At 46.3% G+C, this 126,646-nt stretch overlaps 6 protein-coding genes across 6 annotated transcripts; 3 read left to right on the top strand and 3 right to left on the bottom strand.

The window, feature by feature from the left end:
- Positions 1-601: 601 nt before the first annotated feature.
- On the bottom strand, positions 602-5,074 carry LOC131293291 (insulin-like peptide receptor). The gene is made up of 7 exons (XM_058321372.1): positions 4,746-5,074; positions 4,529-4,673; positions 4,385-4,465; positions 4,142-4,310; positions 3,951-4,071; positions 1,620-2,969; positions 602-1,526 (listed from the first exon to the last, which is right to left on the bottom strand). Exons 1-7 carry the CDS (start codon positions 5,072-5,074, stop codon positions 602-604), a joined length of 3,120 nt encoding a protein of 1,039 aa, XP_058177355.1.
- A 7,877-nt stretch (positions 5,075-12,951) lies between these two features.
- LOC131293290 (rap guanine nucleotide exchange factor 2) lies at positions 12,952-36,258 on the bottom strand. The gene is made up of 6 exons (XM_058321371.1): positions 36,181-36,258; positions 35,713-36,135; positions 18,484-18,672; positions 14,426-18,407; positions 13,732-14,103; positions 12,952-13,046 (listed from the first exon to the last, which is right to left on the bottom strand). Exons 1-6 carry the CDS (start codon positions 36,256-36,258, stop codon positions 12,952-12,954), a joined length of 5,139 nt encoding a protein of 1,712 aa, XP_058177354.1.
- Positions 21,222-22,381, top strand: LOC131282170 (uncharacterized). The gene is made up of 2 exons (XM_058311575.1): positions 21,222-21,468; positions 21,800-22,381. The coding sequence occupies exons 1-2, from the start codon at positions 21,466-21,468 to the stop codon at positions 22,379-22,381; spliced, it is 585 nt and encodes a 194-aa protein (XP_058167558.1). The 5' UTR covers positions 21,222-21,465.
- Positions 36,259-45,512: 9,254 nt separating the features above from the next.
- On the top strand, positions 45,513-47,575 carry LOC131289887 (lysophospholipid acyltransferase 7). Its single transcript, XM_058319230.1, has 3 exons — positions 45,513-45,854; positions 45,925-46,393; positions 46,476-47,575. The coding sequence occupies exons 1-3, from the start codon at positions 45,646-45,648 to the stop codon at positions 47,232-47,234; spliced, it is 1,437 nt and encodes a 478-aa protein (XP_058175213.1). The 5' UTR covers positions 45,513-45,645; the 3' UTR covers positions 47,235-47,575.
- Positions 47,576-48,562: 987 nt separating this feature from the next.
- On the top strand, positions 48,563-51,904 carry LOC131281008 (probable GDP-L-fucose synthase). The gene is made up of 4 exons (XM_058310261.1): positions 48,563-48,760; positions 50,882-51,125; positions 51,189-51,413; positions 51,486-51,904. Exons 1-4 carry the CDS (start codon positions 48,633-48,635, stop codon positions 51,858-51,860), a joined length of 972 nt encoding a protein of 323 aa, XP_058166244.1. The 5' UTR covers positions 48,563-48,632; the 3' UTR covers positions 51,861-51,904.
- Positions 51,905-54,667: 2,763 nt separating this feature from the next.
- Positions 54,668-81,549, bottom strand: LOC131293289 (mucin-5AC). Its single transcript, XM_058321370.1, has 7 exons — positions 80,457-81,549; positions 79,820-80,073; positions 75,019-75,171; positions 56,093-57,241; positions 55,507-55,661; positions 55,160-55,437; positions 54,668-55,083 (listed from the first exon to the last, which is right to left on the bottom strand). The coding sequence occupies exons 1-7, from the start codon at positions 81,547-81,549 to the stop codon at positions 54,668-54,670; spliced, it is 3,498 nt and encodes a 1,165-aa protein (XP_058177353.1).
- Positions 81,550-126,646: the final 45,097 nt, after the last annotated feature.

The raw sequence follows: 126,646 nt of genomic DNA, 5'->3' as shown, positions 1-126,646 counted from the left end.
CAAAAAACGTATCTACTTGAGCCTTCAAAGATGTATAAATCTCTCACTTAAAGAATCAGACCGCCTAATACAATGTAAAGTTATTGAAATTAATGAATCTGAATTATTCAAACTTCAATTTCAACTAAAAAAAATCATCGATTTTTTTCGTCCTTCAACTGTGAAACTGACCGTAAACGGGATTTCATGAGGAACCAGAAATAGATAGACATGTGGTAGAGAACGGTATTAGTAAGCATTGCTCGTCAGTTATGCCTACCATTTGATTTATTTCTTCTTGTTCTTCATTTCTTCATCGTTGGAAGGCATGAATCTTCTGCATCTCGAAGAATCGCGCGAGGGGGATTTAATTTCTTTGTAAATTTATCGAATGACCTACAATTACCTTTCAAAATTTAAATCGAAATTGTAAAAGACACACAATTGCCGTTTTAACCTTAAATTCTTTAGTAATGGTTCCTAAATTTCTATAGCGATTTTTATTCGAACAAACAAGTGCTCTTCTTTAATTAATTAAGGTTAAACTAAAATCCAAGTAGGTGGTTACGTTATCAACCGCCTGCTTATTTATGTATTCTACCTACTTGGATCATTGAAGTGATCACTTCAAGGAACAGTTGACGAACCCATCGTCCAACTCGACTTGATTCCCATCGTTGTCCGCGAGAGGAATCTTATCGTCCTGCCAGCCCGCCCCTCCTCGTTGCCGCCGTTTCCACATAAATGCTCCCGCTCCACCGAACGCGGCAAAAATCAATACGACGGCAAACGCGATCAGTCCATCGCGAAGCTGCGTACCCCTGTGTCCCATCTCTTCTGGAGGCGGTGGCGCTAGAACACGGATAAACATCCACTCGGTAAACGGACCCGGACCGGCAAGCGAAATCAGTTGCACCCGAATAAGATACTCCCCGGGGGAAACATCCCGGATCGTATGGATATGCTGTTGCTGCTCGTGCTCGAGTCGAGTGATACAGCGTGACGAGCGTTTTATGACCGTCCCGTTCATCCACTCCAACTCGATACGGTACGCCACCGTCAGTCCGTTCACTTGCTTTGGTTCGGGAAAGTGCAGCACAATGCGATCGCCGATCGTTGTCTTCACGACCAGAAATGCGGTATCGTTCGATTGCACCTTAGCCGTGGCGATCAGATTGTCCGTAAGGATGGTCACGTTGAGTTGATCGATGAACGGGGACCGGTCGGTACGGTCCGCGTACAAACTGTACGCACTGCAGTACATGGTGTTGTTTTCGCTGCACGCGAACAGCTGAAAGATGTAATACCTGTACGGTTCCAACCCTTCCACCGTGTACTGATAGTTGTCCGTGGTGAACGAGCGCGCTGCAATCCGATTGACAAACTTTATCTCCTCCGTGTCACGCCGTGACCGTCCACCGTGCTGCTGTTCCTGTCGTTCCGCACCAGCGTCACGAAGAAGGTTGAGCATACTCTTCTCAAACTCGTCATATACGACGGACGATTTTTTGTTGGCCCTCCGTGTCGATTCTTCTATCGATCGTTTCCTTCTTCTCCCACGAGACGACGGTCTGTCCTTTTCGTCGTCGTCGTCGTCGTCGTCGTCGTCGTCGTCGTCGTCTTCGTTGTTCGGCTTATGCTCGCCGAAAAATCCATCCGGTCCGGTTACCTCTTCATCATCACCGTCCTCGTCGTCAGCTTCCTCCTCGAGCTCGAGTAGATCGCAGCAAAACTCCTTGCTACAGGCCGCGGAAAGGTCCACCGCGTCATCCGCTGCCCCATTCGACACCGACGGTTCATGGGGATGGAGGCAAAAGTTTCGCTGATCAAACTTGCCCGGTTCGTCCGGTTCGATGAACACATCCACGTGGTACAGAGACACCAGTTCGAGCTCGGACGGAAACAACACCCAGCCGAGTGTGATCGACGTGTCCGATTTCCGCACCGTGCGCACATGCTGCGGTGATGTCGGCCGATCTTTAGCCGTTTTAAAGTAGTGTACCTCAGACAGCCCCACATGGTCGGTGGAGCTGTTGATCGTCTCGTTGAAGTACGTCCGCACGTAGAACGCATACCGCGTGTACGGTTTCAGTCGGGTCAAATTGTACATGTACCACTCTCCCTTCATGACCATACTCTCCAGCTGCACGAAGCGTGTCCTCCAGCCAAACTTTGAGCACATATCACGGCCCTCGTACGGCGTCTTGTCCCCGTTCGTGCGGATGTAGTATATCATATAGCCGAGCAACCGATGTTGCGTCTTGCCCAGATACTTCCCCCAGTACACCGTCACGTTCCGGCTCGACAGCACCTCCGAGCGGACCCGAAAATGTTCCACATAGCACGCCTGCATGTACCCGTTCGAGCCCCAATCGATCGTATCGGTCGAGTTGTCGTACTCGGTGATGTTCCGGAGCGTCACGATGTGTGCGTTGCACAGGAGCGCATTGTTCCGGAAGTACATCCCACGGGACATGATTTGCAGCATCTTCTTCTCTTCAAAGTTCCACAGCCGCTGCAGGTTGCTGTTTTCGTACACCATCAGCGAAAAGTTGGTATTATCGCCCGTTTCCTGCCCGTGGATGATCTCGAGGCTGGGCAGAAACTCGAGCGACGAAATAAAGTTCGAACGGAACACCTTCAGGATGCCCATAATCTCCACCACATCCATCAGGCCACTCTTGAGTTCGCCGATCAGATCCGGGTGATCCTCTTTCAGGCGGATGTGCAACGATCCGTTGATCACCGTGCAACCACGGAACCGATCCACATCCGACAGGTACATTATGTCCGCACTGTCGCACACCTTTGGGCAGCGGTTTTGGCAGGGGAAGCACGTGTGGGCGTCGAAGTCGGCCACTTCTTGGTCGACGTTGGTCGGGCTGTACCCGGCCGGACACTCGAGGACGCACTCTTTCAGGTGGTGCCTGCCACCGCGCTTCAGGCAGCTTTCCCACGTGATGCATCGATTTGTGTGACGATACTGTAATCTAAAGAATCAAGAGATTTAGCTGAGATATAGCATTTTTGGATTGTTGTTTTACACGGTATCCAATATATTCCCATGCCATTTTCTACATATTTTTTACATATACTAGTGTGTGTACACAAGATATTAAAAATGGTTGTTTGGTTGTTATCACTCATTGTTAAATATCTTCTTCTTGACGTAACGACCTCTTGGTCATGCCTGCCCATTAAAGGCTTACGAGACTTGTTTCCCTGTTGTACGTGGATAGTCAGTCCTCTCGTACAGGGGAGGGTCCGGTCTCGGTTGGGATTCGTGTTAAATATCATTGTATTTAAAAAAAAATTAACATAGTTGATGCATAAGATGATAAAACGCTATCTCGGTACGCTGGCAGAGGGTTTGCCATTTCTGATGAAAACTATTTATCCTGAAGCAATCCCAGACTGTTCAAAACGACAGATTGTGGTCTCATAGGTCCAAGGATCTTCTGTATATTAATAGAAAAATTCCATGGTTCTAAAACCGTCACGATTGAAGTGGGTGTATTCAAAAATGGTCAAAAATACCGATTGTTTTTATCAAAAACCGGTAAGGTCTAAATTCTAAGGCGTAAATTCTATCATGGTCGCCATGGTAGCGCACCGAGAGCACAAAAATAGAAAAATAAATGTAGAGGATAGTTGCTTAACATGATAAGTTGCTTTAACACCTTTTAACACTGCTTATCTAATCCATATCTGGTACCGAACGAATTTAACTGACTTTTTCGACCAGAAAGACTGGCCTGCAAGTTTTCGAGATCTAAATCCAATGAGTTATTTTGAGTGGCCATATATTCTATCAAATATAGCAAAACATGTCCACTTTGGCCCAGTTCTTCAACGCCCAAATCTTTAGAATATGATAGAAAATAGCGATGGATGATTAATATTTGAATGGGGAAAATGGGCCTGTATGAGAATATATTGGACACGGGTATATATTCCATATAACAACTTACCGTTCGTGTGAGCACTGTTCGACACACCGTTTTCCTTCCTTCCAACCGCGACAGACTTTACAGTCCGTGTCCTTCGTACCGGTGCACCCACCAAGACACTGCTTATGACATTTGATTTTTCCTACAATGGGAAACATGTTGCATAAACTGTGGCAGGGACGAGAAGCTATCCGGTGGAAAAGTTCCGTTACCGTTGAAATTGTAGCCGTTGTAAAACTTCTGACAACTTGTGCTCCCCCAGCAGTACTTTGGCTCACAGCCACGGCACACTTCCACGCTATTACACCGTACCTTTGGTGTTTCGAAGTAGTTCCGATTCTTCGTAGTATTGGTCGGAACCGTTATGGAACTCCAGTCTATCTAAACAGGCGGAAAAAAGAGACACTCGAGTTCACTCGCTCGATGGTGCGGATTAATATTTTCCCAATATTTACCGTATCGAGATGACACAACAGAGGACAGTGCTGCGTGTAGATGTAACCGCGCTGTATGGCGATAAGATTCTTCAGGCCAAGCTGGAAGGGTGGGAGAGGGTTAGAATCGTTCCGAAATATTGTCACGTTGGTCGACGAACGTACCTCAATCATGCCCTTCATGTCGTAAAGGATCAGCGCATAATTCCGGATCAGCTGATGGCCACGGATCACCATAAGGTTCGGAAACAGATTCCGCAACGAGACAAGGTTGATCAAGCGGAACAGAAGCAAATAGCCGGTAATCTCTCTGCGAGGAAAGTGGAAACGGCGTGTCAAAGACGATCGAAGGGCAAGCGAAGAAAACACCCCTCTAATTTACCTCAAGTTTGGCAGGCTGTACTTTGTAAACTCCGCCGTGGGCACTCCATCCATCAGCATCATATGAAGGTACCCATTGATGACCGTACAGTTCTGTATGAGCCGCAACTGGCTCAGACCATTACGGATGTCGATGTTCGAGCAGTGAAGCTCGCTCTCGTCGAAATCTTCCGCCGTTCGGTTGGATGCGATCGAGGACGTTACATTGCTACCAAGCGTCCGCAGCGTGGTAGCTGTTATGGGGGGCTCGCTGACGGTAAGCGTTTCCGATGCACCACACCAGACGAGCAATAGACAAAGATCGACGAGTAAGTGTTTTCCTATCGACATGATGACGGTGAGCTTTACTCAGGGAAAAACGACGTCAAACCACGAACACTTCACTTTCGTCGATCATCACACCTCACGGTAACACCTCCGAAATAGAACTGACCGCTCAGTGCCGGACGGTGCACTAAAACAAGACATTTTCTTCCTCCACCACTCCGTTTTTCTCATTCCCGGGTGTTCCTCAGCACATCCATTCGGTGGTCGCGGTCAATCGTTGCCACCTTTGGCGCGGGCTCCGGTGCTGACCCTCCCGCGTGCCGGTGCGCGAGAGGAGCGCACAACCGGCCGACATTGGAGTCGATCAACAATTATGTCTAATTGAATTATTAGCTGGTCCATCACATCGGCCGGTCGCACCGTAAAGTTTGACGCTGACAACGACAACGACGACGACGACGACGACGACGACGACGACGACGACGACGACAATCGGACTTGTTGGAAGCTGTGTATAGGAAGCCGTTGCGTTCGGAACAGGTAGTGCAATCGCCGAAGATCGAGTTCGGATGTCATCTTAATTGGGAAGCGAATCACAGCATTCCGTATGCAGTCCTCTGCGACGGGAATGGACATGTCGACAATAAATCTTTCCCCTTTTTTTTTTAGATGCATTTCGAGATTCTCGTTCGATCGTCGGCCAGTAGTGGAAGGTTCGATCACATAGGGTGTCCCATAAAGTCTCAGCACGAGTTTGATACGTCCTCGTTTTCATTCGGTTGATATTTCTCTAGCTGACATTAATTGTAGAGTATAGTTTAAACTCAAAGTACAAAATCGGTCAGTATCAAGCACCGAGGCATCCAGTTTTCGCGAAAACATAGCGACGCATTTGACGATGAGAGCTTTCCCTTTAAATCTTGACGTAGATCTGGCCCTGTGAACCCTAAACTTGGCCAAAAACTTGTGATAGGTATCGTACGTCAAAAGACTCCTTCCGTATGAGGTGGGCCCAAAAAGCTGGGAATAGCCAATAGTATTATCGATCGAGCAAATCAGAAAAAGGATGTCAACAAACAGAAAAGATAAAAAAATGCAGTTTTAAACATGCCGCGTCGGTCGAACTAAGAGCGTATAAGTTATATGATGAACTACTGAGCGGGAAAATAGTGATCGGTTCTGTACTGGACAAATTATTCAAGATGCCAATAAATCAATTGCAGCAAATGCAAACATAATTTCAACATAATAATTGAAATATAACGTGTAATTCTATATACCAGAGTGTGAAGCTTTTACAATTTACTTACCGATCGTCCAAATATTGACCGACATATATTTTATTCAGCTTCTATCCAACATCGGTGTTCTTCATTCATAATTAATAAATGGAAATATGGAACATGGCCAAGTACTAGAAAATTGTGAAAATTGTGAAAATTGCTCAACATTAGGTACCATTGAAGTCTCAACCATTTTACAACATCTTTCATAGGTCAATCTAAAAAAAAGGAAAGGAAATACAGATACTGTAAAGTAAATCATCATTTTGTAAATCATTTCTCAATACTCCTATCCCTCGAAACACGGGAGAACCCAATCGTTCACATTCAGATATTCTATTTCTCAAATAATAAAATCGTTAACACTTGTCGGTTCCATTCTATTGCTGCTACTTTCTGTACACAAACGCATCGACTTTTGTGATCGATTTTTAATTTTTGTCACTATTTCTTATCTCGGTATCGCGTAACGGCTTCTTAATTTTTTCCTCTCTGTTAGGACCCCCTTGTGTTTGTGTTACTTACCGGTGACACTTTCTAAACTTACTCTCGCCTATTTGCATCCAACAGTCTGGAACTTGTCAAGTTTTTTTAACTTTCGTGTACATGCATGTATGATTAACGCTTATGGGGGCCGCCGCAATCTATTACTATACTGTCATGATGAGTGCTGGGCTGGAATACGATGAAGCTGTGGGGATCTGTACTCGATCACCACCGTCTGAGGAGAGAGTATTCATTGTGGAATCTTGCGAATTTGAGTCATTATTGGGTGTCTTTTCTTTTCTTCAACCTTCATTATATTGCGTACACACAGACACGCACACTAGCGTTAAGGGTGTGTCCTTCACACGCGTGAAGGGGAATTGTTTGAGGTACGCGTGTGTTTTCCGTCCACCACGTCCCGTTTTTGAAGTAATGCTGCACTTTTCTTGTACCACGATCATCGTGTCAGCTCATTGTCTTGGAATAGAGTTAGGTATGTATCACATTTATCACGTAAAACCGTTAAACACGCGTAGTCAGGTGCAGGAGTTGGTATTGTTAGAGAGATAAGAAAAATATAATATATTGTACCTACACTGAATTGGTACGTGTACCGACATACAAACAGCACGCGCTCGGGCACTTAATTTTACCGATTGACCGCAGCACAAGATGCACTAAGTAGTGGAAACTAGTGGAACTGCTTTTGTCTTGATACTTTGAGATATAAGTAGTTTGTTCTTTGTTTAATTTCTGTTTCATCACTATGTACATTACGATTCCCATTGGAAAACAGAAGATTCCTTCATTGGGATTCGACTCGAGCTAAGAAACTATCTTTACAACAACAACAATTGTTACATACACGAACGGCAATATTTAAACTACCATCCGCCCTAAAACGCTACGGAAATCCTCGAGTCAGAATAACGGCTAATTATCAAGTGCATATTACTTGCTTATTCGATTGAATATAGATTCAATTGGAAAAACCATCGGACCATAGAATGCTTAAGAAGAGGATGATAAAAAAAGCGACATTACTAGCTAACGATGATCCAATGATCATAGTTATTCATTCCCAACTTTTGCAATCGATGTTTCGATAATTACGCAGCAAAGGAATCGTCCTCGGTAAGTAGTAATAGGAACAGTGAACAGTGAATGTTGTACAGAATCTGTCTTTTTCGTAAAGTTTGCGTCAACATTTTTCGAATCATTTGAATTCACTTCGCTTTTCGCGATCGTTGCGGATGTCATGTTTTTTACCATTTGAAACTTCTATTGCAAAACAGGTGAAATTTTAAATTTCTTAACCCATAAAAGGTATGCAACGAAAGGTAAAGAGCAAACTTTAGTTAATTCAACAAGACAAAACATTTCTAACACGTATCAAACTAATTCGATACGACTGTAGTGATTTTCAATTCACTTCACTAAGCAAACCTTTACGTTATCTTCGGTTGAATTCCTCTTCCGCCCTTGATTACTACAATCCCATCTTTATTTCGTCATGTTTGATTGCCCCAATCAGGAACCTTACTGCATTCCATTTCCGATGGTTTTTTTTTTAGGGATTTAAATTCTAGCATCCTCCATTTACAGACGATAGAGATGAATTCCGTTGTCCTTTGATTGATTTGTTTCAGTTGCGTGAGATTATGTCGTTTACTGAGAAGCATCGGGGTTTTTTTTCGATTCGCAGGCAAAACAGAGAAGGACGCGTTTCATTGTCGCTGTGATTTGCTTTCCTGCCTTCAGTCTCTGGTTACAGCTTACGGTAAGGGTACAGCGTATATTGTTGGTGAATGTTTGAACGATGAATTACAGTCAGTTGCCAGTTGGTGAATGTACAGCGTTTAGTAAAATCGAATGCCTACGGACTACACGGATAGATCTTTTGCTATCCAATTCCGGTGTGGGGCATATTTCTTGCTCATTGCGCACATTGCTTGTTTGTCCTGGTTGCTTCCGGGGGTCCCCGTTAAAATCGAGGACCACGCGTTCGCGAGATATGATTGTGGAACGGCTGAGAGGAATACGGTCCGTAGGGAGGTGAACGCACTGGAAGAGCGGGGGAATAAAGAGAGAACATCAATACGACGGGATTCGAAGGTACAGCGTAATGCCTGCACAATGTGTCTCACTAGCTAAGCAAGCTTTCCTTCGTAACTTCGTGTGCGAAAACATATTCTTACTAGGAGATAACTAGGCGAGTTCTACTTGGTAAATCTAAAACTATATATGTAAATCGGTTTTTCACTCGAAAACTCGGGGAGAATCTACTTTTGAGCTTCCTCTATTTCCCTTCACACCTACATAATTACCACCACCAAACCGAGGGTTTGCCTTGTTTGTCATATAATTCCCAACGGTAAACGGGTACAAAAAAATACAAAACAAAAATCTATACGAAAACAGAAAATAATACTAAAAGCCCTACCATTCGAGAATTCGTCTATCGTTAGGGCTTGGTAGAGAGTACGGTTTACAAAAACGAGAATGATCATCGAGCGGTCGAGACAATATGGAAACGATCGCGCATCGGACTTATGCTACGGTTATGGATCGTTGATTCTTTGGCTTACGGAAAACGGTACATTTGCTGTGCAGAGGATTTTCCTAACATCCTCTTAACTGCCTCATTCTTTCTTTCCATTCTGGAGGAACTAACTACTTAATCGTTAGCACTACAATAGAATAACTCTAAAGAAGGACCAGCACCAGGGGTTGGTCTGATTTGGCGTGTGTGTATGTGTAGGTTATTATCACACCACGTCGTCTTGAGGAAAAATGGGACCGGTTGGTTTTAGATGCCGGCTTCTGATAGGAGCATGTCTGTAGGCTGGTTGGCTCTGGAAGGCTGGAGGAAGGCGGTCGAGTAGCATCATGCGGCAGGACGGGGGGGATAAGTCGATGTTACCCTTGGCGGGGGCTGCTGGAACCAAACTCTTGAACCGAAAGCCTTCAGCGAAGCTAGCAGTAGCAGCGTCAATAGTGGTAAGTAGCAGCTGTCTTGTGCCAATCAGTCGTGGATTAACCACACCACCAGAACCCGAGCCACGGGAAGGTGGACAGAGATTAACGAACAAACAAATAAAGTGTCCTTTATCATGTACTTCGCAGTTACATACACGCACATACACACACGCACACGTGTTACTGTTGCTAGTAGAGAGGACAGTGGGGTGGTCGTGTGTCTGGATCGTGGGGATCATATTATTTGTTCGTTTGTTCTACATCACTACAAAAGCAAAAGTTAGAAACAAAATTAAAAAAACAGATTGGTGGTTAGTATCGAATTTCAAAAATATGTCTCTTGCGAAACGGAATCAACAATATGGAAGCCATAACCACAACAGTTGATTAGAGAGCTTTTGTTTGCCTTGCAGCGAGAAGAGCCATTGACCGCCAATAAGCATTATGATTTGATCTGTTGATTATGATTGATATTTGATTGATAGCACCATTTGAGGATTCTCTTTTTCTCTCCAGCATGTGATTCAGATATAAGAAAAGATTCCCTTGAATAAAAAAAAATGTCCGGTCGATGAAATTCCATAAATTCTTTTATGATCGTTTGATCGCCCTTTCCCAAAGATGAAAATTATAAGTTAAAATGTCATCTCCATTTGACCACAGGAAACATAAAGTATGTCTCACATACTTAAGTCACATACCGATAAGTCTTATAAAAAAGCACGTTTTAGTAAGTTTTGCCATTCATAGATCTCAATTTCGTGCAACTACGACATTTGTCGGTATAAGTATAACATTTATTTCGTGTATCCATTTATGAAGATAAACACTGCAGGGTCCGGTTTTATTTACTTGCTTTTTTTGTGTTGTAGAATAGGATGACGGTTATCCACCGATACACCAGGATATTGTTGTATGTTGAAATGCTACAGTATAGTGAAACCACTCACTGCTTAGTTCCTCTATCCAAAACTTCTTGTTTCCGTTTGGATGCGGATTGTAGAATATATGTCTGTTGGCCAGCTCGTAACTAGGTTACTTTCATGTCCTTACATAAATTTTCATATATGTATATATATAGCGATAGACAAATGTGTAGATAAGAAGAAACACCTTTTGCTCGAATGTATATAGTAAGATCTTACGCTTCTTCATCCATTCCCTTGCAAGGAGGTTTTCTCCTGCTTTGTAAAGGTAGAAAAAAGGAAGTACTATTTATTTCCCACTCAGTCGGCAGTCACACGGTCAGTAAGACTAGCTGATTATACGCCCAGTGCGGTTCGTTTGTTTCCTGGATTGTTATCCTTGTTTAACCTAGGAATCTTATGTTCCATGCTATGACTGGTGGAAACGGTCGACAGTGTGACATCTATAAGAATATGGTTTGTTAGAAAATTCATTCCATAAATATATAGATATACATATTTAGCTTTGTGTGAGTTTTTTTTTCATGTTTTGTGATAACAATTTGATTTGTGTGTTCCCGTCGATAAATGTGCCCAGTTGTGTGCTAGAACGTCCTACGTACGTGTGTAATTGTATTTTTTTTTTTTTTGTTATATCTGCGAATAGTTCCTATGAAATTTAACAATCAGTTTTAGCCTCTTTTTCTGCGTTTTCCTGCATGGTAGATATTAATATAACAACACTGTTACAATTATCCATTCAAAGTGTGTATAAAATGTTTTGTTAGCTGCCTGATGAGGACTATTTCACGCGTCTTGTTACCTACAAAGTCTATAAACTCGTGTTATCTGGAAATGTTGCATTTAGTAGCAAAACTTGTTGGATAAACAACTTAGTTTTTTTTAAAGAACGATAGAAGTAGCAAGCATCCTCTATTTATCAGGTAAAAAAGCTCGTCGAGAAAATTGATATGAATATAAATTCTTGAAATTAAAACGAGAATGAAATAAGCCACAACAAACGATGCTACTTGACGATGAAAGCGAAAAATAAAATGCCTAATGCTATCGAGTATTTCAAATTCTCTTCATTCCTTTTCATTCCTTATATAATGTTCATGTTAACCATTGAGATAGATGTTTGAAATTTATATAATCTTATTTTGAGTTCTGGTGCTATCTTCTTCTGATAGGATTGGTTATAGATACATCTTATAACTTATATTCTTTGCCTTTTTTGGTTTGATTTTCGTATCCATACGATTAGATATAATCATTGTAACAATGATAACGGTACTTTTGATTTTTAACAGTTTTGTTTCTTTCTCTAGCCTCATAGATACCTGAAACATCTTAGCACACGTTTGTGCGAGTTTTTTAAACACTTATCTCCAACTTCCGATTTTACCTGTATGGGCTGTCAGGGCGCTCCTCACAATTGTGCATACCTAATGAAATCTTGCTTGCTTTCTTTGGTAGATACTATGGAGCGAACAGTTAGTTGTAAATAACTGTAATAACAACAAGGGGAGGTTAGCCTCGACTTCATATATCTCCTCCACATTCCAGAGAGTATTCCTGTAAGACGGGGAAAGTATCCTTATGGTCCTGAATATACCGGACGGACCCGAATGGGTACAGTAGGTAGTGAATATACGTAGCCAGGCGTGTGCTACTAGTCGATAGAAAAATATGCTATCTCTTTGCTTTGCTTTATCATCAGTCTTGGGATGGAAATTAGTTTTTGTTGTCACTATAACTTGGGCACAACAGGTTCAAGTGTAAGCTTAATGGTCAGTCGTGGAGATTTTTTTTGGGAATCGTTTCACTTTATACCTTTTTCAATGTATATGAACTACACAAACAAATCCTAGACAAGCTGTATCAAACAGAACTTTATCAGGCGCTTGACTTTAAATCGATTATGGAATGTGATGGAAATGAAAAACGAAGGATTTTTGTTCTGACCAGCTTGGCATAGAGTTGAAATAAACAGCGTTTAAATACTCAGAAAAGAGAAAAAAACAATTCGCTTCTTCTCATCATTCATTTAAACATCGATTCGATCAATTCAACAACAATATACCATCAACTAGTTTTAACTTTTTTTTCCTTGCGTGTGTTATCTGGTTATGCATAGCAGTATGTACTTTTGTGACTATTTTGAATTCCCGTTATTTAATTATCCATTAGAAATGCGGTGTGAAAAACCTTCCTTTTAAGAAGCATATTATACTGATTCACAGGATCTCGGCTCATTGTTGATGCCCTCTTTCCCGGGTTCGTCTTAAACGTCCGTTGAAATCGTTGCCAGGCAATCCGTTTCAACGGATTCGTCGTTCGGGTCGTTACCGTCGTTTGGCTTTGAATTACCAGCGTGCTCTGCAAATATGTAACGTTTCCAGAGCGTGGTCAACGTGGGCGCAACAGTGATGTGTGCGGATGAAAAAATCATATTGACAGGATTTCGCTACCACACAGTATTCACAAACTGGCACATGCTGGAGAAGGTTGTAATTGAAAGATCAACAAACGGAAACACGACATCCGTTTTCCATGCAGCAAAGACTGAATACATGAAATTATAACGTTCAGTGACGACATTATGGAACGGAAGAAGGGAAAGGGAACCATGACACGACAGCATATCTATCAATTCTTACAAATATACGAAAACAAGTATGAGTAAAACCAGTCATTCGATCATCTCATTCCCAATTGGCATTCCCTCAAAATAAACCAAAAAGAGAACATTCAATGGATTTTAAAATATAAACGATAAATATACGGGCCAAACATTCCCGGAATAGAAACAATCATGCTGAAGAGAATCAAGGAAAACAATCAAATGGTGCTTATCATATTCAAAACGAAAAAAAAAGAACTAAAACAGATGAAAATAGTAACATCGATAAGAACGAAAATAGATTCAAATGCTTACAGTAACATCAAATATGTAAAGTAAAAGATCTAAGGCAATAATAGAAGAATAAAACCACTACACTGATGGCAGGAGTAGAAAGTGAAATCTTTGCTACCTAAAAAAGCGACAGCGAATGGCACTTACCGGAAGCGGCACTGCTAAGCACCGTCACGGAACTGCTCTCGGCGGACAGGTCCAAACTTGGCGGCGGTAACGGTGGTGGGACCGAATCGAGCACACCGCCCGCCCCACCTACACCGACCGTTTCGTGTAGTCGAGCCGGGATTGCCGGAGGTAAACTCGACGCAATCGATGCCCCACCGCCGGTCGCACCGGCGTTGCCACTGTACATGGGCGACATGGCGTTGACGGCCGGTGCCACGTAGTTCGGTGCAATCGGGGAAATCCCGACGGCGGCGATGATCCTCGAGGAGGCACCAAAATTTTGGTGCGGCGTTGGGTAGGGTGGCGGGATTGTGGTATTATTGCTCGCTATCCTTCGATGGGCTGTTTGAGCTGAAGTTTAAAAACAAAGACACATAAACAATGTTTTTAAAGGACAGGAAACAAAGGAATTGATTTTTTATATTTCATACTCAAAGTGTCGCCAGCGTTTTTAGAACATGTTTTAGTACAATCATTTTTTATTTTTTTAAATTCATAAAGTATAACATTTATATAGTAGTAGGCTTTTCTGCATCTGGTTTCAAACAAGTCTTAGCAATTGTTTTATTAACAACTTTCATTAAAATGATGGTACTAAACAAATGTTCTAAAAACGCTTGCCAGTCAAAGTGTTAAAAGCAAGAATTTGTTTGTGTTTTCCAGCGGCACTTACCGTAGTTGGGGGGACTTCTGAACGAGCTACTCTCCGGGGGCAGTTCCATTGGGGGTGGAATTTGACTAGGTGCATCGACGGAGCTCTCCAGTATCCGGCTAGCCATGACAGGCCGCCCGTTCGGGTACATCGACATGGTGGTGCTGTAGTTCGGTGGATTCGACAGCATGTTCGGTAAATGGACACCAGCTCCACCACCTCCGCCGGCCGCCGAGGACATTGTAAATCCTCCTCCGCCACCTCCGTGACCCTGCGGCGGCGGATACTGCGGTGGTCCCATTACACCTACCCCAGCCACAGTACCTCCACCACCTCCACCAGCGGCACCTCCTACCGCCGAGCTAGCACCAGCACCGGCGCAACAGTGTGCCGGCGATTGCGCAGGACTTATCGTTAGACCAGTGCCGTGATGCAAATAGGCCGTCGGGGCGTGTCCGTGGTGGAAATGAGAGAGGGTACTGCCGTGATGCCCACCAGGTAGCCCGCCATGATGGTGATGATGGTGGTGCTGGTGGATCGTGTTCAACGGCGGTGGCAATACCGAACCTACCGATGGATGTCTCGGTTGATGGGGCCTTGTTTTCGTTTGCTCCGACAGTGATAGCAGCTTTTTGACGGCCTGTGGCGAGGCGGCACCAAACTTCGGTGCTCCACTGTTCCCACTGCTCGCACTACCGATCGACAGACTGCTCATGCCCAACCCTAGGGCACCCTTTTTGCCCTCGCTCGTCGAACTCGTGCTCGAGGTGGTGGAGAGCGTCGGTGAGGGATACCGTTTGCGCACCTGCACCGTGTTCGGGGTCGTACCACCCTGCGCCTCACACTCCAGCGACAATCGATGCAGTTCGTCCTCGTCCGTCGTGACCTTCATGTTGTTCAGGTACGCCTTCACACGCCGCACCATCTGCGCCTCCTCGAACATCTTCTTCGGATTCGGTGCGGCCGTTGATTTTTTCCTCCGCTTTACCGTCTGGCTGTGGACGAAGGCGGCCGCAGCCGAGGCCGGTGGTGGTGCGGATGGTGGAGCAAGCATCAGATTCCCGCTGCCCGACGGTACCGACATCTGGTTCAGGGCGAGCATGGCCGAACTGGGTGGCTGACATTTGTACTCGAGCATCGTCAGAATGTCGTACGGTGAGTTGCACATGTGCAGCAGCGTCCGAATTTCCTTCGACACCATGCGCAGCTTCTCGAAGTTGATAAGATTCTCGATCTTCGTATCGTTACCGAGATGAATAAAGGTGAGATCTTTCTTGACAACCGGATAGAACGGAATGACGGGCTGCTGGGCGTTTAGCTCCGTCTGGATGAGCTGCCGGTACTTTGACATGTTGCGCGACGGGTCCATCAGGTCCTGCAGGTCGTTAAACAGTTTCTGGTACTTTGACGGCAGCTTCTCCCACGTTTGCCGCAGCCGACTAACGGCCGCATGACCCAACCCGCTGATGATCGCAAACAGACTGTTGAAATTCTTGCACTCCTTGCAGTGGCGTGCGATCTTGATGAACTGCTTGATGATCTTGCACCGGCGCATCATGTTATGCTCGCTGCACACCTCCGTCACCACCCAGAACATCTCCCTGTTGACCAGCTCCGCGAACCGCACCAGCATTGGCTTCCCATACCGGCTCTTCAGATTGAACAGATCATCGATGTACTCGGTCGACTCGATCTGCCGAAAGATGGCAAAGTCCTGCAGGGTCAGCTGAATCGCCAGCTCGTTCGCGTTCAGCTGCAAAAAGTGTACCGCACTTTCGCGAATCAACTCAGGCGCCACGTCGTCTGGCACGAGCGTCTCGGTGATGCCGTTCGTTTTCAGGTAGTAACGCGAGCTCAGCCCGATCCGCTCGGCCAGGTTCTGCAGCTGATCGGGCAACCGGCGCTGCTTGATCATACCACCCTCGCCGACGCTCACCTCGCACAGGGAAAAGTTCGAACTCGGGTCGTGTATGCCGAATTCTTGCAGCGCCAGCATGACCACCTCATGCGCCGTCGTTTCCTTGTGCACCAGCAGATACTTGCACGTTTGATCCGACTTGTACACCTTAAGGATGTGCTCGGGAAAGTCGCTCGCCCGCAGCTCCTCGTAGTACAGCGTGCCGCCGCCCCCGTGCTTGGGGATGATCGCCTCCGTCGATTGCGCTTTGGCCGGGGTGGAGGGATTCTCCCGCAGATCGGGATTGCTCTGGTAGGCGGCGGTCGAGGTCGGCGGTGTTTCGTCCGAATCGGCCGTCGTGATCGAGGAGGTCGATATCGACGACGCCTGGGAGGAAAAGTTCACGCTGATGCCCGACGAACGATCGCTTCCGTCATAATTACTACCATTGTTGCTGTTGCCATTGTTCCCACCGGCACTGCTGTTGCTATTGTTGCTGCTATTAGTACTGCTACTGTTATTGTTATTATTATTGTTATTGATATTATCATCCTGGAAGACCTGGGTATTCTTTGGCAGTAGGTTCATCTTGATCAGTGCCTTCTGGATGCGCTTTTTGCCGCCCAGCGTCATGAAGCTGCCACCCTTGTTGTTGTTCATCTGCGACGAGGAGGAGGATGACGGTGTCGACGCCCCACCAGAGTCCTTCCGCCCGTACTCGATGTCACGCACCGGTAGCGGCATGAGGAACTGCGGCAACCCAGCCTTGTCGACCAGATCGAGCGACTTTTGCGACTGCAGCAGATCCGCTCGCAGTCCCTTCTTCAGGTCACCAAGCTTCAGCTTACTCGAGTCACCGCCACCACCTTCCGCGCTCGACAGCATACCCTTGAACGCCCATAGGTTGCTCTTGACCGTAATACTGAGATGTGTCGTGCCCATCAGAATGTCCAGTGCGCGGGCGCACGTCACGTGTTCGAAGCTTTGCCCATTTACCTCCAGTATTTGATCGCCCCGTTTGAGCCCCGCATCGTACGCTTTCGTTTTTGGCTCTACCCGTGTGATGAAGATACCACCCGGACCGCCCGAGACCTGAAAGTTTAAATCCTCATCCCGCGAGCTGCGCGCCAGCGTTACGTTGCGCTCGCGAGCATTATGTTGGGCGTACACATGCAGCAGTCGCAGCTGCTCGAGCATGTTCTTCTTTTCCAGGGCCGATTCGAAGATTTCCAAAAACTCCATCATCTGCGGGTCGGTGTCAAAGTCCGTGAAATGGTTGTTCACCCAGAGCAGCACCACTCGCGTTACTCGATCGCAAAGCACGCTGTCGCTCGACCCCAACGAAATGTGATGACCCATCGAGACAGCCGTACTGCTGTCCACGTGATCGGTAGATCCGGTACCACCACTGCCATCCTCGATGTTCGTGGTTTCCACGTTGAACCACTTGAGCAGCTGCTTGGAAATATCGATCGGATTGTTGATAAACGTGCGGAATGTGAGGAGGAAATCTTCCACATAGTTCGGATCGGTCTGGGTTGTGTCCTCCACCAGCTGGTGCATCAACCGTTCCACCGTTCCACGGATAACCACGTAGCCTTTGCGGGTGCCATTCTCTCCGGTGCTGTTGCGCAGCTCGGTTACCATGACCACGTGCCCGTCCTCTTCGATCTTCCGTATGTTGTCTTCGCCCTGGTGCTGTATTCGATAGTAGTCCGTCTGTGTAATGCACACGAACTGGCAATCATCGCACTTGGTCCGCATCACGCCCCGATGGTACAGCTTGTCCATCGTTGGCATAATGCCGAAACTGTCACCGTAGTGCAGATACTCCACCTCCCCGGTGCTATGTTCGATCTCCACGTGCCCATTGATGAGCACACTCCACGAGTCCAGCTCTTCGCCATCGTTCATGACGACCGTGCCGGCCTTTTCGACCACCGCGAATACCATCACCGAGCAGAGAGATCGCCGGACCGCGAACGTCATGTTTGTGAATGCTTTCAACTTTTGCGTAAACTCGAGCAGCACCTCGATATCGTCCACCGTACGATCGCTCGGATCCTTTTCCAGGCATTCTCGTACCGTGTCACGTACGCTTAAACTCTGTGAAAGGCAAATGAAAGGGCGCACGATTAGACCTGACGGAACGGGGTGGCTATACGCTAGCTTTTTTACTTACATCGATACTTTCAGCAATATCTTCCTCGTCCGAGTCAACCACGGACTCCACCAACCCGGACAGATCGACCTCGTCCGAGTCCAGAGAAGAGCTTGTCACCGATGTCATGGTATCAGCCTGGCTGGTATCACTCGAGTGCGATAATCGATTTCCCTTATCATAAAGCTCTGGGTAGATGTTGGTTGTAATCTGCAAAAGAAGAATAACATATTCATTTCTGTGTTATTTTGACTCAAACCTAAGATCCTTAAACTTTAACATTCCGCAAAACGACGATTTCTAAATGAGCAACAGATACAATGCTTTTAGTACACTTTAGTACAAAAGCTCTCGTTTTTCGCCGTGTATTTCTCCACGGATATATAAGATAAAAATGCAATTGATTATCAATATCCTTAAACAAGGATATCCTAATATCCTAGAAAACTTTATACTAACCAACCCAGCCCGCAAGAATCACCCGGGAGCTTTAATTTTTGTATGTATTGTCCTATCTGTACACGGGCGAGCAGCTCACTCTGCTTCCCTTTCATTCCTCTCCAACACCCCTCTCCCACAAATTTGATGAGGCGAGATTCTCACTTGGCTCATTCTGCGTCGTTCTCTGTTCGAAGCGTCGAACGGCGCAATTAAAAATAAGCTTTACTACTTTTGTCTCGTTTTTATTTTTTTCCCTCGCTTTCACACCTGCGGCAGGGTACCCCCTGCGATTTACGATGTGTAAATATGTATAGGTTTAGCTTCAACCATTCGTTCGCACCAGCAGACGCGTACCGCGTTTCTGGATTTCTCTTCATTCTTTCATTCGTTTCCAGTGCGTTCACATGCGTGCGATATGATTTTAATATACTCTTCAGTCTATCGCTGCTAGCCGACGCGGTAGCATGCCATAGAAGGCAGCGGAATTTCGTTCCTGGACACGCTTTGTTAAATGTCCGTATCGACCATAAAAACACGCTGCGGTCTCAACCGTACACTTGCCACGCGGTATATGCCTCTTCTTCATCCGTCATTCTCCGTTGCCACCGCCGCAATACCAGTACAGAACATTTCAACTAGAACAAAATCTTCGCTCAGGATAAAACTGTTTCCTAAACGTATCATTATGTTTCTTGCAGTACCTTACAGTCATGGGCAAAGTTTTAGTTAATTTTTGAATGCAAAAAACAAATATATATATTTTATTAATTTTATTTTTATGGGGTGAAGGAAGCCTCGGAGACGAAAGTGGTGCAAGTAAAAAAGTTGTAATTTATTGTTAAGCAAAACTTTGTCGAAGACCGCAATTAGCTATCTTCAACCGTTTGCCCGTTAGAGCCGAAAAACTGTTTCCCTTTAGGTCACGAACAAATCGATTACATCAGCATGTCGGCAGATGATGCACATTCGATTTCTGAAACAAAAAAAATTACTGAAAAATTCTATATTTGGACTTAGAATTTTTTTTTCGTGATGCCTGAGCGCATCAAAACTTATTTTATATTGGACGCAAGAACGGTGATTGTTGGAGCCAGCGATGGCCTAACGTATATAGTTTGCTATTTTCAGAAGGAAGGAACGGAATCGACACGCGACGACATCGCGCCGCATAGAAGACCCCGCCGCATGCATGCATGGAAGAGCGTGTGCGCAAATTGGACGGAGCACGCACAGCCAGCCGACTGAGACTGCATCGTACCAGCGCTGTGGACATACTGCTGAACAGACACGCGCGATAGATTCAGGAAGTCAAGCTGGCTAAGGAAAGAAAGAAAGAAGAGATGAGACAGAGAAGAGGCGCGAACGGTGACCGAGCCACGGGTGCACGACCACCAACGCAGAAGTCAATGCGAAGCAATCGCGGGGCGTGGCTGGTCAAAGCTTACGCTCCGAGCTTTTTTCCAAAGCTTTGCCAATTCCTACAGGGCATGAAGGCAGAACCAAAATGGGGCCAGCTAAAAGGCCACTTTTTCACTATGGTGAGAAAGCTTTCACCAGTGAGATTTTGTGGCACTGGGAAGGTGGTTAACACGAGGCTAACCGCCGACCAAGGTTTCTAATCAACAAGTATTTCTTAGCAAAGGTTTGTAGTATTAAGGTAGGCCAAGATACTTAAAACCAAGATGAAAACATAAACAACAGCTGTCAAAAATATCAGACATCGTCCACCTGCCGATCGCGTCAGTTTGCACAACACGCCGTTCGTGCGCGGTTTTGTATTCCTTTCCTTTAACTCCACTCAATTGAAGTGCAAAAGTGAATTTATTATTCCGGTCGGGAAGCTCACGCTGTCCATAATGCACGCTAACCATTGAGCTAGCTAGGAATTACATTCGATTTCGCAAAAGATAACGCCGCGTCGAGCGGAGCATCCGATTGGAACAGAACGAAAAGGTGGCTTGTGCGAGGGGCGGCGAAAAGCAGTGCAAAAATATTGTTTTTCCACATCCGGGACAGACAGACGGATAACGTCATACAGCTGTTACGGTTGCTGCGCCCTGGGAAGCTGCGTCGAAAAAGCTGCCAGCTCGTGTGTGAAAGCAATCGATAATAACACAAAGCTAGCGCGGGTGGTAAAAACAACAGCTGGTGTACTGCGGGGCCCGAGAGCGGCATAATATTTTCATTGCAACTGGTTTAGATTCACCAGAATCATTAGAAATTCAACAGCAGTGCAAACGTGACTGTGCCTTGCATAAAAATATAATACGGTGAAAATTGATGGTGGCTTCGGTTGTGTAGTTCCAGCTGCACCTCGAGAGTCCTTGGTGGAATATTCCAGGATTCCTATAGCAACGCACGGCTCCCCAGCAACCGCCGCAACAACGAAACGTACCTTCGCGACCGAAACTAAGGAAACCACCTACGACTAGGAAAAGTCGGCCTCGTCTACATACTCAACAACGCCTGCTCAGTGTCTTTCTGTGCTCTGCTTGAAAAAGCAGTGCGTGTTTCCATCGAAAAGAGTAGAACCGGCAGAAAACCACCACCTGATTCACCAGCATGGTAAGGAGGGCATTTACATCCAAATGTTAGCATAACATCATCACCGCATGCGTTCTGTGTGTATGGAGGCATTTTCCATTCTTTTACTTGCTTTTGCACACACCACATTTTTCACACGACTGTTTTTGCATGTAACTTTCCACGCCTTCCATAATCATGGCCAGGCCATCGCGTGGTCAAGGGCATGTGTTTTCACCAAAAACACTGCACGAAACCCACCTAGGGTGGAAACAACAACTTTCCCCCAGTCATTCGTAGAAAAATATTATACAAACATGCGATTTGACCTTTGTTTCATTTCTCGCCGTTGTTTGTTTGTTTTTATTTTTAGGCATCTGGATCCGTATCCGTTTCCACAGGAACAAAAACTACCAACAAAACGGGTATCACCGGAACGTCCGGCGCCGGGGTAACCACGGCCGGTGGCGGTGGGGCCAACCGTAAAAAATCCGGCCCGAAGTTCGAGCTGTCCGACGAGCAGCGGCAGGACATCAAGGAAGCATTCGATCTGTTCGACTCGGAGGGTACTGGCATGATCGACACGAAGGAGCTCAAAGTGGCCATCCGAGCACTCGGGTTCGAGCCGAAGAAGGAGGAAATCAAAAAGATGATCGCCGAAATCGACAAAGACGGCTCCGGGAAGCTGTCGTTCGATGACTTTGTCCAGCTGATGACCGTTAAAATGGCGGAGAAGGACTCGAAGGAGGAGATACTGAAAGCGTTCCGGTTGTTCGACGACGACGAGACAGGGACCATTTCGTTCAAGAACCTTAAACGGGTGGCCAAAGAATTGGGTGAGAATTTGACCGACGAGGAGCTGCAGGAAATGATCGACGAAGCCGACCGGGACGGCGATGGGGAGGTGAACCAGGAGGAGTTTTTAAGGATCATGAAGAAAACGAGCCTCTACTAAGGACTAGGTGTGCCAGAAAAAAACGAATTGAAAACCGTGCGGCGCTATCATAGCGAGTACCTAAACTATGCATTTAATGTTACAGTAAGCAGGTTAGGCAGTATTTGTTTAAGCAACCGATATCTTAAATTAAAATTTTTAAATTGAGTTCACATTACTTTTAACATAAGCTATAATTTTAATTATATTAAAGCGTGAATGTTAACCTTAGATTCTGGAAATGTGGGTTTCACCTAAAAAAGATATTTTTTTAATTTTTAATGCATCTTCTACACCTACATCACCCCGTTCTCCTCAATAATGAATGATTTTCTCAAAGAGAGCTACTACAGAACGTTTGTCAAACGAATAACTTATAATAAGAGGGTAAAAACAAGCGAAAGCTATCAGTAGAGATGAAAACAATATTTATAATCTGATAGGAGTTCGATTTAAAAAAAACAACACAACTTCGTCACAGCTCGCAAACACTGCACAAAAAAAACTATTACTTATGAAGCGATAAAAGAGAAACGAACCGTACCAGAGACTTCTTAACCTTCCTCCAACACGTTATTCATAATAAGTAGATTAAAAATCCCACCTATTTGACTTTTCTCTGTCTCACATTTGCTCCGAGACGAGCTGGAACACCGAGCCTGTTGTAGTAGAACATGTTTTCTCCCCTCAAACAAGTCTAAACCAAGTTCGTATCAGTAGCAAACCGATGCACTTTTAACTAGTTTTTTGGCTTCGGGTAGGAAAGTACCGCAGCTGGCCTAAAACGGTGGTGGGTAAGGGAAATGGTTTGGAAACCACCGCGCAGTCCAGGTCCACCACTCTCTTCCGCTTATCGCCCGCCGAATAAAACGGGCATACCAATAGAAGACTCAACCTCTTATTATGCTTCCACATTAGGCAAAAGACCAGACAACGGCAGCACGATCAATGGCGGTGCTCCGGGTAGGGACGCGGAATGCAGCATCATGCCGGTCGTACGTTGTGTCACGGGCGCGACGATGATTTATTGGGTAGGAGAGTTAAAAAAACAAATGCGCTCTACGGCTTCTTTTAGGCTGATAAGGCGCGCTCTGATGTAGTGAGTTCATGAAACAAAACGAGAAGAAATCTTAAGAGCATAAACCGGAAAGTGTACGTTTGTGAGGAACGGGGGAAGATGGAGAGGGAACTGCATCGGATGAGCTGTGGATGTGGGACGAAGACGAAGTGAAAGGGATTTCAGCGTGTCTAATAGAGCTTGTGGAATCGTGTCGTTGGAATCGTGCGTATTTTCTTCGCTCGAGTAGAAGCGGGTAGCTTGGGAGAAAGGTTTGATCAATGCTTCGACCCCGCGTTGTTGTGCAAGAGGGAACCCGAACGGGAAACGAATGTCAAAAATAAATATTGGGATATATTTTTCTTCCACAAAAACATGTTTCCAATCGATCATTTTCGTTGATGACATTTATCTTCTTATTTGGCTCTAAAATAATGAAAAACCATTTGTTTCTATTGGAATACGATGTAGCACAAGCTCCAGCGACCTGTGAAACTGTGGTGTTCCGGTCGGCAGGAGTCCTTTCAAACCATTTTAAAAATAGACCACAATCCACTACTGAAGGACGAAAACCGAAAGCCGTTTCCATTCGGTCAGTAAACGGTTCAAGCATATCGGACATCGATATTTCAAACAAAGCGATCCTGCTGCTGACGCATATCAAACAGATGTTAGCAAATGATTTGCGTGTAGGTTTGTTTCAGTTTCGAACTTTGCACTCAACTCGGGGAAATTGGGGATCGATCCAAGTTTTCCCCGTTCCAGGATTCGCAGCAAAGTTTGTTCGAAAGACGAACATTCTCTCCCCGCCTCGAGGGTTTGTTCGGGATCTGCCAGATAGTTTCTGGTTGCTTTAATTGGATGTCAATCAAACGCAGCTGGAGCGACACGCTGTGTGTCCTGCATCATGCTGCGTTTGGATTTAAGTTTGATTTTCCAGTGAAATCACTGCTTCCCACAGGGCTTTGACCGAGATAGAGAGAAGCTCGAAACGCAAGTGCACAGAATGCACGACTTAACTTTCCAACTTGCGTCGAAACAATTTGACGAACGTATATATAATTTTCCTACACAACCCAAATTCACCCAACCGTTCGACCATCCGTGCACGACCACCGGATCATCGATCGTATGGGGGAAACCTTATAAATCATGCATTAGAAATGCGAAGCGGATGGGTTACGTAATGTGATTTAAATTCCGAACGACGCACCATCAAATTACCGATAGTTCACGACACCGGAGTGTGGTGTGGGGGAGAGGGTGAAATGTAGAGCTACGTCGGAAAATATTGGATTGATGATGACAGCGCAGCAGAATAATCAGCACGGAAGAATAATTTGCTACATGAAGAACTTATTTACAGACAGTTGTTGGGTATTCTGATTTGGGCCAAATTAAATTAAACACAATATATGTACATCATCTCAATATAAAAAAAAATGTTTAAATCGTTTTAAAAATCTCAATATGAAAAATTTTAATTCTAAACTATAGTAACATCCACTATAGTAACCTCGAACTAGCACTTGTAAACTCAAATTACCATGGCAACGGATGAAACATTTGACGTTCAAGTTAGGGTTCAAGAACCGTTAGGCAGATAGCGTTGAGTCATACATGATGTTTAATGTCCTTTAAAATTTCCTCCTTTTTTGCTGCATTTAACGATCAACTTGGGCATTTACCACTTGAACGTATAGTTTAGGGGCGATTTACCAGCCAGTGAAAGGGAAAAGTAAAAACTCGTATGGTCATTTAAAATCCTCGCTCGCTACCTTTCGCTGCTCAAACAACACTACACTCTGTCCAGTCTGGCTGTTCCCCAAAAAATGGCTCATAATTTTATGTAAAGTATCTCATCGAACCAACCAGAAGCGAAAGGAATCACCTCCCGTACATCCTCGGAAAAGCGAGACTCATTAGGTGGCCATAAAACAAGCACACTCCACAAAATGGAGAAACAAAAATGGGTCCACTTAATCGACGTGCGGGATAAAGTGGAGCCGCACTGCATACCGAATGTGCGGCTAATCTAATGGGTGGAACACACGACGGCTCATCGCCCTCCCATCTCCTTTATAACTCCACAAATATCTATCTCACTTGAGCCGTTGGTAATTCATTTGATGGAGGAATAGAGAAAAAAACGAAGCATGAATGTTAAACGAACCGAAAAAGGGACGGAAAGCTGTGGCATGTCGGGGCAGCATCGGCGCACATGCAGGCATGCACATTTTAAGTGCGCCAGATAAACCAGACTGCCAGACGTCCGCGTTTTACGGTGGATTGTGGAAATCCATTCGAAAACACACAGTCATAGAAACTGGACGCGCCGCTTCGTTCGGCGGCGGCTGCGGGGCGTCGAACAGTTGATGCTGGATCTGGCTTAGCTTTGGCTGACCACCGTTAACCCCCAGCGAGATCCAGACGTGTGCGCACTGCCTGTTTATGTTTTCGTTAGCCACATTCCACTAGTGTAGGATTTTTGTGTGTTTCTTTAGTTTTGATTAGGTTGTTCACGTTTCGATGAACGGGAAACCCAGCTCAGCTTCCCTAATGAACTTTTAAGCAAGACTTTAGGGACTTACGTGTTTCGGAACGCACAGAAGAAAAAACGGTCGATTTAGCTTCATCACAAAACGCACAGACAACCGCTATTTCTAACGTTACTGCAGCTGTCTTTACAGCCGCGAGGAAAAGCCCATACCATACCCACGTGTACTCTTTTCCGAGTACCGGTGCCCGGAGAGCGGCCGAAGTGAAAGTGGGCTGCTCATACAGTTCGAACTCTCTTCTCTTGGCCACTTTCGAGGTACTTGACGCAAGGGCTTCCGTCTTTTCCCCCTTTTCTTTCTGCTTGGGAAATGCTACCTTTGTCAGCATCCTTCCGGCAGGACTCGGGCTGCGGAAAGGGAGTATGTGGCACCAGTACCAATACGTGGAACATGCTCAATTGGGCACTTAATGTAATTGAAGCCGTTCGTCGCGACGTCAACGATGGACGCGGCCTCTTCAGCAGCTTCAGGTCCGTGTCGTTTCCCGGGGGAACTCTACTGGAAGTGTCGAGAAGTCGGGCGAACGGAATAAAATACGGGTGAAAAAAAAACTGAGAAAAGGGGTGGCCACCACCCAAAAGACTAACCATTTTCCTCTTGACTCCCCGCCAACCGCAAAACCGCACACAAACCCACCCGACTAAAACAAGAAGAAAAAAACATCCGCTACCGTTACGAACAAATTTGTACGCGGTTTACAACAATGGGTGACCCCGCGACAATGGTGGACCTGCCGCGGGATCATCAGGCTATTGTGTCGCGATGGTCGAGTGGCTATGGCATCCTATCTGGAGACGGAGAAGAACGTGTAAAAAAAAAAGAAACATAGAGGCAATAGACATAAGAGTTTAAGAGGAGGGAAGTACCAAACCGCCCCGGTGACAAATTGCGGTTGGACAATGTTTCACCAAACAAGCCTTTTTGTCGATCTTTGTCGGTCTTTTTCTCTCGCTGTATCCGACAGGCACCGAAATGCTCGATGAAGAACAATTTGGAACAAAGTTTCCAAGAGAGTTTACGACTTGTTCAAGCCTAGAAGAAGTTTGACGAAATATGGAAGCAGCTGCAACTCAACAGCTTCCGGTTTTCTCCATTTTCTTTCCCTTTGATTTAAGTAGTTGCCATTTTGTTCGTAAATTAAAGAACATTAATCTTCCGGCAATGCGTTTTCCATAAAATTTTTTCATCGAGAGTTTACATACGAGATCACAGAAAAATCCACAATGAAACATTTGCTACCAATTGGTCGGTCAACTTAAATTTTCTAGTTTACTTAAAAACCCCTAGTCCGTAATTTTTTTTTATTGATGTTAAATTAAATTGACGGCTCGTAAAATTCTCTCGGGTCGTGAAACGGGTATATTTGTGCCAATTTGAAAGCAATTTATTTGAAGGAACTATGAACTCTGAAACATTAACAAAATGATCTATAAACCACTCAAAAATTAAATTCTTTTCATTCAAAGATAATTTTACGTTGCAGCATTTTGTTTCATACACCAAGGATGATTTGCTTTCCGATTGGGATCACAAAGATGACCTTTGATAATCAAAACTATTAATATTTATGCCTAACGCAAATCATATAAAGTTTCCTCATCACGAACGAAGATGATTCAGCTTGAGAAAAGCTTGTTATGCTGCCAACGAACGCGGTCTATCCTGTGAAGCTGCATGAAATAAATTATTCCCCCATCAGCACCGCAACCTCCTCCGCCTGACCTTCCTCTCTCCCACCCTCTCAAGCCTTGTGTCAACGGTCGGAATCGTGTCAAGCTACCGTCAACCATCGGGCGCACTTCAAATTGCATTTCCAACCCCGGGCAGCAGGAGGAGGGAAGGAAGGAACTCCCGTTTTTCTTTTCGCTTTTTTCCGCCTTCGAAATCGAACCACCAAATCGGTGTCACCGGCCAATCGTTGACCCTACGCCCCGGGTTCGTCCAGAAGCGGGGCATAAGAAGTGTAAAAAGGGAAACAAAGTACATAAATGCAGCAGCATTGGCCGGACGCCGCGACCCACCATTTTCCACCGCACGAATCGGATCTCTCGTCTAATGATGCTGTTCCACTGAACTACATCGATCCGGCAAACCGGCGCGGGGTGGCGGGTGGCGCACGGGTGCCTTGGACAGTTGCAAAGGTGTTGCCCTCGTTTCTCGGAGTGGAAAAAAGGGAGAAAGAGCAACACCAGCAACATCGAAATGCATGCAGCATAACGAAACGGACACCACTCACGGCGGAGGTGTTTGTCCTGGGGTTGAGGCGTTAGAGAAAAGAAAAGCGAAATGTGGCCGGCGTCTGGTGTGGGGGGGGACAGGACAGGACAGCTCGTGAGATACAAATTGGTTTTGTGCAAACAAACGAGCATATAAGCCGAGTGTGCTCGGGTTGTGATGATGAGTTGTTTGCCCAGCATTTCCGGCCCGCAGATGGGTGGCCGACATCGACGATCCTTCGTGGGCAAATAGTGCTCTGGCATAGGGCTGTGGGCGTTAGTGAAATGACCGTTGGCGACATGAAGGGTGGTCCCGACACTTTCCTGCGATACACAGATGTTCAACCATGCTTTAAATTACCATTCTGTGGGATTCATCCAGATGAATCGAATCATGTTTAAAATTACCATTTTGTAGGATCTATCCGGATGGATGTTTTTAATTTATTTATTTTTTCACGAAAATAGTTTAGGCAACTATGTGAAACATTTCCGATGGGCGTTGGGTTCGATACGAAATATTAAAAAAAGAACATCAAAATAAATGACCACAAAATAAAACATAGTTTTCCAATACGAGTTTCCTTCGTAGTCACCTATATTTTCCTCTACGGCAGCAATTTTTTACAATCAAACATTTGTCGCATTCTAAAAATTGTGTCACGTTACATAAAGTTAAATATGACGAGCAGTTTTTGCATTATACAAAAAGCAGCTTTAGTATCAAGAATGGTGGCGTTTGGCAGCTAGAACATAATTATAAAATTTCTACAATTATCTTGTTTATCCTTAGACAAAAGGATGATTTTAATAAAGTTGCCTTGGAGACAAAAAGTGATACGCTATTTTAAAAACTAATTCATCAACACAAGCCTTTGAGACAATAATACTTGCTTCTTGGACAAAATGTAAAGGCAACGGCTGTATAGAAAAGGAAATTGTCCACGGCGAACATTTCAGGGTAGAGAGTTTGATGAAAACCAATTCCATTTCACTACGGAAAAAATACCGGGTACCGTGTCCCAGTTTTTCACCTTCTACGGGCGCGGTAATTCGTGCATGCGTGTGTGTGCGATCGAGATGAAACCGTGCGTCCATTCATGCCACAAGGCAGGCCCGCAGCACGCAGCATCGCTCTCGGTGCAATACACATAATGTTTATTCATGACTTGAAGTGCAATCAAACGCCCGGGAGTGGACGAGGTCGGCACGCGCCCCTAGCATCGCGATCGTGGCCAGAGGAAAAGCCACCGGGCGAGAGGAGGAAAAAAGTAGTGAAAAAATGATAGACCACACGCCGCAACGCCGCCTATTCGACACACACCATTATGATGGACAGTCAGTTGTTCCGAGACGATGGAGAAGGAGTTGAAATAGTGAGAAAAAAGACACACAGCAAGAAAAAGAAATGTTTTCCTCCAGAGTAGACCAGAAGTGGCTTCGAGCTACCGGAGTTAAGCCTTCATCAGGCGTATGCATCCACACCCCAGTCCGACGTAACGTTGGTTAGTCGAGAGGAATTTCAGAGACTCACAGAGAGATCCAAACAGTAGGAAGTGACCACTAACAGTTTGACGCGATAACATACGCTCGAAAATGACAAGCAGAGCGACACAACTAATCAGAAGCCGCACCTCCACATGTGGCTTGTGAGAAAAAGACCCCAAAGAGGAAACGAGAAACTGACTGGGAGGGAATCAAACAAACAAGGTGTGATAAGGAGAAAGTAAGGCTGGACTGTAGGAATTTTTGGGCCAAAAAGTAACAGAAAAGTTGAAAAAATCACTGCCAAAATTAATAAACATAAAACCCAAGCGCGACAGAAATGAATTATTCACATGGAAAGCAACCGATCGTACATTGTGAAACAAATCATGAACAAACAAGTGAAATTAACACGAGATACGTAATAACTGACTCAATTGCGAACAACGTTAACTGAAAAAAGTTTGTCTCGTTGGGCAAAGTAAAAACCTCAACCCCTTTTTTTTTTGGTGAAATGAGCAATCAAATAATCACGCTGATCGTAAAGCAAGCAATCACCAAAATATCGTTTTTTAAGGGAAATTTTTCCCACAAAAAGTCGGAGAATCATTAATTTTACATGCCGCTAGAAATGCCGTTTCTTTGTGAATAGCCCCGCTCGAGGGCCGGCGGTTCATCATCGTGAAGACAAATCAAACTGCCTTATTTTTAATGTTTTCGCAAGCCAATAAATAAAAATGCCAAAAATTAAAGTACACCTTAGTAGTAGTGGTGCACAGGTACCACGTTTCCCTCGTCCCGAATGGATTCGGGGGGCTGGAGCTGCGAATGGAAAATATAAAACTCCCCATGTCGCACACTCCACATGACGCAATCTCATCGTCGATCATTAGCCTAACAAGGAACTACTCATTGGATCATGTTGTGGGGAAGCGAGACAAAGCGGTAAACCAATAGTAGAAGCCGAAACAGAAAAAAAACAGCATAACAATAAACCAGTGCGATTCCGTGTTGCACAATCGCGACGCCGAAAGCTGACACTCGGGGGGAAAAGGGAGGCAAGGATCGTCGGCAAAGACCAAACACATACCGGAGGGGGGGCACACAGAAACACCAAATCAAATCATCGCGCAAAGCTTGCATCGTAAACAAATGCTCATAAGTGCTTGGGTCATACGCGTAACGCACGCGCGCGGAAAAAAACATAGATACGCACCGAGGGAAACATAATAAAAATGCTACATAATCTCTTATCCCATAGTGGCGCTTGGTTCGTGCGTGCGTGCGTGCGTAAGTACGTGCGATAAATTGAAAGACTTGTTTTACAGTTTACAGAAACCAGAAACTTTCATTGCTATTCCGAGATGACTCTTCCTTGTTTTCGGAAAGCGGTTTCTTTATCGTTACGGCTTGATGATGGGAATAATAACTTTTTCTAGGGATAGCAAACCGATTTAGCAATCATCATGATGATGATTCGAATCTTTTTATAAGTCTTTTAGTAAATCTTGCATGATTGTGTATTTTAAACACGCGAAATCAGAGATTAACTGCTTGACAGTTTTAATTCATAAACGGAAAGTCGAATCTCAAAAGAACGAAAGAATAATTAAATTGTTTTGAACACGCGAAATCAGTGATTAATTGCTTCAGAGAGAGATTAGATTCATAAACGAGAAGTCGAATCTCAAAAGAACGAATGAACAATTGAAAGAGTTAGTGATCGCCACAAGGATTGGAATTTAAATAAGACAACCATCTGTAAAAGAGTTACTAATTTCAAAGAGATGCAAATTTCTAGACTTAGTTAAAGAATTACTTATCGCCAAAGAGAATTTTTGACAAATTTCAAAGAGATGCGAAACCCTAGACTTTGTAATGAATTACTTATCGCCAAAGTGGGGTGAATCCTTAATACCGATTCGGGATCCCCAAATTTTCTACAACTATTATCGAAAATTTCGAAGGAACTTTTTTAGAACTCACTAATAAGTTGGGAGGCACCAGGCAAACGTGTTTTAAAACAACCGAAAGCACACTTTTTTGCCACGTGGAGTTAAAGAGGCTGCAGCTTTTTCTCATACTACCAGAAGGCGGTCGAGCCGAGACATACATCTACCTTTAGCCCTTTTCGAATTTCCAACGGACGTGAGGGATGACCCCTCGTGTTGGCCGCAATTCTGGAGCCATTAGTGCTCTCCGGTTGCATTAGCTCACGTTTTCACCTCGATAATGGCAACCTAAGTACGTCCCCCTGCTTAACCCCGCAAACCCTTTTTGAGAAATATGAACTGCATTTCAAAACGGGTTTGTCAGTATGTAGAGGGTTCTTGTTTTCTTTATGGCGAAGCGAAAGAAAAAGGGTCTCCACAACGCAATTCACATGGCGCACCAGTGTACAGTGACAAATCCGGAATGGAGGGCTAAACTGGAGCAAGTGCCGTTGATTGCTGACTTGCAAATTTTGCCGAATGGCACAGAAAATCTCGGCGTATAGGTAGTTCAACCGGGCGGGGACATTGAAAGAAAACCGCTTGTCTATTTACAATGGAAAATGGAGGAACATGCTGTCAGCTATTGTGTATCGGGGTTCTGCACCGCACTGCACCCAAGTCAGATACCATAGTCCTGCATGACATTGTTGTTTCCCATTCCTTGGGGATCTTCTTGAAGATAATCGTTTGTCCGAGGACGGGATAAATTGTACAATGTCTACCCTAGAACGACGTCCTGATAACGTAACAAAGAAAGGCTGACCTTCAACAGGATTGCGATCAAAAGCATAAATGGAAACATGCGATATGGATTCGCTGGATAATATTGTATCTTTTTTATGTTGCGACCCTTCTACCACACAATAAACACGTGCACTTGGCAAGGTTGCCATTGAAAGGTTGTGACAACAAAAGGGCATAAGTTACATTTTTCAAACAGCAGCAAAACTGCCTCGCAACAACAAGAGATAAATGGTAAGACATATATAAATTGGATGCTTCCATGCCAAGCTCTGCTCCCCCCTCCCGAGAACCTAACCTTGAGCTAAAACCTGGGACACTTCCATGTGGAAATCATGCTGTGGCATACACCATCCAACTCCCATCGACTTCCTCCCGCCATCATTGCGAAGTCAAGTCACGGAGAGGGTCGCCACTGTGGGACATCTGGCTTTTACCAGGCCATTTTTTTTTTTCGCTAATGTCCATTCATCAATCCTGTCGCGATTAGATCATGCCAATGCGACCACCGGTTCCATGGTGGCTCCCGGAGCTCAGCTTGCGACGGTAGATTAGTCCTCGTTAGGGTGAGAGATCCATACGCTACGCGAGTTGTGTTCCATTAACAGAGCCATTGAAATTTAAATTAACCAAATCCAGTGCTGGTGCCTTATGGATCAACGTGCGACATTGACGGCTTGGAGCAAGGGGAGTTCGGTCGGTCCAATATGCGGCCCATATGTATGGGAACATGGTCGAGCAATAAATCAAACAATTCACCAACGATCTCCAAACGTCAAGTGTCCGGCACAGTCTGTAGCCCGGAGGGGGGCCTAGGGGGCTCCCCAGAGGGACCCGGGATAATGCTGAGCTTATTTGCGATGCTGCTTCTTTTATGTGCTGTTTATCCATCAAAGGGATCCAGTTCAGCCCCGGTCGGTCTGCACGCGGACCCTTGTGTTTGGCGAGTGCAAATTTAGGCCACCTGATGTCAATCGACATGGGGAGCTTGGGTCGACACACACACACACATAGTGGGGACGACAATCAGTGTGATTGTTAGGCGCACATCTTCGCACTGACGCACGACATGGTGTTGTTTCACCGAGTACGCCCTGTTCCGGCACACTCCGGCAAAGTTTGCCTCCTGCAAGCGGAAATAGAACGGTTATGAGTGGATTCAGTCAGTCCGGGCTCCTAGTGCGTCGCCAATCTGTTCCCGCGGCATGCCTTCAGCGGAGGGCGGATTGCTAATCCACTTCCATCGCGCGCCGAGAGAGTTGGAGCGAAATTATTTATCCACCGGGGCGTAACAACCGTCAACCGAACGTAACGCAAACTCATCCCCTCGAACGCCATGTTGCGGTTTGGAAGAAGGAAAACGCTCGTTACAACTGGAAAGAACTCGCGTAGGTTCGAGCTTCGGTTTTGCGGTTGAACTAAGGGATGGGGCTGGTGGAGGTTTGAACTATCCATTTAAAAAAAACTAAACCCCTTCACTGCAGCCCACACGCCTTATCCCTCGATTGCTTCCTCCGGAACCACCGCACGCTCCGCTGAAAGGTGACGAAGTGCAGCGTAACAAGATTACCTTTTTATGCACAACAGCGAAACCGAACGCGACCTCCCCCCGTGGCTCAACGACGGCGACGATGGTGGAGACCTCGAGGACGTTCGAACGTGAAATGTGTTGATTTCGATGTCGATTTTTAGAGGGAGAAAGTTCACGACTGGTGGCAAAGAAAAAAGAAATTACTTTCGCGCGTTCCGTTGAGCAGTTTTGTCGTCGATGGAAACATTAGCCGAGGCGCGGTGAAGCGCGTTACATTAGTCGATACGGCCACTTACAGCGATGGTTCCGTTCCGTTCGACGGGGAAAAACAAGACGAAGAAAAGGGAATGTTTTTTCCTGTCTGTCAAACGGTTTTATCGCCGTTTTTTTGTGAAAACATCACAAACAAACTATTATTATATATGACGGAGTTATTTTACGATCTTTAGTGTCTTATACGATTCAATCACAGTTGAGTTAACTTCGAATGCTTGCTTAAAACACTAAATATCACCTTGACACAACTTGTTTTTTTACATGTGAAACCTTTACAAATCGGTTGCCGGTTAAGAATTTATGAGCAAAGATAACAACTTACTACGACTACACTAACTTTCTTTAAGTGTCGTTCATCATGCGTTTGACGCCCATCGTTAACAACATAGGCATTTAAATTTGAACATTAAATAATTTTGCGTTTATTGCGTTACCCCCTCACCACCATGTAACCATCTGTTTTGCCTAAAACTAGTGTTGAGTCACAAGGGCAAATATATTCATTGGTAAAGCAACTCAGTACAAAAAACTCAGCTGTAACTTGCGAATTAATTTCGAAGTAATAAAAGTGGATGAAAAGGTGATGTTATACACGCGAAAGTACAATAACAACACAAAATAAGATCTAAATTCGATAAAAACGTATGAATCAAACATTTTTAGTTACATGCTTGAAAAAACAATTATTCTGATTCATAGAAGGTTAGAAAGTGGAAAAGGCGGGTTTGCAAACCCAATCTTCCGCAAAGGAAGAAGGAATCTAATTGTGTCGAATTGTAGCATGAAGTAAGATCATTTCATGCTGCCAGCAAATCAATACACCATGCTAAAATAGTTTGCACAAACATGTGATCAATTGATAGACGAGAACGAAGGTAGAATTTGTGATCGGCACAACTATCGACCGCAATGAGGGTTGATCATATTTGATTGGTACTGACACGTGTCACTCATCAATCAACTTCAATTGTATTGCAAGCCATCGTAAACTAGAGCGCAATATCTGAAAATGCTCAAAGTAAACTTTTCAGAACGCATACCAACTTTTTAATGCCCAAATGTATAGATATTCTTGAAAAACGAAAAGAAAAACAACATGACTATAATGCATGAATCAGTATATTCCACTGACTCACTGGACTGGAAGTGGGTTTTCGATAGCATTAAGTATAATGAATGAACCCAAAATTTCGGCAGTTGATTGAAGACTTTTTTTCATTACGAAATGTACAACACCTAGGAATGGTAACTGAAATTTGATAACAAATTCAGTTCAAATATGTAAACGCCGACCCTAAAATGTAATACCAGGCTGATGACGAACCCTTTTACACCCTCAATGGTAGTGTTACACCCATCGGTTTATTTATTATACTACACTAGCCGGTCATGGACTGTTTGCGTGACACGCGATGGATGGTGTGGACGCTCCTACATTTCTCGAGAAAAAAAAAGGAGAGCAAACAAGAAGCACTATATGTAGGTAAAACTCACCGAGTTCGTGTGTTTTAGGCGATGCATCGGTGCAACATGCTTGACGCTGTTGCTGATGGTGGCCGTGGTCGTACCGGTCGCATGGTTGTTGCTACAGCTGATGGTAGCGGCCCCGGCAATCCCACCACCGCCGCCGCCACCGCCACCACCACCCCCACCTCCACCACCCCCGATGGTGCCGCCGGTACTGTTGACACTCGCCAGCGCGGCAACGCTGCTTCCAGCACCGCCAACAACAACCGGATAGACACCTAGAGCCGGACCGCCACTACCGGACCCGCTCGCCGCCCCTGCTGCCGAGTGCGGGGGAAGCGGTGGTGCTGAAATTGGGCCAATGCCTGGCCTACCGCCCAATCCACCTACGGCTTCCGTCGGAACGACTTGCCGCAGAGGATGCTGCGCTAGATGCTGCTGGTGATGGTGCTGGTGGTGTTGGTGGTGGTTATGATGCTGGTGCTGCTGGTGCACCCTATTGCTGATGCCGACGACACCGTACTCGCCACTCTGTTCCGATGGACGACTAATTGGCAATTTTCTATCGGTCATTTATGACCTATTATTTTTAGAAAACACACTTTTCCAACACAAAGTACACACACACCACCGGCGACTTCGTTCGATCTTTTTCACTCCTTTTTTTTTTTGTTGTTGCTGTTTTTGCTTCCTCACCACCCCCCGGGGGGCTCGCTTTCGTTGATGGACTTTGCAAGCACTCTATACTTTCCCCGCCATCGGTTTGATTTTTCCTCTCATGGGGCGTATGTCTTCGCTCGGGATGAAGGTGAAAACTCCGGACTTCAAAACACACCACTATTTCCAGCTGTATTACACTACGCGAGCCATCATCCCGTGCCGTAGTTGCGGCCAGTAGGATGCCGGAAATGCATCGCCAGCGGAACACCGTGCCCCCACCCTGGGACTACACATTGTCGCCTCTCGGGGCCACACAGCACTTATCCACCCCTTTTTGAAATCATCGGGAGGAAGTTGTCCCGTAGTTTTCTCACCACACCAATTCTTTCTTGCGTTGCGAATAAGGTTAAGATGTTGCTTCACCTTCGCTACTGCACGGACCGACACATGCCTTGTTACGGGGTGTTATCAATATGCTCCACTCAATCCTCGACCGCCACTGGTAGCGACATCCGATTCAGCCGGTGATCGACGTTTATCGACAAGGTAGGAAAAGGTAATTGGAAAACAATCTCCGGTTGAGATGCACACACAGTCCTATTTTTATGTTTTTCTTTTCATTCACTTCATTTCCATCGGTGGCAACAGCAGAATCGGTATTAGAACTGGAGGAGACCTACAATAGAGGAAGAGGAAAAATAGAAGGTTAATGTATAAATATGCGACATTCCACCTGAGCTGGTGGAAGAGCAAAAAACGTCAGGTTTTTTTTGCATTAACAAAGCGGGCCCCACGCGTCACAAGCCTCATTCCAAAGGGTCTCTGGAAACTAGCATCCCTTTCTAGTCCTCCAACACAACACACGACTCTAAACAAAAAAATAACACACTCCCTGCTTCTAACCACCCTCGGTGGAGAAAATCGAACGTAATCATCTCCACCCCGACGGGGGAGGCTGTACAGGTTTTTCTTCTACCCCTCCTCCGCCAGTTTGCGCAGCCAATTCCTCAGCCAAATGGCCCGCGTCAGGTCACACGAAGGAACAGGTTTCGTCTTTCCTTCAGAACAACACATCTTACGCGATGTGTGTCTGTGTGAGTGTCCGTGGGGCCCTAGTGGGTGCTTTTATCGCATTCACTTGCACATTCCACCGCGAAGGAAGTGCGCCACAGCCCCCGCTCGGTCGTGACGGTCGATCCCTACAGGTGAGGTTTGCAATTTTGCATCGAAACTGCAATTTGTGGCACTTGCTGTGGTGTGGCCACCGTGTGGCGCGTCACGAAGGTTAAAACTAAACGAATTCCAGCGACGTTCGGTTACGGTCTCGGTCGTCCAGTGGACAGAATTGTGCACGATTGTATTCTTTGTTGCTTATTTTGTCTCCTTTCGCGCTAACGGTTTCGTGCGGGAGTCGATCGACTTTGAAGAGGGTGCTCCTCGGGGGGTTTTGTGCCAGCCGGATTTGATCAGGAGGCAAACTGACGCTGCGGTCAAACGGTTTCTTCAAGTACTTCGAGGGGCCCAATTTTCCAACCGCTACTTCCGGCACGACTGTTGCTGTTTGAATTCCGCAATAAGTGGCATCAGTTAGGGCCATTTTTAGACTGTAAAAAAGAAGAAAAAAGAAAAACACATGTATGAGTTATCGGACACTTGAGGCACCAAATGCTCGAACGAACCATTTTTTAGGGGGAAAACCCTTCGCCAAGCGGACGTTCAACTGCGTGAAACGATCGGGTCGAGGTCATGAACGCGTTGGCTTCCGGGTTTCTTGGTAGGATCACACACTGTTAACCTTTGGTCAAATCAACAAATCTCCCCACAAATCATCCGGCGATAGAAAAGTGTTTGTCCCGGCTTCGAAGCAAACAAAAGCCATTTGGAACCTTTGGACTCTTTGATTCAGACGCCCTTTTTTCCGCTAGGAATGTGTATTTGGAATATGTCTACCCAGCCTACTGCAACGCCTTACTAAATTGAAGCAAATGGATTTAAATTGTGCCCGGTTCCTGACCCGTTTTACTCAGCCCGGTTGCATCTCGGTGGGTTTATGTCGAACAGAGATGCTGCACTGGCCTTCGATACAATGCAACCGGGCGCAGTCCGATCCCTGCTGTTAATCCTCGAGAGCAAACTCTCTCTCGGCCGGTTACAACAAATCGAGCTTCTCTCACGTCCTCTCGGCCGGCCGTTCATACAATCATGCACAACCATCAGTCTCTCAAGGTTTAAATCCTTCGCATAAAATCGCCGGGCGGTTCATTCCTAGTGCATCCCACGCTCTATGGTGTACCCGGGGTAGGGAAATTCCACTTCCTTCTAGAATGTAATCCATGCTTTCGGCGGACGATTCGTAACGCAAGGGATCAATCTACCTGTTGCGGCTGCATCCTACATCAACCCTGCCCTCCGGGCCTTTCTTTGCGATCATTAGCAAGGTTATTCGGTTTTGCAAAATGTTTACCTGCCAGGATTGATGGTTGTAAAATGTTCTCAGCAGCCCTTCGGATGGGATGAGTTTTATTCCATTTCGTGGTTCATTTTCAACCACTTTCTTTTCCTCACGTGTGCTGCAATCAAGTTTACCGACAAGGCCTACTACTGTGCGCATGGTTTTGGACCAAAACAACCCGTAGTTTGACACCTAGTAGGTGGGCAACTGTTGTAAAAACACGCTCGCACAGTGGTGTTGCGGCTGGGCAAAAGGGATATGCATCGAAACACAAGATGTATAACTTGGATCAAATTTAAATTTCAAATACCTGGACCATTACACTTTTGAGATGTGATGTTAAAAGGCATACAACCACGAAGAAGACCTACCATACATTTTACTCTTATTTCAGGCTTTTTAATATTAGTTTATGTAAGCAGGCCCTAGAAGAACCTTTATGGATTGCGATGGCCAAGATGGATTACGTAAAATCCAAAACCCTGATTTATATTTTATTTTAAACAATCATCTATCTAGCATCAATCAAAGCACCGTTGGACACTCCCAACGAGTCATCGGTAGGGTCGATGGTCCTTTCCCGTTGATAATTGTCGGATGTTGGAGTTAAAAGCCATAACAAGTATCTTCGCGAGCACGAACGCCTCAAGAAACTGCCATCAGCAGCAATTTTGAGCATCGATGGAGCGCGGAAATTTGTTGCAAATAAACCCTCTGAGGGAGACCATCTCGGAACTCGTGACGTTGTGAAAAGAAAGGAAACGAAATGCCACCGAAAGACACACACACGAGCCTGGTAGCGCAATAAGATGACACTAAGGTAGGACAAAAAGAAATAGGCACAAAAAATGCACGATAAACTGGAAGATGAAGAAATGGGCCTGCACACCCTCCCCACCCCCAACACAATTTTTCACTCCATTTATCTCTTTCTCCACGCGTCATAGCCTTCGCGCTTTATATCGACTTTCTGCTGTCCTTTTCTTCGCCGGCACACCGGGCGGGAGAAAGTAGTGAAAGATGTAATAACGCGATCTTCAGCGGAGGAGACCTGCGTCATCATCAACATCATCAGCATGGGCCCCGCCGGCCAAGACGTGCACAACGCCAAGTTGCCATGCAGCAAAAACCCCTTTTTCCCTCACCGGCTCTCGAACTCGTGGCAGGATTTTTTACCTTCCGAAACAGTCCATCATTATTTTATTTCGTTGAATATAGCGTCGCTGTACGTCGCGTGAACGCAACAACCACAACAGGATAGGTGGTGAGGGAAAACAAGCCCGTCGTTTCCCCGTTAGACGATTATGTGAGCATCCGCGAGTCGTGATGTTGGGGCGTGAAATTGCGCCACACAAGCGTGTGCGTGTGTGTGTGTGCTCCGTCAGCGCAACGGATTTGGCGTAGAAAGCGTCCACCTTCAAATTGCCCGCGCGGGAGAGAAAACACCTCGTCGCCGGCGTTGACAATGAAAACATTTTTCAATTAAACGCGCCATGCGCGACCTTCCCAGTTCTCCAGTCGCCCGTCAGGGGATGTGTTTGAGTGTTGCGGTTATGCAGCAAAACTTCACAAGGGCGCACCAATGTTGTAAAACAATGTTGACCACCCACCTCCACCCACCAGGGATTGCCAACTTAACGAACCCCTGTGTCCAGCGGGACGGCTGCGGTACCAATTGACCCGAGTCGATTTTTGTGTGCAGGGGTGCGGCTAATCAGGAAGCAACTATTTGACCAACTTCGTCCTCCGCTCCGATCGGGTCACGGGGACACGGCCCACGGGATGCCAATTCCCACCGCGTACATGATGATGTTCTCCTTTCTCGCCTCATTCGCATCGTAATCGCTGTTGTTTGATGGGGAATTATGTTTTTGCCGTAATAACCTTCCCCTGTGTGTCATGGGTGTTTTATTTTTTTATTTTCCCCATTTCAGCTTGCGTTCACCGGATTAATTTCGAGCGTTTACGTCACACTCTGGTCGCTGATAATATTCCGACGCATGAAGTAACGAACGCTGGTGAGTACGAAAAAGCAGCTGACGAGCACCCTTGCCCCATCCGGAGCGAGATTTTTGGGAATCTTCTCGATGCTTCCCAGACAGATTAATGTTCATTTTTCCTTCTTTCAAGTGGTATCAAAAATGTGAACCTTTTCAGTTTTTTTCCCATCGGCCATCGAGTTTTCAGGTCTGTTTTAAACGAAGTGCGGCATTCTGAAAAGAGCTCCCAAAAATGGATCTGCTTATCTCACCCATAAACAATAATATCGATCATTTTCATAAACCCATGGCATGGAGAAGCATTTTCCAATCTCAACCCAGGACTACCGCTTTGGTGAAATTTTGTGCTGAAAATATTTGCCATCAAAGTCCCATTTTCAAGGCCCTGGGACCTTTGTCTGCCTACACAAGTTGGTTCAATGTCGAAGGAAAGGCTTTTCCCAAACCAAACCAACCAACCGGAACATCGTCATGTGTGGGGTGGGGGAGAAGGGGGTGGCGCTAACCTGTTGTTGGCAGCTGGTTTTCATCAAAAACGGAGCCAGCATCCCCCATTCTTGTATCTCGCTCGATCGCTCACCAGCTATCTCTCTGTTGAATTCTCTCATCTCTGTTTGTTTTCCTGAGCATACATATGCTCGGGTAATATTCGTATTCGTGAGCCTTAATGCCTCGGGTTGGGTTTCTACTCCACTGGTTCCATCTTCCCCCACGTTGGACAGATCCATCACTCGTATCGATTCTGTTCAGCGATTTCAGATACGTAACAATGAATGCCAAGGGAAAGGACTGGAAGCAGGAAGAGAGGCCGAGAAAGGGGACTAAAATTGTCGACCGTTCGTGGTTCGAACGGTATCCACCCGCGAAACATAATAATAAAGGGGGTGGAGGTTCGGGTTTTAGACGCGCGAAACGCCAAAAGCAACGGGTTTCGGGAATGAAATGTTTTGGGCCAGGGGTGGAGGCCACATCGTGAATTCCATTCCAGTCCGCCTGGACGGGTTGGGGTATGGATGTGTTGAGGTTTTGGAGGAGAGATGTTCCGGGGTGTCCCCACTTTGGACGTTGTTGTGTACGAAGCGTGCGTTGGACAGCCATCCATTCTCGTAGGTTTAAAGGCACACACACACACACCCTCACCAGTAGAGACTTACGCATAGAAATGCGGAATCGCGACAACCGGGAACCGGCCAGTGTACGATTCATTGCATCGTTCAGAGACGTTCTGTCCTCTTCGGTGCCGATTTGATTTCCATCTCACTCATCTCTATTGTGCCACATGCTCTGGACACCTCCACCGTTCGTACACCCGATACACCCGATGATGCATTCTTTCGATACCACCTTAAAGGTCCAAAGAAAATGAATTTTCATCGCAATTGTTTCGATTTTCGCCCCACGCTTGCGACGTTAGTCGTTCGTTTTGCACCGTATCTGTTCCGGTGCATTCCAGATGCCTAAACAAAAACGCACACATCGATACGAGATGTGCATCCCCACACCCGGTGCATCTGGGATGGGCGGTGCACAGTGGCTAACCGAGCGGCTTTTGGAGGAGTTTTGCGTTTTCCATGAACGATTGCACAAGACCAAACATTTATCTTGAAGAAGTTGTCAAGTTTTCTTATGAAACTGAGAAGATTTTCTTAAGGTAAACTTTACTAAAATTACTGGAATATATTTTAAGCCCGTTTGTCCGCCCAGTGAGCCACTGTGGTGGCTATCAGTCCACGGGATCCAGAAGAAAACTCTCCTGGCCTGTTTCATTCCCCCATCGATGGTTTACAGTTCTGTCTTCACGCCGGTTCCACCTTTTCTTCTTCTTCAGTTTCCCATCTGCTTGTTGCTTAACCGTATCTTGTGCTGCCACCGCCTGTGTTCGTAGCTCATTTTTCATTTCTCTTTCGCATTGTTTCATTTAAACGCGGTTCGCGAAGCCGCAGCTGCTGCTGAGGCTGTTCTTCGCGCAGTACCCATCATCAACATTTTTCCAGTCAATCATTTCTCTTCGACGATTGCTGGGCGTCTCTTTCTCTCGCGTTTCTTCCTGCGCCACGCTAATTTGCTTCTCCTCTGGTATCTTCCGTATGATATTGCTTCCCCCCCTAGGCCGCTGGGCTAGGAAGGGAGATTCCGCAACAACAACAAAAAAAAACTACCGCTTTTTCACACCATCCGAACCGGTCCTGGCCCGGGGGGAGTGGGAATCGAGGAGTGAGGACCATCCATTTCTCTAGCCCTGTTTTCTCCACCTTTTGCTGTCTCCTAGGGGAAGCGCTGGGCCTCCCCCTGGAGGTCTGGAACTGGGATTTTGGCTACCCCGCAATGGAAAAGTGTGCGATTTGTGAGACGGCAACTGTGCATGCTCCGAGCTCGATGTTGCCCAATATGTACGCTTTACTAATGATGCTACCCGTTGGTTTTCGTACCACAGTACCGTTTGGTAGGGGCCATGCTAAAAAGAAAAACCGTCTCGATTCAACAAGTCGAACTCCGATTCCGACCAGCATCGTGCTGACCCACTGCTGGCGAGTGGAGCATTACTGGTGGTGGTACTTACTGTTGATTCATTCGACGAATCTTTTATATGCCGGGTTAATCATAGTTAACAGCATCTTTTGAATGGAACGATAATCCGTCGCCCACAGCAACCACCCGCAACCAGTCGTGTGTGCATTAGTGGTCGTTCCGCAAACCCCTTGTGATAAGCGGATGGAATGCATTCAGGATGCAACACAACACACGACATCCAACCCACCTACCCCACCCGTACACGACGAACACAAAGGAAGTTAAAGCTCAGAATACAAGAAGGAAATACAAACCTCGATTGTTTATTTTACTGCATTCTCGGACGTTCGCAGACGTTACTTCACGGACGGGCGGGCGGGCGAAGGTGTTTCGCGCGGACACGATTGTGTAGACAACACAACCAACAACAACAACAACAACAACAACCACAGCACAAAAACACGCCAGCACACAATGTAGACACACACACACAAACACAAGCACCGTGCAACACACTTTCTTCCGCAATAGGTGGTGCGTTTCGGTTTCACTCGATATGCAAAAAAGTGCACCAGCTCTTGCGCCTGCCGACGTTCGGATGCGATGTACCGTTGTGTGCGAGAAGCCTCCCGCGTTGTGCGGGGACGGCTACGCAAATGGTGGTGCTGGCAAGCTGGATCGCTTTGTGCAGCTTTTTGCTTCAAAGATAACTTCAAGACACATTCAAAATGTTTGCAAGGAGCATGTGGCGGCTACTACACGGAAAACATGTTGCCAATATTATGATTATGCGTTGATGATAATTGGCATGGTGGCGCACTCGGCCAGCTACCTCTTGTTGGCAGTAACCATTTCTAAACTGGTTCAGTCCAGCGGAGCAGGCTCCACACGGAACGAGAATGACCTATGGCCCGCGGGGCGCGCGGAACACCGTTGCTGGCATTCGGGGTCGGGAATCTTGTTTCGCGTGTCGAATGCACACATCCGCCCAGAGACACAGCACTTGGCACTTGGAACACAAGCATACCATTCTTCCTTCCTCACTGCACCCACCCAGCGGTTTGGGGGGTGGGGAATGCGTACACAAAATACACAAGCACCTACTTTGATGGCGAATTCGGATGACTGCTGACTAATCGTCTTCACGACACGGCTAAAAGGAATGCTATGGCATTATTACACCAAACGCGTAAGCGTACGATGGAAAACCTGGAACACACGACACGACGACGCGTCTACCATAACCGTTCACCGTCACTGCACGCGCTAGGGATGCACTTTCTGTGGCGAGGCGAGACCACCTGAGGGCCGATATCTAAAATGCAAGCGTTTCCTTTGTCGATTCGACTGTAACTTTGCAACCTACCGCGGCAACGATGTCCGCATAGCTGCTGGTTACTTACGTTGCTATTCCAGCTCTGCTGCTTTCCCACTCTGCGTGAAGGAGCTAGTGTTGGCAGAATCGGGATTTGGAAGTGTTGAAGATTCGCTCCCTAGAGGGATTCCATAGATTTGAATCCCATTTGACGGATTCCAAAGATTCGAATCTCATCTTACGGGACCCCCTTTTTTTAGTCGCATGATCTACTCTAGTGAAAGAATCGAAGAGATTAGTTAGTTTGTTCAGACCCGGCTCCGAAGCGATTAGTTTGGAGCAGTTAGTTCGGAACCGGTTCCGGAGCCAACTCCAAAATTTGTCAGAGTTTGATGGGAGTCGATTTTCCCATCGCTTTGTATGACTCGTTTTGTGAATTTGTTTTTTTCCTCCAAATGACAGCTTTTACGTTGCTGACCACGGTAGCTATAACATTTGTTCTAGTAACCTTGTTGCTGGTGACGCTTCGAAGGTAGGCGTAATTTCGGCTTGGGGTAGGTCTAATCGGAGCTGTCATTTTAAAAGACCCGTTGTGTTAAAATATTTATAGTTTATATAAAAAAGCTATTTTAAGTCTGTTCGTGAAAAATAATCGCACTTTATCGTACAAAACAGTTGTTCTTTGTATCTTAATTTTCGTATTTTTTTAGAATGAGAACCTCTTCAGCAAAAGCGCACGGGTTGTACTAAAACAGCTCAGTTCTAAATTTCGTACAGTTTTGTTTATGTTTTGTCGTGCTGTGCACCCCCATGTGGAAAAGAGCATTCAACTTTGGTCCGTGCATTTTGTTGATAACCACTTTCGGCCGTGCACCGTCTGGTTCGACTTAGTTCTCGATCAGACCATCGACTGCCCACGCTTTACGTAATCAATGAAGCGGTGAATTTGTTTTGAAATTCGAAGTGAACATTCTGCGGCGGACATTACTCTCTAGTTGCGCCTCGAAGTGTGGACACACGCGATGAAGGACGATATCATCTACCTGGTGCTGTTGGCAGCATGTATCGGATTTGGACAGTTTTATCGGAAATTTTCCGATCCAGAGCAGAAGAAGCTGGTCGGAACCGCCGTTGGACTGTTGGTGGTGCTGTCGGTGAGCGGGTTCCACATGCTGCACATGCTTTTCTGTTATCTCGTCAGTGCACTGCTGATAATCTATGCTAGCCCGAGGTAAGCGTGACAAAAAATCGCTCGAACCATGCTCGACTTTGATAGAGGGATTATTTTTCTTCATTTCTAGGATTTGTCATCTGGCCTGTTTCGGGTTCATGTTCGGTTATTTATTTTTCTTCCGTTCATTAGCCTTTCTGGGCTACGATACGCCACCGGGACACACAAATATGATACAGATGATTCTTACCCTGAAACTCGTTGGGTTGGCGTTCGAAGTAAATAATGCAGCCACAAAGTCGAAGGACGTAGAGGAAAAAAGAAAAAAGGCGGCCAATGGGGACCAACCTCCCGTTCCGACTTTGCATGAAGTCGATCGTGCCCTCCTGAAGTTGGACATGCTGGATATCTTCCACTACAGCTTTAACTATGTCGGAGTGCTAACGGGGCCATACATAACATTCAAAACGTACCGTGATGCTATTTACCTACCGTTCAGTGGTAAAGCGGACTGCATTGGGGCGACGGTGGAAAAGCTGAAGGTTATCCCCCTCTACGCGGGACTGTTTCTTCTAGTGTCGTACATTTGGCCGCTTCAGGTAATCCGAACGGGTGAAGCCTCTGCAGTGTTTATCCCTTCGTTTGCTTGTCATTTAACCCTGCTAATCCTTTTGCTTGCAGTATGCCATGGAAAACGAGTTCTACGAGGAACGCTCGTTCATCTACCGACTGATGTACGTTTGGCCGACATTCTTCATTTTCCGAATGCGTATTTACACGGGTATCCTGCTCAGTGAGTGCGTTTGTACAATGGCAGGGGTTGGCGCGTATCCCACCGTTTTCGTCAACAAACCGGGCCATGGTCCAAGCAAGGAAGATTACACCGCCCTAGTGGACAGCGAATCGTCGCTGGAATATGACTTTGAGGCTGTTCGCAATATCGATGTGATAAATACTGAACGCTGCTGGACATTCCGTGAGGCTATGAAGTATTGGAACATGTGTGTACAGTACTGGATGGCGATGTACGTGTACAAACGGTTCCCTAGCAAGAAGTATCGCACACTGGTCACTCTGGCCGTTAGCGCCATATGGCACGGCGTGTACGCTGGTTACTATTTTTGCATCTGCGGAGCACCATTTTATCTTCCCATCGAAGATCTTTACGTAAAATTGTTCATCAAGGATGCAACCGGCCAGCGTCGGATGGTATTAAATGTTCTGTGTTGGATCTCAAAGTTCTTCGCGTTCTCGTACTTGGGGATTGCTTTTCTGCTTTTGACCGTCGACAAAATTTGGTACTACTATAGCTCGGTATACTTTATCGGGTACGTTTTGTGGATAGCACTGTACGGCGTAGGCGTAATGATAGCGAAGCAGAGAAAGGCCAATGCGAAGCGCGAAGAACGACTGCTACAAGAGGCTATGAAAAAGGACTAGTATTAGCGCAAGGTTTAGGGCACTTTTTTAAGTGTAAATTATTTGCTTTTCACTTTCACGTACGTTACAAAATAAGCATAGGGATGAACAATCCGTATGTGTTCTCGGGTATTTTTACATTCGTTGTTTGAGGCTACCGGTCTGTATTCTAGTATGTTAGGTGAAGTTTACTCATTCATTGTTCATGTTTCATGTAGATTTGCTCATGTTAATATACAGGTAAAAGGCTCAATAAGGTTTTGGTCAATTTATGGCTTTATTTTCTGTTGATTGTCGATAACGCACATTAGCAACTGATTACCATATTTCTATAACCGTCAAATAAAAGATTTATCACGTGTTGCTAGAGTATTTTGTCTTGTTGATGTTTTTCTTTCATTCGGAACAAATCGTGCAAATTAGCGTAACTAAATTTAGACTGTATATAGAAGAACCACTCCGAAATCATACAAATATCCCGTTGATATGTGGAGAGTCATTCTATTTATACTTGATGGTTTAATGGACTGGCTCAAGATAATCTAAAACAAAAATACCAGATAGTGAAACCCGATGCTTCCCAAATTATTTGTTCTTGAGGTAGTCGCATTGCTTCATCGTGGTAAAATCGGTCAGTAAGAACAGCACTATCAATTGACCGCGATGGAACATACGGCATATACTGTGCTGTGTTATAATTTAAGCAGGACCAAAAATTCCTTAAATAAACTGGTGAGTTAGAGATCACAATCGTGAACGTTGACCTAGAGGCTAGGAGAACATTCCATCATTCAATTGAAGTGCGGCTTATCTTGCATGATAACATATGATAACAATTTAAAAAAAATCTCGTCTTATGACAGCTCTGTTTATGATTACAATTTAAACATATCCTTTGCTACTTTACTCAATATGTGATATAACGGTCATTTCATAAATTACTGCACATTGCCTACGAAGCACACATTTGCCGTACTGCTGCATGGTAAAAAATGATTTTGCAATAAAATAGTCGAGTTGACGAATCACTAATAAAGTGATGAGGAAACTGAATCCCTACATGGATTCGAATCTTTCGATTCAAATCCATTCTGAGATCCGGATCTTTGAATCCGAGTCCCAATCCGTCATATCATGCGTGCCTACCAAATTTACCGATTTTTCATATTATTTGTTACTTTAACAATTGTACAATCAATCATTGGGATCCAAATCTTTAGAATCTGTCAGATGGGATTCGAATCTTTAGAATCCGTCAAATGGGATTCGAATCTTTAGAATCCGTCTAGGGATCGAATCTTCGAATCTTCCGAATCCCGATTCTGCCAACACTACTGCCAACAGTAGAAGATATAAACATCGAAATCAAGTGTGCTATTTACAGTATTAAATTGCTTTGCCTGGTGTTAACTCCCAGAAATGAGCAAAGTAGTGCTAGTCACCGGTGGCACCGGTTTAATAGGAAAAGCTATTGAAACAGTTATCAGCGCACAGAAACCGGAAAACGAACGATGGATATTCGCTGGATCAAAGGACGCCGATCTCACGTAAGTTTTGCACAACTGCGACGTCATCGGTTGCACACGTGTACAAGTTTTTGTTTTTCAATAGTTATTAAACATGATGAAAAGTGGTTTACCACAAACTTCGTCAAACGGGCAATGAATCGCACGGATCCCAGTGAACCAAACCAGTGCGAAATCTCAACCTCACAATAACATTATACTACATTGACGGGTTATCTCAACTTGTTTCCTACTTGTATAGTCATGATCTTGTTGGTCAGGCAAGATACTGTGGTCAGTTCATCTTTGCCTCCAGTCTTCTTATCTCAACAGAAGCACTATTTTCGCTAAACTGTTTTGTATTCCATTTCAAGCCTAATCGTTCTCTCACGGTTAGTGTTTAGAAATCAATTTATAATCGCCGTTACTATCAGGCATCCTATAGGAACAGCCCATCCTTAATATCAACGATCATTCCATAAATTCTATCTCGTGAAATTTACGTGTGATCATTAACTTTAGGATACTCCCCTTGATTAACAGGAATATATTTCGCATATTTAGTAGCAACGAATCCGGTGGCAGCAATCACCAAATTCGTAACTAACAATATGAAATATAATTTATTACATGCACATCATGTCTACCTGTTAAAGACTCGTTATGCCTTAAATTTAGAGCATAATCCTTTTTAATGTGAAATTGCTTTACATCCTTTATTTAACTGTAACTCTTCAACTTGCCGGTGTACCTCGTTATCCATTCGCGGTATTTACTAACATCGGTTAACACGGTCAATGAATGACACTATTCCTCGCAAGAACCATGTACCGTTCATGTTGAAAAACATGCCTCCTCCGCTATCGCCGTTGCATGCACTGACACCAAGTTTTTCCAGCCAATTGCATTGCATATTTTCAATGCTTGATGTGCATGTTTCGCATGTTCGCATGTTCAAATCCAACTATAGTCCCTTGTTTTGTCTACATCTCGGTTCGTGTACCCGTCGACATTGTCCCAAAAGGCGCATAGATTGAACAATTGATGTACTTGAACCGTGTTCGGATGAATCAAATCCAACTATAGTCCCTTGTTTTGTCTCGGTTCGTGTACCCGACAACATTGTCCCAAAAGGCGCATAGATTGAACAAAATACGTTATTTTATAATCTAATATTTTTTCGTTGAATTGATAGCCAACTCGTTCAAATGGATATTTTAGCCTGAAAAGGGAATATTTGTAACTGCTGCCCATTGGAGGGCAGTTAAGTAAAGTTACAATATTAGTTATCTATCTGTTTGCTTGCTTTGGTCATCGCAGTACAAAGTGCAACGATTATTTGTAGATCATTGTATTTTATACGTCCCTTCAACATATTCTAATGCTTGTATGCTAACATATCATTTTGGCATCCTATGCTTTATTATGCCTTCCATGGGAAGCAATCACCCCATGGGGTTCAAGTTACACTGATAGGGCCAACGGTTCCCGAGTGAACTTACTGATAAGCGATACATGTGTTTGCTGTTTGCGAAACCAGTGTAATATTCGGGGTGCCTTAAGAAACCGCGAGCCGATGCAGTTGCTCGAGATTTCTTTTTTTTTGCCGTTTGGCCCGATTGAGGTTTCTTTCTAATGATGCTCTGTTTTTTTTTTGGACGCTGATAAAGTTAGTAGTTGTTCTGAGCGATGTCGTTTTCCTGTGCTATTATCATTCAAAACTCTTATCAGCCTATGCCATGTTTGAACCAAAGAACATTCGGAACAACGGGCTGGTTTCGTGAGAGAAGTCGTTAGACGTCAACGTTCGTCAGTGTTCGTTATAAGTTCGTTCATAAATGCACTGAAATAGTAGATTAATTTACATTTGGCGATCGTTTGGGTTTGCGATTTTTTCAAATGATGCCAGCCACTATTTTTGCTGTTCAATATTCTTGATTCTTTGGCTTGGAAAAAAGGCAGCTGTATGGTGAGCTGTATGATGTTTGGTACCTTGAAAACAATAAACATCCCAACAAATGCTAATTCCAAGTGTGTTCCATTGCTTTGTTTACTGTACGAATAAAAACCTCATCTGATACGCTTTTAACACTAATAAATGTCCGTTGATAAAAAGGAATCGACTTGACCACTCCCTCGCCTGGTTTTTCGATTTTTTTCCAGCGATCTAGCGGCCACGAGGAAAATGTTCGAACAACATCAACCAACGCACGTGGTGCACTTGGCCGCTATGGTCGGCGGGTTATTTCACAACATGAGCAACAACATCGATTTCCTGCGAAAGAATATACTCATCAATGACAACGTGCTGCTCGCTAGCCACGAAACGCACGTGCAGAAAGTGGTGTCCTGCCTATCGACCTGCATTTTCCCCGATAAGACACCGTATCCCATCGACGAGACAATGGTTTGTATGGCGAAGTTTTGTTCCGGTTTATTCCTACAATGTATGGTTTTCTCTTCCCTTTAGATTCATAACGGACCTCCACATGATTCCAACTTTGGCTACAGTTACGCAAAACGCATGATCGATGTGTTGAACCGGGGCTACAATCAAAAGTACGGTGATATGTTCACTTCCGTCGTGCCTTGCAACGTGTTTGGACCGCACGATAATTTCGTGCCTTCCGTAAGCCATGTCATCCCTGGCATGATCCATCGTTTGCATGAACTTATTTACGTCAAGGATGCCGAGGTGCGTATACTAATATTTTCCTCATTTCGTTAAAGCTGCAAATGGCTAACATAAGCTTCACTTTATTCGCAGACACCCCAAGAAGACAAAGTATTCACGGTATACGGCACTGGAAAGCCCTTGCGGCAGTTTATCTACTCGCTCGATCTGGCCAAGCTCTTCATCTGGGTGCTGCGAAATTACGACAGCCCCGAGCCGATCATCCTCTCTGTGGACGAATCGGCCGAAGTATCCATCGCCCAGCTGGCGGAATCGCTTGTAAAAGCTTTCGACTTTAAGGGAAAAATCGAGTTCGACACAAGCAAGGCCGATGGTCAGCTTCGGAAGACGGCCTCGAATGCGAAACTGCGAACACATCTGCCCGAGTTCCAGTTCACCGACTTTGACGTTGCGATGAAGGAAACGGTACAGTGGTACATACAAAACTATGATCAGGCAAGGAAGTAGGGTGGTAAGTGAGTTTTATAAAACTACCGTACGCCAAGAGGGGGTCACAAACAGAAGAATCAAAAAAGGATTTCTTTCCCCAATCCCGTTGTACAGCAAATGAATCGTTTAATTTATATTTTGAATTGTTTTTTAGATGGTTTCATTTAACGCTGGGAATGTGGATAGTTTTGAGTTTGTTGTTGATAAAGGCGACTGGGCTTGAACTGTAATAGGAACACTTTTGACTGGATCTAAACAAGGATGTTTTCAGTTGTTTGATGTCTCAAACTCGGTGTGAGAAGTATGTTCATGGTTGACAAAACGGTACTCCAATTGGCCATTTCTCGGATATCATAAGCCACTTTATGTATTAGACCAAAGTAAAAGCTCTTACTCATCGTGATTAATAGACTTTTCTTTGTCCGTTCTATGGAAATTTTGCTCTTGCAAACATGTATCAGTTCTCTTATTCGAAAACTGATGTTCGGTTGTACGACAGATTTCTATTGAATGCATTCTCACAAACGTCATTCATGCCCCAAAGGCATTAGAAATTTGAGGATGGATTATAATTTTTGCCGCTTTCAAAAGCTGCGATTATCATCAGCTCCGTTCAGATGTTCCCGACCAACATGTACTGATTGCTGTTACATTGGTTGAGAAAACTATGATCCGCTATGCGAAAAGAATATTTGAGTATTTGAAAGTTTACTTAGATTTAATGTTCATTGTACTCTATTAACGGAACATTGAGTAAACCTCGCTGTTTCAGAGGCAGTCCTCTATTTAGTCCACGAACCTCTCTTCTATAGGATACTCTTGTTTCAAACATCCAGCCACGACGTGGATCATAAGTAGAGGACGATCCCTGAAGCTTCCACCATGTAGTTTCTGATGTCCCATCTGTTTGACGGCGGGAGCATGGTGGTGGCGGGTTCAACAATAGTTCTTTATGCGCACGGTCTATCCAAGGTAAGGTGTCTTATGATTTTGGCTAAGACTCCAAACGATATATCGTGGCTTGATACCGATTAAGAGATGGTCGATGTTCTTTTTTTTTTGTAACTTGGCCATCTTCTTCAACATTTGGCGTATGGTTGGGAGATCTGGCCTGGTGTGGTTTATTATGTTATGTTAACCCTCGACTGGGATTAGCCGTTCCAGATCGAGCTGCTGGAATATTTCGAGGTGGTATTTTTTAAATCGTCACTCTCTCTCTATATCTCGTGTAATTCCCGCAGCTCAATCTAAAACCTTCCATGAGCTGCTCCATCCCACAGTAAAGATTATTATTGATTGCAAAAATTTAGAGGAGTCCCGATTCCTTATTTTCACATCACTAATGGATGTGATCACTCATTAATTGATGGCAGATTCGTGTCTCTTCTGGACGGGAACGTTTCACTTCCTCTACGCTTCAGTATCTAATGCAGAAGTTTTACGGTTTTCCACTGTTCGACAAGTTATATTGCAACAACGACAGTTTATCTGAGTTTATCAAAAGAGCTCCTATTATGATTTTTAAGTCGCGTTCTTTCAATTATGTCCCAGCAAAGAGAAATTGGAAATAACGGTCTCTACGGACCCAACATAATTTTTCTTTCGTGAGGCATTTAAGTTATTAGATTTCGTGTACCCCGTAATTGGACTGTTATCATTGTGTTGTTGATTTTCACTGTTATCGAGCAAATAAAAGACTGGAATTATTTCCTAAAAACGACGAAAGCTTACAATATTTATTATGTACAGGTAATTAAATAATATTACAGATATAAGAAGATAGTAACGTTGCGTTATACTTTTACTTCACGCCTGTCAATATGTGTGTGTGTGTGTATGTGTTCGCCGATGAGTGTTTCATGCTTTATTATTTTCGATCTGACTGTACGTTTCAATGTAATTTAAATTCTAAACGATATTCTTTCATGCAATCTCCTAGCAAAAGGGAAGCGGGAGGTTGTTCGGTAATTCGGTGCTTCATGTAAACCTACGATGATGGATGGTTGTCATGCGTGTTGCTTTGATGGATGGGATACCCTTTTTTTAAACTATTTATTCCCCCCGCCAACTGGATATTCCCGGTCCACGGTGGTGGTGGCCGCGGCTGCGATGACTGTAGTGCTCTATATCGGGAATTCGGGGTGGGTGTATTCTACTTCTTCTATGATCAAGATACGAGCGCCTTATTTAATGCCTTACCATATAGCGGTGCATCCAATAAAGAGTCCCTTCCCTTTGCGTGTGGTGGTTAGAAAAGGGACCAATAAGTTTTGGAGGTGTAATGTCCACTTAAAGCTAGATCTAAGTATCAAAATAGAACTGCCAAAGAATGTCTGATTTCGGTTGGATGCAAAGCCGTTTGTTTTTTGGTGATCTACTAAGATATCACCCGAGAGTTGCACAACACATGGACTGGATCACGCTGGGTGGTGAAGTGGAACGACTCGTTTGTTTGTTTGATCTTCTCTCTCCGATCAGGTTTGATGGTTGTGAAATGGTTGGGAAAAACGTGTCTTAAGAATACTAGCACCACTAACCGAGTAGTGCAGTGTGTTAACATGTTTGTAAGGATCGTCGAATGCAGATCGTGTAATGTTACGTGTGGAATGTGGATGTGGTAAATGTTTGTGGTGTTTGTTTCCGTGTCGAACATCGAACATCCTGCCAGCACTCGATCGACCTTTCCGATGGGTCGGTATTTGTTTGGCAGGACGGCACCGACGTAGACCAACATCGAGTCTGTTCGTGTACTCTATCACTGGGAGTTATTAGTTGGTGCCTGCTGTCTTTTAACTGCGTTCCTGCCCCGGAAGGCTGGAGGTTCTTTAGAGTGGCGGCAGGTACTTGTTGTTGTAGACCGGACCCTGGGTGGACTGGAGCTGCACTCGCGTCACCTGTGGGCTGTTGGCGGCCGTCTGGTAGTTCGGTACCGGTGTGATGAACTGGTTCGGGTTCTTCAGCGCCTGCTTGATCCACTGCACGTCGATGTTCGAGAACGAGACGATCTGGTCCGGTCGGTTGCAACCGTTGTCGGCCGAGTAGACACCCTTCAGGTAGTAGGTGCCGCTCGTGTCCGCACAGGCCAGCGCGCTGCCCATATCGACCTGGCAGGCATCACCCGCGGGTCGGCCGCAAATGTGCGACTCCGCGGCGAAACCGTTCGCCTGCAGCTGCCGTTGGCTGTCCGCTTCCGACAGCAACGAGATCGGCATCTGCTGCATCAGCGCGTTGGAGATGTGAACTGCAAAGACGAAAAATGCAAACCTCAATCAATCCCGCTCCTGGGCCCTCGAACCTCATCCCTCTCTATCACTTACTCTTCAGCACTTCCTTGCCCCAACCGGTGGTGACGCAGTTTTCGTACGAAGCGCTCGGAACCACGTCGTTCTCATCCAGACAGAGTGCACCGATGTGCATGTCGAAGCGTAGACGATCCTCGAGCACCAGCATGGCCACGTCGTAGTTCAGCGTGGTCGGGTTGTACGCCGGATGGTACACCACATCCTTCACGTTGACGATCTGGAATGGCTTTGGTTCGGCATCGACTCCCAGGCGCCATTCGCCTCCCTTGATCTGGATCGTGCGTGGGTTCAGTCTGGAGACAACAATTGGGACGTTTTAAAAAAACCCCTACCGAAAATAGGTTGTTTTATTATTTCCTTACCCATAGACACAGTTGGCGGCCGTCACGACGGTGTTATCGGAAATGATGGCGCCACCGCACAGCAGCGTCTTGTTTGGCTGGAACAGCACCATCGCCTGCCACGGGAACTCACCAAATCCAGTGCCGAGCGGTCCAGCTCCACGCGGTTGAGTGTTCTACGGAGAACGATAACGGTCGGGGACACCATTAACATATTTGTTTGATTTGATTTCACTTTAACGAGTGATCAACGGCCTCCCCCACAAGTGAGACATCAAGCCGACGATTAAAGCCAATCAACATCGATATTACAACACCCGGCTATAATGGGGCGTTAGAAAAGCGCCCCACGAGCGCGGATGGAGCATTAAGTTTCAATTTTACGACGCCTCCAAGCAATCGGCAACGCAATGATATACGACACAATCGTCGTATCGCATTGGATATACGACACACATTAGCATAATGTTATTGCTATTAGATCGCGAGACAAAATCAATCCCATGGTTTCTTTATGGCCGCCGTAAACCCCTATTGACTCGCAGCGTCCCTTGAGGGACTGTAGGGAGAAAGCTCTGGATCTTGGGACGCCGCGGGTTACACTTACGTAGTTCCTCGGAGCGCACTGCTGCGTGTTGGTGAAGGTACTTTCCGAGCGCTGGTTCTGGAACGGGCGGAACCGGGTGTTGCCGCTGTTGGTGAACTGCAGCCCGCTCGGGGCCGGACTGTTGACGCGCTGGCCGACGGTCGACTGGAAGGAAGCGGACGCCGTTACGCCACGATCGTACTGCGTCTTCGCCTGGGTCACACCAGTCCGCTGGCTGACGAACTGGTTCGGTGCAAAGGATTGTGTGGACGTTACCTGCGACGGTGAAGCCTGGATCGGCTCACCGGGGCGCCGTCCGTTAGCACCGTTACCGTTGGCGAGCCCGTTACCGTTACCGTTGCCGTTCGTCGGTTTGTACGAACCGTCGTCGAAGCCAAGGATCTCCGGGTTGTACTGGCCCAGCTGGCCGACCGGCCACGGATCGACGTAGTCCGGATCACGACAGCACACGCCGGTGAAGCCTCGCTCCAGGTTGCGGCAGGCCGTGACCGGCACGCGGAACAGCTTCTGTTCCTCCGTCAGCACGACGGGTGTCTTCGAGATGACGCCGGTCGACGAGCAGTACTCCTCCTCGGTACAGTTCATGGCGGCCGAGCAGCCGACGGGTGGGAGTGGGGCCGGTCCTTGTGGTTCCTGCGGGCGCGGCGGTTGGAACGGACGCTGGGGAGTCGGTCGCACCACGACCGGAGTTTCATTGGCCGGATTGGGCTGCTCGTCCTGCGGAGGTCTAATCTTGTTAGGGTCGTCATTGGACGGTTCCGGCACTTCCTCCCGGGGTGGAATGTACTCGTCGCCGCGGAATGGTGCACGCGTGGTGGTCGGTGGGGGGAAGTAGCGCGTCGTCGTCGGCGGCGGCACGTACCGGGTGGTGGTCGGTGGAGGTACGTAGCGCGTGGTGGTCGGTGGTGGCACGTAGCGCGTGGTGGTCGGTGGTGGCACGTACCGTGTGGTGGTGGGTGGTGGGCGAGGTGTGGTGGGTGGTGGTGGTGGGGGTGCGGTTTGAATGTTTGTGACAGTGTTCTGACCCTCCGGTGGGAGGTACTGATTTTCCGGTACCTTAACGACGTAGCCCTCGTTGGTCAGGGTGTTGGAGTCCGACAGGAGCGACTGCTGCCTGCAGCAGACTTCCGGTGCATAACATTCGCCAGTCTGTGAATAGAAGCAAACAAATGGGAACATCGATGAACAATCATTTTCGAAACATACAACTCTAAAGAAGGAAATTAAAAAGACGAAATCGTATCCATCGCAAAGGAAAAAGGACAATAACCAGAAACATTTTTTTAAAGTCGTTATAAGCTAGGCCAGAGATTGTCAAGCATATTATAATATCAGTAAAAATATTGCCATTAAAAATAAAAAAGACACACCCATAACATGTATGCAAATTAAATGAACAGGATAAGAGATCAAACTTACTAAGTACTAAAATTGATCAGGACACAATACGAATTGTATGTGTACTTTTTACCTCATAGTTGATTATTTTCATCTCTTTCAACGCAGCATAAAGCAAATATAATAGTATTTCCTAAAAGGTTGCTTGTTTTATCCAAATATCCACATGCGCAGAAAATTAACTTAACTCGAGTGAAGATCATTAATGAATACCAGCATTTTTACTAAAGGTTCTATAACAAGAACAAATAACACTAAATAACCAAACGAGGCAAAATAATTACAAATCAGTTTACTGCAGACAATGCCATTTTACGCAATATGTCGATGGCCAACCTTTCCGGGTGGAAATTTATTTCATTGTAGTAAGAAAATGCCGTCGTCTTCCAGCACTACACGGTTCATATCGAGCTCTTAATCAACAGAGTGATTGAAATCTTTACTTTGTGTTCACTGTTTATCAATGCATTAGGGTTTGGATAACACGACTTGCTTACGCGCGGTACCGAAGTAGGCCTTGTTAGATACGATTTCAAAACCTCACGGGACGTCAAGCTCCCTTATTCCGTACGTTGAGAATCACTGCCATGGACCGAACCGCAAACCGTACGTTTCCATCCAACAATTTCGCAACCCATCTTTGTCCAATTAATCTTCTCTGCCCATCCATCTTCACAGCCCTTCCACCAGCCGGAATTTGCCCAACACGTGATGGCTTAACGTGATGTAACGCCACGCGATATCGGAGGATTAACGACCCGCTCGGGAGGTTCTCAAGCCACCGTGTACCGTACGGTGTCATCTCCAAAAAAGGGGGGCTGAACGGTTCAAATGGCTTGGGCCGACCATCATCTTGTGCTCGCCAATGCCCCTGCTGTATGCGGCTGTATTCTAGCCGAACCCTAATCGACAACCGACGGCGCAACCGGCGAACGTGAATAATTAATATCGCTACCGGTCTTACACGTTGTGGCGCGGCCTTTGCACGGCCAAACGCAGCAAGGAACCCCATCGGTAACGCAGTGGCAAGAAATATCAGCTCAAATTAACCGACGCAGCGATCTTTAAGCCTTCCGTTCGGTCCGAAAGGTGGAACCGACGGCTTCCAGAGCCAACGCTGCTGGACCCCATTGGCGCTTGGCGCGACTGGCCCCCATGCTGTCATCTGTCAGCTGTCAAAAAGGGCATCACCTCAGAGAGGGGAGGGCCGAGAGAAATGTCAGCTGTAAATTCAAGAAGAAACACAACGAGCCCCAACGTAACGAACCTCTCCGTTCCTAGTGGAGCAAGTGTCAGCCTGTAAAACTGCCGTGGAACGTTCGTGGTGTTCGCTCTTATCGGGCGAATATGTCGTAATCTTTCTTTTTTTCCGCACCCACTCCCTTTCACTAGATCCCTCTGTTCCCGGCTGGGATGGCTTTTTGCCCTAAACTCCCCAAAACCGTCCCGTCTGTTCCGTCCTCCAAACTCCCGATCCTGACGAGAGGGACCGATCCGATCGTGGGGCAGCCTTGCGTCCCCAAAAGCGACCCACTAACAATCGCACACACCCAAAGGTGGGCTGAAGGTAAAAAAAGGCATGAAATAAAATAAACCGGACCAATCCCGGATGTAGTTGGAGGTTTCTCCGATCTCGGGCAGGTCGGGCAGCTCTCCCCGAAGCACATAATCGAATAGGACCGAAGCTGGGGGTTCGTTCGCTTGGGCTCCTTTTATTTTCCTTCCACCACCCGCCCGACACGGTTGGACTCTCGGTGGTTCGGGAGGTATTTTATGCTTGATTTCTTTTTGTTTTACCACTCTTTTTTACAGGTCTGCAGATTTGCACGTTTTTTTACATAATCCTCCAACCCTCAGCGCGTTTGCTTGCGGTGGAGAGGGTCACCAAGCGGGCAGCATAGGTTTTTCGGGGAAAACAAGAAGCTGATTGAAAAACATATTTAATGAAATCAAAAACCCAACAAAAAAAAACCCTACCCTTGCGTGACGACAGCGAGGTAAAAAATAAAAGATGTCCTCCACACACAACACACGCCGAGCGTAAAATCTTCGGCTCGATCACGATCGGCAAATAAATGGCCATCAACCGGAATAAATATGTCTGCCACCTGACCTGGCAACCAGCGCTGGTGACAACAACCGGCACCGGCGGTGATCGGTGTCATCCGTCCGGCTCAGTATAACACCCCGCTCACGCCGCTCCTCTGCCGGGTTGAATTGGGTCTCTCGGTTTGTGTAATAGGAAAATATTGACCCGCTTCGAGTGGCTGGAAGGATGTCTTCGATTTCCGCGAACCCCCGCACCGGGTAGCGAACGTGGTCAGTGGACAGTGGTCAATGTTTGCCGGGACTAAACGGCGTCGTTGTCGACAAATTTGATCACTGTTTGTCCAAACAAAAATCCGAACGCAGCACGCGTTGGCGTTGCCGGTGGATGATTGAGCTATTTCTAACAAGGGCACAAAGCACAAGGGTTTGAGTAGGCTACGGTTTCGGTGTCAAATACCGCTGAAATGTTTCGGCTGCTGTCAAATGGGGCATCCTGATCTGATCTCGTCAACCCAACACTTTGGTGAGTCAATGTCGTTTCTCTTTCTTTTTAATTCGCATTCCTAGTACTACTTTTTGAGTATTTTTTTTTTGTGTTTACCACTCTGTTTCAGACCCACAGGGCTACATCCTGGTTGGGTTTTACGAACCAGAACCGCGGGCAGGGCCGTTCGGAGATCCGTATTGTAACGAAAGCCTGCTGATCCTCTGATCGTATGCAAATCGTATGCTAATCGGAATCATTTATTTGATTGCCTAGAAAGCAGCCAGTATCGAGGACGCGGGATGTGGACCGGAGGGGTGAAATTGGTAAACGAGCAAAATGACCGCGGCAACATCTGGCTGATTTCTAAGGCCCACCGAAGCCCACGTCAAAGGGTTCCCTTGTCCTCCGCAAAACCGAACGTCCGGGTTCCGTCCCCATGGGATGGGGGGAGGGGTTTGCAGCATGAAACATGAGATGCCGATGCTTGGCTAGAATTTATGACGACTTCGCCACCCGCCAAATACGTCGTACCGGCACCGACCACCGATCTGGCGACGAGATGTGATGCTCAAATTAAGCCACACGGCGGCGTTTGCCATTGACACAGTTGCGGTCCGGGACGGGACCGTAAACAAATGTCAACCGGACAGAACGGAACATGGTGGTCCGCTTGGCCGCCCTTCGGAAGGACTGTATCGTGAGGTGCAGAAGAAAATGGAAGCCGAGCGCACATCGGTTCGAGAGCTTGCGCTGCCATTTTTAACCAACTTTACGATCGTGAACTCGCCGGTGAACCGATGTGACACGCAAGTCGCCGTGAAAGATCCCATAGATACACGCCGTCCCACACTCGATGATTGACTGGCGTGACTGGGGGGAGAATGTTTTCCTTGCCCCGCTGTCCGTGTTTATTACGGGTAGTGTTGTGTGTCTGCAAACATTCATCTTCTCTTCAGCTTCTTGTGCGTCCTCCCAGGAGAGATTGATCGGCGACGGTTCAACGGCAACGGGCAGACACGAACATCCAAACCCGACGTTTGAGGACATTCATCGGCGCCCATTATCAACACGATCATTGCAAGGAAATGGTGCCACCGGGCTGAGTGCGACAACACATTACAAACACAAAATTGGGGCTTCTTGAATTGAAGCGGCGCGAAGGATAAACAGCTTAAAACAGAGTTCACTTCATCCCGGTCAAGAACGCATTGTCAAACCCGGTGCTGGTGAAATATGTTTCATCTGACCTCCAACTAGTGGTTGATCTTTGAACTTCTCGCAAACGGACTGAGGGGAAGGGATGGTGGCGAGACAAACTCCAGCTACCGACTGATGTTCCTCCCCGCCGGACCACGTGGCGTAGACCACAGGCTAAAGGTCTAAACTTTACCACCGAAGCATCTCAAAACCTCCAAGGACCATTAAATGACAAACCAAATGGAGATTAAAGCAAGAGTGGGCAACATGGGTAAAAACACGACTTTCTTAGCACGCGATGGCGTCCCACAGCCGGGCGAGAGACATTAAACAAACATTCATCAACAACACCGATGAAACGCTCCAACCGGAGATGCCACCCCACGGGCTGGCGTTTTACGGCCCACCGATAAAGGGTTCGTTTCGAGGAAGGAAGCAACAGTTAGAAACCGGCCGGGGGAATCAAGTTTGTTGGCCAGGGTTGGTGTTTTTTTTTATGTACCGCAACCGAAACCGCACCGGCTGCGCGCTTCTTCAGTTGAGCCGGGTAGTTTGGAAAGCTCAAAAGGCTGCCCATAAATCTGACTACCGACAAACTTGACAAGGGGTGCTTGTCTGCGGTGACCTTGTCTAGGGAGCAGGTGGGAAGCCACATTGCCACTTTAAACGGTGTAAATCATGGAATGCATCCAAACAACCTATTAGGCAGACGCCCGTCAAGGTTCTCCCGGTAACTTATCAACGTTAGCGGATGTTAGAAGAGGTTATTGGGTTCTTTTGAGCAAAGTTGACGGTATCAGTGGCCATTTCACAATACCAATATTTGTTCCATTGGGTGACGAAATGGTTTTATTTATTACAGTAAAACGTACACTTCCATTTGAATAACCATTTCGTGCAATTATCGATCGTAAAATAAAATTCTAAACACCTAAACCACTGTCACCCGTCACTTTGCTCCAAATATCGTGGACGGTTTTATGGCGGGGTGTTTCCTTCTTCGTCCAGACCAGTTCCCAGCCGGGCGCCACAAAAGTGCCCAATTAACCTCCCACGAAGCGGTCGGCGCCGGGGGCCCGCTTTCCTTAAAACGAATTGATCTGCTCGTTGCATAACCAGCTCCTTTAGTGTTTCGTTTCCCTTACTCTTCACAGCATCGAGCCCCTTGGCCCGATGGGATTCAGTTTCAGCGTCTGCCATTTTTCTGGCAGAAAATATCAAAACGGAACGAACCGGAGCTATAAACCGTGCCGTGACATTCCTTAACCTGCCTCATACACACACACACACTCACACACTTGGTGTCTAATGGTTGCGAAACGACGAGATGAAAGCAGTCACTCTGAGGGGAGCTCATAAAACGGGCGGCGTGCAGAAAAACAAAAAAAAAGAACTCGAAAAAAACAGTCAACATTGGTTGACCTCGGCAATTAGCTTTGTGCGCAAAAGTGTGCAAGAAATCAGCAGCCGCGGGAAAGCCTTGGGGAAGTCAATTTAATTATCACCAAACACTGCTTTCGGTGGTGGTGGTGGAGAGTCATAGGACATCTCTATTTCATGGGCTGTCAGCTTTTTTCGGGAAGGTTTTACCATTTTTTTTATTATGCTTTTCTTTGACGCTGTTAAGAGGTTCTTATACCTGAACGGAAAGGTCGACGATCGCCGAAGGAGTTAGCGCGCGCGCACGTGGTCGCACGATTCCCGAAATCGATGGAGGCGCATGATGATTCAACACCAGAAGCACCTCCACCTGGCTTTGAAAGAGGTTGTTTTTTTTAAATGAAGTTTGTATCGATAAATACTGCTCGAGTTTTAAAACGCTTCAATGGAGGTTCTGTTAAAGAGTAAATATCCCTTGAAGCTTAAGTTCTCGTTAAAACTTAAAGCCAGATAAAAACCTGTCCCCTCGCCACATTTCTTGACGCGAAGCCACGAGACACGAGGAACTATATTGCATAAGTTGTCTCCTTTTGCGTGCCTCGCCACAATATGTGTCGGCTCTGAAGGAATGTCTTTCTGATAACTTATCACAACCCCCGAACGAAACGGAGCAAACAAAACCAAAACGAACGGCACCGTAACGGGACGTCAACGTGCATAAAACTGGGTACGAGGAAATATCCTCAGTCCGATTTTACATACCGTGTTTTTTTTTTGGCTCCCTTGCCTGAACAATTGCGAGGGTAGACAAGCAATTCCCCGGGCGTCGTAAGAAAAACCGAAAAACCGAAAACATTGCAAAAAAAAAATCGAAAGCCATCCAATCACCTGTCCCGAACTCCCGAACCCGGCACGCTAAACCGGTTTCTGGCATCTACATAGGTGAACCGATAGCAAATGCCGCTAGCAGAAGGAAACCCAAAACCTGGCCTTTCGGGAAGCGAGCAAAGCATGAAGGGAGCACGGAAGAAGGAAACCCGAAGAAGAAAACCCTGCCGAAAAACCGCATTCTTCGTGCCCGGTCATGTGTCACCCGCGGGAGGACCAATTTGTGAATTGGATAAGAGACCCGGTTGACGACGGGTCTCCCCCTCACGCTCGTCCCCTTTTTCGACTTCGAGCGGAATGGTTCCGCTTCCCAAACAGGCAGCATCCCGGCTCGGTCCCAAAAAGCGAACCAGACACGTAATTTGTGGTTCTCTCGGTGGGGCAAAGTGTACCACAAAAAAAAATGGAGGTAAAATAACCTCACAACGACATGCCTGTGCCATTGTTTCCTCCAACACACGCTGGACGAAGGATTTTTATCCCCGAGGCGCACCGGGGTTTGAAAGCGTTCCAAATGAAGGAAAACCGGGCTCGAAAAAAGGACCAAAACAATTACACACACCACACACTGCACCGCGCGTGAGCATTGACATAACGAGCGGTAATTTATGTGCATTTCCCAGCTGATCCCGAAACGCCAAATGTAAGGTTACTGTCTTTTTTTTTTTAAATGTTGTTGTCTTGAGCGGTTTTAACCCTGCGAGGCACACGATAAGGAGAGCGCGTTTTTCATGGAACCATGTTTCAGTTTCCTTTATTCCCTTTTTACCCTCATCTATGGTTACTTCGGAGCAACTCCATCCCGTTGATCGATACGTGATTTATTGCCGTTAACATGTTCAAAATTCGAACGAAACGCCAACGGAACGACAAGCAAAACCCCGGGTACGAAAGGTCAGTTTTGTAAAGGAAAGCAAAGCAACAAAACAAAACACTCTTACATCCCTAAAAATCTCAAAAGTACAGATAAACATTTCTTTACCCATAACACAATCGTCGATCGGATTTCGTTGAAAGCTTGACCAATGAGGTGGCCTTTTTCCACCCCAAAATTCCGGAATGTGTCTGACGTAATGGGGTTGGGGGGGGGGGGGGGGGGGGGGGAACGGTTGGGTAAACAAAAACAAACAAAAAAATGAAAAACCATGATCGAGTGCCCGGGACGAATGACAAATGGACGGAGCTGGGTGATAATTAAGCGGTTGGTTGATTATGGAAATTAATGTCTCCCCGACAAGGAAGTCGGAACAAAACGGCCCGAAAGAATGCGCGCGTCGGTGTAGAGGTGTTGACCGCTTCTACGCGGGCGAGTATGAGTAATGAAGTCGTCCGGTAAGGGGAAAGATTTTTCCCGCCCCGTAACCTGTCGGCGCAAATAGACCACTCTGCGCGGGTCGGTTCGGTTCGGTTTGCTGTGACAATATTTGCCGATCCTCCTAACGTCGTTCTTCGGTCGTTAGGATGAGTCTTTTCTTTGTCATTTGTTATGGTGTTGAGGGTTTCACTTTGCATACGAACTTCACCGAAGCAAAGGCATAAACATCTATTCTATAATAAACTTCCAATTTTAAACCCAATAACTAAAACAAGATGAACTCTGCATCGACCGAAAGAAAGAGATGAAAAAATCCTGAATCCTGAAAAAAATCGCTAGCGCCTCCAACCGCTTCCTAATTGGCCGAAAATTCCTCCATTAAGAACTGATTTCCCGCATCCGCATTACGTGCCGTTTTGGTGCAACGGCGGCGCGATACAATCGAGCCACAACAAGGGCCAACAGTGAGTCATTACCGAATGAAGTAATAAAATCATTGACGGAAGCACCCAATTTACGTGGGATTTACCGCGTTACTTTAGGCCGATCAAGATGCGCCCCCTCCCGTTTAGAGGTGTTTCGTTTGGGTTTTGTTTTTTGCTTCATTTTATTCCGTCACCTCTTCCGTCGGGGGAAGGAAGGATGGTGTGCTTAACCTTGTTAGACACGACCGTGCACGCGTTTGGCTCTCGCACGTAGGCGGAATAGCTAATGAGGTGTCTTGCGCGGAACGAGGCGCCGTACGAACGCTTCGACGGCCTTTCGACCGAGGCTTATTCGAAGCCTAAGAAGAAGAAGGCTTGCAAGAAACGCGGAGGTTCGGAGTACGTTTAGTTCCTCAGCCTGGAGATCACCTACGATCACCTACCTCACCAGTGGTTCACATTTTCATCTTCTCGCAAACTCAGACCACGCACACATAAAGATTCGTCGGGCGTGTGACATTAAACGTGCCACGACGTACGATATTAGTTTACCCTTAATATGAGCGGTAATGGTTTTCTGCTGTCGAGCGGGGAAGATTTGTCTCCGGACAATCGTTTCGCACATGGGGTTTTCTCTTCCCTTCCCGCGGCCCAAAATGTCAGCTGGTTCTAAACGCTGGCCGGTAAAAATGAAAACAAGGGGGAATGCCATTCGAATTTCCAGACGATGCGTTCAAAACCGGTTCCTTGAGCCAAGCTTGACCATCAACCGCCCCGAAGGATGTCGTATGCAATCCCACCGAAACAATTAAAATTGAGTGAACATACGTCAAAAAAAAACCATCATGGATGAGAGCAATAAATGTAAATGAAGTAAATAATTACTTTTTCCCATCATTACATCCTGCCGAATTCTTCTCTCCAATCAAGCTCCTGGCTTGGTCTTACTTTCGCTTTTTTATTTTTTTTTCCAATGAAGTTCTAGGTGACGAGATTAATTAATCTTTTGAACTTTTGCACACTCAAGACCTAGCGCCCGTCGATCGTGCATCGCGTTCGTCACTCGAGCGCCCGTTGAAGTCTTTTGTTGGCTCGCTGCTAGCTGACGTTGTCTGATCGGTAAACGAACGGTCGCTGCGCGCTCATCGCGGAAGCATTCGAACGGGTAGAAGAAGTGTGAATTTGGTAGACAAACTATCATCCTCCCCATCTTCCCCTCTCCATCCCTCCGCACAATCGAATGCCAATCATCACACACGGAAACGCGCGCCGAGCGCTTGGTAAACTTCTTTTGTGTGTAGCTCCATGTGTACACACTTCTCTTCTCAAGACTAGAAGGGACAAATAGTTTCCCCGTTTTTTGCATGACAAAGGGCCTTTATCGAAGCACACAAAGTTGTTGGCAGTGAGTAACGATGATGGTCGAAAAAAAAAGGCACAAGAAGCATCACCCAAGCCAGTATTATCTGATTAGGAATAAATTTCCCATCCGGACTAGCGAAAAGCTTTTGACAAACAAGGGCTTCTTGGTCTCACCTTCAGAACCAGAACACTAGCCCCTCGAAGGGAAGCTTCCTTTTTGATTATGCGAAGTTTAAACCAAACAGCGGGCGACTAAATCAATACCCGCGCGAAAAAAACACGTGGTGCCGGTTGATGAGATTGGGAAGCGATAAAAACGAAGCGAAAAACAAAAATCTCTGCTCATTTAAATAGTCATTTGTGACGCTTGATTGGCGTCCCAAGAACAGGCTCACATTGTGCGCGCCCTTGTGTGGACGCGATTTTTAGGGCCGTTAAAAGTCGATTCATAGGTTTGCTTCGATGGAACGATAATATTTTGTGGCTGCCCGGACGGTGGGAAATTCACCAAAAGGTCCTTCAAGCCGGAACCCTCATTTTGGAAAGATCCTTCACCGTGAGCTTATGTTTCGTTGTTTATCGATATCTGCTAATTCGAAGTATTTTTAAATGTCATGGAACTAAATTCTTCTTTGTGGGAACATTGCGTTTCTTTTTACGGATTAAAATTCCGTGGATTTTCCCACCTAAACAAAAAGAGGAAGCAATCAAAACCAACACTCCATCGTCGCGGCAATCGTCATCCCAACGATAGAAGGCCAAGAATCCGTTAGCATCAGGTTGTCGTCATAAACCGCGCGCGCGCGCACTCTCTCACACAAACACACACACACACACATAATTAATTCGACATGCGCATTGTGTTGCAGTACATCGTGTGTACTTAATTAACTGATTAGAATCTGCATCCATCCCCACTCCCATCGGGTGGCGTCCGGCAGATCCGTGAGATCGCCAATCAATTACGGATTCGCGTGTGGAAAAAAAAACAACCACACAACATGCCAGCTCCATTATTGGCACCCAGCCCGGTCTCGTTCGATTCGCTTCCCATCGACTGTCTCGAATTTTCCACGTACGCGATGCGCTCGTAAAGATGAACGCTGAACAACAATCTATTTTCACGCGTATCGATCGCGGATCGCAACAAAGTATTCCCAGCTCCGGGTGCCGGCGCATTTGCAGCAGCGGTCGAAGGTGTCAAACGTGGTCAAAACCGTCGGACCGCCGGACCGACCGTCGGCATCCGACGTTGATGGAGCAAACACGCCTAATTGCACTCCGATCGCGCGAGGAATCATCGTCGAAGCGGCAATTAGCTGGAGCGTGAGAGCCACTGAACAGAAATTTAGTCAGGCGGAACAGAAATACCTCTTCCGAACGGGGAAACTTTGTCTTTGGAACATTGTTTCCTTACATTAATGGTATTGGTTCGGCTGAATAGTTAAAATATATTGTCCTTTTTTTTTGAAAATTGGTAACAGCAACAAACAAACATACTAAAAGAACAAACAAACATAATAAACAATTTTATCTCTTTCGTTTCCAACTGCAATACCAAAAACACAGTAAAGCTTTTCCTAGAACGATACAAACGTAGATTCTACAAAAGATAGACGCATCTTCACAATCGTGGGAGCTTTCGGAAAGAGATCGATGGAGCGCAATTTAACGGGAGCAATCCAGAGGAAACAATTGAAGCATGAAATTGGCCGTCTACGCGCCATCACCAACATGTTGGAAATGCATTTGCATTCGAATAAAGCCTTGCCCACTCCGATTCGATTGTGTATCATGGGAAAAATTGATTAATGACACCCTTTTTTACGATTCCATTGCGCAACCCAGTCGATCATGCGCACTTGGGAGACGATGTTTCAGCAAACACCACCCTCCCGCCGGTGGAAAATATGTTTAATAACACTCGATGCTACCCAACATAAATAAATAAATAAAAAAACGAAACCAACTTGGAGACAATAAAAATGGACGAAATTCGGTCACAGCCAAAGTGTGACACACAAACCGGCGAAACTGAACAAAAAGAGGCTCTCTAATCGATCGTATCGAAGCGAAACTCGAGCTCTCGTAATGGGCAATAATTAGCCCGCTGGACATCATTTGCATAATTCGATCGTGTCGACGGTGGGGAGGGTGAAAAATCAAACCGAAGAGGTCGCTGGTGTCGCGGCGGCGATTCCTAATCGACGATTGTCGCCTCCCGCTCCCGGATCTGGGGTGTCGGTAGTGTTTGCTTAAAGGGGTCATCAAAGCGCAAACGCAAGCGTGTTTTTTTTTTTTGCTCAAACGGGGGTCTCGTTAATGAAGCATTTAAAGTTTTATTTGCAACAAATGACCTTAAGCCAATTATGCAACAACGCTGCACACCGGACGTGATCGAGTTTCGGTTGCAATCCAATCCGCCGTCAGTCAATGCGCGCGATTGCGGCTCGATCCCCTCCGGGATAAAACCGGTGAAATCGAAACCAATTAGCTTCGCTATCTTTATGTTCGATCCCGGGAATCTAATGAGTTGGACTTTTTTCCACCATGTTTGCAAACGTTCCCCTTGTTTTTTTACTCCTTGTTTTCTCTTCCTTTTCTATCGTTTTTTGCAAAAAGAACCGAACATTTTCTGGACCTCTTATCGGGCGGCGTCATCTTTGGCGGTTGGTTGGTCACGAACCCGGATATGAGCGAACCGACCATAGGCTCCACCGCTGGTCAAGTGGATGCCAAGTGGAATGTACTCTTGTTCTTCTATTGGTTGCTTTTTTTCTGGCTTTCGAACCACGTGTGGTTCCGTTTCACTGCGCGCCACTGTTTCACACTTCTACCGGATTCTACCGTCGCCGGGTTTACGACAGGAAGATCACCATAATCGGATCACCCTCCCACCATCACCGCGGTTCTTGGTGGTGGGGAATGTGAATTGGATTGATTGTTTCATCCGAGCGGGTCCGGGTAACGGTTGGGTAAGACCACCGAGTCGACGATTGCAATCGGTTTCCTGCCTGCATGGCATTACGAAAAAGCAATTTCCACACGATGCACCAAACGCAGATCATTCGCATTCCGAAACCAGACCGAGATCTCGCGTGGGATGGCGTAAATCCGGGTTCGAGTTATTCTCAGCGTGCTCATCTCTCATCTCCGACGGTTAAAATTCGTGGAATATTTGTGAGCCGCAGTCATTACGCGAGGTTCGGTTTAATTGAGCTAATGCTAGTGCACTGGAAGTGAGGAATTTCCCAGGCATTCATTGTGCCGATGATCAGAAACATACGTTGAGTTAATTTATGTTTGTATCGTGTAAATAAATTGCACGTGAATCCTTCTTTGCAAACTAGCAAGTTCAGAAGATTCTAAAATTTCGAAGCAGGAAGCTTCACAAAACGGGAAATAAAATCTGTAAAATATTTACAAAGTGTTTCTTAAAACACAAAGTAGTAAAAAAACAGTAGTAAACAGACAAAAGCATAAAATATAGCCAGCGATAAGCAAAAGCGTTAGCAAAAGAATGGCTAGATATTGGAAGACAGACTTTCCAATTATTTTGTCAGATGTTCCATTAACCATTTGGATCAGTATGATCAAACCTCAATAAATTGAATCAATATCTACTTGAATCGGGCATACGTTTTTTCAAGAAATTTGCAAATTTGATTTATGAGAAATGCAATTTGATTATGGGATTTTAAAACAACTGAGCAATTAATGCTTTTAAAGGTTTTCGATTTCGTCGACTTTTTTGTGGAAGAATCGTGCCTCCAATAATTTTGCACAGTAATGTGTTTAACCTACATAAAAAGTCCCCGAAACCGCAACTCTGATGATCGAATAAATTGTTGTCCCCGATTTTTCTCTGCATCTCAGATCGAAGATAGTTGCAGGGAAAAGAGAGATTGAATCATTCCTGTGCGGTGTTACGTAACACACTCTCGGCCGGACTTATTAGGCCACAACGCGCCGGCTGCAACATCTTCAGACTGGCCACTCGTTTTGCAAAGTCGGTTCCGATCCCACGCAGTTGTCGCCTGTCATCTGGCGCACCGACAGCGGGTTAGAAGGTGCAACTCATCCTCCACCAAGGGTTGGGAGTTTTCGCGATTTAAATATCGAACGATTTGAAAAAAAAAAAACAGAAACCCCATTGATTGACCGAATGACGCAGTTCGCCGGGAGATCGGTCTCCTGCCGAGTGTCACTCAACGTTGCATCTTCTCCACATTGCTGCATTGTGCAATCGACCGCGCGGTGTTGAGCTGCAAAATGCACCCAGCTCGACCCGCGAGTTCATTCGCCCATTTTTCCACCCGTCGGACGGTGTTGACCTCTCGGAGGGAGACTCGGGGACAGGGACCCGGGTGCGTACCTGAACCCGAGGGCAAAACGGACAGCAGATTGCCAACATACCGAACAAGAGAAAAAAAAGATCATCCAACAAACATGTATGTTTTTAATGAAATGCCACGCCAGAGATCAGCGTTTAGGTCAGTGGTGAGGTTGATTGCCAGCTTGGGGGTTTTTTTTTTCTAAGATGCAATCGACCCCCGACTCGCCACAGCACAAGAAGCAGAAGACGGTGAAGAAAGCCGTCCCCTTTCTTCGATTTTGTCACCGAAGAAACCTGCCCCCTTCGCTCCCCGGGGGGGACTTTTTTTTTCCTTCTCTTGTTGTTGTATTCAAATCAATGTGCAAATCACACCACGATCCACACCCTTTCGTTGGAGGTCGTCCACATCAAAGATGCGTTCGCGTGCGGTGAACTATGTGTGGTTGCGTAATGCAACATGTTCGGTTTTGAGGTCCGATGGTGAGGAATAATTAGGACACGAGACCCAGGGGCCCATTTCGCCGTCGGGTGACTTGCAGGTGACTGCAGGAGCGAAGCGTACGTCCTTCGTGCAAAAATGGAAAGTCCAAGAAACCCAAACAAATCTAACCTTTCCGAGCCATTACCGATGACGGGTTTATACAGTTCCATCTTGGTAATGTTTTCCCCCAGCTCGTGAAAGTTTTGCAAACCCGCCGCCGTTAAAGATCTTGAACTTGAACCTTCGACCGTCGGCTCATTTGTTCCAAAAATAGAACATCTTAAGCGGATGACCCCGTTTCCGTTTTTCTTTCTCGCCACTTCCTCGACGGGTGAGAAACTGGCAACCTCCAGAAATCAAATTAATCTTTCAACCACGCTGCGTTTCGGTTTTGTTTTTCCCCGTTTCGGCCGTCCAAATAACGCCTAATAATTGTCATTAAGCACCATCATCATCGGGTGGAAAAATTGGACCCCGCGCGGCATTACTTAACCTCCTCGCCGTGCATTCCACTCGCTCGTGTTTGCATTCGATTGGGTTTTTGCTTAATTTTCATCAATTACAACTTAATGAAGTGGAATAATGCAACCGGGTGCGTTTTCGCACATCGAAAAAGAAGGTTCAAAAGAAACTGTACCTTCTCGGCCTAAAAGAAAGACGGGGACACGGGGAAAAAAAGTACCGATGCACAAGAAGAAATCACGATAAAATAAAACACGCCCAAAATCGCACAACCAAAAACAAGATCGATCCGCGGGATACGAATTGACGATTTAATTTTGCTCGATTCGGTTCGATCGTTGTTGCGGTTTGCTGTTTTCTTTTCTGCTTTCCCCATACCCTTTCGATCGCATTTCTTCGGCATTCGGTTTCGGTGGTCGAATTTATCATTTTGCGGTCGCATACGTATTCATTACGTTCGACTTATATATGTTTGTATGCTTTTTCTTTCTCTTTCCACCCTCCGAGCCAAGAGGAAGCCAAAAAGGATGCCCGTTACGCAAGGGGCGGTTTTAAAAAAAAAGTGTGTTACGCCTCGAACTCGCAAAAACAGTAGAAACTTTTTGTAATTTGCTTCCAAAAACGAAATGAAAAATCTATTAAATTGGTAGAGCGTTTGTCATCGGCATCAAAATGCCTTCCTAATTGCCACCGGCTTCGATCGGACGATCCTTGGACCGATCACCGCCAAAATGCCATAATGGGACCGCGGGCACGGTTTTAGGTCCGGTAATCACCTATTAATCGTCCATAATCACCTCTAAATCCCCCCTGCCCCGAAGGACACCGCACCGGAGATCACCTTCGGCCCGTCTAGTCTGGGCAGCAAAATTAATCAGCATCGAACATCTTCGATTGTGATTCCCCCAAAACACGAAAGAAATCAATAAACCACACACGAATTTCGCCACCACATTTGTCACCTTTAACCTCGGGCGAGATGGACGGGAGGGGGGAGGGGGACAAATGGCAAGATTTGGTGGAATGTAGCCAACATCATGGATGACCGGCCACTCCTCCCCCCCTCCGTCTCGGAAATCGATACCGTCCGCGAGATTCGCCCTCGAGGGGAGAATAGCATAAAATTTTCAAACACGAAAAACACTCAACACCATAATGACCCCCCCTCCCCCCACTCTAATGGGAGTCGCGTCATGTTTGTGTGTCCGCTTTTGGCCGACCTAACCTTACCCGAAGGAAAAGAAGGAGGAGAGGGGAGAGCGCAAACGGGCCGTAATTTCAAAGATAACCTCCAAACAATCTTTTGGCAAACAACATTTTGCCGAGCTGGCAAATAAAAACCCGGTGTTGATTCGGAGGGGTTTTTTTTGATGATCACAACAAAAAAACTAGGAGTTTCACCAAGCGTGTGACATTGACCATTGGGAGTTTGATAGGGGTTTGTGTGTTTAGGTAGCGTACGTTGCACGGGTCGCTGGTTAATGTAAACTTTGATCCGGGCCTCAGCGGTTCCTTGGCATTTGCAAAGTCAATTGGAAATCGGCTAGGAGCTGCAAACTTCCTACAATTAACACACCAACGAAGCGTTACGAATGTGCAGAGCCATTGGCAAAGGGCTCACCCACCGAGGTAGCTATGGGAGTAGGAAGCTGCGAAAAGCCAACCATTTCGCCCACGAATATACGATCGGCTGCACCCCACGGGGTGGAATCGGGGTAGAGGAAAACACGGGTATCCACAAACCACCCCATGATCCACGACGACACACTAGCTCAGGCCACACACACCGAAAGTCAAGGTTAAGACAACATTACCGCCTTCCATCGTCGATAGATTCGCGTTAGTTTTCGTGTGCCGTTTCACTTTCCTCGCTCCTCGAACCAACTCCATGGGCCGCCCCGGGGGTAGGGGGGAGTTGGAGTGTTGTTTACCAAAGGTAACTGGGTGGGTTTCTTGTGTGCGCGGGGGAAAAGGAACATCTGCCTCGATTACGCCATCGCGCCAGGAACACTTTGACGTCATCTGACGTCGAACTCCGTTATGCGAGACGAGGTTTTGCGTGTCGGCGATGACGCGATGCCGACGACTACCGGTTTCCCCAATGGTTCTCGGGGGAAGGTGACCGGTGCCGTGCCGGGAGCGGCGAGGGTGAGTGACCAGGTTCAGTGCGTCCTTTACGTAATCCCCCAAGGAGAGCCAAGGAGCTGCATCCTTTCCGTTGTCGGGGTTAAATTGACGTTACGCCAGCGCGATCCTTGCACCAAACATCTCCTTCCCTCTCTCTCTCTAGCGTCACTGTGTCCCGTTTATTAATTCACTATCAACATGTCGATATCGACCGGACTGACAGGAGCCGGGTACCCATGCCTCGGGGGGAGCTTTCGAGGTCGGGTCGCAATGGTCGATCGGGACGCGAGGAAGCCTGGTTTGGACGAACGGCATTACGCAACCGCCAGCCACCGACCGATCATCTCACCGAGGGTAAGCAGGAAGCGAAGGAACCGGAGTAGCAGACGAGCGAAATGAAAACAAAAAAAAAATGCAACCCTCCCCGAAACCCGCAATCGGCGAACCGCAGGAGTTTAACTCCATTTCACGCAGGATACGGCGCGAATCGAACCAAAATGAAAGCAAACATCCATAAAACATTTCACACCACCCCATGAAGAGGGGATGGGGGGAGCAGGAGAAAGTGGGTGGAAGTGACCCTAGAGGGAAGGACACGGCCGGGGTGTGCGCAATGCGCTCAGTCGGAGTCGGAGTTCAGAAATCCGCTCCAACTCCAAAATCGCAACAAAAAACGCCGAAAAGCTGACGCTATAGGAAAGCAAACCCGACGAATGCTTTCACGCTTGCAGTTTCGTGGCATCTCGAGGGGGGTAGGGAAGGCGGGAGGGTGAGGAAAAGTCAGCAGCACATTCGGCAAGGCCGTCTGCGTCTGGTCAGGTCCCACAAAAAAAAACAGTGCATATCCACCACGATTAAGTAAGACAGGAAGACTGCGTTCGAACTCCTCGCGTTCCGTCTCTTCAGCAATTTCGGGGAACCTGCTCCGTTTTGGGATGGATACGATATCTCCAGTGCACCCCCCGGAGTGGAGCTGGTGTGAGCGGCAGCTCGGGAAGGAAGAGAAGGCCTGGACTTACCAGTTGCTGCGACGAGATGGCATTCTGCGCGTCGAAGTTCAGCAGACCGTTGTTGCATAAGCTGGCCGAGACGCAGACGTGGTTGTTGTCCGGGCAGCGCGTGGCCGGCGTCGGTCGGATCCGGCAGCACTGTTCGGTGGCCGAGTTGCAGTTCTGCAAATGGGACGAAACCGGGAAGGAAAAGAGTTGAGGTTAGGGTCGTATGGAGGATCATGTGGCACGTTGCCTGCAGATATCGCGAAATTCCTTTCCATTCGGTGAGTGTGTATGTATGTCCGTTCGTCGGTCCGTTTGTGTGCAACTCTATCATACATTCTCAGTAAATATAAGCAAACATGTGAGACATCGTTTCATCGGTTGTTTGAATTCGCGTCACCTCTCCGCAGCACCGCTTCCCGTTACGAAAAGAATGTAAATGGTGTTTGACTAATGATGCGTCCCTTCCCTCTGTTCCCTCTGCATCCCCCTCACGACACGGCAACATACGCAGCATGCCAATGAATATTTATGCATGTGAGAATGCCTCTCAGACAGGCGCGCAAACACATCCCTCCCAACCCTCCATCGGAACAGGTGTGCACGCACGCACCGCGTTCTGATCGTGACGCACCTTACTGTTCGATTGGATCTGCCTCGCCCGAGAATTGAGTGAGTGAAAATCACGGCCGCAGGGGGATTAATTATACTCATCGATCTTGAAGCGCTTCGTGACGGTTCCGCGTTGCGGGCGAGTGGGAGATCGGAATTAGGGTTGTTTTTGACACCCACAAGTCATCCGCTGGTTCACAGCTGAGATCATGTTTAAGACGTTATAAGTTCTTGCTTTCGATTTACGTCAACATTAAGGATTCAAAATAAAGTAATAATGTTTAATGTACCTTCGACCCCGAAGGACACTTACACATGTATTAAAACTGAATAAAACTGTTGTAAAGTATTCGGTGTAATAACATTTAATGAACTATGAAAAGGTTAACTCCAGGGCAAGAAGCTCGACTAACGTATTCATGAATTTTCGATCTTGTGTTAACTCGCAGTTATTTATTTTTTTTAACGTCTCATTACATTCACCTAATAATTTCTCATCATTATATGCCACAGTGAATTGTAATATTGCAAAAAAAATACTTCGAAAGTTTCAATTATTGGTAACAAACAAAAAAATAAACAAGTTCATTAATAGGATAATAAAAGAACACGTTTTTAGTTTTTGTTTAACAACAGGTCGAATTGTATAACTTAAAGATCGGGTTGTTAAACCAACTAAATACAATACAAAATAATTATATTAAATTGAATTTGATCATTTTACTGTTCTCAACATATTTCAAATTCGTCTAGTGACTACAATCGTAACTATAATTTTTTTCTATTTCATTTTAAAAAAAATGCAAGAAAGGAAAACCCTGCGGAAAGATAAAGTCAGTCAGTGCTTATGAGCATTGGTGAAACGGCTTGTTTTTAAATATTTTAGCAGTAGATCATGCATTGGCGTAGTCATAAATTTTAAAATTTAAATCAAGCTTAATTTTAAATAAAAAGAGGCTTTCTAATTCCCATGAGAAACGAAAAATAAAACACAAATTTTACTCCGAAAGTTATGTTGCTTTTGTAATTTGGTAGGTTGCATGCATTCCGCAAAGCCTTTCCTCTGAAGGTTGCGCAACCGCAGCTGAGTTTCCTTTGCGTGATTGAAATATTCGCAGATCTCAATGCTACAGTTGCAAACCTTTCCTAAACACGCGCTTCGTGCCACAAAATGCCTACCCTTCCACTGTCTGATAAATCGCGTAAAACTAGCATAATATACCCATTATCTCGTTAAAATGTTAAACTACTTCCTTCCGCTCGGGGTGGTTCGTTCGCGCATGCTCGGTGAATTTTACAGTTTTACACGCCGACGGCGGCCTGCATGCCCGCATGCCAAAGCATCATTAAGACGAACCTCAGCGCGAACCGAAATATTCAACACCACGCATCGAAATCCCACCGCCGGGCGCAAAGGCATAAATTTCTCCCACGATGGCGTTGTATGCACGTTCGTGACCAAAGGCAAGCGGACGGTAGAGGGAATGTGGTTGGCTGCCGGGTGCATCAAAATGTTGCAAGCGTGCATACGAAAAGTGCATGCAGCTGCGATACAATCGGTCGTTTTTAACGAATACACCATCTGATAAGCCACCTTTGGCCCGGCGACATTGCGCTAACATGCAGTACACACATACACACACATACAGACAGGCGCACGGTAGTGGTTCTGGTGTTGACACGCGCAAGGACGAGATGGCCCTATCCTAACGCCGATAGGCGAGTGAGTTTGCCCACGGCATGGCGTGTTAAACAAATCCGAAGAACGCTGTCGACCCTATCAAATGTCGCGCCTCGAGACGCCACTCGTTCGTGGCGGCAGGTGAATGTCCGCCGAAGTGGCGATACTGTTTAATAAGCGACCGCCGCCGCCACCATCACCACCGCCGGACGACGGATGATTTAAAAGCGATTTAAATGGCAGCCATGTTTAACCTTTCGGGGTGCGCTGGCCGGTTCTATGCGTTTCACTTCACCGCAATCTATTAGATTAAATCCCTCCAACCAGCACCCAGGACGCAGCATCACCTGGGGGGTGAGTTTATCTTGGCGAGGAAAATTTATCACCCCATGCTTCCATTTTAATTACCACCCGGTCGGAGCGCGTCTCTAACGGAGGCTGAACGAATCAATCGACTCCGGCGCTCCCGGTATGCGGCTTCTGTTTCGATAGCCATAATTCACCTACGTTCACGTATGAAAATTCATCTATGGACGGCATTGGTAGAGGAGGAGGAGGAGGGCGGGATAGAAATGGCAAGGTTGGGTTCATTTGAATGACAAATTGTGAACGAGATGAAGCGTAAGCGTATGTGCGAAGAGGCGAAGATGCAAATGGCGATCGGCAATGCAATGGCGATGATGATGACACGTTGATGTTCTTGATTGCCGGTACAACACACAAGCCGCAACCAGTGCCATCCGTTCCTGGTGTCCACCGTGCGCATACATTGACGAACATGAACATTCCCCCCGGGTGTTGCATAATGCGATCGAAAGTAATAGTCTCTTCTTGGCATTCCTCTCGCCCGCCGTTGAAAGTTAAAATAAATTACGGCAAAACAAAACACGGCTCACCCGGCCCTAGCAAGCCTTGGGAATTCGTTCCAAAACCCAACCGAAAAGTCTCGTAAATAAGGTACGAACGGAAAGGGGAAAAAGTAACTCTGCCAAGCTGGAGGATAATTTGTCCCGAAACCGTGCCCGACAAATGCGAACACATTTGTCACTTCTGCCCGAATTCACCTGTCACTTTCGATGGCCAGTTTTTCCCTCCAGAGCAGCGCCAAAATTGGGCGCGCACACTGTGGGAGCACGTGCCTCGACGCCGAAACGTTACCAATTTATGTGACACCATCAATGAGCCGTCTATATTCGTGTCGAATGACCAACGATGCCCCGTTTCCCGTTTTCTTTGCTTGTTTCTCTTGCCTTGCCATACTTTTGCCAAACACCACAGATAAATTCCACCGTGTCAGCAGGTTCGGCGCCGTCGTAATTTGAACGTGGGCCAGCTGAAAGGAAGAGCAAAGAAGGAACCAACGACTTGTCGACAACATTCCTGGTGCACGCGTGAGGCGCATCTTTTCGCCTACGCCTACGGTAAACACACGCGCGCCGGGAGTTGATAGAGGCGAATTAATTTTTTAAATCCGATCACACTGCGTGTCACTTTTCGCACATTTCGATTGAGACGTCCCGAGCTGGTGTTATCGGCTGCACGTGGGTCGATGGAGGCCGTTAAATTCGTCTTCCGTCCGCCCATCACCTTCGGTTACATCACGCGGCAAAGGTTTGGCGTTAGTCCATTTAGATGTCGCTTGGCTTTTCGAATGCTCATCGGCGAAATTTGGGTCACCGGACAAGAAGATCAATCATCGAGCGTTGGTTAATCGAACCGATGGAATCGATCGAATCGACCGATGAAGCGATGTCAATTGTTATTAATCGTTAGATCCCGTGCTCTATTGTCGACGGAGGAGTCTTACCATCCTTCGCCGACATGTAACCTACGACTTAATACACCCCAGCGTAGAAATCAATTGACCCGGGATTAAAATGTTGCGCGCAAGGGACCGACATGTCATAAACAACTCGCTCCATTTGCGTCTGTGTGTGATCGATGCGTGCTGTTTTCTGGGATGACATTTCAATAAGCGCGCCAATAGTCGACTGTTTGAGTGAGTCGAAATGGTTGCCGCGCCGACACGAGCTGCTCAATTTGTGTCACTTTGCGGTACGGGTCCGTGAGTGAGTGATGTGATGGCAAGGCGTGTGGAAGTGTGGTTGTATTGAATGTGAAAGTTTAACCGACGAAAAGATCATGCGTCCTGCCGGGAGATCCCGGCCATTGCATCACAGCGACTATGTAACGTCTTGTAACGCTAGCACACAGCGGCATTAGGTTACTTCTTTCATTATCTCAGTCTTCTGGTATTATTGTCACCGAGGGGAGTGGGATTGTCAAATGCCAAGAAGAATGAAAAAGATCTTCGATGCGCGTTGTGAATTCCAATTCAAAGGACCATGGGATTATAACATACGCATTCAATTTATCACTTATGAAGTCAAAAGGAACAGACTCGCATCGATCTGGATGACATAGTTGCATCGAACTAAAGTCCCATTTGCATCTAAGGCTTTTAGAATCACCGTCCTCAATATTCGTCCTACAAGTCCTCTGCAGTGTCCGTGAATACAGACTGAAACCTACCTGATTGTTGGTGTTGAACAGATTCAGCTGCGACTCGTCGACGAACCCATCGTTACAGAACTGATTCGGGGCGCAGATCTTGTTCGGCTCGTAGCACGGGATCGTGTCCGGCGTCGGGTAGTTGTAGCCGTCGGAGGTGACCGTCGTTTGCTTGTAGAACGGCCGCGTTATCGTACCGGTGGTGATGACCTTGTTCGTGATGCCACCTTCGGTCCGCTCCTGGGTCTTCGTAACCGACGTGCCACCGTAATTATCTGGACCGGGACGAACACAATGTCGATTAGTTGATGGGCGCACACACAGGGAGGAGTTTATCGGTGTACTAAGTTACGCTACGGTCAATCAAACTACACTCGAAGCTTAAACAAAGCATGCAAAACAAAACGCTCTACAGTAGCAAACCACCGGCTATCGAGCCGATAAGATAGAGATAGCGGAGACATCAACCAGAGATTAGACTACTCTACGGAGCATGCAACAGATCTTGGGTAAGATACGCTTAAACGTCGACAAGCTCGAGTCTCTTAAACCATCCGGAGAGCTCGTTCGTCTTCGGGATGGACCGCGGGGTTGAATCGTAATAGCTGAAAGAAAAGGATTAGCGGATAGCGAGAGAGGAAAAGCGAAAAGGCGTTACTTGGCGTGGTTGTTCCGGTGGTGGCCGTTCCGACGACCGTCGTGGTGGAAGTAGAGCCCTGCTGGCCCGGCTGGCCCGGTTGGCCCGGTTGGCCCGGATAGAGGTTAGTTTGGACAGTATTGAAACGCTGCGTATCTACGTTAGTCGTTTTAGTAATGTCGACGGTGGTCCGTGGAACGGCGTTCACGTTCGAGGTGATCGTGTCCGTCCGGACCCCGGTCGTGGTGATGGATGAGGTTGCTGGTGGTGGTGTTGCCACCGGCACTGGAGCTACCCCGGTGGTGGTTTGCGTTTTCGACTGCCGGTAGACGCTGGACGTAAGAACGCCCCCCGCACCAACACCCGGCTGCACCGTACCGGTGTTAACCTGCGTGTTGGACGTGGTGGAACTGGTCCGCGAGGAGCCAGCAATGACGCCGGGTTGGACGGCGCCCTGGCCGAAGGTGCTACTCGACGAGGTGCTCGTTCGGCGAACGCTCGTTTGAGTGCCACCGATCGCACCGGCTGTCCCGACCGCACCCACCCCTTGCTGGAATCCACCGGCCGTTTGCGTTTGCGTCTGCGTTTGTGTTCCGGTTGTCCGCGAAGCGGTCGAGGTTTGAGTCGATGTCGTAGCACCAACGGCCCCGATCGCTTGCCCGGTTTGTGAGCCGGTCGTACGTGAAGAGGACGATTGGAAGGACGTCGTGGCCCCACCTGCAGCCACTCCGGCCGCACCAACAACACCACCAGCACCACCAGCACCACCAGCCGCCGACCCGGCAGCGCCATCATCACCATCGCCACCGGCGCCCGGAGGTTCCTGGACCCCGCCGCCGATTTTAGTAGCCTTGAACGGGGTGTCCGGTGCCACCCACCAGAAGGTGGTTTGCTTCTTCTGGTCATGCGGGATGACATCGGCACCGCCCGCACCGCCACCCGGAGCCTGACGCTTAAACGGCTGCTGGACATTACTCTGCGAGATCTGCGCCGACACCGACTGGAAGCCCTGACCGGGCGAGAAGAACTCCGGCCGGTAGCCTTGGTTGAGCTGGCCCGACGCCAGCCCCGCTATGCACAGCAGCCCCACCAGGGCCCTCGTTCGATGGTTCATCTGGAAGGAAAAAGTGGGCGTAGAGGAGGGACAGAGAGATACGATTAATGCAACGAACACAATGACACATCCCACAAGAAGATGCAGCGCGGCACGGAATTCCCTCATTAGCACGCAGCTGTTTTTATGGGAAACGAAAGACTTGCGGCAAGCGACGAACCCGCTTTACGCAATCGCCAAACCGACGCATCACACATTGTCGCAGCGTCCGCACACACAATAGACCGCATCGCGGCCTGTTCTTTCCAGCATCCTCAGTGGGAGCTCACTCACCCACTCAGTCCCCTCAGCAAGAGCAGGGGAGTGTAAACGAAAACATTCTCACCAAACTCGTGGCGACGAACCCGTCGTTTCGTTCCGAAATGTTGGAAAAGGAACCGCGCGCATGTGTACGTAAAGTTAGTTAGGGTTTTAATTAACAACTGGCCAAAGTACAATGCCACTTGGTTCCTACCCCTACGTGGCGTTGGAACAAAATGGTACACACGCACGCAGCACCCGCTCGCGCGCTTAAGGCCATCTTGTTCGCCATCTCTTAGGGTGCGCTTACGCTAATCGATTTTTAACCCAACCACTTGGCCCACGTTTAGTGCCCCCAGCTTCTCCCTGCTTGTCCTCCATTTTGTACCCTCCGTTAGATCGTTGAGCGCGATCTTTATGCGTGCCTGCTGTTTTAGGTAGTTTTTGTCCACCGATTTCTTAATGAAAGATTATGATGATTGTCTCGCAAGATATTTTTCGTCACCGGTAGAACAAGGTTAAAGAGCGCGGGGAAAAGGGCAACGGTACCCTACGATCCCGCTTGATATGCTAATAATGCGTGCATCAACTCGTTTTTTTATCGGCCCGCGTTGGTGAGGACGTTGCGAAAGTGTATCCGTTGGAATTTCACAACTTTGGTTTTTTTTGGTTTACTTCACGTAGATGATGATGATGCTGATGGCGGTGATGATGATCATCATCAACATCGCGATTATTAAACGGTACTGAGGTGCAGTGTGTCGATTTTTGGGGAAGATACCGCTTCTTTTCACCCCCTTTTCCCCCAAACACCCACCGCCGCTGTCCACCACAAAGGGGATCGAAAATTCCGTGGCACAACACAACATTAACTTGCCAACCTTGAACTTCGTCTTCGGCTTCCTTCCCTTGTTCCCCCGGTAGCGGCGGCTGCCGTTCCTTCCCCCATTGGATGCACGCGCAGCTCAGCTTTGATCATAGGTTTTATTTTCATAGCCTTTTTCTGGTCTTTTCTTTGCCGCTACTTTACGCCTTGGCTGCTGAAAACGTGCGCGTGCGTATTTACGGCCACCTTTCGCCGCACCCTGCGGCGCACACCGATGTCTTGTCGCATCTCGATGCTTCTTTCTGGCCATCTTGTTCGTGTCCCTTTCACGTGCGATCGATCGAGAAACACACTTCAAACGAAAAAGATGAGGATGGACGCAGAACAAAAAAAAAACCCACACACACACACATCCACCGAACAGTTTATGTTGGTCCCCAAGGGGACGCTCGAATAAAATTAAGTTAAAGAATAAACGAACGACAAGGCAACTAAAAAGCAGCATATACCGCCCGACCTTATGGGACCTTCGCGTGGTGTTTTGTGTGTCGATTATTCGATTATGCCAGATCCTGCGTTGATGAAGCGTGTGGAGGAGGAACGGGAGGGTGATGAATTGGTGGCAGGAGGCAGGGAACCTCGCCGCCGTTGACCTTAAGCGGCTTGGATCCGCGTCTCCAATTCAATGGCATAACTCTCCGCCGCCGACCAATCCGAGGAAGATGCGCTCGAAGGGCTCTCCAGCGTGAGGCAACCCAACGGAAGTCGAGAGGCCTTCCAATGCCTCCAAATACGCACACACACACACTTACACACAAACGCTCAAAGAACTAGCCTCACGAATGTCCACAAAAGGGTGCCATTTAACGACTCTTTGCCAAGCGGGGGAGGTGGGCGGTAATTTGAACCGGACACCGATTTTAAATTTGGACCTTAAAATATCTTGGTCTACGGACTTGACGAACTTGCTTTGGAGGTCTCTTTAAGGGCCAATCGTTTTCGGCAATGCCGCACGAGACTTTGACGTAACATTCCATTCCCCCAAGTGAATCAGGGGCGAGGAGGATGAGGATGGATTCATAAGAGGAAGAGGAAAAAAATAAACGAAACATTAATCCTCTCAACAAACGAATAAATCAAATGCTTCCAGCTGCACGCGCACGTTTCCTCGTTCGCGATGATTAACGCGCGGAGATGTGCGGAGATTTGCGTGGCGGTTGGAACTATCTGCCGTTCGGTATGTAACCTCGCATTCTAAGCCTCTAAGCAGCTTCCCACCGCGGTCTGCCTGCACAAACATGCCTATCGGTGGATGTAATCGCTCTCAGCTGTAATCGTAGAAGCTATCGCTCACCCAGCCGAAGGCTGTTGGCCAGATGTGGTTGCCAGGGAGGCTGTGGTCCGGCACGCATTGACGCGAGAACGTACAGGCAGAGTGCGTAGATCAGCTGTTCCGCGTGTGATCGTACTAGGATCAAAGTGCGCAGGGGAGATGGTATCAAGTGTGCGGAAGTCTCGAAGGTGTTTTGGATTTCGGAAAGCTTAAGTTCATGAGGTCACTGTTTGGGACACAGTCAAAACCCACAAGAACTGATCCTCCAAACATATCTGATGAAGAACTCCTACTGAACTCCCGATCAAACAAAATTATAAGGTTGCCATTAGTAACACGAGACGAACCAAAATTTATCTGATCAAGAAGTTCTTCGGATCCATCAAACTAAATGAAATCATGAGGTCATCATTAGTAACACGTGTGAAATCTTAAGGAACTAATCCCTCAAACTAATCTGATGAAGGACTCTTCATGAACTACCAAACTAATCTGATAAACTCTTCAAACTTATCTGACAATGATCTCTTACTGACCGTCTAACCACATCAATTCATGAGTTCACCATTAGTAACAGCTAAGGAACTAATATTCGAAACTAATCTGATAAAGAACTATTCCAGAACCACCAAACTAATCTCATGAAGAACTTCTAAAAAAAATTTATTTGAGAAACATTTACCTCCTGATATCCAAAATAAAAAAAACGAAGTCAACATTGGTAGCAACAAGTGAAGAACCAATGGTCCAAAATAATATTATGAACAGCTTCTCAAGAACTCTCATACTAATATACTGAAGAACTCTTGTCCTTGAGATCGTCATTATTAAAACGTGCAAAATTCTAAGAGACTAATATCCCAAACTAATCTCATGAAGAACCTCCCAAACTAATCAGACGTAGAGGCGTTGTCAAAATATCATCAACATGCGTATCAAAATTTCTCTCTATTAGGAAGATTCAGGTTTAAACTATGTCAACCTACATTTCACACTAACGATCAATTCGTTCCACTCTCCTCAATTTGATTATTGTGTCACCGGGGTTGATTAGTGTGCCGGCGTTAAATATAACCTGGCGCTAGCACCAGGAAGACGCCTCGTGTGGTCCTCCCCGAATTTCGTGTCTATCGAGTTTAGCTTCGGGAACGAATCGTCGAAAGGGATTCGAAAGCTAACGCTTCCCTTTGCGCCGCTTTCACCAACGCCGAATTGCATCCGAAGGTGCAAATTGATTGCGGACTCGAAAAAAACAATGACCATCGATTGTTACATTGTCGCGATTGGGCGCTAAGGCGCTTGGTGGGCGCTCGGGACGACCCTTTGTTTTGCTTATGCAACGAGTGGGGCGAAAATTGCGGACCAGGTAATCGGCTGCCCTCCCAAACTGACCTACGGCAAAGGAAAACGGGTCGCCCGGGCGGATGCGAATCGGGTCAGCATCGTTGGACTCGCTCTCGGAGGCATTAACTGGGGACTCGAGACAACCGTAGGCTGCGACTCATCCTGCCTGTGAGTGGAGCAGGAGGAAGTGGACGAACCCGTACCTCGAAAGGTGTGCGGGAGAGAAAAACTGGCGCAGCGCCGAAACCAGTTCCCGGGTTGCATAAGTCCGCTTGCTGCCGCGCGGAATGACGACGAGGAGGAATTTTTCCATATTTATCGCCGTCGGAGGAAAGCGAAAACGAAATGAAAAATTGGAAACCTTTCGGCGAGAAATATGTGGAATACCCAGAACGGGCGGGTTTGATTGATTTGTCCGTAAAAGCGGGAATGGGAAATGGTTGGAATTTGGAAACAAAAATCCCAAAAACTATGAGGCCTAAACCCTTCTCCAAACCCGGTGTGGAGATTTAGATGTTATAAAATCAATCCTCAACTCGGAGGTCTCTATCAGGCCGGGTACGACCGATTCATCGAACCTGTTGTGGGGCTCGTCCTCGAAAGGAATCACCCCCTCCCTCCCCCCTCCTCATGAAAGGAATTGGGTAACCCCAGCCGAAGCCATCAAAGGCTGGCGAGGCTTTTCACCGAAAAATAACGATTGATTAAGCACCTCTATCGAGATGCCACCGGGCGGGCCAAAGGCCCCGTTCGGCTCTCGGGGTGCCGTCGCGTCTTCAACTTGACCTTACCGCGGGTGCGCATAAGCCTGAGTTGCCCATCCAGTTTCCAAATGGTGGATTTTTCATAATTTTTTTGAAACCGTTTTGTATCGACGATGATGCTGGCGTTTCGGCAGGGAGTCACAAAGGGGGAGGGCTACGCAACACAACACCAGCTAATCATGAAATTGATCAACACGAAGTTGTGTGACTCCTTTTCTTCCTTTTGAAGCTTCGCTGCTGCCCAGCCACACTCAGCGTCCGATTCAGCGTTCGGCCACATGTAGGTTTTGTCTTTGGAGGCTAGACACGATGGGGTGAAAAATTGTCATTCCGGCTGGCATTGGGCTGGCGGTAAGCAAATCACTCATCGTCCGCTTGACCTTTCCCGTTGCCGTGCGGCCGAGGAGGAGATGGTGCAAAATAAAACCAAATTACTTTATACCACTGACAAGTTTGTTGGGTGGTTTATCCCTTCGTAGCCTACTTCTATGCTTTATTTTGAAAGATATTAATGAACTACCTGTTATTATTTTAAAGACAACAATTGAAATCAATTAGAAACAACTGAAATCAAATTAAGGTCCTTCATGCACTTGAAGCAATCAAACCATTTATTGCAACGTGATTTGGTTGATCATTTCGTATTAAATAAACACTTTACTAACCCTTCATCACGACTCGGTGCTACCGTTTACTGATGACCAAAAAATTTGCCCGTTCAACCAATAAACTCCTCATAAAACAACTTCCCGCTTAAACTAATGGCCAGCTAATGATGGTTGTTAAAAATGTTACCAATGCTGCCCCTCCTCCGAATCCGAAGTTGGAAGTGTCGGTTTCAGTTACATTATTTAATTTCAGCTCCAGCAATTGGTTGGATAAAAACGTCAAAAAAAAAGGAACAGAAATCAAAAAAGCATCTCAAATCTTTGACGCCGACACGACTGCAGACCCTGACCATGCCCTCGGGCGAAATTTCGGATATGTTTTCACCTCTCCCGCCTGGTGCGCGCACCCCGACGTGAAGCCGCGAAAACAAAATAATAATCATCGTCGTGGCGTAATTAATGATACTCTAATATTATGTGTTCGATTTCGGTCGACAAAGGCGAGCAAGGAGGGGACATGAAAAAAAAACTAATAAGAAAAGCGACCCCTCTAAACTCCGGGGCCGGGGGGACAATCCATCCAGCTAAACAGCCCGGATAAGCGCACGCAAAGAAATGGATACTTTCACAAAACGCTCCTTCGAAAAACAAACGACCGACCGACCGGCGAGAGAGTGGTTCTCGGGCCTCGGCAAAGAACGGCCCGGGTTCGGCCAAATGGCCGCGACGCCAGACGGCGATCAAAGTCAACGATAATTGAAAGTGTTTAATCAATTTCGGATTAACTCGCAATCCGTTGACACGCTTGCCCGCGGGCTGTCGCGATTTGTCCAACAAAGAAGCGAACCAGAGTGTTACAGATCAGTCGGCGCTCGGAGCGATCGACTCCCTTGCGGTCTCTCCCTTCGCCGGCCCGGCGGCACACTTTCGCCCCCCCCCCCCCCCCCTCCTTTCACGGGGCGGGGACGGCGGCGGAAGTGTGTGCGCGCGCGCACCGGATTATATGTCACGGGCTTTTGGCTGGCGTATAAATGACCGGGGCTAATTTCGGCCGCACAAGCGGATGTGTCAAATTTTAAAACGTTTTTCGATGATTCCGATCGCATGGCTGGCAGGCGGGCAAGCGGGCGTCGGATGGCGGGAGGGCGGGGAAATGAATGTTGTTTTACTTTCTTTGGCAAGTCGGCGATCGAACAAGGGAAGCGTTATGTTGCGCGTGTTTTTTTTTGCGCTTGCTTATCAAAGACAAGCGGATTATCGTGTAGTCGAACAATAAGAAGGAATGGTTCCGACAAGAAAATTTCGAGGACTTCATAACACACAATTTTGGACAGACTGGAATCTATTTCACAATTTTTTGTGTGTCTAGCACGCATTGGAAACCATTAATAATCCAGCACAATTTGTAGCAAGACAAAAATGATCTCTGAATTGGATGTAATCCGACAAGCGGCAACCGTAGCATTGTATGATCACCAACAAAGACGAAACGATCATCATGCACGGTAAATGAACTTCAAACAGAAATTTAAAAAAACCAATCACCGCCAGGACACGTGAGGATAACCGTTTAGCTTGCCCATGAAACTTAACACGTTCATCGTAAACGCGATAAAAACAGTAATTGTTTCGTCAAACATGTCCACTGGATGACACACCATTTCTTTCCCATTGCTTGCCTGCAATCGTATCGCACGAACGAGACTCGTTTCGATCACAATAGAAAATATTTGCTACAAGTAAACTGTACTGAAGCGCAAAAGTGCATGCTTCCGTTCGTCGCTTGCTGCCAGCACAAGTCTTTCGTTTCATTTTGCTTCGTAAACCACGCTTAACTGATGTTTTATGAAAGGTTGTACTGTTTCCACCGTTTGTGTTGCATTTTTTTGGATTTGATTCACGGTTTAATGTTTTTGGCTTCTCTTATTCTTTGATTTGAATTTCAGGTTCTGTTTTATCGAAACATTTTTTTCATGTTCGATAATTTTAAACTGTTCCTTTTGTTTAAACACTTCTATTTGAAGAAGATCCCACTTTAGCGACACTTGATTTGTTTCAGCCCTCTGCCGTTGATCCTTACACTAACTGCGAACAAAACACTCAATTTTTTACTCGATGCTTACTTTGATGTATCCGCAGTCACAGCTGCACGTCAAAGGAGGTTGAATTCCGGCACCAAAACGCCAATTTCAAAGCCGCACTTCACTGCACACTGGCTCGGTATGCTCTTCGCTCGGCAGGAATAAAAGAATGCAACACACTTTCGCTTTCAGTTTCACTTTCGAAGCTCGGCTGTTTTATCCGTTTCTTGCGCGCACAAAAATATCCGGGATTCGCGGAGTCACACAGAAAAAAACGTCCAAGGATCGGGGGCGATTGGATTAGCACGAAATTCTCTCGTCTCGTTACGACCTCTCGGGTCTGAGCCGGCCACACAAAGCGAACGATTTTGGTGAACGACCACCTAAACTATGAGTGCGGGTCGCCAAAATCAACACTTTATATACTCTTCCCGTGACTGCTGCGGCGTGGCGGCGGGGATTTCCTTCCCTCCGGCTCCGGCCGACCGGCTTGGCGACTTGGCGGGTTGATCTTTCTCTCGCGGGTTGATGCGCGGGAGGGCCGAGGTAGCCCCACGAGAACCGGCGGATTTGGTGCGCGGTGAGTGTCAGCAGGCAGCAGCCGCTACCGCCGCCGTCGCGCAAAAGGTGCAAAGAGAAGCCCTCGGCGGCTGGAGATTCCCCCGCCGGCGACGAGGGCGATCGAACCGGCTAGAAGTTACGGCGATCGGCGATCTTTCCTGCCTTTTTCGCGAGCGAAACGAATCGGGAAAACCGACCAGACGTCTCTCGCGGAACTCACTCTCAACGCACAAGGGCGCGCGATTCTTGGAAGAGCGTCTCGAATAAGAGCGCGCGATCTGTAGGAGGCGATCAAGCGACGAACCTGCGATCGCGATCGCGCAGCTTCTCGCGAGTGTCACGCACGCGAACACTCACGCTCTCGCTGAATGTTCGTGCGGGAAGATGCAAATTTCTTATTTACCGCATCTCACCACCGGCACCAAACGGTGGAACCGTTCGACCGTCGTCCGCAGACGCCGCAAGACCGTTGGCCGACGCACTGAAGCTCTTAGGACGTTCAACGGTCTGACCGAAAAACGTATTCACCATCCTTTGCCCATACAGAGCCTTCCCGCGAGCCCTTTAGTTTCTACAATGTTGAGCAAGTGCGCAAGAAAACATGTGTCAACGTGTGAATTTGGTGAAGAAAAATTGGTCACTTAGCGAAGCCTTATTACCCCGATGGCTCCAGCACCGCTCCTGCTACTTGCGCGATGTAATGACAAACCAATCAGCGGACCAATTAAAACTACACCACGGAGACCCCCCCTGCACGGGACCGGGTCGAGTGCTCCGCTTGATTGATGAGCTTGCGATTTCGTTTAAACGAGAATGCAAAAGAAGTAATCAATTTCCAATTCTTACGACGCGCAGAAGTACCATGCAGGGGACGCGGACGGGTGACCTCTTCCTTGCTACCTTTCCGCCGACGTCCGCTGCTGTTTCTCCCACCTATCGCCACCTCGATCTTGACAGCATCGGGCCGGTGGAGGATTTTTCCGACTCGATCTCGAAGCGGCAAATTCAGGCTATCGACCAGAGCCAGAGCTCGATGGTATGGTTGGTGGTTTGCTTCTTCAGCTGCCCGGTGTCAGGGTTACTGGAAGATTACTAGTTATCTTGCGCCTGCGCCAAGGTGCTCCAAAGGCAGGCCGGCATTAGGTGCGAGCTCGGAAAACGGTTAATGGATCTGGGCCGGCATGCGCCGAACCGACATCGATGTATGGGGAGTAGGTGAAGGTGATGTGCGCACGATGCCACGAACCGGATACGGTACGCATACCATTCTTCGGGGGTCGTCCAGAAGCCGGTGCCAATAGCTGCAGCCTGCAGGTCGTGGACAGGATCGTAAATTAATCGTTCTTATTGATTGGCCAAAGTGACTCCGAACGGTGACTAACCGAAGCTTCTCAAGAGACGCTCACGTATGTTTCGTCCAACTCGGTGCCGATCAGTGCCGATGACATGTCAGGTTTCCATCGAACGGGGTAATGTTCAATTTTTATTTCCCATGTTAATGAGTAACTTCTCAAAGCGTCTCGACTGCAGATGGTACGGACTGGACGGCCTACTTCGGCACAGAAAATTGCTAATGGCAAGTTCCACCGTGAACGCCGGTTAAAAACCCTGGGGGTGAAACCGAATCCCGCATAAGCGACGAACGCAACCGTGAAGAACAGCGTGAAGATCAGGAACGATCTCAAGAGGATTTATTACGGATTCCAACAAAGCACTCCGTCCACTCGAGCATCGGGATGGTGTGCAAACAACCGAGCGTAATCATTGTACCATATTTAAGCTGAAGAATAAAGCGAGCCCATTGCTGATTTAAGGGCGTCGTTATGATTATGGATTTCAAAACGTTTTACGGCAGCATGCTTAATGGATCTTCCAAAGAGTTCCTTCCTTCGACTTCAGCACAAAGAACATGATCATGTTGCAGCACGTCAGTTCTTGGAATGCATCATGACGAATATTATTGCTATTTTACTACCTTGGAAAAGATAATACCTGAGACCAAAACTAACCTTATTCATTGACTGTCTGACATAAACAACATGTATTAACTTGCTAGCCTTACATGAGCCTCCGCAAAGCTTGGCCTTCACTTTGACGTTTAATTGAGAACTTTTCCAAGGAAAATTTGATGTTCAACCTCAAACCTCACCAAAGTAGATTAGATTCCACCGGCAGTCAACTGGGAACATTTCCCGTTAATCTATTGCAAACGTGATTGAAAACGTTAAACCGATGCAACTTCCGGCAGTGCAACTTCAGAACATCGTTTCCCAACACACGATAGCCCGTTAGGCGAATTGTTTGTATTTTCGCTTTCAAGTTCTCACCTCACCTCACGCCATTGCTTTACCGAAAAGAACCCGCACTGCAGCAGGTTCGCTTCGAAGATACATTCTTCGCTCGGGTGATTATCTCAAGTGTTTCTTGTAAGCAATGAATAAACATCTCGCCGCGCTGATCAGCATGATCTTCGTTGCATGCGATGTTGTCTATTTTTAGCTCGCTGGTTTTAGCGGCGCCTCAGTTTGAGCGGTTCTCGAGATTACAAACGCCAACCGCCGGTTGATAGCCATGATAAGTGGAAATTGAATTACAAACATAAATCACTCGCGTCGTCGCACGAAACGAGACGGAGAGGCAACACAAAAATGAAGCGCTCGAGCCCGTCGATCAAGCTGTATTATTGCCGAAATTCAAACGGACGGAACGTGCTGCGCAAAGTTAACCTTTAAAGTGCGCAAAGCGCATGGGGTTCAAAGGTTCGGTTAAAATTTTCCCAAAAACAAACGCTCCCCGACAGGAACGTGAAACGATTAATTTTTTTAACACTTCTGATAGAGTGGAATTAACATTCGCACTGCGGTCGGGAACACCCCTCATTAGGGAACTCGTTCTTTATCCACATTCAAATCCATCACAAAGCACCGAAAACACCATCGAAAACCCTACCGCTCTTCAGGTGTACGCCCTGTCATTTGAAATTCCTACTTCCGGCAGCCAAAGTGGGAAGTGCTGCAGAAATCGCTCGGACGAAACAACAACACCCCGAGCAGCGGCGCCGACACGGAAACGTTCTGCGCCCCTCCGAACTCCAGCAGAAGATTTCGCGACCGCCGCGCGTCCCCTTCAATCATCTTCGGTGCGCGTCCCGCCATCGGACGCCATCACAACTGGGCAACACTTGAGCTCGCCGTCATTGTTGGCCATTAATCAGCAAATCAGCGCCGCCGGGCCCTGTCGGGCGCCGAACTGATTTCCATCGCACCCGGATGTTCCAAATGGAACGTTGCGTTGTTGCCGAGCTTATTTATGCCCTGTTGCTTCCTGCTGCCTGCGGAGGATGCCCCCTAAAAACTTGGAAAAAACGTTTCACGACAAGGGACGAGCATTACAAAAATCAAAACATAAAAAAATAATCCCAACTCCCAACATTCCGAGTCCGCCGATTCTCCGGTGAGTTAGAATCCCGACGCATCCCGGATCTGGTGGACGTTCCTTTAAAATATGCCATCTTTTTCCGTTTCTGTAAAACCCATCGTTTTGTTTTTAAACGCAACAAAACTATTTCCTGTACAAGCAGTCGATTACCGATGGTGGGAATTATAAAAAAGGTTTGGATTGCCCCTGTCCTTTCGTGCAAAGACGTCAGCGTTCCGACCACCGCAGCGACGACGAAACGGCCATAAAACATTCTCACATTTACAATTTTTCACGCTCAGCTGGTGTCATTGCGGGGATCTTAAAGGTAACGTATTCCACCTCGGCCGGGAATCATGTTAAATGGAAGGAATTACTTCGGGGTTCGAAATTATTTTTCGTTCATTTTCGACCCAACGGCGTTAAGGTCACCGGTGCTATTTTCACACCGTAAAACATATTTCGCTTGTTGGTAGCCTGGAGCAAGCTGAATGCAAGCTAATCTAGCTCCAAATAGATCCCTTAATGCCCTTCGCCCTTAGACTAATGAAAACGAGAACGTGCTCCAACACACAAACCCGTCGTACACATTAATTCTCTTTCCCCCTCGCAAATAAGCCAACTGGAACTGGTTCCGGGAAATTTGCAAAACCAGACGCCCTACACCCGAGCAAACACTTCCTCTATTGTTCCGTAGCGAGCGGGTGCGTCAATGGTGGAGGATTCTCACGATAACCATCCGAAACTGCTGAAAACTCGCGATTATGCCAGCCGATCCGGGAGCGTGAGATCACGATGCATTAGCTTGTTGAAAATTGCAAGAACAAAATTTTATTCCAATTCCATATCGGTTGAATTAAATTCTAAATTGATGTTACGAGATGTGTTTCGGATAGGGTGTGTGTTTGTGGATGAATTATTTTACTAATTGCCTACAAATGAGTTGATTATTATGTCTTAAGTTTTATAAGTTGGTCGTGTTATATAAGCCTTATGTGTTTTTCATCACTGTAAACCTAATTAAAGGAAATACCAACTATTATGATAGAACAAAACATATTGTTTTGATTCCAAAATAATTAGAAATTACAGCAAATTTAATACTTTTTAATGGTTTTATAAACTATAATCATAAAATTACTCTTTAATTTTCGATTTTAAAACAGCAGTAGTTTGTTTAACAGTGCAGCAAACAACAATAACTGTCGTGTACTTAGCATAAACCAGGAAAAATACGAATTGATTGCAATAAAAAAGAAATCCTTATACCACACAAAGATGAATAAAATATTTTATAGCATCGTTTAAGATCTTCAGGCGAGGCTACCACTCCAAAATTACTTCCCTTTCGAACCATAAACTTTCTCCATTTCCTTTCTGCATGCTGCCAAATTCCGACCCGATCGGTACCCAAATTTAACACCACAATGCATTTCCCTTGAACTTGACCATTCAAAAACGAAAAAAAAAGAGGAAAACGCTTTTGAACCCCTTGCCCCGGTTCATTCAACCCATAACGGGACATCTTCAACGCCCCGGCATGCCGTCCCCCCCGTTGGGTTTGCTTAATGAACAACTTGCGAAATGTCAATTACACCCTCCGGGTGCTTCGAAACCGAAAATCCGAACGCAAAAAAATCAACTCAATGCGGACTTCCTTTTCCTGCCCCAAGCGGGGAGGGCTGCGATCGGGCGGGGATTTATTTTCGGAGACCTCGGAGGCTTCATCTTTTGCGGCCGTGTCGGTTTCGTGGGTTTTGTGGATTTTATTTGGCGGCGCTCCTATTTTGAGGACACACCGTCGTCGGCATTATCCCCGCCCCGGGGGCACTTTGGTGATCTTCACCTTCAAATCGATGCAAATCCGAGTAATCCAATCACAAACGGATGAGCTGGCCATAAAAATTTCACTGGGCCTAATGTAGGCAAATTTAGAGGGGGATGATTCTTGTTGATGTGGTTTTTTTCGTTTTTGTTTGCGCATACCTTTTCCGGATGCCAATCAATTGTGCGGCCGAGGGTTGAAGGTTGACAGAAAACAACGCAAAAATTAGCTGGTGCCGTTCGCAAGGCTCCCGCCTGTCATCGGGAAGCGACCGGAGGCGTTATGTTGGAGACATTATGTCCACTGCCCGTAGGGCAAGTAGGAAGCATCGACGGGAAGGTTTTTGGTTCGAAACAAACGACTTCGTGCGCGAACACCCTCGAAAAGCGACGAACTTTCCCATTAATTCGCAACGAACGGAAACAACAACCAATAGTCCTGCTACCTACTCGTTCGTCATAAATCATCCGCCAAACAGCAGTCAGTCTCATTCGGAATTGTCTGCAGACATAATACTAACGCTGGACATCTCGCGCTTCAAAGTTATGATCCTGTAGAATTAGTGAAAATAGTTTTATAACGCCACGGTCGCGCAAAGCTGCCATAATTACGTCGGTTACGTGGTTTGGCCCGTTTTCTCTCGCCTTTTTTCTTCTATTGCAGCGTCCAGGTTCAGGGGCCGCCCGCCATCCTAAGCTTCCTAACCTTGGTTACGCACCACCTTGGTAAGACGCTTAGCCAACGATTGGTGGCATCTCGTTGACGGACGTTGGCCGATTGGTCGTAACGCAAACTTTGCGAGAAATTCCTCGTTCGCGTCTACTTAAACACGAGAGTTGCGTACGGTTTTGGTAGCACGTGCCAAATAAAACACTTCACATCCATTCCGGGGGGAGCTTTTGTTTGCCAAAACACGGGCGGTGTCAATAAAACTGGCGGAAAATGTTTGGACTGTAGGTGGCGAAAGACAGAGCATCGTTTAATTATTCATAGGAATTGAAAATAGTTTTTCAACACAAAATTTCTTCAACTATTCGTTGAAATATGTACTTGAAAATGCATTGTGAGAAAATTTTGCTTGGATTTGCTTGGAGTGGAAAACTCGTCTTTTTCAATTTGATGATTTTTAATAGTGTTTTAGAGTAGTAGACACTCAACGATGAATCCAAACTCTTGACATTCAGAGTTCGCCGCTTCTCCGGCTTTAGAATCCTGACTCATCCCGTATCTGGTGGACGTTCCGTTAACATATGGTCGTGGTTTTTTCCGTGTCTGTAAATCCCATCGTTTTGTTTTTAAACCCAACAAAACAATTTCCTGCGCAAACAGTCAAGCAGTAGAGTAGTAGACACTCAAAGATTGAAAAAGGTGAGTTTCAGATAACCCTTACAATAAATTCCGTTACATTATTTCGTTTAAACGTGCCAGGTGTTTCGTTTAAACCACCAGGTGGTGATAATCTTAATAAATGTAGCCACTTAAAAGAAGAAATTAAAATTCCAAAAACCTTTTGCGTTTTTTTCTAAAAAGTTCCACAAGTTTTTTTTTTATTTTAATTTCATAGGTTCTCCTAAAAACCCTCACTTCCAATGCATTAGAGTTGCATGGGAAAAACAGAGACCAGAATCTATGTACAAACCAAAGAGAGAGATGAATCTATAAAAGAACATGATTTTGTGTAATTGGACACGTTTTAAAAAATAGTTAAACAAAACTAGTTCCATAAACAGTCCAAGGTCAATTAAACATTCGTAAAATATCCCTCGTTTAACTATACGTTTAATACCTCAATTTAATACCTAACGGTCCTAAACTGGTTGTCTAAGTGGTGTTTATAGAGATTCTAACTACACTTTTATTGTCAGTTTTTGCTGTAAATTGTAATCACTGCTTCTTGCCTGGGATAAATTTATGCACAGTTCAATTCGACGGTGCCTCTAACCGCTAACCAGCGGCTCATTTGCCATTTTTATTTACCCGCGCTTATGACCCCCGGTCATAAAAGCGTCGGGATTGGGCAATTTCATGTTTTGCTAATTTGAAGCCCATTGACACCGACGCTCTGCCCCGTCGTCCGTTTTCGTCGTCGTGAAGTGTGACATGCGGATCGATTGGTTCGCGGGACCCTTTTGAGGCGACGCATAAAATGTCAATTCGGTAACGTGGTCGACCAACAAGCCGGCTTCAACGAGCCGCGGCCGTGAATGAATGAACTCGCCAAACACCGCAGCATTTTTTCGCCAAAAGAAATAGAAAAATCTACCAAATCAAATGCACGATTCGACCGGAGCGACACGCGACTCATCGATTTGTTAGCTGTATTTACTTTCCGCGGGTTCTTTTCTTCCGTGAAGTGAATTATTAATTCGCGATCAGTTTCCTCGAAGAGGATTGTCATGGAAAGAAGCACATTACCACATGCCCGAGGTAAACAAAATTAATACCAATTGTATCGCCCATTTGTTACAACGCAAGCTGGACCGGGGCTCGACAAAACCGCGCCGATTGCAGAAGGTACACATTTCCTATTTCGCAAAAAAAAAACCCTGGCCCTATTCTCTTGCGGCACCAAAACCATCGCCACAGATAAGCGTCTCACGATCTCGGCCCAAGCTCACTGATCAACCGTTTTATGCTGGACGCTGGCAGACCGAAAACAAACAGGCCCAACTTATGTCCCATCTCGTCGCTTCGTAATCGCCTCAAAGACGTTGTCCGATGGAAAAAAAACCAGTGCGCGAAATTCCTTTCCCGACCGCTCGTTACCCTTCGCCGGCTGGAGGAAGGTTTCGCGTTTCGAATACAATGGCCCATTATTGGTGGTGGAGTTGTAAATGTGGAGCAGTCAAGTCGGTGGCCCATGCAGCGACTGCCGTACTGCGCCAAGATGCGTCCCGTCGTCCTACACCTACGCCTGTCGGCAAGTGAAGGGCCGTGCACGTCTTCTGGGCCCGAGCGGTCCGGACACTTCCCACATCGTGCCAAATCGCAACCGCGGAGGTCGCCGTGTATGGTGGCTGTTTTGCCTGATGGCCTCGAGATAACGGCAAATCATTAAACACCCCCTGTTACCGAAACCTCGATTAGCTCGAAGTACCTGACTAAGTTGACCGGTGTCCCGACCTGGGTGCACAAAAACATACAAATTAGAGCCCGATCGAACCTCTCGGGTCTTGCAGACCCGGGGGCCACCACCACCTGGAATTGGGCCATCCCTCCCTCCTCTCTCTCTCTATCTCTCTCCGGGTAGAGAGAGAGCGTCACGGAATCTTCTGGCCACGGCGGTTCCGCTGGTGAATTTGAAGGGCGGCGATATTACTACACGCGGTTCATAATGAAATGCAAATTTCAAGTAGCAATCCTGCGATGCCTCTATTTCTTCCTTCGCTTCTTCTTCTTACGCTTCGCGGCCGGCCAACCGTGGCCAAGTGTTGTTTTTGTGACCCGCTGGCCAGCGATTGGTAAACAACTGCGCCGACCTATTTCTGACGAGTGGGTGAAGAAATCTAAACCGCCGGACGGGCGAATGCGCGATTATTGCAGGCCGAGTGCTAGTGCCGGTGCCAGCGGCATGGCGGAATTAGTGGAATTTTTCAGTGGGGGAGAGAAAGATTTGAAGCCGAGCCCAAACCAACCGTCGTCAACTGACGAAATGGCGGATGTGTTACGCCCAAAAGGAAAGGAAGGTATGCATGGTATGGCGGTCAAGATGCTGATATTTCTTGGCCAATGGTTTTGCAAGATTTTGCAAGACTCAACTATTTATTTTACTTTTCTCTTTCACTGCTAAATTGGAATTGTAGCGAGAATTTTTCTTTTTTGGAACTGTTTCTTTTGTGATTGATGTTTGTTTCTATCGAGATTGGTTTTATTTTAATTTTGCAGTTCATAGTAGAGATGGCATACCCCTCCAGCTTTGACCCAAAACAGTACGAAACAGTTGCCCCAGTCTATTAAAATAATGTTCTGAAAAAGTATAATAAGTCCCTCAGACTCAAAGACAATGTCGCATTATAACCAAAAGAAATCTGTTAAACAAAAGAAAAATTCTAAACCAAAAAAAAAAAAATCAACCATATTCACAGCAAAAAAGGTTTTGTGACTACCTTAACTTTTTCAATACGTTTTTGGTAGGAATTCACTAACAAAAGGATTCAGGTTGTTTGCACAACATAATGGCTCCATGCGATGGAACATAATAAAGAAAATGGAACCTCAAAAAGAATGTTCAAACAATTTTAGTCGGATCAGGTGATACTATTTTTCACCTTTCCTCTTCTATTTCCTGACAAAAAAAAAAACATTCTCACAAAACATGTTGATGCAGTTGAAACTAATTCGGACTGATTCGAAAACAGGATCGAACTGTCTCGAACAATATTAATGAGTTGCTTTTATTCCTCCGACTCTGGATTGAAAATAGGAAATGAATTAAATTAAACAAGGCGAGAAAGTTAAAAATAGAGATTTCGAGGATTATGAATTACGAGATTTATAGAAATATGTCATACTTAAGTCAACCAACTTTCCAACGGAACATCCTTTGCATGGCAATGAACAGTTTAATGAGTGAAAAATATACATTTTTAAGTACAGGTCAAAAGCTTCAAATCAATCTTATTAAAATACATGCATTATTAAGACATTTCAATTCCATTCAGAAAACTTTTGTGTTGAAATTAATTCGCTACCATATCTGTTGACTTTCTCGAACATATGCGATATTTCATTTTTATCCTCTTTTGGTGCACGCAATCATACGGCAATTATGAAATGACCCGCAAAGACCTGACAAAATTAAACCCCCTGGACAGGACTTTCAAGCGGCCATTTGTTATACTTAAAATATTATCACCATAACCACCATCGTGTTTGCCAACGGTTCGCTTTACCTTTCACAAAACGTCACTAGCCAACGGCGTTGGTTCGTTTCCAACGCTCCGTAACATCTCTCTGGCAGCATGGACGAATCGCCAGGAAAGTGATAGAACGAAATGTCGCGATTATAAGACGCATCGTGTTTGCGCAAGACCCGATCCGATGGTCCATCCCTCCGGTGAACGATGATGACATGGTGCGCTTGGTGCGAGTGTGAGTTCAACATCGCATTCCCGAAAAGCAGTACCGATAGAGGCCAACAGCATGGAACGAGTACTTGCATGCAAACTCACCCACGACCCATGTTGGGGTTGGTTTGGGCTGGTGGGATTAAAGGATTAGAGTCAGGTGACGGATGCGTCCACGTTGACCGGTCGAGCAACACATGACAAACGACAGAACGGCAGAAGCTCGTTCGAGGGACTGGGTGCTCGCGAGGAGTGCTAAGTGCGGAGAAATGTCAAACAAATTTACGTATTTTATTTTGTTTATGCCTCCCGATGTCATTGACAAGTCGACGAACCAGAACCACGCGGCTTGATGATGAGTTCCCCGGATTCACTTAAGCCTTCCGTGTCAACTTAGAAGAGTTTTTGAATGTTTAAATATATCTCATCAACCATTCGTGCAAAGCGCAACATCGGGACGTCACGGGATGGTGATTTAGTTTTGATTAAAATCACGACTCAATCACCCGATGAGCTACGAATAGATCCCTTCGAGCGGGATCACCCGGAGCGATCGACAGATTTATCGAAAATTACTTACTTAACGACCGCCGCTCGCTCTTCGAAGGGCCTCCGCGACTCATTTGGCGAATGTCAACCTTCTGCTTTATGACCGATCGTCATGCGAAAAGCTGCGCGCTAGTATTTAGTTGCACGTTTGGCAAAATGCCACCGATGCGATATTCGTCGATGAAGTTTGTCGCCGCGTGAAACATCCTGGCCGTGGGCCGCCGAAGAAGATGTAATCATGATCGCATGGCGATGAGGCGACGCTTTGGCCGCAGACGATCACCCTTTGGCCGCATGATTTATGCTCGCGCACATCCTTGAGCGATGCGCTCGGGCTCGGTAATTCGGTATTTTCCTCGCTAGATTCCCATCACACCGGGACAATGTACCTCGCCAGGCGGTGAGGGGAGGGTCCAGTATGGTTCCGTTTGGGGCCGATGGGCAGCAGCTCGTTTGGTCAAATGAGCAAAATATCGTTTTAATTGCCCATTCTCGTGCCCGCCGTGCATTGACATTCAGCGCCTGGCGAAATGATCATCGCACTCACGATTCCGAATCCGAACTGGACCTTTGGAAGTCCGCTGGCGTTTGGCAGATTCACCAGAGCCCGGCCTTGCGAAAGAGTAGCAATTTGAGAAGCATCGCGAAAACAGCTCCCTACACTCCCTGTTTGCCGATGTGAGCTTCCTTCGCCAAATGTCATTAACGTACGGGCCGGGGTTTTTAGTGGACTTTAGTGGACCGGCGACACACCATTTGCATTCCTCGACCAAAGCGGAGACAAAACCACCTCCCAAAGCCCTCTGCATGATCGGCGGCATGTCTTTGTACCCTTCGACCGGCTTGGGGCTGAACGTTTCGCAACGTTAGAACATGTTCGCGCCCATTGCGCGACGCATAAACGTGGCCGTAATGGCGGAAGCCGTCGGTGCAAATCGGACCGACAAAAGAGAGACATCAAACATTATTGGGCGCGTCTAGGATTGCTGGGATTAAGATGGTTTTTTTAGTTCTCTTCAAGTCAGTTGCAATTACACATTTTAGAAACGCTGTGCAAACCCGCTGAAGGTTTCCGTCGAGTTCAATTAATTAGTGCCAAGACTTGCGATACGATCGCGTGCAGTCATTAGTTTGGGTTTCTTTTTTACTATTGTCGCCTTAATCCCTGATCAAGTTCGTCCAACACGAGCGGACACGTAATTGCCCAACTCGATCATCGTTCGCGTCGAAGTCCCCGGATTTGCCGACGAGATTGAGAATATGACTCAGTCGGATTTCCTTATGGAGCGCCTGGGCCGCACTTTTGTACATTTGTCGCCCGCAACCCGACGGCAAGGTCACTGGCATCGTGCGGAGGTAACTGACACCCACTCCGGAATTGGTAACCTCGGGCTTACGAGAAACGCATATGCAACCGCAGACGATGCTGGCGTGTCCGTTAGTCATGACGTATTTAGCTGATCTTGCTGCGAAATTGCCCAACGCGCGTGAGTCAAACGGTTTGTCTTCTGGCGGATATATTCAAATGTAGAATTTTAGTCACCCGAGAACCGGATGTTGGAGCCCGCTCTGACCCGAGTCAGTTATTGGAATCGTTCGGAGTTGGATGCATCAAAGGTTAAATCCTCCACCGAGATCCGGTGCGTGCGATCTTCTGGGTTTTGTACGACAATTATTGCGATTTCCGTTCTTCCAGGTATTCGTTTACGGCAGATCGACCTGTAGAAAAGGACGTTTGAGTAACTCATATGGATTGAAATTGTCCTTCTTTTATGTAGGCTCATTAGCGAGTAATTAATTTAAGTACCTCGGTTAATGAGTCATCAGTGCAGCGGCATGTTTAAATTGTGCGTCTTCATGACCGAATGTGACATCTGTTTGAGGGAAAACAAACGAGCTACAAAACGAACAGGAAAACAAATTCGTTCGGTTGTGGGAAACATTTTGTGCCAAATTTTAAACAACGTTAAATAAAATCTATCTTCCGCTTTTATAATCGACCAATCTGCATTTCTAGTCGCCTCAGACTGCTCACGAATAAATCACCTGCTGATGAACACGATTTTTGAGCACGTTAATATTCATAACAGTTTTTTGGACTTTTTCGCTCAACCACCTTCCTTGATGATGTGGTTGGGAAACTATTTTCGTACCGCATACACGTTGCGTCCGCCCGGGCGGGCATTACAACATCCTAATCATCGCCCGCTGTCGGGTGATAAGACTCATCGAAATTTCCCCCCATCACGGTTTTGGCGGCGACGAAGAACGCACCGTGAGGCAGGATGAAGGCAGGCCTTGCACGAGGACAACCGACGACCTTTCCTTGAAATACCTCGCCGTAGAGGTATCCGCGCGCATAGAGCGTCTTAGAGCAGTGTCTCCTTCTGCTTCCCATTAGCGCCAACTGTGAGTCAACGGCGAAGAAGAAACCGCGATGACGGCGACGGCAAGAAAACTGTCCAGCAAGGAAAGCAACTTTCGCAAATTTCCGCCCGATACTAAAAAAAAGCCGCATGCCAGCATGCCATCGGTTCGCGAAGAATTAGCGATAGAGACAAGAGTCGCCGACGGTGACAAAGTAAACAAAGCTGCGCAGATGGGCACAAAGCAAGGGGTGAACAAGGAAAAAAGGTCCGCCAAAGCCAAGGAATCAAAATGTTACTACGTTAATCTGGCGAGATTCACGACGATTCATCCGGTGGCATGTCAGAATTAGACGCTTATCTGACCTCTTGCATGCTAAGTATCGGTTCTTCTCCCTTGCTCACCTACGTGTCTTGTCTCTCTACCACGCTTATGCGAAAGTACGCCAAGATCAATGTACGCTCGTTTCAGCATCCTGTTTTAAAAGATTTGTGTCATCTGGCCACGCTACGTTTCGCCGGTGACTCAAATCCGTGGGAGGAAATTTGGCAAAAATAAAACCAGATCAAGAACTTGTTCTCAGCATGGGGAACTTAAGACAATATCTATAACTGGATCGTGACCAGCGTCTCACGCGAAGTGGTTGGGCAGGAGCATCGACCTTTTCGGTGCACAGCTTACCACAAAAAAAAATTCACGACAACAATGTGTTTGTAAGACTAAAGAGAATTATATATAAATAAATATAATGTACCCTATAATCTACCTTTAGAACTTTATGAAAATTTTTAAAACATGTTGAGGAATACAATTTTGAAAGTAGTTTCAACAAAAACAATCTTCTTTGTTCGACTCCCAATGTATCCCAACACATCATAATATGCTAAAACGAACAACCATCGTGTATCAACACACCTTTTGTCGCCTTCCACGAAGATTCCGAAGTATTCCGAACACCAATAAAAATATATTTAACATGCTCATAAAAACTATCTATTGATTTGCAAAAGCGAAATAAAAAAAGGAAAAAACAAATACTACTGGCACAGCTGGTCCACTGAAACTGCATACTATTGTTCGAACAGCTGACTAGAATCCATCAAATTTTACTACGTCCAGCTTGCGCCGGTGGAACTTGTTTTCCGTGCGCCCGAAGGACAATCGGTGCGTTATCGATCGCGATGGAATGGACCGTAAGCCTATTGTATATGAGACATGATTTTTTAAACGATAGATCTTTAGAAGCCGGCTTAAGCGGCATTTGCATTTTGGTTTCGTGGTTTATTTTGTTTTTGTTTTGCAAAACACATTTTCATTGAGCCGTTCAGTTTTGATGAAGAAGCGAGTTCCGTTTGAAGACGTATGAAGACATATGCATAATTTTTGTAAATTCTCTCAAAAGGATCATCATCGGTTGAAAACACGCGAAACCATATGATATGTGTGGTTCTCTTTTTTATTATTTACTTTCTCACTCGAGAGGTGGAGAAGACAACCCACTGTTGCATATTGCATTTATTCCCACACATTTTTTTCAATGTCAGCATCGCTTTTAAAAATCCCTTCCACACTCAGGTGCATTTTTAAACTATTTAATAGACTACTCATTTGCAATTCATCAATTGCATCCGGTGAAATCAGCATCCGTTTGATGTCTGTTGCTTTTTAACAACTGGTTATCGCTGCCGTTTGAGATGGTACCCTTTTTTTTGGAAGAAAAAGATACCAACCGAACCTCCAAACAACGGAAACCCCTAACTTATCGCCCTCTGGGCAACCCCGGGCAGGAAGTTGGGAGAGATTTCTTAATTAACTGACCTACGATAAACGCTTAGTTTTGATATTGCCAAAGGTCAAGTTTAACCTTTTTTTTCTCAAAGAGAAATGATGTTTAATTTTTACGGAAAAAACGTGTTTGTGATGTTCTCACACAGCTAAGGTTTGCCACAAATTTTACGTGCCTTATTACGCGCCCCAACCGTGGGAAAAACATGAGGGGTGGATAAATTGGAACAAGATAACAAAAAATCGAAAAGAACAATTTGCGACAGCGTGACAGAAATTCGGTTTCTAGCTGGCCGCCGATTGGCCCTTCTAAAACAAACCTTTTTAGCCGAAACATAGTAATAATAAAAAACACAAACAAATCACACATGTCCTTCACCTGCAAGGCGTAGAAAATTAATATAAGGATTAAAGGTACCACCAGCCAGGTGATAGATGTAGACCAAAATGCCACTTTGCTCCCCGCCTGCGTGCGTCATGTGGTGCTTTCCTTCATCTCACTGCAAGGTCTCGCATTCGCTCGTTGCAGCTAGATTAAGTTTTTCTGAGCTGATAGATTTTAATTAAGACGTTGGGCAACCACCGTTTTGATCACATTTCCAGCGTGAATGCGCACACAAACGCTCGCGGGCCATGACAGGGGTCGGGTTTTTTTATCTCCACCACGCTCAGTCTCATTTGCCACCGGCGTTGGTTTTTTATGTGTTCTTCTCTTCCGCTCTCCCTCCCCCCTCCCCGCTTCATATGACATATCGCGTATCAAAATCTCGTCTGGCATTTGTAACCGATTCGGGAATACAAATTACAACTAATGATTCGTTTAGCAGACGTGAAGGATAGGTTACACCGGCTCACCGGCGTTTCTGGGTGGCCCTTGCATTGACCCTTCGGGGTGCATTGGAAACACAATCGATCGGATTAGTATCAGGTGTCTAGGCGTCGGTATAGCGCTTTGTTAAAATGGATTTATCATACGGACTACATGGAACGTCTATGGAACGCTAGATAACTGAAAAAGGTATGATGGATTTTGATTGGATCCTTCCAGCAGCTTAAAACGTGTTAAAATAAATTTTGAATCCGTTGCAAACCCTTTGGGGAACCGTATAACTCACTGTTCAACTTATTATTAAATATTCTCATGTGCTTTCCATCAGTGATGAGAATAAACACTAGAGATTTGGGTCAGACTTCACCATTGTGATGATGATTGGAATCGTAGTAGTTTTGCAATTAGTCTCCACAAAAATATGAGTAGTAAATAGAGAAGGAACAGCGAAACCTAAACAGCGATTTCAAACTGAGATTTAAATTGCCAGAGTATATGAGTTAGTAAAAAAGTGGAAAGCCAAATAGTAAGTGTTTACTGACTTCTCTTTTCCATGCACCTCTCTTCTGGATTGAATTTTCTTGAGTGACAAATAACTTCTTTTAGGTGTTTCGAATCGTTAAAACACTATACAACCTGTATACTACGAGTTTAATCTTTCATTTCATTAGTTACATTCTGCTTACTAACATATTCTTATATGACTAGTAAAAAATTGAGCATATGAATGTAAAATCAATGAGGAGAACGCTTTTTTGGTTGAAGATTGACTTGATTACAAACGTGTTCAATAGACACTACCTACAGTTTGCTTCACTACCTAACATCGTGTAAGTTGAAGGCTGTGGAGTTCCGTTCAAGGATCTTCATAACAACCCTGTCTCAAGTATCGAAAGATATTCTCAACCATATCTAAAGGACGTGTTGTGTGTTGTTGTAATAATTTTTAATGTCTAATTTATCGAGAAAATTAGCCAAAATTATAATCACAAACTTCCTGAAACACAATTGTCTTCGTTAAGCCCTTCTGGAATGAGGAAGTGAAATTGTCCCTTCCATCCTGACCCCACCGAAGCTGGTAGCAGGAAACTGAAGCATAATTGAGGCACCATCGAGCGGTAATCCATCACAGAAGACCGAACCGCGGACTCAGTGTCACGCCGCACTTCAGTGAAGCTGTTGGAAAAAAAAAACTCATTAGCGTCTCGCTGCCTCCCGAGTTCCGAAGCTCCCCAATCTGTCCCATCGCTGGCGTAATCTGAAATCAAAGCATAATTTATCACGACACGCCACTTCCAACCGTCTTCGCAGCAAGGTCGTAGGCCGGTAGATGTAGAGAGCAAGATAGGGAAGACTTAGCGAGAAGACCAAGCTCCAAGCGATCCTAGAAGCGTCTGTGTTCTACTTCTTCAATCAGATTGTCACGCGCTCATCATTCAGTCGGGTGGTTTCCCTTCTCTTACTCCCTGCGCGTTCCCGGAGGAAGTCCACCGGTTTAAAAGAAACATCCATAACAATCCATCCTAACGCTTCTCGCCGGATGACATTTACATCCATGACGAAGTTAAATCTCGGCTGGTTGTGGTCGAAAACATCCTTAGGAAGGCACTCGCAACACACCATTATGCGACATCTTGACGCCCAACAATGTTCCTCCAAAATCCATGACGACAACAGTGTCGATGACTTGCCGGAGACCACGGACAGACTAGTCTCGGAAGGGACTCAGCCGGCCGCCGCAGACCAGACATGGCCAGAAATGCCAAATTGAACGATTAGAGATGGCAAAGTGATCAATCATAATGATAGTGCATTATAAATTCATGACTCCGCTTCGCGCGGGGCGTCCATGTCGCGCCGCTGGAGGTCAGCCCGCCCGATCCGCCTCCTTTAGGGTGGGTAGACGAAAATCGCAGGGAAAAAAAAACCCGAATGGTTTCCTCTTTTATTCGCGACGATCCACTGGCGAGCGCAGACATCTTCACCCTCGTTTTTGCATGGTGCCTTTTTGGACCAGCGTAACCTTAACTTCCTTTCGCCACCGCAAGGAGCTGATCTTCAGGATACGATCTTCAAGGAGCCGGCGGAAAGTTCACTGTAGCAGCAAGCGGCCTCACCTCAAGTGTTCCATTCTAACCCGTGAGCGTGACTCACTCCTCACCTTGTGCGTTGCGATGGGTATCGAGGAGAAAAACCCCCGCGCCGCTTGGTATGTCAAGTCAAGTAGCGGCGGACTCCGTGGACTCCATCAATCCATGCCAAAGTGAAGAACCCGCAAAAAGCGACAACCGAAAAGCTCGAGTCACTGAACTGGTGTGCCGTGGGTTTACTCGTTATTCGTCACCTGGTCAACAACAAGCAAAAAAAGCCAGATATATCGTACAAGAGTTTATCCGCAAATTGCACATCTGAAGCACCCTTCAACGTTCTTCTGAAGTGTTTGGAAAGGTTTTCGGTAATTCCCTAGAACATATTTTTGTGTGTGTGCGTCTTCTGTTCGTCTGAGGCCATCCTACGCCGAGCAAAGAAGTTGCGTGTGGGAAGTGCCCAAAATAATCGGATTTTACCTTGCTGAAGTCTCCAAAACAGTCCATAGAAGTCCCAGCGGAGGAAGAACGGTAGCTTGAGCCGCTTTCATCTAATATACGGGGAATATAAATTCTGCATTAATCGTATTAATGACACACTCCACTATCTCCTTTCATTATAAGCTCCCTTCATTTTTCATTCCTTTTTGTACTACCTTATAGCATTCGTTTTGTGCATCCGGTTCCAGGGAAAATGTTTAATTTAAAGTTTTGCAAATGTCCCTCGTGATGTTTTGCTTCGCGGCTCGTTTAAGATTTACTGCAATAATAAAATTTCTCGTCGAAACACGGCCGGTTCTAATTTTTCATTCTTTTACGGCGTTTCGCAGACATGAGTCACCTCTGCGCACGAATTCGCGATCGTCAAAACACATCCGAGCACCGCTGATTTATAACCATCCCACCGAATAGATCACCAGTGGCTTATTTTATTGACCTTGTTTACCGCGTCCGAGACTAAAAATAAAACGCGTATCCTTTTCAGTTTTCAGCCCACGACAGCGACCACCGTTAAACCAGTTTCGTTCTACGGCCCAACTCCGTCGTCTCTGGTGGACGGGACTTTATGTTCTTCCGTTCGCGCACCCCGTCAACAAGCTCTCCAGCCCGAAGACGGAGCATAAATAAATTCTCGGATGCCAAAGGGGACATCATGGCACCACCCTTCCACCCGCCCGACTTCACGCGTCGCTCAAAACGTTAGATCCGGTTCGGAGTTCCGCCAAGATTCTCCCGATATGGCCACACTCGAACGAACTTGTTCGTCGGTTCGCTATTCCGTTCTTTCGCTCTTTCGTCAACGTCAAACTATGACGTCAATTTATGACGCCTTTAACGTTTCTGGGTCGAACGACCCGGACCTTGTTTAATCGTTCGTCGCTTCTGGCAGAAGCAATCGGTTCTTGGAACATCTCTTGGTCGCTCTTTAACGAGGCCCAATTTTATGTTCAACTCGCGAGATTGAGAATTGATCGCAAGAAGAATTCTTCGAATTGGTAAAAACCCATTTCAAATCCCAAACGGTGGTAATTTTCTCCCTCCCTATTCTCCCTTTTTCTCGACGCCGTTTCACCGTAATGTGCTAAGTGTAATCTTTTTGGCCATAAGCCAACACTAACCTGCCAAAGCCTCGTACGTCTGATGCCTGACCTTACGGGCGTGCGAGGATCACGTTTCCATTTACGGCACGCCGAAGAAGCCATCGAACCGACGCACGGTTGTTTCGCACAATCGAGTGAGGAAGATTTTGGATGGCTTTTTTCAATTTTCTTCACCTTTCACAGGTTGGTTTTTTACTTTGCTTCCTGTGTTTAAATTTAACAGAAGAGTGGTTTTGTTGTTGTGCATCTTCTACTGAATGGACGTGTCTGTTGCGATACTTTCTTTCCCGCTATCGGCCGTCATGGGTGCGTTTTATTTTTCTGTAGGCTGAAGGGGATTTTTTCACCCCAAGGATGACCTCAAACCGCCCTCTCCCACCCATCGCTGGAAAGGAAAACCCAACGTTCTACGGAGGTAGCACCTTGCAGCTGTCAAACTTTCTCCCCATAAGTGTCCGGTGACATCGCAAGAGATCGCATGTTCCACAAGCATTGGGAGAAAAAAATGCCTTTTGAGGATTACAAGAATCCTACCATTGAAAGCATTTTTATCGTCCAATGCACGACATACATTCCGAGTGTCTACAGAGATGCTACCAAACGTCAAACTTTCATTATTTTATTTGGCTTGAATGTATCTATCTTATCGGCGCCGTGACATTAACCCATTAAATGTGACACTGTCGCACTTTCTCTTGATGCAAAGAGGCTGAGAGAGTTCACTTTCATTTTACCTTTACGTATATTAAAAGTATGTTCATGTCGTGATTTATTTTTGGCTAAGAACTTGCAGTTTGCTAACGTCTAACCACTTGGCTGGATGGTGCAAAACGTTTCCTCAGCTGCCTTGGGCATATCTTCACGTTTTAATTGAAAACGAAGCAAAAGCTCACCTTCAAACGAGGTTCTAAAGTCAGCATGGTACCGGAGGTAACGTATATTAAATTTAAAAAAATGAAACGATATTAATTACTGTCAGTCCTGAGCAAGAAACAAGCTGCTTCAGGTGTGTTTTTCAAAGCCTGGCACTGTCAAAATCGATGCTAATTTACGTATTTCACTGACTGTCATTGGCAAACCGACCGCTGAACGTGTGGCTTCTAACGCAGGTCAGGCGGATCTTCTCCACTTTAAACAAGCGTGCTTGGCGTGACTGCAGGTGCAATGCCGCTCGGGAAAATGGATAAATGAGAAAAAAAACACTCAAACAAGACACGATCGGAAAATTGATTCACCAGTCGGAAGATAAGTGGTAGATTTATTGCCCAATTAATATATAATAACCGTTTGGGATTGAGTACTTCGAGTCCCTTCGGTGGAGTTGAAGCGACTCGCGCTATCTTCCCGAGCGCATCGAAGCGCGCTCCGGAATTTTCCTTTCGTACCGAGAGAGATATTCTTCAAGACCACCTCGCGCGGTCTGTCGCGGACATGATTAACACGTTGCGTACCGCGTCACCCAAATATGGGTGACGGCTATGTTTCCTGGGGGCCCGCGTCACCCAAATATGGGTGACGCGTTTGCTTTAGCGGAACCGCATCAAGTGTGGAAGTAGCTAATGTGCACGTTAGGTAAAAATAGCAATTTTACATGGGTTAATAAAATAGTTTTCTAGAAGGTGTGGTGGAAATTTTTGGAAGGTGTTTTTCAAAGTAAAAAAACAGTCGGAATAAAAATAGTACTTCGATACCTTTCGGCTAGAAAGAACGAGATGACAATAACTCTATCTCTTTCTCTCCAACGAACCAAAGGATGGATCGGTCCCACACACAGTACGAACGATTGCATTCGCAATCGTACGAACGATTGCAAAGCAGAATTTGCGTTTTTTGGGCCCGCAGGAAACTATACCGTTTTGCGCTTGGTACGCAACGTGTTAATGTGCCGTGTTGACATCGGACCGGTCACGTTGTTTATCAAAAGGAAGCCATTTTCAGGGAGCTGCTGAAGACTCCCAGAAACCGGCCAACGTGAACATTCTTAGACGGCTCGAAGGACAACGAGCGGGGGTGGAAAATCGGCACGCGGTGGCCAGCGGGTTTCACTTATTTATGGTCTGCACGAACGGACCACGATTCGGTCGGATCGATGGCTATCGACCGGGCGGGTTTGTCGTTTGGTTTGCTTTGGCTCGTCCGAAGACGAACCCGGGCCCGGGGCTGATGAAACGTTCACGCGGAGCCCTCGGTGTGAGGTGTTCATTTTTAGTGCCGTCTGCCGCCAGCAATCCGGAGGCGCCAGTGTCGCTTCGGTAACGGGCGTCCCGCGCGTCCGCTTCCCCTGGTTTTGCTCGGCTCTAATCCACCACCGATGTGGTGGTGTGTGGTCAGTAGGTCAGGCTAAAAATTTACCTCCAGCATCATCATCAGCAGGAAAGGAGCCGTAGATGACGTGTGGGTGCGAGCGACTTGGGGGTGACTCGTTCGTTTGATTAAATATTTACTGCCGCGTTTGGTCGTTGCTCGGACCTCGTCTAGTCGGATTCAATTTCTTCCAACGACCAGCGTCGCGGTTTGCACAGGACTATTTCTCATACAATCGAAAGTGCAGTGTCTTATTCGCAAAGAAGTTCAACCTGATCGATACAATGAGTCACTTAGTTTGGCGCGCAACCGAAGGAATTGAAATGTCAGCTTCGCCGCGGGTGGACGACTTCTGCAAGGGTTCTGGGCAGTAAAATCTATCAACCGGATTTACCACCCGTCCGATTGTTTGTTTAACATGCCGTAACCGTGTCTCGTACGGCCTCGCTGACCCGTGTATGCAAATGTTGATCACCCGCCTAATGTCGACTCTAAAAATTATTTCTTATTTAAATTCCACGTCCGATTTAAAGGACAAGTACAGCTTAGAATTTATCGCCATATGATGAACCATTACGGATATTCATTTCACAACATTCTTCTTTGTGCTCGCTCGAAGAAAGCATCACTAATCTACATGCGAACTGTTTTCGCGAGAAACAAATTATCCTTTGCGATTGTCTAATAAATTAACCGAACAATACGGCAATGTAAGCAATCCGAAAGGTGGAAAGGGAATATTAAGGCTCAAAGTACCCAATTTTGTGGTGAAATATGATCAATTAGTGAACCCTCATGGTGTAAATAAGCTGCAGCATTCCTTTCAATAAAATGACTATTTCGTCATAATTGTAATTACTTCTGCGTGGGGCTCGATGTCCATTAAAAGATGATTACCGATCGGTATCTCCCGCTAGGTATTGCCTCATTGGCTTGCCTTAAACAGGACGGTTTTATAGCAAATCAATTCGTGGGACGTGTGCAACAGTTGCAAACATTGCATTTGAATGGATTTCAACAGTGGAGTTTCTCATTTGCCTTGATAGAGAAAATATGGGAAAAAAGTATAAATGAAGGAATTTTTGTCACGTTACTGCAGCATTATCATAAAAAATATGTATGCAAGAATCAATATATTGATGCAAGAATCACTATAAACTATAAACCATGGTTTGAGATAAAAAACAGAAAACCTATAAAATTAGAAATCGGTTTAAATTAAATGTTTGTTCTTAGATTTAATAGAAAAGCATCGGTTAACAAAACCGGGATTTGGTTTTGCTTTTTTCTCATCACCATCTCAAAAAAGGATATCTTCTCAAATCATTTATAAATTATCGTTAACAATAATGTTCTATTAAAAGTAATTAAATTTCGTGCCAAATATGCTATTTTAGTACTAATTGTTTAGAGAAGAAAGTGTATTGCTATGCTGTTGACGATTATCTTAGTAGCCATGTTAGAGTTCCAAGAAAAAATATTCCTTCGGATGAGAACCCCTAAAACTATTATTTATCGAATCTGAATCTTGATGTGTTGATGAGTTTGTTCTAAGTGTCATTCAATTTTTAACAAAGAGATCATTCAGAATCAGAAATATTGTAAGAGCTTTCAGCACCGTTTGCTAAAATGTTAGAAAACGAATAACAAATCATAAAATATTTATTTGGTGGCTTTAGGTTAAATCGTGAATTTTTGTGGCCAAAATTTCCTATTCTGGCGAAATTATCCGCCTCTTCACTACCATTTTTATTTTTATTTCAAACAACAGCCTTCCGCACACGTATGGCGACGTTGACACTGCGAGTGATTACGTCCGCTGCCGGACGGGGATGTGCCAAATAGTCGGGGCGCGATGAAATTTCGCCACATGATTGATCCAGCCGGCTTTGCTCGCGCTGCATGCGCGACCATAAGCGGGCCGGCCGCGAAACCGCCCGGGAACGGTTCAAGAGCCACCGAAATGCACCATAAAGCTTGCCGTTTTACTGCCTTGACCCGACGGGGCGTCCCTCGTAACCCGCGCCGCAACCAGATTTCACCTGTTGCACCACCGAAACCTCCGGCCCGGCAGTTCGTTCCGATGCTGACCTCTTAGTGTAACACTTTCCTTCGGCCCGCTGTCGATGTCACTGGGACACAGGGCGGCTCCAAAGGAGATAGGGGGTTCGTCGCTTGTGCTCTGCCGAGGCGCGAGGGACTGCTACTAAAACGGCCCGGGTACCCGGCGGCTCAGCTAAGCGTCCGATTAACTGCCATCCGCATCGAAATGGATGGACTGACGATACGCATGCGATGATTTTCGGGTGAGATAAACGGCGCACGGACGAGAAAGAAAAAAACCCGCTGGTGGCGCTCTATCGCGTGGTGGAGCTGTGATTTCACGCTGATCGAGAGTCACTTTTGCGTTCCAATCGTTTTTCGTCCCTCCCGTCGACCGGTCCGCATCGCCCCCGATAATTCCGAACCCGAACGATACCGGACCGACGGGAACGAAGCGCTGGGAATCGCCGGGAGAAGAAGATACGCCGTATCGATCGCTTTAGGAATCCCCCGCGAAAAGAGTGTCCCTAGCTCGCACTTCCTCCGGCCCCCCCCGGGCCATCAGTGTGTCGTGGCCGGGTGACGATGGAGAAATTTGAATTTTTGATTGATTCATTTAATTAGATTATTGGCGACCGCCTAATGGCCGAACGCGCCGAAAGCGCACCAAAGCCCAACTCCGAGCCCCGTCCGAGTTCCTGCTTCATTTGGCTCCTTAAAGAAAAAGACAAACAAACCCGGGGCGATGGGGCGATGAACAAATCGGGCGGGCGGGTGGACGGGAGGGATGTAAGCTTTCGCATCAGGATTCACCATTCCACTCGATCAATCGATCGTTTGCTCGGTCTCGCCGATTTTGCCTCGTATCGCACGCATTGTATAACGTGACTTTTTGAACATCATCTTCAACACATTGCTGCTTCATCTTCAAACTCCGACACCCTTCTCCCCGCACCCGATCCTCAGCGTCCTGTTTGACTGACCACGCTAATACTTTGCATGGCAGGGATCGTGTTAAAAATAAAACGTATAACAACAACAGCAGCAAAAACCTACCCCATCCGCTGGAATGTACAGTCAGCTGATTTTTACAGCCATCCCCGAACCTTCCCCCTGCCTACCCCAAACGGTTTGCGTTGGTTTCATCTCTTCACCATGTTCATGCCGGGGGTGATGAAGTTAGTTTGTTTTCCGTTTGCTGTCCTCCCTAACGACTTTACCGCCATATCACGCCAGTCGACTAAGCGACGAACCTCCTTCGGTGTGACGCGAGTTGGCGCTTTTATATGCCTGTACTACACCCGCACTCTAACCTTGTTTTTACTTCTCCCCATTTTTTTTTGTTCTCTTCCACCCCAACACTCTCACTTTCGCGAATAATGTCCTTTCGGTTGCGGTCATATCGTTCTCGTCGTTGGTTTGTTCGTTGGCTTCACTCCTTCTTTTCTTCCATATTGCCATCGCTGCTGCCCTTTTTGCGTGCGACCAAACAAATCTCGCTAATTTGCCGCAGGTTGTGGGGTCAAATTTATGTTTTAATTATAAACTATCCCTACCGGCATCGGGGGAGACACCGGTGTTTGATTTGTGACGGTGTTGGACTGTGCGCGAAACGTAAACCAATCGGCGTTCGGGGCCGCGGGGTGTTCAAATGGCTCGATCGTTGAGTCGTCGGAGCTGATGGTTAAGGGTGAAAGATGAGCATATATACATATTTTTTTACCCTCACCATCACCTCATCGGGTTTGTCATTTCTTTTCGCGTCGGGTGTGCAATCGTACGCGCCATTACACTTGCGCGCCATACCCGCCGGTTGGAAGCCGGTAAAATGGGGGGCTGGAATGCCAGCAAGGTTCGAGGTTGCGGCCGCTCGGGAGATGTCAATGGAGGAGCAGTAACAAGCGCAGCGAATTGGAGATCGCTTTCAATTTTGTTTGCGCAGCCAACAAGAAAATGCGTACTCAAACATCGGCCCCAAGGTAAGCTTTGTTTACCGAGGCTCCGACACTTTCCCCACCCGGTGGCCGCGGCACCACCACCTCCGAGGTGCCATCCGATGAAAGTAGGTTGCTTTTTTTTACCCCCGCTAGGGAATTTTGCAACGAAAATGTTATTTTTAGAGTGAACTTGCTCACCCGATGACGAGCGCAAAAGATCAATATTTGCGTTTGCATGTAAAACTTTCGTCATCGGAGGCACTTTGCGTGAGGGTAAAACATTCGCAAAATCGCCACCGTGCTTATGTTTATTTTTCAAAGGACTTTTCGAGCCTTTTTTGCTCTATTTTTTTGACAAACAATGTACAAAATTGAATGTTCGAAATTTTGACCTTTTGGCGTAACCGCAATACGCCCACCGTGCTCGGTACCCTATTTCGCTTTCGACACACTCGCCGGACACATGGCGCCTCCGTGGACCTTATGCACGCACCCTTCTCGAAGCGTGTCGGGCGCAAGGATTTCGTTCATCAATAAATGTCAAAATTAATTACCCACCGATCGGCGTACAGCGTGTCCTAATCGGACGCGATCAGGTCGAAAAGATGCAAGATGCATCAACGGTTTTAGATAAAGCTCAGCCATACGCAGCGGACGAAAACACCACCAAGGTGTTGATCAAACACACTTCAAGGGTACTTGCGGTGAGTTGCGCAAAGAAACAAAAAAAAAAGAGTGAAGTATGCAAATCTTCCTCACAGAAATAAAGCCCACCAGTTGACTGCTCGATAAATCATGTCAACCCCTTTACACCCGTTCGGGCGGAAAATTGATGGGAAAATTCAAACGCCCGGGGGGGAGCATTGCGTCGGAAGTGTATTGCTGTTTTTTCCCACCCTCTTCTTCCTCCCGCTGGTTGTTCTTTGCATGAAATTATTAATCCACCCTAATCGCTATGCGTGAAGCTCACGTGGGAGAAACATACGTCACAAATTGTGTGTATGAGAAACTACCACGCGTTCGTACATGTGTAGAAAATGGTTCGGCTCACCAAAGACAACATTTAGGATTCAGAATGTGGACCGTGTCGACCGTTAACGCGGCGAACTGGCGAGCCTGGGAAGCGCACGAGGGCACGAAAAACGGTCCGAGCCATAAGAGACAAACACTATAGCGGCAACAATGAGGTATGCTAAATAGATAAACGGGCATCGGTCATACAAACACACATTCTCCACAACGTACGCGGGAAAAAGAAAATAATCAAAACCGCGCACAAAAAATGCAACTTTAGTGCGTACAGTCGGGTCAATGGAAGCTCGTGTGTAAACGGAGAGGGGAGCGGGACGATAAATGTACGTTACACATTGTGTTCGAATCACACGTGTACCGAAAAACATGCTTGCAACAAAACTGAGCGCGGTTCTCACGAAATTAATGACCAACAAAACACGATGCGTTCGATCGATGATCGAGATTGAGTCATTAAATCGCTAGCGTGTGTCAAGGTGGTATGCAACAAGGTACGCATTAATTTTACTTGTTTAATTATTTGTAGAACATCTCAAAGATATAAAATTAATAGAACAAATTAATTCATATTAAAGTTTTTTCTGTAACATTGAAAATATAAAAAAATATTAAAAATGTGGATGCAAAGGCTAATTGAAACTCAATAAGATTTTATAAAATCCTAAACTTAACTTTATAAAACTGATTTCAACTAATAAAGATGAGGATGTATCGATTTTATGATAAATATAACAAATGTTGTAAATAAATTGTTTGTAAATAAAAACATGTTTTATGTAAAACAGGTACAAGAAGCTTAAGGGAAAACCACAAAAGTGAGATTATAAAACGAAAAAATGGTAAATCCGCTAAAGAATAAAAACCCCTGCCAAATATTTCCCACTCCAATATTTGGCAAACATGTGTCAGACATGCAGCAATTCAATTTATTATTTTAAAATCGCTTGCGATATTTGCCGATCTTTAGTCTAGCATCGGGACTTGCGCTTTGTTTTGATGATCGAAAATCCCCGAGTTTCATACACACATGTGTATAATAATCACTTCAAAATCACGCGAAACCCCTTCGACGGAAGAATCGTGCCTAGAAGCGATAGCGAAACGGGCAGATGAAACTATCAATCACTCGTCGAGCCAGAAGGCGAAGCATTCGCCCGCCGGTATTTCACCTTCGGAGGGACCTCCAAAGAAGACCCCGTCCGCGTGCTTTCCATCCACTTTCGGGCGCTTCAATTCGGTGGCCCGGTGGTGGTCACGGCACAGGCGACAGCTGACCACCCACCGCGGGCCAGGAGGCCGGCCTGTGGTCCCTCACGTCATCGTATAAACGAAAATCTAAACGATTTCAATTGACTAAAGGTTTCCGCAAACGGCAGCGCACTTCAAACAGCCGGGTTCGTCGCTTGTTTCGCTTCAAGATGTCTTTTGTTTCCGCGCGGCCGCTACGTCGCGAAAAGTGGGCACACACTTCACAGGCGGTTTGGTTTAGGAATTTGGGCTTTCTTGTAAATGAGGGGGGGCTTTCCATTCGGACGCACACGAATGATTCGTCGGTACGCGGGATGAAGCCGTACACATCTGCCCGCCATATGAGGAGCGCTGCTTACCAAATGGTAGACAAAATGTGCTGAAGAAGGCAAAACACAATCACCAAGAAAGAATGCAAAGTTTAATGCAAACAAATCGAATTCCGATTGGTTTCGAGTGGTGCCTATTAATCATGGTGGTTTTGCGCTAAATATCGCAGCCGCTCGTTGAGAAGCGCACGCTTCGTGTCGTCGAGGGAAGCTGGCTGAGGCGGTGAACGATGATGGTCAGCCGGCGGGAAGGGCCGAGCGACGATGACGAGCAGAAAGGTGCGTCTAAACGCCGCACACACGACGGAACCGCGACGGTCAAACTTAAGCGCTCTTCCAACTGGGGATGATTTTACCAAATTCACCATGAACCAAAAGTATGGTTTGAGTGGCAACCTTGTCCTTGTGGTTGGTTTAGTGCGGTGCATGACGGTACTAGGTTCTGAAGCTCTAATTAAATGTTTCCCCCGCTGAAAACCTATCAAAATAATGCACGCCTATTAACGATTAGCTCGTTCGGCGCATAATGGCATCTGAGAAATAACATTAAAAATACTGCACGCTCTTTGCAGACAACACGACTTTACGGGCAACAGCCAACGAGTTTTACAACCTCATTACAGTGCACCATATGTTAAGTTTCAAATTAAGTTTAATTACAACCTGCCAAGAGTGGATCTATCAGAATTTAGGCCTCAAACAAAAACAATTCTTGGGTACATGATTTATTGTTCATAATTTTAAAATAAAAATTCAGTAAAATACTATTTGGAGTTCTTTTTAAAAAAACTCATAATTTTGGTTTATTTTCATATAATATAATCTTCAATTAGAATCAGTGAGTTTTATTTTATATTGCTATCTGGTAAATTTTTCAATTTGTTTCTCAATGAGTCCATCAATTAATAATTAGGGAGTTGAAAAATGAAAAATTATTTTACACATTCAATTAAATTTATTAAAAAATATTTTGGGGTTTATACTTATTTTAGATTTTAATATTAGTTCAAACATTTAAGACATTCTTAACACATTTATTCCCTTGCTTTTTACACACCCTGGGAAGCTCCATCCTGAACATAATAGAAGTTTTCTAGTTGATTCAAATCTCTGTTTAACAGCGTTTCACGAGACAAAATCAAAAATGAACTGAACAATAAATTATTTTATTTCGATGTAAATCATTGTTTAACATCCACCAACATATGTAAACCCTCAGAATATTTTTCCCGACGGTCCGTTCGCAAACTTCCTCGATTAGAGCAGCCACCCTGAAAATTGATGATAATCCGCAAATAGCCTATCGGTGGTGACATTTGCTTTGTACCGGTTCAACCTTCCTGCGGTCGACTGATAGGTTAATTAATGTCCACGCGAAGACGTGAACGTGCAGACTGTTACCGCCGGCTGAAGAGATCTATCCTTGCCTGTCTTGTTTGCGCGCCGGAGTTTAATTGCTTCTCAGCCCATCATCAGCGCGATCATGATCTATCGAAACATGCAGCTGCCCGTTCACCGATGCTTCCTGACCTGCTGTTTGTGTACCCCGCCGCCGGTCCCCTTTTCCCCTGTCGCGGCTTGTGGATGGATTACCGAGAAAACTAATCACGCCGCGTCACCTCACATTTGTAGCTCCTGCCGACGGATGACAGTTAAAATTAGCAACGGTCCCCATTTAGCGCACCAGATCAAGGGCAACCGGCAAGGCGATCGGGAGTTATTTTCGCGGGCAAAACAAGTGATGTACCGGCACGGGGAAGTAGGGGCGGAAAACAGGCTAGCAAAAACGGAACGAGATCTAAAGATCAACGGTCTGTTACGCCTAGTTCCGGCAACGTTTATCAGCGCCCGACCATCGAAAGCACGAGCATTGGGCACGCGTGCGTACCCTTTCGTGACCGGATGCCGGAATCGGGCATCTCCTACCGAAGCTACCGAGCTCGCCTAGCTCGAAGAAGACGTTAACATTCGCACACGTCCGACCTGGCGCAGCATGCGCCGCACCGCACGAAACCGATCGATGCTGATGCTCGGTGGTTGGTTAATTGGTTTAGCTCAACGGGCGTCTGGTGTGCGGTTCGCACGCACGGTAAGAACCGATCGAAAGGTGCCCGGGGGAGGTTTTAAGAACCTTGCTGACGCGCAAGGTCACCAGCATCCCAGTGGGATGCCCTGGCATTCACGGAGATTTACGACGGGAGCGAAACCCCTCTTGAAAGAAGTGTTGATGTCAACTCTGATGGATTTTGTCTATCAAAGTAGCTTTGGGGGTCGAGCTGTTCAATATCCCTGAAGTACTACCCGAGGCTCAGTAGGCCGACGCGTTCGACAGAAGAAGGACAGCTCCGTTCCCGATGGACAATGGACAATGTGCGTTGTCTCTATTTGTGCTTCTTTTGTAGGAACAAATCATTATTTATTATTTCTCCACACGAAACGTCCGAACCGCTGAACCGGTGCCGTTAGGCTTCTGGCGGCTTTCGAAACCCCGGGGTCCGATGATCGCTTAGCGCTGCAATTAGCGTAATCTTCCATCAAACCATCCCAAATATACACACAAACGACACGGAACGAAACGGCGCGGGTAGGGTGGCGATGGATCGGATCTGGCGGAGGCTTGCGCTGATTGCGCCCTTCGGACCCGACAAACTGACAAGGACGCTTGTCGCTGCATATCTTCGGAGGCAACAGAAGAGAGAAAAAAGGCATGCGTAGATGATAATTTGGTGACCACCATCACCACCAGGTTATTATCGGCGTGAGGACCACGTGCTTCTTCACTTCGTCGACGATGGAAACCCAAGCGGATGGGACGATAGAAATGTTTTCGACCTCAATCTCCGGTCCACGGCAACCAACCACCCGAAGCTTGTGGGGGGAGGGGGATGATGAAGATCGCACCGGCACGCGGACACGTGTCAATTATATCACCCAAGAATCTGAGATCCATCAGCCCCAGTTCGTCGACCACAATTTCCCTTTGACCTCCCCGAAATAGGTTTGTCGTGGAAAGGGAAACCTCAGAAGAAGAAAAAAACGAAGGCGCAACAAATTCGTTCGTTTCGTCGTTGAGTAATATTAGGGCTTCCCTTGAAAGTACCACCAGTCACTTGTGGTCAAAATAAAGAGGATGTTGGGGGAAAAGGGGGCAAAATATAAAGGTGGTGTAATATGCATCGGAATTATGAAAAATATATCAACTGATGGAAAATGTGTTAGATAAGCTTTTTCATGTTTTACATAAACATAAAATAATAAACTATAAACTCTAAAATAATTTCAACAATTGTTTAAACGAACTTGGATTGTACGATTTGGATGAAGCAGACGTTCATAAATTTCTACAATATGTTATTAAATAATCAAAAAAGTTTGATATATAATACTTGAATTCTGTTTGTTTGTTTAAATCAACATGTCGATCTGCTGATAAATACAAATTTTAAAATATTTGTTGGAATGTTCCAGCCCAATATCCCAATGTAAACTAACCTTTGGTACTGATTAAACAAAACAAATTAATAAACTTTGATCTTTACAAAACGCGTGGATTCCAAAACTGTGTTTGTTTACAATACCCATAAATCTATCATCGCTTCAATATGGTGTGATTGACTGTCAATCAGCACTTGTTTTATGTCTCCACTGTGGAAACACTGGACGACAAGGTATTAAATGAAATACGAGAAAAAGAGTGCTCCCCAAAATATCTGTTAATAATTTTATACTTTTAAAGTTATGTTGGAAGTTTTTGGTAATAGAAGAAACTTTATTGAAATTGTTCTGTGAAAAATTGTTTTACGCTAGAAGAGTTCATACTGCCTCATCGTACCTTACCGTCCCCAACAAACCCAATCCGTACGCATGGGGACGGACCGGGCTTTCAAAAACAACGCGTGACCCGATTAGCAGCCAATTGGGACTCACACCGGTGTACCCTTTCACGGTGCATCATGTGTATTTTTTTCCCCCCGATGGTGATGGTGTGAAGGTCGTAGGCGCAGTTTTTCTTTGACCAAAACCCAGCCGGGTATCGATGCACCAAGCGCGCACCCCGTCACTCGAAGATGACGCTTCGGTGCTGAAGATTTTAATTGCAGCTCGATTGGCCGGTTAATTTCTTGTCCCGCGCCGTGCATGCGTATTTCGACAGCCGCTTAATGAGCCGCCGATAGGGCGGGAAGGTGGCCGAACCGACCGGCTTACACGGCTTACAAAGCAAAGGCGCAAGGAAAACCACCGGCAATTAGGGTTAGAAGTATTGGCAACCGATCGGCCAGTGGGAAGGATCTTCTTTATTTTGTTTCTGTTTTTCCCGCACGGCCGCCATCGAGCCTAATGGACGATCGTTTAGCATCAGAAACAGAAGTGTCATACGGAGAAGTGTGTGCGCCGGGAACTAATTAAAGTCACTTTATGTGCGCGAGATAAGCACGGTGCTGCAGGTACGTAACACAACCCGGGTAACCTTTCGGCCGACCTAAGGCTGGCTGTCAAATTAAAATGATCCTCATATATCTCGACATATTGCCGGGTTTTTGCCTTTGCACATTCCCAAACGCCGTGTACCGAATGACGAAATCGGCAAACACTTATTTGACCTTTTTCCCCCCGAACGAGGGAGCTCGCACATTTGTTTGTGGGGGTGGGCCATTTTTCATTTTTCGCTAATCCCGACCGACAGCAACCGTGTTTCCAGCTTGCTGTGACCGGATTGATACGACTTTACTCATTATGATCACCGTAAAGTGTCCGAATTGGGTGAAACAAAAACAAACAGAAAGGTCTCCCACACGAGGGCGCCCGTAAACTGAGCTGATTAATTTCCAACTCGAGCGTATCCATTCGCGAAGCCGATGTTTTCGTGAGCGTCGTCAAACAAATATCCTCGACCTCGATTAAAAGCCTTCGGTTCGGGGTTGGACTTTATCGTTGGTAGTTTTTGGGTGGTTAATAACGAAAACCACCCAGACGTGCCCGTGTTCGGCTGATTGTTACTATTGTTCGTACCTTCAGGCGAGCCGAAGATTTCGTAAATCACTTCCAACCGATCCGTTTCCAATCAATAATGACGAGCTCGTGCGTTCGACAGGAAGTCGTATGGAAGCAGGGCGATGTTTCGTCACGAAGAACCACCACCGTCAAACCGTCACGACGCTTCAAGCCTACAAGAATCCCTTCCGAGTTGGGAAAAAAAAAACATCGAAAAAGTAATCACGCACGCCGGTCCGACCGTCGCTGTAGGTCATAACCGGAGGAGGCAGGGTGCTCGAAGTGTTTTGGGGTGGTCCCTTTTGCGGCTCGCCGACCACTAATGGTACGCAATTTCCTACGAGCAGCATAATAGCACTTGGGCTTCAATTAAAAATCGATATTTTACCCCATTTGCATTAATTTATGACGCGTGGTTTCGCGAACATTTTACGCACTCCGTTTTAAGGACAGCATCCCGTCCGACGCTCTACGATTGAGGTGGCAATCGGGGATGAACGGAGGCGACATCGTGTACTTGAAATCGTGTACGGGGAGGCAAAAGACTGCCGCTTCAGAGTAAGGCCGGCGGCAACGATTCGGTGCAGCAGAATCCGGCTGGAAGGATGAGCTTTAGCTGACAAGGCGAAGGAAAAACAGCCCGGCGAAACATATATCCCGTGGGGCTGCGGATGTCCTTCAACGTTGCAACCGTTTACGGGGATGAGGAGGATGGCTGAGAGATTGTATGTGTGCTTCCCTCCACGCTTCCACGTTGGCGCACCATGATTTATGGGCGCCTGTGGGAAAGTAGTTTTTCATTTGACACGCGATCATTCCAGTCGACACCGAGCCCCGAGATCGCTGCTCCGTTACGGTCCGAATGTGAACTCATCTTGTCCAACACTTGAAGGAGAGACAGAAAGAATGAAAGCCACGGAGATGACGGTAGGTAATCTGTTTATTTTATTACTCGAATTGAATAACATTCGAACGAGTCGGGGTAGCAAATTCCAACGAAACAATAATTCTCCCAGCGTTCCAGATGGAAAACAAGAAATTCCGACACGAAAGCCACATTCTCCTTTGTAAGAAGCGGGGGTTGTTATTTATTTGAGCTATCTTCACACAACGCCTCGCCTTGCGCCAAAGGATCTTCTTCGGTAGCCCAGCTCAGCTACATCTCACCCAGCGTCAAGGTCATCTACAAGCGCCCAAGAACTGTCCCAACGTGCCATGCAGCACCCTGCATTAAGCCGTCGCCTCAAGCGTAGTGTTGGGAAATGTCATACGAATCGAATCGGTCAGGACTTAATCCCAAATCCGGAGTTCATATCCAGCATTCGAATCCTGCTCGATAGGAAGATCCATTGAGCTCCAGAGTTCGGATACAGATACCTTCGGACCAAGATTCAGAATCAGGAATGAGATTTTTTGGGCGATTTATATCCAGGGTTCCTTATCGATTGAAATCCTCCAACTGTGTACAAATCGAAGATCCTCAAATTGGGGTTTGATATCCATATCCAGAATCTGGATTCAGATGCCATGAGATGTTGAAGCAGAATCTGCCATGTTTGGAATGCAAGATTAGAATTCCTTTGGATAGAGATACCTCTTCTGATACTGCAGGAATTCGGATGGAATGCTGAGACCTGATCTCTGCACTAATCGATCCGGATTGGATCCCAGAACCGGAATCTTTAGCATCCCATATTCAGACTTGGCCTTTAGATCCCTTGAAATCTTAATTTCCGGATTCATATCCCTTGGAATGAGTCCGTCATTTGTAAACCGCAGGGAATCGTACCGTCTTCAGAGCCTCCGATCGGATCGGATCGGAGCGAGCTTTATTTGCATTCGAATTTTCTCATCACTACGGCTCTCGATTACCGGGGGATAAATCGTATAAAATACTATCAGCAGCATGCAGCCAGCAACCAACGAAACCAGCCCCAAGCAAGGGCCTCAAACGTGCCGAGTGCCACCACCAAAGTACTGTTTTTATTATTAAATTACACGACCGTGGATATGGATCCCAACCGCCGGTGCCGCCGGTGTCGTCAGCCGAAACGCATTAAATGCTAATAAAGTAATTTATCGGAAACTATTCCTCGCGTGCGCACCGCCGAAGGATGCTTCTTCACCCTTGCGAAGGCCATCCGAGGGAGTCTGGCCCAAGCGATGACCCACTGTCGGCGGTCATCCGGACCGATTACATAACATCCCGCTCGGTTCGGGTTCAGGGCCCTTCCAGAAGGTAGGGAGCGAGCCGAACAAGCAGCGCCAAACAGGCTCAGTTAATCCACCCAGCGTTCTCCGTATCGACGTTCTTCTCCTCAGATCGGTGTTGCTTTCGCGGGTTTTATCGCTTCAGCTAGTCCTCGTTTTTCTTTCCCATCAACTTGCCTACAATGTAGCACATCCCACCGGGGGTGATTTACGGGGGAAATTAATTCTACGCATGAATAAAAATACAGCGACATCGGTTCAAAATCAGCGCCGGGTCAAGATGGAAGGATCGATCGCCGGTGCATATTTATCGTTCCACCGTATTTCCGTCGCTCCGTGCCAATTTTATGATGTGCGCAAATGAAATTATTTTACTCACCGATCTTTAACGTTAAGAAAAAAGCACCACTTACACAACACAGGTACAGTTTACGAAATACTACGATAGCAAAATAAGTGCCCATCGATAAATTTCTCGCCTTCTTAGCTCAGGTGTAGGGGAGGTTCATGATAAACCCTCCACAACGGGACATAAACGGCTTTGGCAATAACATTAAATAACATGGCTGCTAGATTTGGAATTTATGTTACTTTTATTTACCGCCAACAGTAATCCGAAATCTGCGAAAATTATGCAACCATTAAATCCCACAGAATGGGTAAACTAAGGCGCCGGCTCGAGTTGTAAAGTTTTGTGGAAAATATTTCAATTTAATCACGCCAAATGCGACAAATTTTTCGCTATCTCAATCATCCCCTTTACGGGGGTCGTACGTTAGTAAAGTTTAAGCACGAAATACTTCACCACCGAAGGGGTAAAATGTACCTCAAACACACCAACACACACACGATCGTCCCAGGGCTGTGGGTTCGCGCGACTCGTGAGACGTGGAAAAATTATGAAATTGCATCATATCCATAAAATAACTCACTTAACGCCAGGCAGCGAAGAAAAACACCCCTCCGTCGAGTGTGTTACCTACCTGTCCTTTATCCTTGTGAACGCTGACCAGCGCATTCTGGTATTAAAATTTATAATCTGCGAACAGGACATGATCACGTTTTAACCCACGGACGTGCGTGGAGAGCGAGGAAGTTCCGCGAGAAATAAGGGAAAAAAGGACACGATGACATCGCGAAATGAAGCGTGAAATAATAATTGATGAGACGAGCTCGCACGGGCGCGCGTTCGAACACACGCTCGAGAATGCCCATGTGAGGGGAGGGAGGCGTCGGTTAGGGGTGGAAAAGGCATTCCTTAGATCGGCATCCGAGAGGGAAGAAGACATACGCGAAGAACGTGATGATCGTTACGGTCGAAGCTTGAGCGAACGTCAGCCGTGATCCATAACGATCGATAAACGCCGCGGTGGCCGTGTTGAGAAACTATGAGCCTACGCGATGGCTGATGAAGTCATTCATTCAAAATCAGATCGTCGCCCAACAATTGAGTCATAATTCATCGGCCGATGGTCGCAAGCAGTGGCCACGAGGACCTAATTGAATACCCGACGTGTGCATGGTTGCTCTTCACCGTCACTAAAAACCGTCTCATCTCTTCCATAGCTATTAACTCGTAAGCACTTTCGCTTTCCTTTCACAATTTCTTCCCAGCGCGGGGGTGTACGATGCAGCACTCAAGAACGTTCATTCGCCTTCAAGCGAGTCCGTAATCCTGCGTCCTTGTAATCGATACTTGCGGCGCGCGACATTGGAAG

The sequence above is a fragment of the Anopheles ziemanni genome, chromosome 2 (genome assembly GCF_943734765.1).
Source record: "Anopheles ziemanni chromosome 2, idAnoZiCoDA_A2_x.2, whole genome shotgun sequence".
Lineage (NCBI taxonomy): Eukaryota > Metazoa > Arthropoda > Insecta > Diptera > Culicidae > Anopheles > Anopheles ziemanni.
The sequence above is the reverse complement of the archived record's forward strand: the minus strand, read 5'-3'. Positions and strand labels throughout refer to the sequence as shown.

Bases quoted from the DNA above. Each gene is read 5' to 3' on its own strand.
- LOC131293290 (XM_058321371.1), bottom strand. From the start codon at position 36,258: ATGACCGATAGAAAATTGCCAATTAGTCGTCCATCGGAACAGAGTGGC. The intron at 36,136-36,180 runs GTGCACCAGCAG...CAACACCACCAG, and splicing joins TCGTCGGCATCAGCAATAGG to CACCATCACCAGCAGCATCT. The intron at 18,673-35,712 runs GTGAGTTTTACC...CTTCTTTTGCAG, and splicing joins GCCTAAAACACACGAACTCG to ATTACAACCAACATCTACCC.
- LOC131281008 (XM_058310261.1), top strand. From the start codon at position 48,633: ATGAGCAAAGTAGTGCTAGTCACCGGTGGCACCGGTTTAATAGGAAAA. The intron at 48,761-50,881 runs GTAAGTTTTGCA...ATTTTTTTCCAG, and splicing joins TCAAAGGACGCCGATCTCAC to CGATCTAGCGGCCACGAGGA. The intron at 51,414-51,485 runs GTGCGTATACTA...CTTTATTCGCAG, and splicing joins TTTACGTCAAGGATGCCGAG to ACACCCCAAGAAGACAAAGT.
- LOC131289887 (XM_058319230.1), top strand. From the start codon at position 45,646: ATGAAGGACGATATCATCTACCTGGTGCTGTTGGCAGCATGTATCGGA. The intron at 45,855-45,924 runs GTAAGCGTGACA...CTTCATTTCTAG, and splicing joins ATAATCTATGCTAGCCCGAG to GATTTGTCATCTGGCCTGTT. The intron at 46,394-46,475 runs GTAATCCGAACG...TTTTGCTTGCAG, and splicing joins CGTACATTTGGCCGCTTCAG to TATGCCATGGAAAACGAGTT.
- LOC131293289 (XM_058321370.1), bottom strand. From the start codon at position 81,549: ATGAACCATCGAACGAGGGCCCTGGTGGGGCTGCTGTGCATAGCGGGG. The intron at 80,074-80,456 runs GTAACGCCTTTT...GTCCCGGTCCAG, and splicing joins CACCGGAACAACCACGCCAA to ATAATTACGGTGGCACGTCG. The intron at 55,438-55,506 runs GTAAGGAAATAA...TGTTGTCTCCAG, and splicing joins GCCGCCAACTGTGTCTATGG to ACTGAACCCACGCACGATCC.
- LOC131293291 (XM_058321372.1), bottom strand. From the start codon at position 5,074: ATGTCGATAGGAAAACACTTACTCGTCGATCTTTGTCTATTGCTCGTC. The intron at 2,970-3,950 runs GTAAGTTGTTAT...TTGATTCTTTAG, and splicing joins GAACAGTGCTCACACGAACG to ATTACAGTATCGTCACACAA. The intron at 1,527-1,619 runs GCATAAGCCGAA...TGGGAGAAGAAG, and splicing joins CCGGATGGATTTTTCGGCGA to GAAACGATCGATAGAAGAAT.